This window comes from Rhizophagus irregularis, chromosome 17 (genome assembly GCF_026210795.1).
Source record: "Rhizophagus irregularis chromosome 17, complete sequence".
In the NCBI taxonomy this organism is placed as follows: Eukaryota; Fungi; Glomeromycota; class Glomeromycetes; order Glomerales; family Glomeraceae; genus Rhizophagus; species Rhizophagus irregularis.
In genome coordinates, this window is record NC_089445.1 from 704800 (window position 1) to 838958 (window position 134159).

Genomic DNA, 134159 nt, shown 5'->3' on the forward strand with positions numbered 1-134159 from the left:
TTTAATGTTAATATCAAAACAATAGTACAAAGTAATATTATATTAACTTTAAAAGTAATATTTTAAATGTGTAATTTATAAACTTTTTTAAACAACTTTGCTTAACCCCAAAACTTTAAAAAAAATACTTGATTTTCAGAATAATATCAATATATCATAAAACTCTTCAAAAAAAAAAAAACATTTAGTATTATCATAAAACTACAATAAATACAATTAAAATTAAAATATACAAACTGAAATGAAATATGAAATCTAAGTACTAACATACTACAAAAAAGAATAGAAAAAGAGTGAAAGATAGGAAGAGTAAAAGGTAAAATAAATTATATCAGAGTTATGTAATAAAAGTGCTGATTAGCCAATCAAAAGTTGACTGGCTTAGAATAAGCATCTGGACTGGTGGATCAGGTTAAGAATAGCTGGTAGTTATCACTTTTTTACCCCACGTGATTTTATGTCACATCAGCCTTATTTATTTATTTATTTACATTTAACAATAGTGACTTTATAACTTTTGTAACTCTTTCTTCTTCTTTTTTCTTTCTTTAATGTCAAACAAAAAGTTTATAAAAAGCTGTAAATATCAAGTTTAAGTAATTATTTAAGTATAAAATTTATTGTTAATTTATTTTTAACTACTATATTAACTGTTTTTTATTTTTTTTATTTATCTTTTTTATATAAAGGTTAGAGCATAATTTTAGTAATTTGGTCATTCTTTGAAAGCTAAATAAAATTGCTTAACAAGTATAGTATTACTCAAATAATTATTTTTATTGAATTATTTTACATATTTATGAAGTTATAATTATACTTTACATTTTTTAAATCTCTTTAGGCAATGCATATTTATATATTTATTTAGATTATTTATCATACTTGTTTTATTATATCTATTAGGAGAGTTAGAAGATGTGAGTTTTTATATTTATTTTTATGAGTTACATATTTTATTTTATTAATAAATAAGCAGATATAAATTTTCAAGTAAAAATTAAACGAACTTATCATTTTTATCAATAAAGTATATCTTATTATTTTTATTATTTTATTAACTTTTAATAAATAATTTTTTTTATTAAATTTAAAACATAAATTTTAAGAGCAAGAATTTTAATATTTTAAAAGTGCAAGAAGTGAAAAATTTTGCAATTAAAATTTTTCTAAGATAAATGTTATACAAAAAAGCAAATAAGGTTGATGCGTCACAAAAAATCACATGAGGGTAGAAAAGTGATGGTGATACTGGAATAAATTGTAACATAAAAACTGCAAGTATTAGTTAAAATGATATAGTTTAAAGAATTTGAAAAAGAATTTATAACAATTTCACTGAATAATAGTAAGTTTCAAAGTGCAGTTTATGTGATAAATAATGAAAACTTATAGTATATTTCATTCAGGCAAACACTAAGAAAAACAGAAAACCATAATTAAAGAATTACAAATAAATACTCTAACTATTTCCTCTGAAGAGTATGTTGAATGCTCATAAGGAGTTTAGTTTATTATTGCATATGGTCTCCTATTAAATGCAAATTTATCAATTGAAGTATCACTAGTAATGTTTTTTTATTTTGTTTATTGTATGGTATACATAAACTTTTAATATTTAACTCAATATCATAAACAAAAAAATCAAATTAGAAGTAAAAGAGACTATTCTGAATGAATTTTAATTCATCCAAGCGATCTATGCTTGATAATGAAACCTATAAGATATCAAAGAGAAAAATTGGTAATGATTCTGAAGATCTATAAGAATCAATAGAAGATAATTTATATTTCATTTCAGAACATGTTTCATATTTTAGGCTGAACTTTAATGAAGCATGTATTCTTATACTTACTAATATTTACAAATATAAAAAAACTTTTAATGATTATCATTATCACAAAAATAGGGTTTAAATTATCATATTAACCAGAAAATTTTAAAAATTTATAATAATGCGAAATAATAGTAATCTTTTTTTTAAGTTTTTTTTTAAAAATAATTACTACTAATATTAAATACACATATACTTGTTTAACGATCCCATTAAAATGAGGGTAATAAATCTTGAAGACTTCAAAAAAAATCAAACACAAGCATTTAAAGTGATATCAGAAATGTTTAAAAAAGACTTTAGAGACAATAATATCGATTCAAAGATAAAGATGATACTAAGAGAAATAGAATATGTTTCAGACATTTCTGGTGCAAAAACTTTGTATCTAAGTTCTGTGACAGATAAGGTTGCCTGCCTAAATCTCTCCAAAATTTTACAATTAGTTTCTCCAAGATTTTACTATAGTTTTATTATAGTTTCAGCAAGGTTTTAGCAGTTTCGGCATTTATAATAAATTTTGTCAGGTTTCGCTTTTCTCCAGAGTTTTGCCAACTTTTTAATAAGACTTTCATATAGTTTCGGCAAAGTTTTACCATTTCAGCATTTCGCCAACTTGCCAAAACCCCCTAGTTTCTCCAGCAACCTTAGTGACAAAACCCAAATATTACTTAAAAAACTCAGATCTGAATTTATATAAACCTTATAATTAATTTCTGTTTCAAATATATAAAATTATATGTAGATTTTACCCTCATCTCGGGATTTATTAATTGGATTTTAATGATTTTTGGTTTATTAGATTCGTCTCAATAAGACGAACATTTTAATATATAATTCATCTTTTTAGGTATAATATTGATCACAATATCGCATTTTAAAATTTTAGTTACATAGGATTTGAGTTGTTTTAGTAATATTTGGGTCCTGCTATAGCACAGTAAATTCCAAATAAAAAATGCTAATTTTTGACATTTTTATGAACAACTCTGCATTTATTATACTTAGAGACATAAAACAACTACCATTGGAGTTGTCTTGATGAGACAATTCTAATGAGTTTTATTTCATCTTTCTGTGATTATTAGATGTGAAGTTATTAAATAAAATATTTTCTTTATATATAAAATAAAGATCATTTCCAATCTTTGATAATTAATTATTCCCTTATGTTACCAAAATTTTTGCTTAAATAGAATTATTTAAAATTATTGTTAGAGTTATCCATGGAAATAGTTAAAGATCAAACAAATCATATAATGCAGCAGAAATTTCATGATTATAGCTGAGTTTATTATAATATGAAATATTTCTTATAATATATTTTAGTTTTATTAATTACTTACATTAATTAACTACTTTTAGTATTATTATTGCTTTTGACTTATAAATATTCAATTATAAGTATCAGTTTAATTATTATAACATTAGTAAAATTGCTTTATTAGTTAGTTAGTTAGTTAGAGAAGTTTCTTGAGATTTGCATAGTTGATGAATCATATAATAAACATATGGAACTTATACAAAATGGTAATAGAAAGATTTTTACAGATAATTGCAATAAGAAAAGAATAATTGATTGATAAATCATATTAGTATAATAGATTAATATTGATAAGTTCAAACTGTCATGTATAAATATATATAGGGCAATATTTTCTTTTGAATAAAAGTTGTTAGCACCTGAGTCAAGTTTAGATTGTATTATCTGAAGTATTATTTTTTTTATATGATTTGATTGTTAGTTTTTTTACAGTATTATGTACTTACCTTTGTGTTTTATTATTATTTATTTGATAGATTTTTTTTTATCCTTAAGAAACTCTTACATTATTTTACCAGAATTACACTTTTATTGCTAATATTCTATTGAAAATTATTAGTAATACATGTATATTTTGTTACAATATTATTGAGACACCTATAATCTTGACTGTTTGACAATTAATCAACTTGATATCTCCAACGTTAGTTATCACTTCAAACCAGATTTATAGTGATAACACTTACTAAAATTCTTCTGTTAACATAACGAAAACATGAATTATATGATAAATTGTTTGATTGTAGGCAACACCCTTTCTGAACTTTTTAAAATCAATGTTAAAAGAGGAGAAACCGTTATGGGGCTCAAAAAGATCATCCTTGAAGAGCAGAATTTTGACGATCTTTCTTTCAAGCTGTGGAAAGTTGATATTCCTTTTTGTGGGCAGGATGAGAAATTAATAAAACTCATTGCTGACTGTTTTAATATAAGGGAAGATCTTGAAGGCTTGGAAATGAAAAATACTGATAATATTGATCTCTTTAAACTCTTTTTAAATAATGACGAAAAGAGTATACATATTCTTGTCGAATCACGTATCAGTTTCAAAATTTGCACTGAAAAAATGGAACTTGTCCAAAATGATACTATTGTCGATAACAATTCTTCGACAAAAGGTTTGATCAAATTTACGCCTAAAGGATTTAAAATTGTAGTAAATAACGAGTTAGAATTTAGCTCATTTAAAGAATTCATCCAACAAACAAAATCTAATCTACACAAAAAATCCTCTAAGGAAAACTTAAAGGTCAGTAAAGATCTGGTTTTGATACATCTAATCAAATATCTCATGAACTTATTTATTTCTAGATATACATTCACGAATTGGATATTATGTTGGACTGGCCTACATTTCGACTTAGGGTACTTCATGAGAGAAAAATTAACAGAGGTTTGAGAAAGCTCTGCAAAGACTTAGGTGATTTAGGTATGTGATAATTGAAGGTAAATCCAAAATATAACTGTACCTGATTAATATCTACAATTATAGAAGCTAAAGCAGTTCCGGAAGTTGGCGATCGTAAAATTCAACATATATCTGATGGTGGTATGGCTGTTGCTTCCGTTCTTTTTGCAGAAGAATATGCAAAAGTAATTCCAATAATCTATGCATATCCGGGGAAGGTTGACGGAAAAGCCTACATCATTGCTGTATTAAATCCGGCCGAAAAGTCAGATGTTCATCTTAGGAAAGTGTCAGCAAAGTTCAAAGGTTTTCCAGTAATAATTGGTTACGGGACCTTTGAACCACTTTATCGCAATCGTCATGATACTTTGTCATCAGGAGTTAGCATTGGCGATCTTTCTATAAGCAGTACGGCTACACTAGGAGCTTTTTTTAAAACTACATCCCGTGGATTATGTGTAAGTAACAAAAGACGGATCTTAATTTGAATGATTTATTAATTATGAATAAAATTTAAAAAAAAAAAATTTTCTTTTAATAAAGACAACAACAGAAGAAAAAAGATATATAATTACCGTAGACCATGCAGTAGGGGAGGTGGGTTCAACCGGGCACAATAGATAATGTATGGTATTGATTGTACCTTTCTGTCATTTTTTATAACACCGTTTCTGTAGGGTTCACTTGATGATTCTTGTGCTACGATCAAGTGTAAATCTTTTAAACGTAATGAGCGTGGATGCTTGCTTGATTACGCTTTTTGTGAAATCAACAATAACCGCAACATATCAGAGCCTCCGTATAAATCTCATATTGCTATTAATGGAATCAAAGATTTTGTGGGAACTGATTTAAAATCATTATACAAACCCGAAGTACCTATTCAGAAGATCGGAAGAACGACAGGGCACACTGAAGGATCGACAAGAGATTATTTGTATACCCTCACTAATTTTTCACCGTTCAATTTTGTCAAGGCTATATTAGTGTTAGATGAATACGGCGATGCTTTTAGTAAGTAGTATCATTTTTCCGGTCATATTCATCGAAAACAATCCGCTTATAATTAATTTGTTATACATAGGTGCGAAAGGAGATTCGGGATCTCCTGTTTTCGACGAAAATGGCATACTATGGGGGATTTTACATGGGCGTAATGAAAATCATGGATCATGTGCCGTTGTGCCCATCAATGAAATTTTAGATGATGCTAGACAAAACGGAATGGATTTTCGGTTGATGTAATTAACTATGCGTGCTTATATGTGATTTATTTATGTAAATTGCATTTTTTACACCCTGATTCTTTAAAATAAGCATTACTACATAGTGTTCTAAATAGTATTTTAATATATATCCTTTAATTTTTAATATATTACAATATTAAAGTAGATTGAGTAATATTTTTACAATCGCAAATATAAATTTTATCCCGAAATGTGATTCATCGAACAGATTTAACAAAAAACTTTTCCAATCTAATTAGCAAGATTTAAGAAAATATTATCTGTCTTTTCGAATTTATGAACTCGTTTCGTCTGGCTCATAAAATATAGACCGCTTATATGAAAATGCATGTACTGCAGAAAATGAAAGGATAAAGGCTAATCAGGCGGAAATTCTGTGCTGGAGAAGCTTTATTATTTAGATTCTGAAGAATTCTATATGCTGGCAGTTCCTCCCAAGGGATGAATTCAAAGACTTATTTAATAAACATTATTTTATCAAAATTTTGTATGTGCAAAGCGCAAACTAAGAAACTAAGAATTTTTTGGGCATAAGCGAAGAATATATTTTATTGTCATGTGAATTTCCAGTTGTCACAACACGTATGACTGATTATATGTTGAAATCTCACTTATCTCATGAGATCAATTTCTAAAAGTCGTTTCACAAGTTTATCCAAGTTTATCATGTATCAATATATAAACTATTCACGATATTAATTATAAATAATTCAATAAAGAAATGTTGCGTTCAACATTATCATTACCGGTATCATCACAAGTTTTAACAAGAAAAATTTTACTAATTCGAAATATATTACCTATTAATTTACATAGAGGTATTGTATTAATATTAAATATGAAATATAATTATAAATGAATATAATGAATATAATAATACTTTAGATAAAAAAAAATTAGAATTACGAGCACACTATGCATCAAGTACAAATGCACAAATATCTAATCTTCAAAAAAGTATACTTGCAGTATCATCAGCATTTACAGCATTCTTTGATCCAAAAAGAGGAGGTAAACTTCTTTTTTATTTTCATTCATTGTTATAAACAACTTATTTTCATTTTTTCCTTAATAGATATGATAGCGACATTAGGAGAGACAACGGGATCAATATTTGTCAATGAAATGAGAGATAATATGTTACGAGACAAAACAGGGCGGAGAATTCTTCGAGAACGTCCACGAATTCATTCAAGTACAATAGATATTCCATATTTACGTTCATTACCATTAGGAACATTTGGTAAAGAATACACAAATTTTTTGGATGAACAAAAAGTAACGCCAGATACAAGAGTCAAAGTACAGTATATTTATGATGATGAATTAGCTTATGTCATGCAAAGATATAGGGAATGCCATGATTTTTTTCATACTTTAACTAATTTACCTACAAATGTTGAAGGTGAATTGGCATTAAAATGGTTTGAGTTAGTTCAAACTGGATTGCCTATGACTTTATTGAGTTCTATTTTTGGGCCTATAAGACTTTCTTTTAAGGAAAAAGAAAGATTATTTAAAAAATATGTCCCTTGGGCTTTACAATGTGGATCTCAATGTAAATTTTTATTGAATGTTTATTACGAAGAATGTTGGGATAAAAATATTGAAGAAATGAGAAAAGAGTTAGGAATTTATCTTGTAGATTAGAAGAACTTTGTAATTTTATTAATTTAATTTTTTTTTCTATCAATAATTATACTTTATACCCCATATAAAGCTTTATATTCTTTCATCTTTATTAAGTGTTCATCATAATCACCTTTCTCTTCAATATATTCAATAATTTGATCTAAATTAACAATAGCTTTAACAGGAACACCAAAATCACTTTCGATTTGTTGTACAGCAGATTTATGTCCAGTTCCTTTTTCTTGTCTATCGACAGCGATAAGAACACTAGAGACCTTCGCTCCATGCTTTGAAATGATTTCAAAACTTTCTCTAATAGAAGTACCAGCCGTAATAACATCATCAATAATTAATATTTTTCCACTAAGAGATGCTCCAACGATATTACCGCCTTCTCCATGATCTTTTATTTCTTTTCTATTAAATGAATATGGTATATTTTTTTTGAATACATCTGATAATGCTATAACTGTTGAAGATATTAATGGTATGGCTTTATATGCCGGTCCAAATATTCCATCATAAGCTAGTTCATGTGAATATGATTCTATGGTTTTTGCATAATATTTACCAATTTTTGATAATGATTCTCCCGTACTGAATTTTCCAGTATTCAAAAAATATGGACTTATACGACCAGATTTTAATGTAAACGAACCGAAACTTAAAATTTCTTGTGAAATTAAGAACTCTATAAATTCTCTTTGATATTGTTCAAGTGCCATTGCCCAACTGAAAAATTAAGATCTATTGATGAAAATATTACTCGTTATTATTCTGAGAGTAAAATATTTTCTCGTTATGAAGTCACACATACGTGAATCACGTGTAAGTGCAGCGAAATCTTGATTTTAAGGAGAAAAGGAGAAAAGGGAGAATCTTATTTTATAGTCAATTATCGGGACTAAGAACGCCAAGGGATTTATAATTATTAATAAATTATTAATTTGGGAGGAAATCAAAAAGTTACTCCCGATTAACATTACAAATTAGTAATCTTTATGCTATTAAGTAATCTTAATTATAGTAATAGTTAAAACAAACAAAACGTGATATAAATATTTAGTTAGCATTTGCATCCATTATCCATTGCATCGCAAAAAAGTTTACAATCAATGACGGTTTATTGGAATTACATTTATGGTAATCCTTTGTCGTACACTAAAACTTATAAATTTAAATCTTAAATTAGATATTTTTCAATAAATTTATTGTTTCTCCTTTTTCTTTTTTTTTGTTTTGTTTATGAAAAAGAAAATAGGTAATTAATAATATAATTAATGATAATAAAACTTGTAATATTAGTTTATAACTTAAAATAATAGTAAATAACTTAGAGAATGTCACAAGAAGATAATCAAAGTGTACCCCCTACTCAAGCTTCAGCGATTGCGGGCAGTAGTGTCAATAGTAGTGTTGAACCTTCCGAAGGACCACACAGAATATCGATCAATGATCCAAGATCAAATCCCACGACACCAACATTATTGACGCCTAAATTACGTCGGCTCAAATCTTATGATGACGATGATGACGATGACGATGATTACGATTATGATTCTGGCGATTCTAAAAGACGTAAAAGAAAAGGTTTAAGAAAACGGCATTCATATAGACGTAGAAAATCTAGTGTATCATCTCATGTGGAAGATGACGCAATTGATGAAAATCAAAATGAAGACGAAATCGATGAGGATGAATCTGATCATGAACCTGTCACTCTTAAAGATAGACAAGAAGTAAGTTGAATGTATGCTAGTTATTTTTACTGATTTATAATACGGATTAGACCTTTTAATTCATATTTACGATTAGGCTATCAACATTACTCATCCGTTTGGTTTACCAATATGGAAACCGGCGTTATATAAAAAATCTCGGTCTGTGACGCGTAATGCGAATTCAGCGCTTCATTCAGTACCATCTCCAGATTTATATATTAGTCCTGGTAACATTTTTTGGGCAATATGTTTTGGATGGTGGTTAGCAATGATATCATTTGTTGTATCAATTATATTATTTTTGACGCCATTTGAAGGATGGAGGTACGCACAAGTATTACAAGAATTAAGTTTATATATACTTTGGCCATTCGGTAAATTTGTCGAAAAAGACGATGATTGGCTTGATGATACATCAAGTCATGAACAACAAACTGACTATTTTAGTCATCATGATGTGGATATCGAGGAAAGTGAGACTAGACCTTTATTGGGAAGAAGTCTTTATATAAATTCAAGAAGAAATAGCCGTTCAGAAAAATTTAATTTATTTGAAAAGTTGGATGAAATTGGTCCATCAGGCGTTTTCTTTTATTTCTTATTCTACACAGTTCTAGGTAAGTCACAAGAAATTGGTCATTTTATTATATAATATGTGAACATAATTTAACAAGTTATTTATCAATATTTTAGCCCCATCATTTTTTTTCGTTTCAGTCATATGTTGGTTATCAGTATTTCCAATACCAATGGCAAAATTAATATTTGAATTACTTAAACACTTAAATAGAAAACCGTTATCATTACATTTTAAATCAGGATCATCTCGAACAACATCAAGATCAGCAGTATTATTATGTACATATAGAGCTTTTGGATTGCAATATTACAAGTATACATATGAAGGGATTAACATAATGTTTATAAATTTAATGCCGATAGTATTCTTTGTTATTATAGATGATCGATTTCTTAAACATAAATTTAAAGATTATTTTTTTTCAACAGAAGAATTTATATTTGCATTATCATTAGCATCAGTTATACCCTTAAGTTATTTTATTGGTACAGCAGTAGCTTCTATTTCAGCTCAATCATCTATTGGTTTGGGAGCTGTTATTAATGCAACTTTTGGTAGTATTATTGAAATTATTTTATATGCTATTGCTTTAAATAGAGGCAAAGGTAAATTAACGGAGGGTAGTATTATTGGAAGTATTATGGCTGGTGTCCTGTTAATGCCTGGTGTTAGTATGGTAAGTGGTGGTTTTAAAAGAAAAGAACAAAATTTTAATTCTAAAAGTGCAGGTAATTTTATGAAAAAGTTTCCTTTTTTAAATATAAATAAATATATGTGTATGTACTGAATTTATTTATTGAATTTTACAGGAGTGACATCAACCATGCTTATTATGGCTATCATTGGTGCATTTACTCCAACTTTGTTCTTTCAAACATATGCTCCTGTAAGTTTGTTTTTTTATTTTAAATAATTTTAATAATTTTATTTATTTCTTTTTTAAAAAAAAAGTAATTAATTTTTATTGCTTTTTATTAGTATAAAATGTCTTGTAAACCGTGTGATGAAACATTATTTGCAGAATCTTGTCAGATATGTTCGCACTCAGAAGTTGAACCGATCGAAACTCCATTATACAAAGATCACGTCAAACCATTGATGTATTTCTGCTCAATAATTCTTTTATTGGTAAACATCTCCTTAAACCTTTTTTTTTTTCATCAAAAGTTTATTCACTATTACTAACAGAATGATGACATGTTGTGTAGTCATATTTAATTGGATTATGGTTTTCATTACGTACGCACGCAGCATTAGTTTATCAAACACCACAAGAACGACCGGAACGACCACAATCCATATATCAACGTTGGGTTCCTGTAAATATTATTCAACAACTACTTCCACACTCACCAAATTTCCTACAACAACAACAGCAACATATTAATCCACAGAATGAACATTTACCACCACCATTACCAAGAGCTATGTCAGCACCTAGTTCAGCGATTCCAATTCAAAGTATACTTGTTCATAATGATGATAATACAATTAATTTAGCTAGTGTAGCTAATCAACCAACAATTAATTTAAGACATGCTAATGAACCTGAAGAAGCAGAAGAAGAAGAAGAAGAAGAAGAAGTTCGTGGTCATGATTCTCCTAATTGGGGTAAATTTAAAAGTGGATTCGTATTATTATCTTGTACTGCTTTATATTCTTTCATTGCAGGTAAGAGAATTTTTTAGTTTAAAAAGTCTTCCATGATTTTTAAAATATTAATTTGAATATTTTTTTTTCATTTTTTTTTTTAGAAATTTTGGTTGAGAATGTTACATTTGTTTTAAAACATGTTAATACGACAGAAAAAATATTAGGATTAACTCTGTTTGCTTTAGTACCAAACGTAACAGAATTTCTTAATGCAATGTTATTTTCTTTATATGGAAATATTGCTCTTAGGTAAATTAATTTTTCTTTTTTTTTCTTTTTTTTTAAAAAAAACAAAAAAAAACTTAATTTTAATATTGATTAATTTTTTTTATTTCATTTTAATTTAATTATAGTATGGAAATCGGTTCAGCTTATGCATTACAAGTATGCCTTTTACAAATCCCAGCTATGGTAGCATATTCTGCTTGGGTTAATAGAGGCAAAACAGTTGATCAACAGAAAGATCGCACATTCACGTAAGTCATCAACCCTTCTAATTTTCTTTTTTTCTTTTAAAAAAAAAAAAAAAATTTTTTCTAAACCAAAATTTTTTTTATTATTATTATAGGTTGGTATTTCCCAAATGGGATGTATTTGCTGTAGTATTTTCAGTATTTTTATTAACTTATACTTACATAGAAGGAAAATCAAATTATTTTAAAGGATCTATATTAATTTTATCTTATGCGGTATTAATGGCTGGATTTTTCTATGCTCCTTCTAATTATGATAGTTATATTTTTTAAAATTATAAATTACAATTATTTATTTATTTATTACATTTTTTTTCTCTTCATTTTCTCATAATTATAATATAATTTAATGGAAAATATATTGAATTAAAATTAAATTTATAAATTTATAATAACTGGTACATAATATTCATCATGTTTAAAAATTTTTTACTGTATATAACATAATATACCAATCATATAAAATAAAAAAATATATATATATACAATAATAAAAAGTCTACAGTATTCTTAATAAGTGAAAAGAATTTTTTTTTGAAAAGGTGATAGTTATTATGTTTATTAATAATTTAGGAGATATTAATATAATAATCATAATATAAAATTTTGATAAATAACAATTAAAACAGATGAAAATAATTTTCTTTTTTTTTTAAAAAAAAAATAATAATAAATAATTAATTAAACCTTAACAGAAATAAATAATTTTCTAATTTAATTTTAGGTTATAATTTTTTCTTTATGACTAGATTATCATTAAGAGGAATTTTAATTATCTAATTAATTCCAATCTTCATCATCATCATCATCATCGTCATTGTTATTTAAACTTTTATTTCTTTGTTTAAGCTAAATAACAGATGTATAATATATCAATAATAAATTATAATGAATATGTCACAATATAAAAAAAAAAGAAAATATTAAATCAAACTTACTGCATCAGCAAGGCTCATCTGTCCACTTTGTCGCGGTGGTGCTGGTGGCTAAATAATTAATATAAAATATTAAATATGATATCTAACTGATAAGATAATAAATGACTTTAGAAATTTAACAAACATACCTTTGATCCTGAAGTCCCTGGTCTTGGAGGAGCAGGAGGCTTTCCTCCGGTCGAAGGTCTAGGTGGAATTGTCGGTTTAGAAACTACCGGTGGTGGAGTTTTCTTAGCTGTTATATATAATTATTAATCTTACTATGCTTATCAATAGTAAAAGTTGATTTGTGAACAAATATTTACATACCAGATCCCACTGTTTTTCTCGAAGGAGCGACTGGACGTTCATTTTCAGTATCTTCAGTTGAATTTACAGTTTCAGAAGCCTAAATTTTTTTGAAAAAAATAAAAGATTTTTAATTCATGTTATAGGTAGTATTAAATAAAAATAACTTACCCTAGCAGCAGCTTTTTTAGCCTCAAGAGCAGCCTTCCATGGAGGTACACCACTTGCACTATTAACAGGCGCCATACCTGGGAATACAGGTACAGGAGCTGAGGAATCGTTATAACTTTTACTTGTTGGATTTGAAATAGAAGTACTAAAACGAGATTTTTTTGCAGGCTCCTTTTCTTCTGCTTCTTCTTCAGCAGCAAATTCTTGCGGAGGTTCCTTTTTCTTTTCTTGGGGAGCAGGTGGAGGTTTACGTCTAGCTGGTAATGCAGGATTTGTTTTTGGTGCTACTTTAATCTCTTCCAAGTAGTTACTTGGTACCCATCCTTGTTTACCATCTTTTTTAGCTAACCACCAACCATTATCATCTTTTTGAAGAATTTCTAATGTATCCCCAGATTTAAATGGTAATTCTCCTGTATCTTCCGTTAAAAAATCATAAACGGCCTTAAAAGTTGGATTTGTAGGTGGAGGTGGAGGTGAAGGTGGTTTTTGTGGTGCAGGAGGCGGTGGTGGTGGTGGAACCCCTTTACCTGGACCAGTAGATGTTCTTTTATAATTAGTTGTAGCTGCTGTATCTGGATCTGGAGTAATAACTGGTGGTGGCTTCTTTATAGGTTTTGAGGCAGTTACTTTTTTTTTAGGACCACCTGGTTTTAATAATTTTCCAGAAGTGATAGGTCTCGGTGGAGGCTCTTTTTTTGGACAAGGAGGATCCGATAAACTATCTGCAGGTTCACCACTAGACACACTAATTGTATGACTTTTATATACATCATTCTTTTTAATACTTTCATCTTTAACAACTTTGAGTGTGGCAGTCTTGTTCAATTTTTTACAATATTCTATTTGTGGTGCAATGTTAACTTGTACTCTTGATCCTGTTCTTTGTAATAAATGAACAAGTAATTCTGTTTTGAAAAGACATGAAAATATTGGATCTCCTAATTCTTTAGTCGGATTATTAACGTGAAGTACTACCCAATCATCTCTTAAATTTGACAAGCTGACTCCAGTAATTGAGATTAATGGAATATTTCTTTCAACATTCATTGTTAAAAGTTTCTTTTCAATTGTCGATATAATAATATATATTGCTTTATCAGTCTACAAAAAAAAAAAAATTAATTCAAGTTAAAATAAATTCAGTTAAAGAGAAAAAAAAATTTTTTACCAAAATCAAATATCTAGGACTCGGTTTACTAGATCTTCCAAGACGACCAACAAGTAATTGAATCTTGCTACTAAATGCTACGAGTTCATTAGCTAATAATAAAAAATAAAATTAATATATTTTCTCCCAAAATAATCAATATTCCTTTATCATTTTTCCTTTTTGAATTTACTCACTTCCAAAATTGCAAACCCTTCTTAACTCTTCACCACTTTCGTCATTAACATATAAATAATCTCCCATAAATTTTCTCATACTCAATAAACTCATTCTTCTTCTTTCTTTTCGTTGTCCCAGTATTTGATGTCCATAATCTCTTAATTGTACATAAATTATTTGATCTTTGTTCTTATTCCAACATCTTTGTATACGCCTAGCGCACTCATTCTTATATCTCACATAATTTCTATACGCTCGCTGAATTCTCATTGCCATATTATGCCAATATCTATCACGTAAATGTTCAAGTGCCCAAATCTTAATGGATTTTAAAAGAAGAATTTAATATAAAGAAAGAAATGTTATTAAAAAAAAATTTCCAAGTTTTTATGTTTACCGTTTCTGGATGTCTAATAAATGCTTTTGTAACACCCATTTGCCATTCCTCAGCCGCAATACCGCAATCTTTTAAAATGGTTTGTGTACCAGATTTCTGATCACCTTTCCAAATATAATCTCCAGCATAAGAAGTTTTCTTCGATAACAAATAAAATCTAAATAATCATCAATTATTTAAAATACAATATTAATAAATAATTTACTTCCTACCCCTTCTTTCAGAATATATTACCTTTCTATGAATTTATCAAATGTTTGTCTATAAGCGAAACCAGCCCTACGTACTCTAATATTTTCATTTAATCCAAGATATTTAATTTGATGTAAAACCATTTTTGAATCATATTCTGAAGGACTCTTGTTTTGATTTGGTTTTATGGTACGTATATAAGAAGGTTGAGATTGCATTAATTTTTTCACCAATTCATTTGCTGATGCCTAAATAAAAAAAAAAGTTATTTTTAAAAAAAAATTCAAATCCTCCTCTTCCCTCCTTGAATCACTCACGTACCTTAATTTTATCACTTGCGGTAGGAGGTCTCTTTTTAGAATCTTTATCCACACGATTAGGGAATAATGCACTCAAGAATTTATTATCACTTGAGGCAACTAACTCCAATATATCCTTTACCAACTGATCTTTGTTCTTATCAGTCATACCAGGTATAGAATATAAGACATCACCGGCATAATGTTTAACTAAAAATTTACTACCTCTACTCTCAAAATGAGGGTTTGAACTTAAAAATCCTAATCGTTGAACAAAACTATTATCAGCAGCTTCAGGGTCAGCATGAGCAGTAGCACAAGCATCATTCATGGCAGCAAATAAACCCGGAGGTCGTTTTTCTTCTATTAAATCGCATACTACTTTATTATTAAAAAAATCTATTGGTGTCCATTTAATTTTTTCATTGACATATTCTTCTTGTTCAGCTTTTAACGTTAATTCAATGAATATTTGTTGTAATTTTTCATTAACGTAATTTATACATAATTGTTCAAATGAGTTTTCTTCAAAAATTTCAAATCCATAAATATCCAACACTCCAATTACATAGGATGATTGTGATCGTGAACGTAATGCTTTATTTACACGTTCTACTATCCATTCAAATAGATTATTATATATCGCTTTGGCCAATGCATCTCTCACGGCTGATGCCTATATTACATTATAAAAGAATTTTTAATATGTAAACCCGAAAATTTCAAAAGAAAAATAAATAACAAGATACCTGAACGGGATTAAGAGGAACGTCATATACAGAACCACGACGCCCTCCACGCGTTGTTTCAATTGTACGACTTGTTAAAACCTATTATATTAGTGTTAAAATTTTTTTTTTTTTTCCATGAAGAATTATAACATGAAAAATACCTTGTTTAAAGCTGCTGAATCTACATCCATTAAATGACCAATGTAATTTGTAACTATATATATAATATAAATAAATTAGTTCATAATCGACTCAAAAATTATGTCGAGATTGTCTATATCTACCATTTTCATCATTGATAACTGAATTTCCATCATCTCCCTCGTCGAATAAAACGTTTCCCAACCATAATATTATTGCCAACATTCTAAAAATATCATCTTGCTCATGTTTTTGAAGTCCAATAACCTCCATCGCTTTCTATAATTTTACCATCATTAAGTATATAATATGGCTTGCAATAATAAAAAGAGATATAAATCATTACCAAAGTCTCTTCAAAATCTTCTACATCATCAATACCATCAACATCTAAACAATCACTTTTACTAGTATATAAATAACTTTCAGGACCCTGAATACCAAATTGTTCTATAAAGAAACATTTTTGTTAGAATCTTTTTAAGGGAAATCAGTATATCTGAAAAATGACGTACCTTGATATTCAGAAGAAGCGGCTTTAGTGAATTGATAAAATATATGGAAATTACGTTCATTCTCAATTTGTCCAACAACGCGTCCCTATTTAAATAAAGAAATGTTAATAATTCCTTTAAAAAAATCTGAATTACTCTTAAATGTATCTTTGGCCGAAAAATGAGACCAAAAAAAAAATGTCTTCACCTTCTCTAATAAATAATTAGTAATAATAGCACCAACAGGCTCTCCGTTACTATTAAATTGAATTTCTAAATATTTTCCCTGAAAATTTTAAACCAAACTTAATTATTCAAAATTTAATAACTTCCAAAATTAATAGGTAATTAATTAATAACTTACATGACGACTTGAATTATTATTTCTAAGTGTTTTAGCACAACCAAAACTTTCCAATAGAGGATTCGTAGCTAAAACCATATCTTTAATTTCCTTAATTGAAGAGGTCGCACCACCACTAACTGTTGCAATATATTGCATAATCTGTAAAAAAAAATAGTAAAAAAAAATATTAGATTAATTAAATATATTTGTATGATGAAACAATTATCACTTGATTTAAATAAATTACCCTCTTAGCAGCCTCTGAGTTTTTTTTTTAAAAAAGTAATAATAATAATAATAATAAATAATGAATTCATTATCATTTCAAACTTTTAAAATTATAATAAATACTAACCAGTTTTCCCAGCACCAGATTCACCACTAAAATTTATAATAAATTATTAATATAATAAATAATAATTAAATCATTGTTTATTTGCATTATTAGCACAAAATACCTAATAATAATACATTGATTTTCTTTATAACTATTCATATGATAATATGATGATTCGGCAACAGCATAAACATGAGGAGGCATCTAAATATTAAAAAAAAAAAAAACTTTTCAGTGAATAAAAGTTAAGATTAAACAAATAAAAAAATCAATTTCATTATATATATTACCTCCAATCTATTTTTACCAGTATAACTACGCAAGATCTCATCTGTATATATACCCAAATCTTTGAATGGATTTACACTGATCAGTACATGACCAATATATGTCTATTAATTGAATGTTAATAAAAATTTATCCAATCTGAAATACACTCTAAAAATTTTAATCAACAAAAAAAAAATGATTCATTCCAGAATTTTGATTTAATTACATACATATATTTCAGCATTTTCAAACCTTTTCTTTAAATTTTCGTTAATAGCTTCATTATTAACTTTACTCAACATAGTCATATCAGCTATTCCAACTTGCTTTTTCTTAAAACCTTCTTTCCAATCTGCTTTTTCAAACTTTCGATCTTTTGTTGTTGATTTTTTTGGAGGCTTAATAAATCAAACAGGTATTATATTAAAAATTGTCTTAAATAAAAGCATTTTAAACGAAATACTTTGAATAAATACCATGTTTAATAACTTGATTTTTTTATGAATTAAAAAAAATTATGTGTTTCTAACGAAATAAAAAAAAATCAATCGAAACCCTTTATAAACGGGACAAGTGTATCACAAGCCCGATTTATCGGCTTGCATGGGGTTTGTACGAGGACACTAATTCCGCAGGATTTTTTCAAACCGCCTGACCTCAGTGACCTCAGGAGTCAGGGCTCAGGGGGTAATCAACTATTGCCGTTAGAATGATCTTTGTTTTGAGACAACCTGATCGAAATTAACGGTGAAGCCTTTTAAAGTCTTAAGAGGCCTATTTTTTTTTAAAAAAAAAATAAAATAATAATTTCTTTTAACATTTGTAAGATTCTGTAAAAAAAAGGGGTTTTTTTTTAAAAAGAAACTTTTTATATAAATATTTAAAGTCAAAAAAAAAATAAATAAATAATAATTAAATGGAAAGATACTAATAAAGAAAACTTTTTGATGTTTTTTTAAAAAAAAAAAGAGTACTTTTCCCTGAATAATTGTATAGTAATGAGAAGGATTATTAATAAGTTTAAAGAAAAAGTTTGAGAAAAATAAAAATTGTAAAAATTTTCAAAAGATGAAATAAAATGGACAATATTTAAGTGATCACGTGATTCAAATATCGATATTAGGATTAAAGGCTTTAAAGGCCATACATCCAATACTCATCCAATAGTGAACCAACATCTGAATACTTCTTCAAGCCAATTAATCTTAAAATATTCACAACAAAAAAATTTTTTTGTTAGATCTTCATTCAGTAAGCACTTTCTGTTTTTGATCAACAGCAAAAAATTCTAACTTTAAAGAAAAATCAAATCAGTACAATGAATAATAATAAGATATACAGTAAATCAACTAAATCATGATTTTTTAAGATTTATACCAATAAGATTATTAGGGGTGATACAGAATTCAGCTGAACCAAAATTGCAACCAAACTAAAAAAAAACTTTAAAATTTTTTGGATATTAAACTTTAAGAGAATTAAAGTCAAGCAATTATAGACAATTCCATATATATTCTAGTTATATTCTAAGTATAATATAATTATATAGTAATTAAATAGTATATAGTATATATTACTCAAGTACTCCAGGTATTTTATACATTTTACGATATACTGTACATTATTATTGACTGTTCTTTATTCCTTTCTCATGAATAAAATTTAAAATATTTTTGATACTGCACATGTTTCAGATAAATGATTATTCGCCCCTAAGTATACCCCCTAGCATATGACTATATAATATCTTTGAAACAATGAAACCTTAATAATTGAGGCTTAGCCAATTTGTCTAGAAGTTCAATCGCATTATTTTAGTAGTTAACTTTAGGTTTAGATTTTAGGTATTATAGTTATGATAAGGTCATTTTTATGTAACTTTAAACATGTTTCATTCGATAAATGATGTCGCACAAAAGGCAATTAAGATTCAGGGATAAGATTATGAAGATTACAAATTTATACTAATTTATACTAATTTATACTGTGCGTAAAAAACTATATATACATTTTTGATTATATACCAAATTATATAATATTTATAAGAAAAAAAATAAAAAACGGTTAATTTCTAATTTTATATATAGCGAGAAAGTTGATTCTTTCAATTTAAAATTTAATTGGATCAACGTCATATATTCTACATTGCATACAATAATGACGTCAAATTTTTCAGTTGGGCAAATGAAAAAGGTGTACTAAAAAAAAAAAGAGAAAAAGAGAAGACAAATGCAGGTTCAGTTTGTTTATAATTTTTGTAGCCAATCGAAAATTATTTATTATTTTTTTTTTCTTTATTAATGCAAAATGAATGAAACTTTGTGTTATACATGTTATATAATACCATATAAAATTACTAGTCGATCATTCGTCAATTTTACACTGATACAAGGGAAACTTCATATTGCATTATCTATTACAAAAGTTATATAAAATCCCTGTTTAAGTTAAATTAAACATCCAAATAACACATTGTTTTAATTATATTGTATACGTTGTTGTATCAAGGGTTTATATTTAGTTAAAAGGAAATTCGGAATTATCCCCGAATTATATATTATATATTATATATTATATATATATATATATATATAATATTATATTATTTAGGAAAATATTGGATTGGATCAATTTTTTTAAAGTATATAAAAGTATATGCGAAGTATATTTAATATTTTGTAATTATTATATTAAAATGATGATAATTTTCGATCGATCGATATGTAAGCAAAAGTAAAAAGACCGAAAATATTTGCAATATTCTTCCGAATTTTTTGACATATGTACAGAGGTTCTTCATAGTATTTAATTAATAAAACTTTAAATTAGCCAACATGTTATTTAATTTGCAAGTTTAGTGACTTGATATCTAATATGGTATAATGGCAAATAAACTTGAACACGAAAATTCAAAGAACAAATTAAAATTTATTATTCATCGACAATGATAGGCGTAAATTTAAGAATTTTTTTTTTTATAAACTTTCTTTATTCCATTATCAAAACAAACAACGCGAACGATTTTAAAGAAGGAAAAAAAAAAAAAAGAACTATAGGTTCTCACTTGTATATTAATAACTGCGGAGATTGACTTATTTATTATGTATGCATGACGATTAAATTAGGCATCAAGTCAAACTCTTTTAAATTTTTTGAAAACACAAAAAAAATATGCATATTTTAACCAATAAAATAAAAAAAAAATTGTAAACAATAAATAACTAGGACTCAGTAAAATAATCATGTGATAAAACAATTGACATTATAATATATATATATACACTCTTTATTTTCTCAAAATCTCTTTTTTTTTTTCTTTGTTAAATTCCTCTTTATTTATTTTTATTCATTAATCATTTTCTTTTTCCCTTTTTTTTTTTTTTCTTTTTTTTATAATTTTAAAAAGTCAAAAATGTCAACATCGCCATCTACATCACCGGCTCGCAAAAACAGTTATGAACAAGATGATGATTTATCATTCTTGGAAAAGTTTCGATACATAAACGGACGTAGATTTCATAATGAAGAAAGTACAGTAAATTATTACGTACCAAATGATTCAGAAGAATCAAACAGATTAAATTTACAACACTATTTATTGCGTCATATTTGGAAAGGAAATTTTTCTTCTCCTATTTCAGAAAAATTATCGGAAAGAAATGCAAGCGTATTAGATATTGGTTGCTGTGCTGGAACTTGGGTTCTTGATATGGCACAAAAATATCCTCAATCTTCTTTTATCGGAATTGATATTTCTCGAATGTACCCTTCATCGGAAAAAACCCCTTTAAATGTAATATTTTTACAACATAATATTTTAGAAGGTTTACCTTGGCCTCCTAACACATTTGATTTCGTATATAAAAGATTTTTATCTTTATCGTTTACTTTAAAGGATTTAACAAAAATGATTAATGAAATTACTCGTGTTACTAAAATTGGTGGATATATTGAAGTAATGAATTATGGTAATTCGATGAAAAATAGCGGAAAAGCTACAAAGAAATTAATGGATGCATGTAAGTTTTATTTATAAATTTCTTTAAAAAAAAATTTTTTTTTTTTAATTTTAAATTAATTTAATTATCATATTTTAATTAATTATACAGTAAAAGAATTTCATGAATCGAAAAGTATTTTTGTATTAAATATAAAAAAAAGTGTAAAGATGTTAGAAGATAACGGTAGTATCACAAATATTCAATATGAAGAAAAATTCACTCCAATAGGAAAATGGTGCGGTCAAACTGGTGAAATAGTAAGTTTTAAAACTTTCTTTATGATATATAATTATTATATATACTAACATTTTTTTTTATTATAGATGTTATCAAATTTTATGAGTGCATTTAATACATATAAATTATTTTTAGCGCCATTTATGAATATCACAATTGAGCAATTTGATATTTTATTAAATGAGATGGAAAAAGAATTTAATGATCATCAAAGTTATGTTCATACTTATCGTGTTTACGGAAAAAAATCTTTTGAAATTTGTGATATTTAAAATTAGTTAGTAAATAAAAAATTTATACAATTTATGTCATTTTATATTTAACAAAGTTTAATATTTACACAAGTGAAAAAAAATATTTTGAAAATAAAGACAGATCGACCAGATGTCACGCAAATATTAACTGTAACTTTAACGGGTCCAGTCCAAGGGTTCATTTAATCGTTTTGCAAATTAATACAATACAACGAATAAAAAGCTTTTAAAGATCTAAGAATTCATATACTGTATATAATATGTGCTAAGATGAATAAATTTGTATCGATCGTACTCCGTTTCACCCGTCCGTTTTTTTATTTCTTTAGATATCATTACAATTTATATCGCATCATATCACGACAATTACGGTATCACGAACAAATTCTATAACGAATATTTATTTATTGTTATGTTACTTTTTAATTAAATTTAAAATGAATTTTTTTTTTCCATTGATGCATAGCGACGTAAAAAAACGCCTTAAATAATTTTTAATATGGGCATAAAATTAGAATCTGTGAAATTATTATCATAAGTGTTTGTTATTTAAGGCGTGATATTGAAAAAGAATAAAAGAATTTTTTTAAAAAAAAGATGTTCTAGCAACCAATATAATTTTCTATGTTTTTAATCTAGAATTCCTCAATTATACTATATATAGCAATCCGGAATCCCGGATATAAAGATAATGGACTTTACCGCCAAGATGCCAAACCCGTTTGGTGAAAATTCATGTGTTAACTTTCAATTATTTATTATTTACGTATACAATTTTCCTTATTAATTATTCATCATTAATTAGTCCGGTTTTCTAACTTTTAATTTATCCTTATTTAGAGATAAACTCAATAACTTTAAGAGAAAGATGTTTTACAGTTACTTTTAACAAAAGCCAACTAATTTTTTCGGCCACACGTACAAACCAAACAAAAAATATCTGGTAATATCAATCTGGTTATCCAAGTGTGTTACCGGAATTTTTATGCATTATCACGTCGATCTTGTCATATTAGGTTTTAAATATTATTGAATGCAACTATAGTTGGATATTTTGTATAATATCTACCTATAAGCAGAGATGCTTCAGCCATCTCAGATGAATAAAATAACTGATTTAATTTAATTATGTAACAAATACTTGATGATCATAATAAATATTGTCGATATACATGAAATCGATACATGAAATCGATAAAATGATAGTCGTTGAATTTCCGGATATGAGCGATATTAGTTGGTCAGTAATATAATTCTAAAAATGACTAATCTTATAACCTAGTTTTTTCCTTGAAAAACTTTCGAAATTCAAATTAATAAGTCACGTGAGGTGAAAAATTTTGTGTCGTAATCTTGAAAATAAATCAACAGCTAATAACGTAATTCTTTGAAAATGTGATAAGTTAGATTCTTTTAAGTGCATTTTTGCAAGATAGTAATATTTGAGTGTTAATTATCTGTACAATTAAAGAATCACATAATTCTTTTTTTTTATACAAGTATTTAGACAGTAAAAAAACAAACCTAATTTTTTATTAATTTATCTTTTTATATACCATATTTTGCGGTTATTAAGCACCCCAGAAATAAGCGCCTTCGACCAGAATTATGGCGATTTGGGCCGGAATTATGGGATCTTGGCCGGCATTAAGTGCAAAAAAGGGGGTTGCTTATATTTTGCAAAATATAGTAAGAATTCAGACCAGGGCTACAATTATTATCTCCTAGTATGCTAGTAGTTTGGAAAGTGAATCTGCATCTAATAACTGGGCGTCCTTAACGTACAGTAGAGGTGTACAATATTAACGTACAAACTGGCCTGAGTTTAGGAGTTATGCACTTGCACGTGATAGCGTTAACGTTAACTCCGGCCAGTTCGTACATTAATATCGTACACCCCCACTGTACATTAAGGAATCCCTAATAACTGTACCATTATATGAGTGATTACTCAGATATATTATTATTAAGGTTGCCTGCCTAAACCTCTCCAAAATTCTACGATTAGTTTCTCCAAGATTTTACTATAGTTTTATTATAGTTTTGGCAAAGTTTCAGCAGTTTTAGCATTTATAATAAGTTTTGTCAGGTTTCGCTTTTTTCCAGAGTTTCGCCAACTTTTTAATAAGACTTTTATATAGTTTCAGCAAAGTTTCACCATTTCAGCATTTTGCCAACTTGCCAAAACCTCCTAGTTTCTACAGCAACCTTAATTATTATAATAAACAATATCCAATTTACACAAAACTTTAAATTTTATTATATTTACCATATACATTAGAAAATAAACAACCCCCAAAAATAAGCAATATGGGCGGAATTATGTCATTTTTTGGCCTGCATTACTAAATCTTATCCTGCATTATATGCAAAAGTTGTTGCTTATTTTTAAATGAATATAGTACTTTATAAACAAATATTTTTATTAATAATAATGAAGCTAATTTTGCTAATTAGCAAAAAAATTATTAAATACAATTATTTTTACAATATTACATAAAATTTATATATTATCAATTTTTGGTTAGTCTAATTAAAATTATACTTAATTGAAATTTAATTTAAAAAAATATTTATAGCGAAAGTTAAAATTTTGACAAAAAATTCAAAAAATATATTATACGTTTCATTATAAACCATTCCTTTACAAAATCAAATTAAGCCTTGATTTAAAATACCTATCGATTAGCAGCATGTTTTATATTTATTTTATTAATAAAATTATAAACTTTTGTAATAAATAGGCTACTTACAAAAATCCAAATTAACCTGATTTAATACCTATCTGATTCTTGACATGTTTTATATTTATTTTATTAATAAAATTATAAACTTTTGTAATAAATAGGCTTAACCTTTTACTTAATTTTCATTATAAGTTTTTTTCTCTTTTTAAATAATTTTAAACTGTTAATATTATCTTACCAATAAGTTACAAATTTATTAACTAATTTCTTTATCTTTACATTACCTTAAAATTAAATTATTAACAAGATTTTTTTTTACTTCTACATTATAAAAATTTTTTTATAATTACAAAAATCTGATATTATTAAGAGAAATATTAAAAATACTTTTGATTCAACTATATATAAATAAATTACACATCAATTGTTTGTTAAGAGTTTCCAAAAAATTGATATATATACATCACTAAATGAAGTTATAAAAAGAGACAAAATAAAGTTATCAGCTTATATAAAAAATTAAAAATAATTAATTAATTTAAAAAAAATAAGCCATTATCATCTAAACAATTTAAGCAATTCAAATTAATTGCTATTACTAATAATAACTTATAATTATAATAAAAGCATCTTGCTTTTACCCATCAGTAAAATAAGAATTTTAAAAAATGTAATATTATTATTTAAACAATTCAAATAGTTCAGTTGACTATAATATTTGAAAAATACAAATACTATATACACTTACTATTACTAATAATAATAATTATAATAAAAGTATCTCACCTCTATCAGTAAAACAAGAGTTTTTACTTTCAAGCAACTGTTAAACTGCAATTGTCAAATATTTTTATACATTTGTGAAAAACAAATTATATAAAATTTTTACTAAAAATGAAAATATCATTTCTGTAAAGGTTACAGAATCTTTTATCAAAAAAAAAAAAACTTCCAATTAACTCTAATTTCAAAGATGCTGATCTTTTAAATATACTTAACTTTATTGTTAAACATATCAATATTTTTTTAAATAAATCAGTTTTCTATAATTTAAAATAATGATTTAAAAACCTATTAAACAATAAATATTTTGAAAAGTTAAGTATGGAATATTATTATCAAAGCTGTTTTATATTTTTTTTAGATTTTATAATATTAATAATATTAATTTTAACACTTTAGTAATAAATAAAGTAGATTTAAGACTAAGTAATAGAACAAATATGTAATCTTTATTTATTAATGTTACTTAGATATTTGTAAAAAAAATAGATTTTTTTAATAAAATTAACTTGTTTTACATTGTTTTTTCAATTTTATAGTATAATTTTTATGTTATTGGAGTAAATATAGTATTTACTATTTTTTTTGATTATTACATATAAATATTATATATTAAATTGCTAAAATAAATTAAATAAATCTCATTTTTGAAACAATAAATTTACAATTTTAACTAACTATACTTTGAAAAATTAAGTACCTTTTTTCTTTGCAAACTATCTGATAAATCTTGCATATACTGTATTTGCAATGGCAGAGTAATTGTGCCATTATAGCACTTTAACAAGTTTGACAATTGTAGTTCTCAGCAATTTTACTAATATATTCCTAACAATACAACATATAAAAGAAAGATATCATTAATTGTTTCATTGTAAACTCAAAAATAAACCTCCTAAATATTTAATTAATTAAAGTGAAATTCTAATTTATACATAACTTAATTAGTTAATAATACCATTTCTTCTGATTCTTAATAACTAATTGATAGATTTATACCTTCATAACTGTACTTTTAACTTATCTTTTTGTTGTTAAAAAAATGTAAATCCAAATGGCTTAATTTCTGAATTCAAAATTAGAATTTTATTAACTAAGTATAAAAATTTGGCCTTGTTACAGTATCATTTGTAATATGATTCAATCAAATATTATATTTTTTATATAAACTAATAAAAAATATGTATAATATATCAGTCTTCCAGCGCATAAAACTCTTCCGTCACTTAAACTTCTATCATCTAAATTAATACGACTAATCCATCATTATAAAGTAACCACATTCCACACAACATATAATATTGGCACATAATTTTAAATCATACATATGAAGAATATTCAAAAAATGTCCCTATAAGAAAAAAATAATAATGTTATTGTTGTTAACATAAAAAAAGAACCAAAAGAAACACCCGGTCTGAACGATCTGATCTAGAACCATTTTATCTTCCACCAGAGTGACGGTTGGCTTGCTTTACAGTTTTTGATCTGTGAAATAAAAATGAATGTGTTACGCGAAAAAAATTGGCGGTCACGTGTCGATCTGAGCATCCAGGGTGATCACCCTGGATTTTTGAACAGTACGCGCTTCATAAAATGCTAGATTAGGGGGTTAACAGACAATAGCCCTGTTCAGACTGAAAAAAATAATTAAATATGATCGAATTGATTGCGATGAACAGGGGCACAGGGCTAATGTTTCAGCTTCTATAGTTAGCCGTGTTCGTTTTCCTTTCTGGCTGCCAGATGGTGCCAATCCTAAGGTCCTTTGTTGGTCCACTAAAGTAAAATAAAATAAAAATAAATAGAGTAAAATAAAATAAATTATAAACTTGATTAAAGTACATGAAAATTTTTCATATAAAACAAAATTTTGAACTAAATGTATAATGTTAAAGAATATGTTTATATTTTATATGATAACAAAAAAGACAATTTATAAAAAGTAGATTTAAGTTCTTCGATTTCTTGAATTAAGATAATGACTCAGAAATTCAGCTAAAATTGCACTCACTAAAGTAAAAACCCCAGAAACAAAAGTAAGGAGTATGGCATTATCTCCATTTTCACCGCATTCTTTTAACAAAAGTCAAAACCATAAATAGTTAATTAAGATTTAGATTTCTACATATTTTAAGTAATAAAATACTAACTTTGACATTCTTTTCTACAATTGTCCACTTTAGATGCCTCGGTGAAAGTCATAAACACAATGAAAAGCAGCAATGTCTTGTTGGACATCATGTAAAATAAGATTTATGGTTTTCGCAAGAATTTAATTGGTTGATCAAAATATTGATTTATTTGGTCTAAATTTTGTGTGACTGTTTTGTGGTGAAAAGTAAATTTCGCAATTATATGAAGATAAGAGCTGGTATTTATATAAAAAAGTGTTATACTTTTTAGGGTTTATGATGATGACATACATTAACGAACCCATTGTTACTGGTATAAAACTAGGTATATTGAAGTAACGTTTTGATTTTGTAGTACAATCCTACTTGTTATGTTATAAATCCTTTGTTTCGGGATTTTTTTTTTTTCGAATAAGAATGTGCTTATTGTTTTTAAGCCTATATGGCTATATCTGGTAAGTATAAAAGATGTCTAGATATTCTAACTAGGGATATTATCAGGTTTCAGTAAACAGTTTTAACTGAGTTTGAGATTGAAATTGTGGAACAGAGTTTATGGTCATGTGATTTTTATTATTAATACTTTTGATGCATGTTAATTTAAGACATGCCAAATGAAGAAAATACATCTGAGCTAATTATACAAATGACACATCAAACTTTACAAGAATCTATTTTATTAGTCATGATATTATAATACAACTATAATACATATAAAAATAGTTTTAAAGTATTTATTAAAATCTGAGTATCCGAGTTTTATAGACGAGTTTGAACTGGATTCAAGTTGGTTTGGAACCTTTGAGCAATATAACATCCCTAATTCTAACCGAAACTTTAATTTTTTTTAAAGAATAATCTGCAAGAAATTTTTTGCTTCTATTTGCATTTCAACGTCATTCTTCCTTTAATAGTATAATACAAGTTGACTCTACGCTGCAATTTTGAATTACCCGCCTCGTGCGTGAATTAAAATATGCAACTACACGGGCGATCGGATTGGTTTGTTCCAGAGAAAATATCCGGCATCCGATATATCAAAAAATCTTTTTATATACGAAATTATTTTAGGATCCGGTGTATCAAGGTATACAGAAAATTAAAGCTATTATAGAAAGATTAAAATAAAAAAAGAATGGTAAATTGTATTTGTAAAGAATTTAAAATGATTGATTTAATTCTAAAATTAATCATCGGCTAGCAATAATATACGTTATGCCAATTTTGAAAGAATCAAATTCGACTTATAAAATATCGCGACTTTACTAATAAAAATCCGGTATATCCCGATGTTTTAATATAACAGAATTGGTTCCGGAAGAAAAATCTCGAAATGACACCAAATCCGGTTTATCCTGCCTTTTTTTTGTATTACCCAGACGCGTGATATTTCATATTTGAGACTTTTGTGTTCGCGTTTTTTGCACGGTAACTTCAAATAATTTGGAAAATTTAATTAAATACATGACGATGATACCGTAAAGTCTATTTGTACACGTTGCTGAATGGTATATTTCAAATCACTTGCTATTAAAAAATATTAACTAAAATGTCTAAAGTTCGAAACTAGTTAATGAAAATATTTTAACGTTAGTCATGTTGAAGGCGCAGTTTGATTATGTTGAATGGAATACAAAAAAAGGGAGTAAAAAGTCAAAAGAATAGATGATATTATTAAATTAATGCTTCATGTAATTTCAGATGTAATTTCAGAATCAAAACTTTTCTGGCTAAAAAAAGAACATATTAATATTATTGGACTTCATTTACTGGTAAATGCTCTTTATCACATGCTCCTATTATCACCAAATTAAACCTATTATATCAAATAAGAGACAATATTATTATTAGTCAAAGGGTTGATCATAAAACAGCAAAAGATATCAAAGCTAAGTTATTAACTCCGTATAATAATACTAGTGAATGCAAGTTTATGGACTATATTTCATTATATAGCTATAGCCAAAGGGATTTGTATATACTATTAGCCAGATATTACAAAACCTGAAAATAGCTTTAAACATTATTATCAATTAACTCTTTCTCATAATCTTTGGTTAAAAAATAGAAAGAATTTTAATTAATTTTGTAGGTAAACTAGTAAATATAACTTGAATAATGATAAAACAACTATATTAACATTTGTAATTGAAAATAATGCTGGATACTTATTAAATACAAAATGTGTTGAAAAATACTTATAAATACTAATTTAAAATATTAATAAGTATTTAATAAACAACTAAATTTAATATTATTTTTTTTTTTAGGTGATATTAAAATATTTATTTGTACTTTCATTTTTGTTATTTATACATAAATATTCTTAATATACAGTAGGATATACAATATTAACATACAAACTGGCCTGAGTTTAGGAGTTATGCATTTGCTTTTTTTTTTTTTAACTGTAATGCATTTTTATTAAGTTGTATATTAGTATTACGTATTAAACTGTAAACTAAAATAGAAGATACCTAGAGCCATCTGTGCAAACCACGTGATAACCTTATAATAGAGTTTTCTCTATACTAATAAAACAAAACAAGTTACGAAATACTAAAAATAAATACTTACTACCTGATCCTTCCATCTATTCTAAATAACTTCATTACTACAAAATAAACACCTATAAATAAAAAAATTTTCTAAGATATACAATATAAAGAATATCAAATTTGTACTAAAATTTTCTTTAAATTAATTGCTAAATCTAATCTATTTCTATGAACATCTCAGAATTTGGCATTCTATCTATAAAGTTAGTTAGTAATGACACTAATCTTCTAATCCAAAATTCCTTATAAAATTTAACGTCAAAACATTTTTTACGTGATAATTCACATGACTTTGACAGGTAAGAAAGAATTCTGAATCTTCATCCTAAGATCCCTTTCACTTTTCCTCTTTTTGCTAGCCGGCCAAAGATCCTTGAAAAAATCTTCTTTTCATTTTTCTGATTCTGGTTATCACCTTCTAACAGACATTTTATTGGAATAACATTTCCGCCACCTCTGGCTTTTTTGGATCACTACCATGATGCTGACAGTGGAAAACAACTTTTTGTTAAAAAATTTGAAAATTAATCTGATTCCCAGTCTTCCAGTTATTCAATCGTTTTGCGTAAAATCCCTTTTACCTTTCCTCTTTTACTAATCAATCAAAAATCCTTGAAAAAATCTTTTTTTTATTTTCTAAGCTTTGTTATTACCTTCTGACAGACATTTATTGGAGTAACACCTCCACCACCTCTGGCTTTTTTGAGTCACTACCATGATGCTGATGGCAGAAAATAACTTTTTGGTTGAAAAATTTGAAAATTAATTTGATTCCCAATCTTTCAATTATTCAATCGTCTTACATGATTAATTACTGCAGTTATGGCTAATCCCATCCTCAGATAAATTTATTGTCACAATTTTATCCTACAGTAAATTATATCATTTCTCTACAATCTAATTAGTTTTTTGCTGAATCTTCTGTTACTTCTTTTGAATTCCATCCACATGTTAAATTTTTGCTATATTGAAAAGAAAAATTTACGACAAAAAATTTTCAAGAGACTACTATATCCAAATTTTTCAAAGTAAATTTCACTATCTAAAGGTCAGTTTTTTGTAAATTTTTCCAAGTTTCTGTTATTGCCTACTGGCAAAATTTTATTTTGGAGCAACATCTCACCCTTCTTGGCATATTTTGGGTTGCTAATTTAAAGTTGACAGTAAGAAGTTATGCATTTACATGTGATAGCATTAATGTTAATTCTGACCAGTTTGTATGTTAATATTGTACATTTTTACTCAGTGATGTGATGAAATAGTGTCCCATAAAATTTTGATGTTCCATCCAAATTCAATTTCATTTGTCCTGTCCTGTTTTGTCTAAAATATTGTTCAATTTATTAATATTATCTATAAATCATATATCCTCTTATAATGAATTTATATTTCAGAAATCAACAACATTTTGTCCAAGTTTTAAATTATCCTGTTCCATCCTATCCAAATTAGTTAAAGCACTTTTAAACAAAATTCTGAAATTATTCTAAAATTTGGGCAGTATAATTATCAATTAGTGTATAGCTATGGCACATATTTAATGTAAATTAATAAAAATATTATTTGTAGTTATTTTATTAAAGTTCTTACAAAAAGTACAGCAGCTTTTTTCAATATTTCTCTAATTACATCAAGATGGTATGGTGATCAAGTGACACAATTTTCTGAAGATGAAATACGTACTTTACCATAAATTCAACTATGTAATGTTCAAAGTAAATCTATTCAAATACAGTCAACTCTCTTTATAGTCACACATTTGGGACAGTCCATATTTGGTGATTATAAAGAGATGTGACTATATAAAAAATTTCTTATATTAGTATATCATAATTCCGGCCAAAAATTAACATAATTTTAGCTAAAATTATACTCAAAACTTTATTGTATCGTAACTCCGCCAATATTAATCGTAGAGAGATGATCTTACCGCCATTCGATTCGTCTTGATGAGACGGTTCTAATGGTATAAAATACATCGAAATCCAATCACTAGATTAATTTCCGAAATTAAAAAATATTAATGGTTTTTGTGTAATAACTCTGCCAATATTGATCCTAGAGAGACAATCTTACTACCATTCGATTCGTCTTAATGCGACGAATCTAATGGTATAAAATACATCGAAATCCAATCACTAGATTAATTTCCGAAATTAAAAAAATATTAATGGTTTTTGTGTAATAACTCTGCCAATATTGATCCTAGAGAGACGATCTTACCACCATTCGATTCGTCTTGATGAGACGGTTCTAATGGTATAAAATACATCGAAATCCAATCACTAGATTAATTTCCGAAATTAAAAAATATTAATGGTTTTTGTGTAATAACTCTGCAAATATTGATCCTAGAGAGACAATCTTACTACCATTCGATTCGTCTTAATGCGACGAATCTAATGGTATAAAATACATCGAAATCCAATCACTAGATCATTTTCCGAAATTAAAAAATATTAAATGGTTTTTAAGTAGTAACTCCGTCAATATTGATCACAGAGAGATGAGCTTACCAACATTCGATTCGTCTTGATGAGGCGATTCCAACGAGCTATTAATCGTCTTTTTACAATCACTAGGTACTGAGAAATTTAGCAAAATGTTAAATGGCGCAGTAAACGTAAATCAAGAAATATAATAATGCCGATGCTTAACAATTTGTTGAATAACTCATCAGCCAGTGATCGCAAAAGGATAAAACTACCACCATTCGATTCATCTCAGTGAGACGATTCTAACAAGCTATGATACATCTTTGTACGATTATTAGATGCCAAGTTATTTAATATATTCTTTATATAACTGTGATTATAAACGGTTCTTTTTAATATAAGATTTTTGAGGATAGGTGTGATAGTGACTATAGATAGATTGTGACTATATAGGATAGTTTTTAATAATAAAGTGTTTTGAACATTCAACTGGTGTGACTATATAGTAGAATGTGACTATAACGGGAGTGACTATAGAGGGAGTTGACTGTAATTGGATTACATAGCTCATGGTACTACGAAAATGAAAATTAGTTCTCTTATAATCTTAAATTAGTAAAGTTATTACTTTAAGATAAGTTGGAATATTGTCTTACTTGCAACACTTCAAACAATAAACTCAAGTTCGCATTCATAGTATAAGACAAAATAGATTATGTGAAATCAAATATCTTAAAAAAATGCGCAGTCATTACTCATTGCCATAATAAATGCACTGCTGAGATAATAGCATCAGGAAATTTGTTTAGGCGTAATTTAGTGTAATATTTCGAAGGTGGTGTAAAATTTCGAAATATTACACTAAAAACGTAATATTACAAAAGTTTACGCTCTTAAATTTGAATAATTATAGTAATTTAAGAATATCTCGCTATCTACTGATCCAATCAAGACGATCTATAGCTCATTGGAATCAGCTCATCAAGACGAATCGAATGGTAGTAAAATCGTATCTTTACGTTCGATAGATGATTTTCTATTAATTTAAATCTTTACTGCATACTATAGAGCGTTCTATCAACTGTAGAAATGCGATTTTACTACCATTCGATCCGTCTTGATGAGCTGATTCCAATGAGCTATAGATCGTCTTGATTGGATCAGTAGATAGCGAGATATTCTTAAATTACTATAATTATTCAAATTTAAGAGCGTAAACTTTTGTAATATTACGTTTTTAGTGTAATATTTCGAAATTTTACACCACCTTCGAAATATTACACTAAATTACGCCTAAACAAATTTCCTGATGAGGACTATGCAAATCCTGAGGTAAATAAAATTTTAGTCATGACAAAAATTTTTTTAACTATATTAATACTTATATATCATGCCGAATTTCTTAACAAACAATTAGAAATTTAGGATAATACAGTTTATAAAGAGTTAGAAGGTGCTTTGCTAAGATAGAATTACTTTAAAAAATGGCATATATTTAGGTGATGGAAGCATGGATGTAAAGTTTATGATAAATGCAAAAGGTGTAAAAAAGTTGCAGAAGGAATATACTGTATAAGCAGGATCCAGACAATTATAATTAAGGTCATATTATTTTCTATGCTAAAAATTTACCCTTGTCATCTTGAACCTACTTTTAAAGCTTAGATACAAAACTTTGTAATAACAATTGCCTTCCTATTATCTATAATTTTGTTACTTAAAAAGTAATATTTAATAATAGCAATTTTTATTTTTTTGTATATTTCTATGTATACTGATAGTGAAAAAGCATATATTTTTTTGCCAAATTTTGCCTGTGTAATGATACTTATCTCAAATTCTAATCAGTAGATTTGCAAGATTTTGGTATCAAAAGATTCTTCTCTTCAAAAGAAACATTTTTTTCTATAGTAAAAAATAACATTAACTTAATAAAATTACATGTTAAAAGAAAAATAAAGTTTAAAACATAGTAAGATATGACCTCAATTATAATTATCTGGAGTTCTGTATAAGCAATGTGAATGTTCTTAGATAACTTGATCAATAAAGCAATGGCACAAATTTGCCAGACATTTATAATTTTTTTTTTGCATGGAGTGAGGTTGTGAAGTAAAGTATGCTATTATTTTTTTAATCAATCTTTATTGTAACTTGATACAGTAATTGTCCGGAGTGTAGCGAAGGACTATATAATTTTATGAAGGTTGATGACAATTAGTGTCACGTGGCTATTTCCGGTTGTCTGCACGTGTCATTTCTGATTGGTCCGCACAGAATGTGTATTGAAATTTCATGCTACATCAAAAATAAACAAGTAAAAAAGTTTATGATTACCTTTTTTTTTAGATTTCGGCTAGTAAATATATTTTTCTTTTAAACGACTTTCTTATTTTTTTCCTAGGGTTTCTGGATTTCTTGTACATACCGGACTGGTGAGTTATTTTTTATTTGTTTTGCTTTAAAGAAACGTTTTTAGCGTTTCATTTTTATTTTCTTTTATCTAGGAACACAGGTTTTTTGTACATGCCGGACTTTTAAAGGTAAATTGTGAGGGCTTTTCTTACTTGTTTAACCTTAAAGAAATGTTTCTAACGTTTCATTTTTCATTTTTATTTTTTTAGGGATGCCAGATTTTTTGTACAAATTAAATTTTTAAAGATATTTGGATTTTTGTACAAATCTTTCGCTTCAGACTTACAACGGTTTCCGTTTCCTAGTATTATACATATATTACAGGAGCAAGTAATAATTTATTCTTAAACTTTCTTGCACATTCTCAAAATTATGTATAGCCCTTTAATGATCTTTATATATGGATAGCGTTAAATTCTTTATTGTTAAATTAAGAGGATGCCGTTGATTAGATTTTTATGATACGTAATTTTTCTCCAAGTGTATTCCAAGATCGATTCTGCGAATATAAGCAAGAATTAAGGAAAAATCAAACAAAAATTCTAATAATATTAATAAATTTAAAACTGCTATTATTTGCATCATTAATATTTACAATCAAACGAACCTGTATATTCTGCAAAGTAAATAATTAAGTAAATTAGTTTGTTACTCAGCTAGCTTCTTGAAACATGTCATCATAATGTTAATCAATTTTCCTGCCTCTATAGATGTTCCAAAATAAAACGGACATATTATTCTTCTTGACATATATTGGCATTTTGATTTTTGCCAATAAAATCGTGATTGCCAGCAATCCGGTACATGTCAAATCACCGTATCAAACATCTGGCGCAGTAAATCAAATAACTCTCTGTGTCATGATTTACGTAAAACTATTAAGCAACAATTTTTTCAAATATTTGATGGACTGGAATATTACAAATAAAATATAATGGTAAGAAGGAAATAAATGGATTATTAATGTACTGTCTATTTTTTATCAAAAATTCTGAAAAATACTTAATTATTTTCCAGTACTATAGGTAGTGTTGATACATTGGCCGTTTGGCCAGAGTTGGCCATTGGTCATTTGGCCATTTAGTCATAACCAAAATGGCCAAAAAATTTTGGTTTGGCCAAATGCCAATACTGCTATAGGTTCGAAATTAATTCATCACAGAATAGTTTTCTTGCAGAACTTAACTTTTTACATGATCTATGTGAACAGAAGTGAAAAGGATGATATGGATATGCAAAAATATTATATGTATAGTTGAAATAGGTTGAAGTGTAAGAAACTTATAAATAGCGATATTAGCGATAGAAATAAATTAGTTATAGAGAGAGTAAAGAAATAACTTGATGCTGGAACTCGTATTAAATGGCCTAAGATCTGCGTATTTCCTTCCTCTTTGATAGTATTAATGTATTATACATTTCATCTGCTTTTCTAGTACTTTCTATTTCGTTATGTAAAATAATAAATTTCATCTACGATTAGCTTGTAAGTCCAGAACTGAAAATGCACAGATAAAAAAAATACAGTCTAACCTCGATATACTGATATTTGATATACCAATATATTATTAAAAACTTGATATACCGATAAAATTTTATTTCCCACTATATGTGAGGACATATAAATATCAGTATAACTTTGATATAACGATATTTTCTAAAAATTTTATATATGTCCTGACATATCGTTTTATAAAGGTTTGACTGCATTCATAACTCTTAAAATTGCATAATGTTTCATTTCAAATGGATAATAATCTCTTAATCTTACTAGAGAAAAAAATATGTTACAAACACTAACAGAGGCATGATCACCAAGAGATAACTTGAATATCCACTGACTCGTAACTTCACTGCCAATACCTGGCCGCATAAAGTCATGATATCTCTTACGTATTTAAAGATACAAAAGAAGCACTTCACCAGGCCTCTGCTTACTTATAAGATAGGTCACCCCCAGGCCTAAGTTAAAAATCATATATAAAATTCTTTGCAGATCCTACTATAAAAGGAAATTTTATGTTACATTGTTATGATTTTTTTCCTTTTTAGCTAATTAATCAATAGAATTTAAGAAAAAAGTAAGGTAAAAACTATTAGTAAAGGGCTAATTTTTTATGGTGACTTCCTGTGATAAATAAAAAAATTTTTAATTTATATGGGGTATTCATGTACGTATCACATGACTTTATTAAAAGTTATGTAAAAAAAAAAAAATTTTAATAAATATAATTTTAAAAGAAATATACAATATATGTATTTTTGTCTATTTTGCAAGTTTACTTAAAGCATTAAAGTTGATTTTGAATGTCAATTTTAATTTATTTAACAAATTCTTTTTTTTCCTATTTTTGTTAAATTTAATTCTGTCCAACATTAAATGATCAGTATAGAAATTTTACTTTTTGGAAACCGTGTTTGAACACCTCATATACAAATAGAATCACCTAAATTTAATACTAAAAGAATTTTTAGTAATATTAATTATTTGAATCTGCAATTTAATAAAGTTACTGATTATTTGATTCTACTTTATAATAAGCTTTTAGAATTTTATTAATATTGTACCAAATTGAAAAGTAATAAAAATATCAACTGGAAAATGTTTAATATACCATAATTATAGTTCTTTTCATAATATTTGTAAGCATAATTATGCAGCAAAATTTTATTAACAATCACAAATAAATAATTTATCATATCAACAACAAGTAAAAGCAGATTAGTAAATTATTTCAAAAATAAGTATAGAATACTTCTGGAAAAAATGAATTAATTTACAATGGCAATGTAGAAACAGCATTTGAAGAGTAATAAATATATTTGAGATTCAAGGTAAATTGCTTCTTAGTTATTTCTTAATAGTAAAATTACTTTATTATTGTAAAAAGGTGGAGTAATCTTTCAAGCTGATAGAATATAATCAGATATTAATAATGATTCTTTATGTCAAAAACAAGCTTTGGAGCACCACCTAAACCTATAGCAAAGCCATGAAACCCTTCAAGAATTCTTCAAGCAGTCCAACAAAATTCTTAATTTGCACCTGAAAAACGAATAAGAAAAAATATTTAAGTTGCTAAAGTATAATTTAGTAAATATTATTTATTTATTGTAATTACTGCTAATTTACATTGATTTAGGAACAAACTAAAGAACAGCATATTAATCCTACCGAATATTATCAAATGAAATTTATTCTAATATGATAGATTTTCTCATGCAAGGATTGCAAAATCTTCTTACATTATCATTTACTCGAATCTCAGTATATATTCGAATTTCATGACAGATTCGAAACTCAAAATTCTATATTCAAATACCCAAATTTACATGATTCATAAACGAACATTCAAAATCCTAATTTCAAACGGAAGAGTCGGTAATAAAAAACTATATATTAGATATTAAACCTTTATTGATTAATGTTAATATACATATATATTTATATATATTTATTTATTTTCTAAACTATTAAATTAAATATCATGAGTTTATAAATTATGCAATATAAACTCTAAATAATCCATAGCCATAATATACACTCAAGTTAATCTTCTTCGTTCCCTTGAATTTTCTTTTTTAATAATTTGAAATACTTCATAATCAATTACTTTAAAATTACCTATAATAATATTATATTCATAAAAACTAGTAGTATTAAAAAAACTGGAAATATTCTTATTACAATGACTAGAAATTAGTAAATCAGGTGCGCCAAAATTCACTGTACACGATGCCTCTTGAAAAATAGCTTTAGAAGCATAATAAGGTAGAACTCTACTAATTTTAGCATTATTTAAATCTTTATTTTCAATGCTGAAAAGAAAAGCATCGGGTGCTGCAGAATATTGTCCACCAGAATCAAACCAACCTATAGGATTATATCCTCCAACTAAACGTTCATTTTTCCCAGCAATTTTTGCAACAATTATACAAGCACCTTGATCATTACATCTTCGATGAAAAGCCATAGCATCATAACTATCTCTACTTGCTCTATATAATAATTTCCAATTATATGATAATGGTTTATTCGTATTATTTGTTGTCAGTCTATCACCTTTTTTAATCCATGTTTCTAAAAGTAAGCAACAATCATTTGTTATTAATAATGAATCAACATCTAAATGAGGTCCAGATCTTGAAGGTAGTAAAAGGGATTTCGGTTGGTAATCTGACGACATAAAATATGCTACTATATCCTGTTTTAATTGTTTGTTTAAAATCTTTTTATAAGGAAAAACATTTTTATAAATATCATCCGAAGACATTTGAAAATATCTAATTAATGGGAGGCAATCATGTAAAGTTTTTTCTAAAGCATTAAATTCCGTTATAGTCCAATTTGATAATTCAGAAAATTTCACATTAGAAAGAAGAGGTGTATGAGCAACTCCCCATTTAATTAAATGTTGCCAAATTTTAACTTCTTCAATTCCCAGATCATCCCTTTTCAATAATTCTACAAGAATATGTTTTTCCAATGTAACAAAATTTGATGAATCAAATAATATTTCGGGATTATTACATACTCTTTCCACACTATAATCTCGTAATTTTTTAAATATTGTTACATCATGTCCAAATACAATATGAAGTACTTGAACTATATTTTGTTGAATTTGTGTATATTCATGTTCAATAAGATATTCTTGAATTTGATCTTTTAACTCATCAAGAATTAATTCATCCGCTGCTATTAATAAGTCAAATATCTCTCTTAATTCTTGTTCATGAAAATTGATCACTCCAGTATATAAATATCTTTTTTTGAAAAAAGAAATATTATATTTTTATTTCTTTGTTTTTTTTTTTAAAAAAAAAATTATTTATTTATTTATTTATTTTTTTTTACGAAAAAAAAATCATCACTTACTTTAAGATAAATTGAAAGACTTTTGGAGAAATATTAGGTTTTTTAAAAATAATTTTACCATCATGTTGTTTAATAGTCCAATGATTATTTAAAGCAGATTTAAAATAAGAGGATCTCGTACTTAATATTAAAGAATGAGCTTTAAACTCTTTTTTATTTTCTTCTCCTCCTACATGTATAACCATATCATAATTTTCTTCTTTTTCTAATAATTGTCCTAAGTCTTCCGACAATCTATCAAATAGTTTCATTGAAGTCATATTGTATGACTGACTTTCTTTCACGAAGATATACAGTAATATGTATATTTCTCAAATTTCTCAAACAGTTTTCTTTTTTCTAAAAGGAACTCCCCTATTTACACTTACAATTGTTACACAAGCAGTATGGACTGGCATGCAAATAGTGTGCATACAATGTTTATCTAACATGAAAGATCTAATTGCAGATCCTTTTTTATTAGTTATATTTTATCCCCTAAATTTTGACAGGAGTACCAGAAAGAAAAATTCTCTCATATTTCAATTACTAAAAGCTCTATCGTCTCAATAATATATAATTAAAATGGTATCTATAAATAAAATTTAAAAAATTCTATAAAAGCTTTAAAAAAATATTAGAATTGATTTTTATTTCTCCTTAATGTCTATCCAAAGTCCACCACAAACACATGATCTAGTATAACCTTTTGCCCATCGCGTATTTTGTACGTCAAGTGCCGCCGAATAATAACCACATCTATAAATAACAATTATAAAAAAAATAAGTAAAAAAAAAATTTTTTATGATATAATAATATATTTTATTCTTATTACCTTGCACATATACGATCTTTAATCGTACGTGACTTTAAAATTATATCAACAGATTCAGAATAGATCCATTTAGTATCATAAATATAAAATTTAATGTCGTTCTCGGAGGTGAAACGATTTTTAAATATTTCCTTTAATTCCGGCAGAGTTTCACTCAATGCTTTTGGAACTTTAGAAGTAAAAATTATTTCATATTTAGCCCATTGCGGATTATTTTTATCTAAAAGAAAAAAAAATTGATTTACTATGAAAATAATGTAAGTTCTATCTATGTTAAAGAAGAATCTTTATTACCTTTCATCCATTTATCAGTTACTTTATCAGTTATTATACCAGTATCTTTTATAAATAACTCTAGAGATTCTAATTTAAGTGGCCAGGAATCAAATAAATATTGAAGGGTCCCATTCATTTCTTGAATATTACTAATATGAGGACTACTTGCTGCTAGTGAATTAACATTATCTTTAAATTTCTTAACAAGAGACAACAAATTTTTAAAAGCTGTCCGACTTGTCGAATTATAGAGAAGAACTATGTGAGATTTTTCGGATACTAAAATAATAACAATTTTTTTTAGTTATTATACTAAACAAATAAACCACATGTAAATTACGTTAAGTCTTACATAAAGCATCTCCTTGTGTTACTAAAGAATAGATATTTTGAACAAAATAAACGGAAAAGTCAATAATCCATGACGTGAGAGACACAAGCGACTTAAGGGAATCTACAAACAAAAAATAACAGTTTACTACTAGTTTGTTATGTCGTAAGTTATTCATATTAAAACAATAAGTTAAATATACCTAAAGAAAAAGTACCGTCAGAAGAAACGTTGTTTTGAAATATTGCCTCTAAAGCACGCAAATGCAGAAAGTATAATGTATTCAGATAATTAATATTATCCCGTTGACAAGATTTTAATAATGAAAGTTGTATTCCAAGTAGCCTGCTTAGAAAATCTGAAGATGCTGATGTTTCCAATCCATCTGAAAAGACGCTCGATATATTTGTAAATGTTTCCTTAAGAGTATGCTCCAATAAATCTAAAAAGAATACGTTGAACTAATACTTAAATAAATGTGTATTTATCATTAATTATTATCAAATTGAGTATATATACCTTTCCCCATACCCACTCCCTCAAGAGTATTGGCATATTTTTTTATGATATTCTCTAAATCTGTATGATCGATATTATTTAATATCGACAATGTAAGCTTATTTGCACTAGATGAAGCAGCACAAATACCATCTTTTTTTTAATATAAAAAGTAATAATAATAATAATAATAACAGTAAGATTATTAAAGAGATCCATAAAGTATAAAATGAAAAATTACTAATATACAACTTACCTAACAACCCAAAATTTGAAAACACGTCTTTATCGGCTATATCCAAACAGTCAAGTTTACCAGACGCCCGTCTGCAAAGAAATAACGTCCCATTCGGTGAAGTTGCAAATTCAATGATTGCTGATGTAATTGAAAAAATCAATTCAATGGCAACTTAAGAAAAATTTATTTGACATAAACTCACCATCTGCACGGGTCGAAAGTTCTTCGTGACCACAATTCGAAGGGACCCAGGTACTATATTTGGGAAAATTGCAATCTTTAAAATGTTTAAGTCCAATTTGTTCCTGTGAAAGGACTTGTAAAGTGTTGCTAAAAAAAATTAATGATTTATTAAATAACAATCTCATCGTACAATAGAAATTATAACTTGTTTAACAGTACGAATGATATTCTTACCAGTTACGAAACTGAACTTGGCCGTCGCTGAGACCAAGGAAGAGTTCATCATCTTGTATCCAAATATTCGTTACAAGCTTTTGATCCAAATGCTCACTAGCAACAAGATGAATACTCTAAGGAAAAAAAAAATAAGACTAGTATGTTGATGTGAGATTTAACTGGAAGATTTAGCAATTAGACATACTGGTAGAGGCATATCGATTTCCATTGCATTTTCTGTCAATGAGTCAAGTGGTTGTGGTGTGATTTTATCGATTTCCCATGTGGCAATACTGCTATTGAAAACATTATTTCCTAAATTACAAATATAATATGATCAAATCGATTAAATTATGTCATTAGAAAAAAAAATTTTTTTTTTCTTGTAAAAAAACAATATTAACCTTTTTTCTCGGCTGTTACTATTATAAGTCGAACTCCGTGAGATTGTGTATTTGATATTAATTTCAAATGCAATACTGGAGATCGCTCAACGGATAAAGAAGGATTGGTAAGATGAACATTAGCAATTGGTCGACAACTGACTTGTAGTGAGAGCATATTAATTTTGATTTCATAAAACATGACAAGTTTCGGTAGAAATTCAGGACAGTATGTAGCTAAGGTATAATTTCCGTCTTGATTTTTTTTTTGAAAGAAATTCCTTATAAGTTTTTTTTCGGGTTTTTTAAAAATCCACGTATTGATTACATTGATAAATAATTACCACTATTCAATATAATATCAACATGTGATATTCGTTTTGAAGGATAACGTAAATGCGTGATAATTTTTGAGAAAAATTTCTTCCCTCTCTGATACCAAACTGCTACCTGTATTAAAATCAAATTATAAAAAAAGAACTCATTTTATAACTCATTTTGAAATTGAATAGCAAATCTTACTTTTCCATCGGTCGTGACAGTTATAAAAGCGAATTCGCCAAATTGGTTTCGTGGTCCTTTAAATGAGCCCCTCTTATAAATTGCGGAACTTTTGCCATAGCCCGATGACTGAGGAACATGTTCTCGCGAATACTTAAAAGATAAGGTCGTGTGATGAGTAAATGACAGTCATAAAATACTATCAATTATAATTAATAAACTAACCAGGCGTGCACTATCTAGCCATGTAAATTCAATCACACTTTCCCCAAGATTGACATTACAAATACACTTCCACTGGTTTATAAAATTATTCATGGTCCATATTGCTATTTTACCTCTCTGATCTATGGATGCTAGTGCAGAACCTGTCTGATTCCATACTAAATCTGTAATAACATCACCGAATCTATGATAGTTTTCTACACGATCAAAAAGAGATAAATACTCTTTATTTATAAAAGACCAAGCGGGGCCATTGGCATCGATACCTCTACATGGACTATATATTCCAACATTTGGACAGTAGCGAGAGAATTTAGTATCTAAATTATCATTAGGGTGTGGTGACCATGCTATTATATTCTGTGTTGACCATGCGATTCGTCTTTTCAAAAGTTAAATAAAAACTATAATATTAGATTGAATTTTATTTATTGAACAAGAAATCTAAGAATTATTTCTCTAATTTTACTTGGGCAACTAAATTGTGAATAAAATATTATTAGACTACAAACCTGGGTGCTTTGCGGTAGCATAACTCATAGTATAAACGTTCTATATCAGTGTCAGTATGTGACCAAAGAGTAGAGGTCGTAGAAGTTGTGTTCAACGTTGTCATAATTCTTTGAGAACGCGAATTAATTGATAAACGAAAACTGATTGAAAGTATGCGAATTAAAAAAATTTTGAAAATTGAAGTTCAAGAGTTCAACAGTGCTACATTTCCGAAATTTGGTGTCACCTTGATTATCACGTGAAAGCTATACAGTATTTCTGAATACATACAGCGAATAATGGATTTGTCTTGCGATTTTGAAAGAACCAATGAAGAAGTCAATAAACTTTGATTATTATGATAAATTATTCTTTTATTCACAACTGCCACGATTGATGCTTTATACAATTTATATCATCGAAATATTTTTAAATACAACAAAGATCTGATTTATTGTAAATAAAATAAAACAAAAGAACGAATTTATTTATTATTTATGTAACACATTTACTTGGTTAAAGAATCTAATAGATTTTGGGTAAAGTTCATCGGCGAAAGAAATTAAACATTCTAAATGAGGTCAATAAGTAAAAATTGTAATTGAGTGCTTGATTTTAAAATATGCAAGGTACATAGGACAATAAAGTAATTGACTCAATGCGATATTGCCAAATACATAAAGTTAACTACGTATTTTAACTCAAGAAGTTTAAAGTTATGTGGATTTATTATGAAACTCCTTATATTAAAGTTTCAATGATTCTAAATTCCCATGATTACACCTTAAAATTTGCATTGTTAACCACAAACGAATATCAACAATGAATCCTACCAAAAGGAAAAAAAAATTTCTTGAAGAGATCTGAGGAGAAATTATTTATAGTATTGCATAAAAGAAATTTCCATAAATGAATTTCATTACAAAGGCAGTAACGAAGAAAATTCAATATTTTTAAAATGCAGGGATCGTGCAGATAAAGTGTTAACAATAATCATTCGTTTAATCGTTTAATTAATGTCTGAATCGAAACTCGATTTAAACGTACCTAGCCCCTGGCTTTTTCTTTTTATAAATTAGACACTTAGGCACTCCCCAAAGCAAAAGCTGTTATAAAGTTAAGAAAATTAAGCAACCATCTTGCCTTAACTTTTTTTTTTTTTCGGAAACGTATGGTTTCCTATCACACTCCTTTAAATTTTTATTTACTTTAAAATCTTTTCATTGTTTTCTAGCTCAAGCAGAATTTAAGTAATAAATTCATGCATAGATCACGGAGAACGCGACTTTTTTCGCAAAGCAATACCTCCCGCAGGACGGGTCCATGGGAACCTGAGGTTGTCTAAATAAATATATATATGTTGAAATTAATAAAGTTAGCTAAAACATTTGTTTCAAAATACGGGACTTATATTTATTGTAGGAAGATGAACGATTACTGACGCTAGTATCAGAGTTAGGTACTAAACATTGGAAATTGATTGGAATCAGACACGGTTTGAGAGACGGAAAGCAATGTCGAGAACGGTAATTTTGTTTAAAAATTAATATATATTTCCTTAGCCGTATTAATCCATACAACTTTACCTTTTGGCGTTAAATCAATAGCTGGCATAATCATCTCAACCCAGATTGTAAGAGTCTAATTTATCAAATATATATACCTAATCTGTGACTCAGCTATTGTATATATTTTTTTTTTTAACCAAATAAAATTTAGTAATTTATAGTCCCTTAACTCCTGAAGAGGACGAACAAATATTAACCTACCACTCTGAAATGGGAACAAAATGGGCCGTAATGAGCCAATTATTACGACGGCCTGCTAATCTGATTAAAAATCGGTATTATTCTTCATTATCTAAAAAACGTGATCGATCAACTTCAGATTCTCCGGAAGATGATTCATGTTCAAGATCAAGAAAGCGTATTAAGGAAATTCACACTGCTACTTCTAATTTTGAAAAACAAGGCAAGTAATTTTCATTTTTTACATCAAAATAATTATATTAACTTTTGCATTATTTTATATACAGAATATAAAAAGTCGAGTAAAGAACTATTAAATAATAATAAAATCTCTCGGACTTTGAACAATCAAACGAACTATCATAAAGAATATCTTGATTTACCAAAAGCTTCGGCTTGGAGTCCTTGTTCTGATGATTCAGCTTATTTTGAACCTTCAATGACTCAAGAACCAGTTTCCCTACTGACACCAGTATATACACCTGTAACTTCTCCCGGACCATCTTTTTGTACGGCACTAGAACAACTCGCTGATTTAGCAATTAAAAGAATTGAAAAAACTAGGTGAGAAAAAAATAGAAAAAATTATATACAAAATAAAGAAAATATCGTAATTTATTTAATACAATATTATTGAATTAGTCGTAATGATACGAAAAAACACGATATCATGTCGATTTCAGCTGTATTGAATTGAAGAGAAAATTTCGAAATTCTTGTATAACAGTATGTATTTTTCCGAACTGGTTTCGGCTTTTCAAAATAAAAAGAAATAGTTTGCAATGGTTACAGTTGGATTTACAAGTCTGAAGCGTAAATAAGAATATGGAAGTATTTATTATGAATTCTGCAGAACATTTTGAAATTTAATTTAATTAGGCAAATGTTTTTTGGTTGACCTTTAATTAAATTTTGAATTTCACTCGAATTTGTGAGATGGATTTGATATAATATATAATTTATATAATGAATATGGTGAATTGAGTCATTTGCGTATATATAAAATACCAAATAAATTATATGATATCCACTTGACTTATAAATTTGCGCCACATGAAATTTGATATTTTGGTAGAATTCGATTAGTCCATTTTATTTATGTTTAATTTAAACCGACTTTTTCTTGATCTTTTGCAGACTTTTACACAATAAAAGTTCGAAATAGTCTTTATATATACTGTATATATATATATTGCACAAAGACGTATACACTGCTTTATCATATAGGACGTTATTTAACCATTGAATCAACCACACCAATAGTAACAAAAAAAAAAAGACGAAATAAATTAAGTTTAATGAAAAAGTATGAACGAGATAAATAATTAATATTTTTATTTGCGGTTTTTTTTAAAAAAAAATCTCTTTTTTTTTTGACTTTTTTAAAAAAAATCTAAAAAAAAAAGAAAATTTTTTTTTTTTCTTAAAAAAAATCATATATTGTTTTGTTGGTGAATGATTGTGTTTGTGTTTTTACAATTGTAGTACGAATGATATCTAGTATATAAAATGAATTGTAATAAAATGAAATTTTGTAACGAAATGAAATAAGAAAAGCTTGTGTAATGAAGCAGATAAAAAAATTAAAATGAAGAATGGGAATGAATAAATAAAAGATTTTGCCGAAAAAAATTAATAAGATTTTGCCGAAAATGCGAAAAATGAATATAAGTTTGTCGAAAGATGAATTAAAAACGATTTTTGCCGAAAATGCGATTTTTTTGCCAAATAAAAAAAAAATAAGATTTTGCCGATTACGAAAAAGTGTAAATATGAATAACGAAATAAAAAGAAAGCGAAAAAGAAAAATCTAGATCAATCGATCTGTAATAAAGTACAAAAATAATAAAAAAAAAGATATATAAAAATAAAAAAAATAAATGTACAAAGATATACGAAAAAGATAATTGTCCTCTAGTAAGTAAATAATACATTATTTTTACATTTTTAAATTGTTTTTTGTAAATATATATAAAGATTTTGGTTTTTTTTTTGTTTGTTAAGTTCTATAATCTGCTTCATTTCATTAGCCTGTAACTTCAATATGTCTTGGAACAAAAGAATGATGTTCAAATCTTTTCATTCTTTTCATGCTTCTCTCATTCTTTTTGACATTAACTTGAACAACATTTCTTAAATTTGTTATGAAGCCGGTATCTTCATCAACTAATTGTACTAATTCGACCATATGTAATACTTCTTTTGTTGATATAAAATGTAATGTCACAGTTTCACTGCTATATGGATTGATTGGACTAAATGTAAAAAAAATAATATATTTTTAGTAAAAAAAAAATTTACTAAAGAAAAAAGAAACTAACAGTAGAAAGATATTAAACTTACCCAATCCTAACATCATTATCTAACCAAATTAAACCTGTATCAGAAGTTACTAATTCTGAATGGTTTCTCATAAATACTGTTTCATCCATGAATGGATCCAAGGATTGTTTAACATATTCATAATTATCATTATATTCAACTAAAGTAATATCCGACGATTGGCTTAAAGATGGCTTATGTGACAATTTATGATTATTAAATAATCTGTCATTAGATCTCTTTTTTGGAATCGTTATAGCAAATCTTCTAGCGTGTTCTGATTTATTTGCTATAAATACTTTCATAGTAAATACTTTACCAACAACAGGTTTGCCACAAACTAAAATAAAATGAAAAATAATTTAATATATTTATAGAAAAAAATTTTTTTTTCCATTCTAATCTTTCCTGATTACTCACCTTCAAAAGAGGCGAAAACACCATCATTTAAATCTGAATTCGTTTGTTTTTGTAATTTTGGTAATCTCCCATAAGGCAAAATTCCATTATTTTCATCGTCAACATTCAATAAATTGGTTTCAGGTATATATCCGCTGTGGTGTTTTTTATTAGAAACATTAACCCCATTAACATTTATTTCCAATTCAACATCAGATGAATTATTTCCACATTTAATGTTGTCATAATTTTTAACATTATTTGAACTGAATGAATCACGGATTGTTGTTGCCTTATCAATCGTATTAGTCCTTTCACCAATTCCAAAGTTAAATTTATTATTATACATCATTGGAACAAATTTATTACTTTCTGTTTCTCTCGATTGAGACGATGCCATTGAATCATCATTAAATAAAGTTGATGTATCTAATTCGCAGTCCCATTTTGATTCAATACAACGTGATTTAACTCCATCGATAACTGGACTTCCTTTTACAATGACTGATAGAGTTCGATGTTTATTTTCAACTGGAGATGTATTTAATGCGGAATTAATTGATGCAACTGATTCTCTTCTTGAGGAAACCCTTGAATTTGGGATTGGTGTTGGATAATATTGTTGTGTGTTCAAAGGCTCGGGGAATGAAGAATCTTCTAATATCGTTACATTATATAAGAAATTTACTTGGTCAAATGGTCGTAACGTGATTGGAAATTTGTCCTAAAAAAAAAAAATTTCGCTTTAATATCACTATTGCACACTTTGTTGTAAATAGTCACGTGAACAATATAACTTACAGTATCTTGAGGGCCCCAAGCACATCCTGCAACAAATCCGTGAGAAATTTCAACTTTTAAATCTTCAATAGAGAATGTCATATCATTTTCTGTATCATTTTCTAATTCAACAGACATCATTACGGTATTTTCTGATGGAGATACAAATGTAGATCTTATACGAGTGTTTAATGTTGGCCTTACAGAAATTATCTTATGATGACATCTTTTAATAGGAGTTGAAGGTAAAGTTGAATAGATGCTTGTTTTTTCTTTTTTTGTTAATTGGGGAGTCGGGATTGAAAAATTCAACGATTCAAATGCTGGATCTATCAAATTATTAAGAAAAGTTTAGATTATATTTGTTTTTTAACAACTAAACTTGAAATTAATTACGTCGAATTATAAAAATTACCATCACATAAGCCTCCAAGCAAATTCATTCCAAAATATTCTGGAGAATATAAATCAGAGTTGGGTGAATTCATAATTTTTCGTCGAGATTGTGTAACGGTAACGTCTAATGCGATTTGATTTTGTGCACGTGCTCTTATATTCTCTAAAAAAAAAAAACCAAAAAAACCAAAAAAAGGAAATTTTTAATCACTTATTACCATTTTCATTCAAATTCACCATTTATTACTTACCAATGGGAAATAATAATTGTAAAACGCAAGTCCAACAATCATCTCTTTTGACAACTACCATTTTATTATTACTTTTAGAATCGTAATTAGTGGAATAAATAACAGTTCCTTCAATAACTTTGCTTGATAATTTTTTAATGCTACTATAATCACTATTGGGAGAACCATGAGTGAAAATTGACGTAGAGTTCGAACTAATACTTGTACTACTACTAAATATTCCACTATCAGAGGATGCTGTTGAACTTGATGATGAAGTACGACTTAATTCCGATGTATAATTACTTGATGGTACCGTTAAATTCAATAGATTTGGTGTATCTATTAATGTCGCTTGTAATTTAACTTCGAGGTTTCTAAAAAATTCCGTTGCTTCTTCTTTATTTTCGAAATTTGATTCAGGTGGAAGTGTTGTCATCAAATAAACGTGAAGTAATTCATCTATATAATAATATAATAAGTATAAATTCAATATGTATGGTATATAAAAAAGGAAAGATGTATTAGATGATCTTTTAATAAATAAATTTCTTCTTTTTGCTTTGAAAATTAAAATTTATTATTACCGTAATAGACTTGACTCCTTTGTTGACCATCAATAATTTTTTCAATATTTTCTTCATTAAAATCTAAAGTACCATTTGGAACGACGATTTCCAACTCGGCATCATGTATATACGTTTCTTTTAAATACATGATAATTATTACAAAAAAAAAATTTTTATTTTAAAAATAAATGCTTATTATTTTATTATTAAGAGATTAAGTGCGCGTATAATAATTGCAAGATTATTTTTTTTTTTGCCAAGTGAAAAAGTGTTGAATTCTGTGAACTATTTATAAAAAAATCAATATTCTAGAAATTTGGCACACATATATTCTATTATAAAAAATATATATGTCTAATGTCTATATCAATTTTAATAATTTAGAAAGTCATACGTTTCACGATTCACGGATCAAGTTGTTATATAAATTTTATTATACAATAAGTAAAAGAAATACAGAAAATAGCGGGAATACATAGAATAGTTTGTTTATTAATATTTTTTAAAGTATAGATAATCGTGAAACTTTAATTAGAATTCCGTCAATTCCGTCGCTGCAGTCTATTAAATTACATGTATTTTTACGTAAAGCCGAAAAATATTAATGTGATGTACAGTACATATGGTGGCACAGTAGCTTATTACTTGTTCTTGCAAACAAAAAAAAAAATAAAAAAAAAATAAAAGATTATATGTTTGTTATCTCCCTATTGAAGTTCCACTTATATTCTTCTTCACAATATTATTCTACCTAATACATGAAAAAATATTGCAACATTCTTTGTTATCTTCTTTTGTGATTCTAATTACAAATATTTCGTAGATTACATTCATAAAGAATCCTTGTTAAACAGAAGACTTCCATATGTTATGTTTCGTTTAGATATTAATTTCCATTAAAAGTATTTTCTTTGATATGTTCGCCATTTAGTCAAACTTTAAAGATGGCTTCAGATTGTGTCGTTTATTATAATATCCGAATTTAGCCTTTTAGTGGAAAATCTTTATTTATGCGGGTAATTCTTATTAAGGTTAATTCTTTATGTAAAATGTAAATTTTAAAATTCAAAAAAATCCAAAGTGATATTCGGATTGGCTGAATCTATAAATATTTCACTCTCCTTAATCCTGATATATTTTCTTATTGAATATTCCCAAATTATTATAATCATTTTCCGAAACTAGAACATAAATTACACCATCTTGCACTTCAATTATCCAAAATTGTTAAAGCTCGAGAGATTTTGTGTCACGTTACTAATTCTATTTATTGCTGGTTGTTCTGTCGCTTTTTTCTATAAACGAAAAATTTGTCATATCGGCTGATCAGAAAAGCCTCCCATAATTTTATATGCTAAATGACAATAAGTAACCCATCAGTTATATAATGAACCATCAACTGAGCTTAAATATTAATTGGCGTGATTTTTCCAATCAGCCGATATGTTATACATGGGCCACAGAAATAATGGAAATCACATGAGAGTTATTATGGCGTTCGCAAAATCCGGATTTCGGAAGTGGCTGATATTTACTCTTCTACAAACATCATAAGGTAACATAATAACATAATTGGGATAGATAAAAAAAGAAAAAAAAATTTTAAATAGATTATTAATTATGATAAAAAAAGATTTATTGTACGATATATTAATACGATCGTGTTCCTTTAATTCCTGTATAACAAAGACCGACAAAAGTTCTTTTTTTTGAAATTGCCGAAATTAATATAACCATATACAGAAATACATTATCACTGGTATTATGGCGTTATCTTACGACGATAACTCTATAACGAAATAGAATCACAATAATCACGTGACTCTACGTTACGACATTTTACGTAGAATTGTTATTATTGTTGCTGTTAGTAGATTGTGAAGGTTGTCTAAATCCAACAGAAGGATTGTAAGGTAATGGTAGTGGAGGAGGTCTCATACCAGCAGGCGGTAAAGGTCTCATTGGAGGCAATGCAACATTAACAGGAGTGTGTGTTTGCAAATTTTGCCTTTGAAAAAAATAAAAAAGGAGAAAGAGAAAGAATTGTTAACAAGTTATTAAAACTCTAAGAATACAATCTACTTATAAATCAGATTTTTCTTACTTGTTAAGTCTAGCTTTTTGAATTTTAAAATGTTGAGATAAAACTTCAGACATGATTCGATTATAATAAGTATAATCATTAGGATTTGCCAAAACATCTTTAAATCCTTTAGAATTACACACTTCTTCAAAATTTTCAGCCATAAAAGAGAGAATAGGTTCTTTTAAATCTTCATATTTAGGTACTAAACGAAACATGATTTCTGCTACATTATTTACAGTTAATTCTTCAAATATTCTATTTTTTGCCCTTTGACGTAAATCCGTTAATAAATATCTATCTGCTATACAATAAATTTCTATTGTAAAAGAAATATTCTCATCAGTGGTTTCATCCATGCCATTATTATCGTTAGTCCAATCAATTTGATTTGTGTAAAGATAGCACAACATTTTCGCGAACGAAAATGGTTTATAATCTGATATATAGATCCTATGTTTAATTTGTTGTTTTAATTTTTCTTCATTCATTTCTTCTGAATTATCCTTCAGATCAACTGATTTAACCGAATCAACGATTTCTTTATCAGTTTCTCCCTCCTTTATATTTTTTTCCACCTTTGTTTCGTTATAGATATCTTCATTTTGATTGTTAACCGTTGATTCAGCCCACATACCTGATAAAGCATTCTCAAAATATTTGGATCTTTGAATAAGTATTGAGCTACAAGCATAAAATTTTTCCCCTTGTACATTAAATTCTACATCAACTGGTTGAATATTAAATAATTGATTTTTCCATGCTGCAACAAGATTTTCCGGTAACGGATCAAGTGAAATACTATTATTATATTGTTTATTATCTCTATACTCAATATTATCAAATGTTACACAAATAATTAATTCTCCATTATAAAGTGATGTTCTTTCAAACGCTTCAGGATATCCATATCCTAAAAAGAAAAAGAAAATAAAAGAAAATAAAAACAAAAATTAATTTTTATATTAAAAAGAATAATTAATCTCACAATAATAATGATGATAATTAAAAATCTTAAAAAAAAAAATCACAAACCATTTTCAATCTTAGTATCAGGAGAAATAGATAATTCATTATTACTTGAAATTAAGTTATAAGTTTGAAAATTTTTGATTTCTTTAACAGATAATTTAATAGAAAATTTTGATCTTTTTCTCCAAGAAGTTTCATCAGGATTTGCTACAGGTAATATATATATTGAACAATATTCTTTATTATTCATGGGATTTCTAATTATTGGTACAAACCACAATTGCCATAACAGATTATCTCCAGTACTAAATATTGGACTGTATATATCTTCTTTTATTTCTAATGAATTTAATATATTCATTTGATAAGTTAATTGAGTTATTTTATTACTAGCCATGATTTCTTTTTTTTTAAAAAAAAAAGAAGTCTTTTATGAGAAAAAGAAATTGAAAATTAGTTAGGGTTGAAAAAAATCACCCTTATATTAATGTAATTGTTCAGGTGTAACCGGAAAATCATTTAAGCACTACGCCCAATGAATTCGTAGGCACAGTAGACGCAGTATGCTAAACACGTGTTCTTTGTATAAATCTCACTGCGTAAACTTTTAAAATTGTTTTAATTATTCGGTAAATATGAATATTGCGATCATATATAATTGTTTATAGGAGTAATTAAAGCTACAGCGCAGTGATGTGCATTTGTACTTCCAATAGTATAAAATTTTGGTTGGAAGCTTCCAATCCAAATGGTTTTATTAGAAAATTATGCTTCCATCTTTCCAAAGGTGCTTCCAATAGTGCTTCCAATCTTCCAAGAGCACATCACTGCTACAGCGCAATTAAAAGTTAATAGTACAATACATACAACTCCTCTTTTATTAATAAGAGAAAAAAAAAAGACCATGTATTAATTGTCTAAAAACTATAAGCTTTTTGAATTTTGAAATGTTCAGTCAAAATTTCTGATAAAATTACATTATAATTTGGATAATCTACTAAATTTGCCAAAATATCTTTAAATTCTTGAGAATCATTGACTTGTTCAAAATTTTTTGCCATATAATTTAAAACTGGTTCTTTTAAATCTCCATATTTTGGAACTAAATCAAACATAATTTTTGATACATTTGAGATTTTTAATTCTTCTAAAATCCTAGTTTTTGCTCGTTCTCGGAGATCTGATAAAAGATATTGATCTGCCAAACGAAATAATTCTGTGGTGATAGAATCATTATCTTTATTGGTCCATTTAATTTGATTTGTGTAAAGATATTCAAGCATTGCAGAAATTGTAATTGGATCGTATTCTGAAATTTTAATACGATGTTTTATTTGACATATTGGATTATCATCATTATCATCATTTTTCCCATCTAGATTTATATTAGGATAATTACTCTTGTTAATAAATTTAATATCGCAATTTATAGAAGGTTCATTTTGACCAAGAAATGTTGATTCGGACCAATGACCTGATAAAATTTTCGCAAAATATTCTGATCTTTTAGAAAGTATTGAACTGCAAGCGTAGAATTTTTCACCTTGTACATCAAATTCCACATCAACCGATCGAAAATCAAATAATTGTTCTTTCCATGCTTCTATAAGATTCTTTGGAATAGGTTCAGGATAATATGTTTTACGAATGTCGCTTTCATTATATTCAATATTATTAACTATAACTCCAATTATTAATTCTCCATTTCGAAGTGAAGATTTTTTAATTACGTTATGATATCCAAAATCTATATTAAAAAAAAGACATAAATTTAATGATTAAAAAAAGAAAACTAAGTGTGGGATTGTGGGAAATACCAAAATATTACCGTATCCAATAGGAGTATCAGGGGGTACAATAAAACTTTTATTATAAAGTTCAGCGGTTTTATTATTATTCCTAATTTCTTTTATAAATATTTTGAAAGATAATTTTGAACGTTCTCTCCAAGTAACTTCATCTGGACCTGCAACTGGCTGTAAAAAAAGTCCATAAGAGTCATTATCTTCATTATCTTCAAGTTGGAGTAATAATTGCCAAAACATATTATTATTTGTGCTAAAAATAGGGCTATAATAATAATCTTCTATTTCCAGCGATTTAGGTAAATTTACTTGATAGGTTAATTTTGAAATTATCTGAGACATTTTTTTTTTTTTCTTTAAAAAATTTAAAAATTTTAGATTAATCCAAAAAGCTCTTTATTTATAGAAATTTGTGAGGGATCTTCGCGACTCGTCAATAGAAAGCAGATTTACATTATTTTATATATAGGGGTAATGTAACCCATTTTTGCCACAATTAATAGTCGACTGATATACACCTATAACAAATATGTGTTACACCACGTTTCAAAAGCATTTATAAATTATAACAATTAGAACGTTATATTTGAATAGTTATTTGGGTTAATTTACTAAAATTTGCTAAAATAAATTTTTAACCTGGATGAAAGTGTATAATTGATAGAAATATTAACATTATGCTTTATTTGGCATTATTTATTAATCATCATTTTATCGGAGTTTATAGAATATCGCTTTTCCAAATTTACATTAAGTAGCGATTTTGTGACAATCATTATCCCATCATTAAACATTGACATTGTTCTTCTCCTGAAGAATTTCAGACCTTAAGTAAAAATTTTTACGTCAAGATTCTTTGAAATAAGTTCAGGAAAATAATTTTATATCCAGTATCAACAATTATAGCACAACTTAAAATAAAAAATTTAGATATTTAACAATTAAAAAGTCAAATAATACATCATCCAATTTCAAGTATTGTGAAATTACAACAAAATTACTATGTATTATAAAATTTCAGCAGATTGTTTATTATTATTCACAATTTCTTTTATAACTATTTCAATAGATAACTTTGAACGTTCCCTAAAGTAATTAATTTCATTATTTCATTTGAACCCGAAACTAGTAAATAAAACTATTTTTGTGCTAAATAGGCTTATAATAATTTTTTATTTCCAATTTAGGTAAGTTTGGTTAGCCCTTAATTTTCTTATTTACAGATCCCATATAAAAAAAGATTACATATGACTAACCAAATCATATTGTTATATGCTAAATTTGTTAATCTTATTATGGGTGGCCACCAACTATCTATATATAGATATATTACAATTTCGACCTATTTTGCTTTTTGAACTTTGAAATGTTCAGCCAAAATTTCTGATAAAATTACATTATAATTTGGATAATCTACTAAATTTTCCAAAATATCTTTAAATTCTTGAGAATTATTAACTTGTTCAAAATTTTTTGCCATATAATTTAAAACTGGTTCTTTTAAATCTCCATATTTTGGAACTAAATCAAACATAATGTTTGATACATTTGAGACTTTTAATTCATCTAAAATCCTAATTTTTGCTCGTTCTCGAAGATCTGATAAAAGATATTGATCTGCCAAACGAAATAATTCTGTGGTGATAGAATCATATTCTTCATTGGTCCATTTAATTTGATTTGTGTAAAGGTATTCAAGCATGGCAGAAATTGCAATTGGATCGTATTCCGAAATTTTAATACGATGTTTTATTTGATAGTTTGATTCTTTGTCGTTATTTAATATCATTGGATCATCAACTTCATCATTATCGTAATCATCGTTACAATCTTCATTATCGCTACTTTCATCATCATCGTTACTATCAATATCGATATCATCATTGGTATCATCATCTGAAAGAATCTTTGCAAAAAATTTGGATCTTTTAGAAAGTATTGAACTACATGCATAGAATTTTTCACCCTGTACATTAAATTCTACATCAACTGATCGAAAATCAAATAATTGATCTTTCCATACTTCTATAAGATTTTTTGGTGTATGTTCAGGTATATACTTTTTATTAAAACTGCTTTCTTTATATTCAATGTCACCAATAATAACTCCAATTATCAATTCCTTATTTTGAAGTAATGATTTTTTAATTACATTTGCGTATCCATAGCCTAAATAAAAAAAAAAACTTATAAATTAAATAACATTGAAAAGAATAATTGTTATATAGAACGTTAGATATTACCGCCGCATCCAATATTAGTTTCAGGAGGTACATCAAAATTTTCTTTAAAAAGTTCAGTCGTTTGATTATTATTCTTAATTTCTTTTATAAAAATTTCAAAAGATAATTTTGAACGTTCTCTCCAAGTAATTTCATCCGGACCCGCGACTGGCTTTAAATAAAGTCCATAATATTCTTTATTTTCAAATTGAAATAATAATTGCCAAAACAATTTATTATTTGTGCTAAAAATTGGGCTATAATAACTTCCTTTTATTTCAAGAGATTTAGGTAAAGTTATTTGATAGGTTAACTGTGAAGTTGCTTGAGACATTTTTTTTTTTAAAAAAAAAAAAGAGATGATTGATCTGAAAAAAGCTTTTGTCTTATTTATAGATATTCGCACATGATTACATTCTGACGCAATCTAATATATTATGTAACTAAGCTACTTTCTTTAAATGTCGTCTAGCACTGCATATAGTATCCCTTTAAGTTAGTACATCACTTAAAATACTCGTAGATCTCTATGGGTATTTATGCGGTTTAATTTGGATTATTTGGTAAAATTCGCTAAAACATCTTTAAATATTTTTGCTCGTTCTCGATCCGAGAAGAGATATTTACCTAGAGAAATAATTTTATAATTGATAGAATACTTGATTTATATAGGCATGGACAATTGTAATTGAATCGTATTCAGTAACTTTATTATGATACTTTTTATTTGGCATTGATTTTTCATTACTATGGCCATTGTAGTCATCGATTTGTTGTCCTACAAGCATAGAACAACTTCGAAGTGATGCGTTTAAAAAAATTATGCTAACGAATAAAAAAAGTTAATCGCAATATGTACAAAGATAATTTGATCATTTTCTCTAAATAATTTCATCTGGAATCGCAATCGACTATAAATAAAGTACATAAGAGTTTTTATATTGATAATTGCCAAAGCTTTATTTAAATAAATTTACTTAATATGTCAAACTTGAAGTCGGTTGAGACAATAAACCGAAAATATTTCATTATATAGATCCGCTATAATAGAATTTGTTACATGACTAATTTCGTTTTATATAAGAATTGAATTGCAAATATAGTGTTATCTATTAGTTTAATTACCGCCATAAGACAATACAAATACGGACACTATAATATCTATATATCTATTTCTATATCTAATTTTATTCATAAAACAAACAATGAGTACTAGCATTATACATTGAATTTTTAGCTATAATTAATTAAAGCTTTCAAAAGAGGCACGGACGAAATGCTAATCAAGGATAAAAACTATTTAACTCTTTGAATTTTGAAATATTCTGCCCAAATTTCCGACAAAACCACGTTATAATTTGGATAATTTACTAAATTTGCCAAAACATTTTTAAATTCTTGAGAATTATTAATTTCTTCAAAATTTTTAGCCATAAATTTTAAAACTGGACCCTTTAAATCTTCATATCTTGAAGCCAAATTAAACATAATTTCTGATACATTAGAAAGATTTAATTCATTTAAAATCCTGATTTTAGCTCGTTCTCGAAGATCTGATAAAAGATATTGATCCGCTAATCGAAATAATCCTACAGCAATAGAATCATTATCTTTATTTGTCCATATAACTTGATTTGTGTAAAGATATTCAAGCATGGAAGAAAATGTAATTGAATCATATTCATAAATTTCAATACGATGTTTTATTTGATGTGTTGATATTTCATTATTTTTTGTTAAATTATTCTTTAATTGTATCTTTGAATCATTTGTAACGTTATCATTACCATCATTTTCATTATTATCATCATTTTCTCCTTGAACGACTGTTGATTCAGACCATTGTCCTGATAAAATTTTCGCAAAATATTCGGATCTTTTAGAAAGTATTGAGCTACATGCATAGAATTTTTCACCTTGCACATTAAATTCCACATCAGCCGGTTGATAATCAAATAATTGATCTTTCCATGCATCAATAAGATTTTTTGGAATAGATTTAGGAGAATAGGCTTTAGAAAATCCTCCTTCTTTATATTCAAGATTTTTAATTGTGACTCCAATTATCAATTCTCCATTTTGAAGTACCGATTTTTTAAATACTTTTGAACATCCAAAACCTAAATAAAAAAAAAAGAGAACCCATATATGTTTAACGAAAAAGATAATAAAAAGAAAAAAGTTAATCGTAAATATGGAATTTTAAATATTTTACCGTATATTATCTTCGTATCAGGAGGTATAACAAGGTTACTATTACAAAGTTCAGTGGTGCGATTATCTTTAATTTCTTTTATAAATATTTTATAAGATAATTTTAAACGTCCTCTCCAAGTAATTTCGTCTGGACCCGCAACTGGTTTTAAATAAAGTCCATAAGATTCATCTTCAGATTGAAATAATAGTTGCCAAAACATATTATTATATGTACTAAAAACTGGGCTATAATAATTTTCTTTTATTTCAAGTGAATTAGATAAATTTACTTGATACGTTAGTTGAGACATTTTTTTTTTAAAAAAAAAAAAAAAGGATTTCGGGTATTAATCGGGAAAACTAAATATTTATATATGTTTATGATCATCACGTGCCAGATGTGTCTGATTTGTCGGTAAGTCTATATTGATGTAAAACAATCTAAACCTTTTATTACTATATTATTTGACTGACGCAATAACTTAGATAACAATAACTATCATATATTTAGCAAAATTCTAGAAGAAAAAATTAGTATTACCAATACTGAAATATACTAGACTAACTTAACCATATATTCCATATATTCATACTTTGCACATCCTCCGTTTCATTATCTGTTGAATTGACAATATCATCTAATTCTTTTTGACTTCCAATTTTTTTCTTATAAATATGTTGGACAGTTTTACAAAACAAAAACAGATTATCAATTGTTTTACTATAAACTAGGTAAAGGGGACCGTTGGAGCGTCCGAAACGTCGACGCGGTAGGCTAAAATGTTAAATGTTACACATTTAATTTTATGCTGATCCTGATATTTCATTATTGCAGTATTGTTGCTACATAATTGTTACCCCTGATCCTAAATTTTCATTGGTTATACATGCGGCGTGACAGACGGACATTGCATCTCGAGTCCTACGCTATTAAAAGAATTAAAAGAATTACTGAATTTAGTATCGCAATTTGGAAGTATTAGAAGCTTCAATGGAAGCTTATATCCAATGACAAGATTTGGTAGATGATCGGCAGGAACTATATGAAGTCACTTCTTTACGTCATAAAAAAGTTTCCATTATGTAATTTTATTTTATAAATTACCATAGCATGTTAATGTTCTCTTAAAACTACTGAGAATTTATTATTTGAAATGAGTTTTTACTTTCTTGCTTTATTGCTTAATATCTTAAGAATTTAAACGTCTTACTTAAATAAATAAATATATTTAAGTAAATCAGTTTATCCCATTAATTAAATTAATTGAATATGATGATTTTCGAAATCTATTTACGGATCTTTACATGATTTTGATCAAATTTATTAATGCTAAGTAATTTTCAGAATATGTATCGTTGATATTATGTCAAACTACTTACATTGTTAGTTTGTATTAACCGTTTGTGATTAAAGTCAGATTTGGCGCTTTGTTTCACATTCCACAAAAAGGATGTTATACAAGGAATAATGCAGAACTTGTAGAATAATCAACAAATAAGGAATTTTTTTCATTCACACTCGAGACATAAAACTGGCTTTATATTTCTTTCCTTTCTTTCTTCTTTACCTTACATATTTTTTGCCCTATTTGCAAATCACGTGATCAAATATTTTATTAGTGGATGATGAAAGTCTATTTTACAAGGGAAAGAAAGAATTAAGTAAATTCAAAATACATTCAATGGTAATCAAAATAGGAAAACAAAAAATATCGCTATATATACTAACATTACCGCACAAACAATATTCTATAAAAAAAAAAATGGAAGAGAATTTAGTTTACCAAGAAGATCAAAAAATTAAGTATACTCTAAGAGAATCAAAGTATTGTCCGGAATGTAATGGACCTACGTCTTTCGGTTGGTGTGTAACGTGTGAAACTAATTTTATGAAGGGAAGATTTCCTTATTGGTCATCAGGAAATAAAGATGTTGATGAATTAATCCGTCATACTCAATTAAATTCCTCACAAACTTGTGATTATTTGGAATGGATTCCATTTGAGGCATTTGATATGGTTAAATATATTGGGAGTGGTGGATTTAGTAGCATTTATTCAGCCCTTTGGATGGAAGGTCCTAGATTAGTTTGGGGTGAAGGATTGCAAGAATGGACTCGAACTGGTCCAATAAAAGTTGCTTTGAAACGACTTGATAATTCAACAAATATTACAGGTTCTTACGTTAATCAGGTAACTATAATTAAATTAATCGGCTTTATAATTTTTTTCCGAAGATAAGCAGAATAATAATATCCATATGTTCTTTTTTAAAAATTTTCTCATTCAAATTGTAGATTAAAACACATCATAAATGTATTCAGTCAGTTTCATTAGCTGAAACATTTGGTATTACAAGAGATCCAACGTCTAATTATATGATTGTTATGAAGTATTATGAAAACGGCAACTTATATCAATATCTTGATCGTTCTAACGGGATTCTTTCCTGGAAAGATATAATCGATATATTATGGGAAATAGCTGAAGGTCTTGAAAAGATTCATTCTGAAGGAAAAGTCCATAAAAATGTTCATGGAGGAAATTTACTTGTGGACGAGAAAGACGTTACAGATACTCGTGTTAGTGATGTTGGTCTCTATGGACCATGTTACTATCATGAAACAAACCAAATATATGGAGTTTTGCCATACATTGCACCAGAAATTTTACGTGGTGAAAATTACAATACCGCTTCCGATATATATTCATTTGGTATTATTATGAATATTCTTGCAGCCGGAAAAAGACCTTGGTATAATAGGGCTCATGATATTAATTTAGCAAAAGATATTTGTAATGGGGAAAGGCTCAAAATTCCGGAGGATACACCAGGTTTTTACGCAGAATTGATGCGACAATGTTGGGATAATGATCCAGTAAACCGTCCAACTGCATCTTATTTATATAAAAAATTAAATTGGATCAATTTAATTCGTGATAATCCAAATCCATTTGATGATAATTATTACGTTTCTGAAGAAAAAAGATGTAAAATTATTTCTCAATTATCTAAAACATATACTCATCCGGAAATACATCCCGAAGCATATTATACAAGTAGACTTTTGTATTTTCCTGAATTATTTAAACAAAAAAAATTTTAACTGAACGTATTTTTAATTTTTTTTTAACCATAGAATTTATCAAATAATCATTTTTGGATTTTTTTTTTAACTGTAATTATTATTTATTCTTAATAACTTATATTTCCATTATTATTATTATATAAATTAAAAATTAAAGAAATAACTACTGTTTATCTTTATGATGATCATTAGTCTCACATTCATTATTTTTATTCTTTGCGAATATTGTATAACGTTCTCTTGAGGTGATCTGCCCTGCATCACGTGATATAATTTATCTAGATTTTTTTGTTTTATGATTTGCTTCTCCCATTTCATTATCTGTTAAATTGACAAGATCATCTAATTTTTTTGGCTTCCAATTTTTTCTCATAAATATGATCCGGCAGTTTTTAAATGATTTTCAAACGAGAAAAAACAAAGTTGTAGCGATTATCGAAGATTAATTAATTGTTTTACTATAAATACAATGTGGAAGTATCAGAAGCTAGCTTCAGATAGAAGCTTCCAATCGCTATGCCCAATGACAAAAAAGAATTTTGCATCTTCCAATCCTTCAAATGGAAATCCTAGAGCGTTATTGGTAGCTTCCAAGAACATTGCTACGTGATGTTCATTATTATATTTGAAATATTATACATAGCCATGTTAATAGTACTCTCGTGACACTTATTTGAAACCGCTAAGAATTTTTTATTTGAAAAGAGTTGTTACTGTCTTGCTTAATAACCTGAGTTAAAAAGACAATTCTTGCTTAAATTTAATGTTAGAAGTTACGGTAAATAAAGAAATAAAAATCGGTTTAAACGGTTAAAATAACGATTATTATATTTAAATAAACTAGATTGTCATATAATTGAATAAATTGAAATATTGATGAATAAGTCATATACATGATTTTGATCTATTAATACTAATAATTTTACGGGACAAACTAAAATCAGTTTAGGGCTAATTCTGTGGTACAAACAAATATCATTTCAGGGGTATTTATTGACGCAAACAAACGTTAATTGTTTGGACATGTTCCTTAAAAGGAAGTGAGTAAAAGGAAATTATATATTCGATTTACTGTAAGATTTTGCGGTAATTTTGTAAGAACTTATCTTTTTTCCATTTTTTACGTACGTGATCAATTATTATGCATTTTCTAATAATAAATCAAGGAAAAGAATTAATTAAATAAGTTAATAATAATTTATTCATGAGAACTAAAGAGGATATATTTTAGGGATGTTAAAAATGCTCATGTCGAGCAATTTAAACAGAGTTTAAGTTAAAACCCGAACAAACATGCTTAAAGTATCTCATCTATAACTGAAAATTGTAGAAACACTTCAAGAAATTATTTCAAGAAACATCTTAGATGTATGTCTTTAATTAGTGAAAATCATATGCCTAATGTTTTTGAAGAATATTTATCATCCGTCATAAAAGATTGTGACGTACTAGATTTCTGGAAAGCACAATCATCCGATGCGCGTTACGCTAGGCTTACACAAATGGCACGGGATTATTTGTTACAACTTGCAAGCAATCAGTGTATCTAGTGAGCAGATATTTTCAATAGCTAAACATACCATTAGTCCAATACGTAACCGATTATCAGAAGAAATTATTCGTGCAAGTCTTTGTCTAAAGACATGTATGATATAAAGCAGATATTATTGATATTGTAGAAATACTAAATAAATAAATTAAAACGAATAAATTTATAAAATTATATAATTATATATTAAATCGCAAATAACAATAAAAATATAGACAATTAATTATATTAATTATCAAATAATATATAAAGGAAAATATTTACAATTTAAACCATGGTATTTTTTAAAAATTTGAAGCATTCACAGTTTGAACAAAAATTTATCTATTAATTAAACTAGCTTGAGCAAAGCAAGTAAAGTATGTTTACCGATGCATTCTTAAAAAACAAGTTAAACAAACCGGTTTGTTGTAAACTGGTTTTAAATAAACCGTGGTTGACAGGATTTGGGACCTAAACCGAACTGCTTGAGCAAATTAACATTCCTAATATATTTTAGAAAGAAAAGTCATAAAAAGCCCACTTTTTACAAGCAAAATAAAATAACGCTATCACTAAACAATACTCTATAAAAGGAAATAAAAATGGAAGAGAATTTAGAAGATCAAGAAATTAAATTTACTCCAGAAAAATCAAAATTTTGTCCGGAATGTAATGGACCTACTACGTCTTTCGGTTGGTGTGCGACATGTGAAACTAAATTTATTTCCTTACTGATCATCAGGAAATAAAGACATTGATGAATTAATCCACCATACTCAATTACAGTACATGCTTGTGATTATTTCCATTTGAGGCATTTGAAATGGTTAAATATATTGGAAGTGATGGATTTAATGGCATTTATTCAGCTTTTTGGATGGAAGGTCCCAGATTGAATTGGGATGAAGGAAGGATTGCCGAACCGGTCCAATCAAAGACGCCCCTTTTTTACTGGATCATCATTTCATCATGTGATATGATATGCAAATTTAAAGTGTCAATCCTGGCTAAGCCACTTGCAGAGTTTGAAGTCCACGTCTTCGACTTAACTATAGGGACGTCCGTAAATTTCCAGCTAATTCAAATTTTAATGATTTATTTTTGAACCATTTTGACCAAAAATAAGTTAATTTTGGTTCTTATTTAGTTTTTAAACCTTTACTTAGTTTAGTTTAGCTTTTTTTATTTTTTTTTCTTTTATATTTGCAGTTTTATGCATATATCCCATAGTGTGAGCTTTTAAAATAATTAATTCCCTTAGCCAAAAGAGTTACTGCATACTGTTTTTTTTTGCTCATTAAAAAAGTTTGTATAATAAAGAACACGAAATTCCAAAAAATATTTTTTTTATTAATAACGAAGCCCGTAAATTGCAGATCATTTTCTCTTGTTACTTAAATATAATAAGTTCTTACGTTGACCAGGTAAATATAATTAAATTAAACGGTTTGCAATTTTTTTTCCAAAGATAAGCACAATTATACTATCCATACGTTCTCTTAAAATTTACTTATCCAAATTATAGTGTATTCAGTCAGCTTCAGACGTCTAATTATATGATTGTTATTAAGTGCTGTTGGTGATGAGGAATAAGACGTGAAATGATAATAAATGTTACAAGATCAAGGCGGGGCTGGAAAAACTTAGGAGTCGTCGGGCTGATAGTGGGTGGCGCTGCTAGCGCCTCACCCACCTCGGCCTAACGGCCTCGCAGTACCTACATCGCCCCTAGTGTTATGAAAACGGCAACTTGTACCAATATCTTGATCGTACTAACGGGACTCTTTCCCGGAAAGATATAATCGATATATTGTGGAGAATAGTTGAAGGTCTTGAAAAGATTCATTCTGAAGGAAAAGTCCGCAAAAATGTTCATAGAGGAAATTTACTTGTGGATGAGAAAGACGTTACAGATACTCGTAGTGATGTTGGTATTTGTGGACCACGTTATTATCATGAAACAAATCAAATATATGGAGTTTTACCGTGCATTGCACCAGAAGTTTTACGTGGCGAAAATGGCGAAAATTATACTGCTGCTTCTGATATTCATTTGGCATTATCATGAATACTTTCATAACCGGAAAAAGGCCTTGGTATAATAGAGCTCATGATAATAATTTAGCAAAGACATTTGTAATAATGAAAGGCTTGAAATTCCAGAGGATGTGCCAAGCTTTTACACTGCTTTTACGCAGGATTAATGTGGGACAATGAACCAGAAAAACTCTCAACTGCATCTTATTTAAATGAAAAAATGAGGGAATGGATCAATTTAATTTGTGATGATCCAAATCCATTTGATATTACATTTCTGAAGAAAAGGTGTAAAACAATTTCTTAATAACTTAATACGTAGAGAAGCATATTATGAATTATTCAAACAAAAAAAATTTTGGCTGAACGTATTTTCAATTTTTTATTTAGTTTTTAACCATAGAATTTATCAAATAATCAATTTTGGAACTTTCTTCAGAATTATTTTAACTACAATTATTATTTATTCTGATAAATATTTATATTTCCTTTTTTACTATAAAATTAAAATTAAAGAAATGACTGCTGTTCATGATAATCATTAGTCTTATAAGTAATGTGAATTACGTGATATATATTTTCATCCAATGATATTTAAGATATTATTCTGCAAAGATTTTAAATAATTCCAGCGTCATTATCAACTATTTTATGTTTATGATTTGCTTCTTCTATTTTTAAATTACAATATCATCCATCTAGTTCTTTAATTTTTTCTCATAAATATGGACAGTTTTTCAAATGATTTTCAAATGATGAGAAAAACAAAATTATAGAAGATAATTAATTTGGAAAAATGTGAATAAAAATTTCTTTCAATGAAATTACCAAATTAGTTAGTAATGGAAGTATTGGAAGCCTCAAATGGAAACTTCGATGGAAACTTATGTCCAATGATATTAATTGATCGGCGTGACGGTGTCTCCCATAGAACTTCTAGAATGTTTAGAATGTTCATTAGAATCTTCCATTCTACATTTAGATCAATACTGAAACTGCTAAGAATTTTTTATTAGAAAAGAGTTTAAAGAGTTTAAAGAATTTATACTTTCTTGCTTAATATCTTTGGGTTAAGAAGACAATTCTTGCTTAAAATTTAATGTTAGAAGATACAACATTAAAAATCATTTTAGCTTTCTATTACATTTAATGATTAAGTAAACAGTTTATCATACAATTGAATAAATTGAATACGGACCAATCGGTGAAAACTAAATTAAAAAACCCTTTTTTTCTTTCTATTTATGGATCTTTACATTGCTTTGATTAAAGCTTATTAATCAATGCTATTTAATTTTACAAATATTTAATACATTGTAAATATGATTTTGCATTATTTGTATTATTAATAAGGTTTTGTTATTGCGTAATTATAATAATATAAATATATAAAAGGCACATTATGCAAAACTTTAAAAACTTTATTCTTTCAAGAGGAATTTATAATTTTTTTTTTTATATAAAAAGATTTAACACAATCAATTCGAGATATAAAAAATTATTATTTCAACAAAAAATTAGAATTTGGAGCGTGGACCTGAGAACCGATTAATTCTCTAGAGTCAATTTTTTTGAAAAAGTCATAACGATTCGTAAAAACTTCTGTATTTACGTTTTTTTAAATAATGAAGAACATTATTCTCAACAAAATTCGAATTAACTATTAAGGAATCAACTTCATGAATGCTTTGAATTAGGAAAGTCAGATTACAACATATATTTCAGAACTTTCAGTCGTTCATTAAATATTTTTAGCTTTTACAAAGAGATTAGATTTTTGGCGCTCATAATTTTAGCATCATTGATTTATAACTTTTACTTTGTTTGATGATTAGAGTAATATTTATAAATTTTAATACTATTGGTTACATTATTTATAAATTCAAAAAAGAAAGAAATAGAATATAAATAGTAGCTATTACAATCTATTAAACCATAAAGAGACCTATGATGAATTGATGATGTCAAAATGCGATGATGATGAGGCAAACATTCACAATATCGTAATTAATTTTTTTTTATAAGATATTCAAAGAATGTGTATTCTTGCGAGAAAATTCGTGAATTGATAATTGAAAATTTAACTTTCTTTCAATTTCAAAGATAATAAAAAATAGAAATTTAGCATTGTCTAATAATAATAAACAAATAATTATGCAGAATACACATCTTCGATTTTATGTCAAACTACTTGCATTGTTTAGTATTTAAACCGTTTTTGATTAAAGTCCAAGTTTAGTGAAATATCAAATAGTCATTCAGTTGGCGCTTTGTGTCACATTCCATAAACGGATGTGAGGATGTGATACAAGAAAAAGCCCAAATGAGAAAATTTTTCTTTCATACTTCGACATAAAACTGGCTTTATATTTATTTCCTTTCCTTTTCTTCTTTAATCTTTCATATTTTTTGCCTATTTGCAAATCACGTGATCAAATATTTTATTAGTGGATGATGAAAGTCCATTTTGCAAGGGAAAGAAAGAATTAAGTAAGTTCAATAATACATTCAATGGTAATCAAAATAGGATTGATTTATCTTTAAAAAAAAACAATAAAAGACGCACTTTTTACAAGCAAAATATGATTTTAAAAATATCGCTATCATATACTAACATTAATATTCTATAAAAGAGAATAAAAAAAAATGTTAGAGAATTTAGAGAATTTAGTTAATCAAGAAGATCAAGAAGATCAAGAAATTAAATACACTCCAAGAGAATCAAAGTACTGTCCGGAGTGTAATGGACCTACTACGTCTTTCGGTTGGTGTGTAACGTGTGAAACTAATTTTATGAAGGGAAGATTTCCTTATTGGTCATCAGGAAATAAAGATATTGATGAATTAATCCGTCATACTCAATTAAATTCTTCACAAACGTGTGATTATTTGGAATGGATTCCATTTGAGGCATTTGAAATGGTTAAATATATTGGGAGTGGTGGATCTAGCAGTGTCTATTCAGCTCTTTGGATGGAAGGTCCTAGATTAGTTTGGGATGAAGGATTGCAAGAATGGACTCGAACTGGTCCAATCAAAGTTGCTTTGAAACGTCTTGATAATTCAATAAATATTACAAGTTCTTACGTTGATCAGGTAACTATGATTAAATTAATCGACTTTATAATTTTTTCTCAAAGATAAACACAATTATACTTAGATTTACTCATCTAAATTATAGATTAAAGCGAATCATAAATGTATTCAATCAGCTTCATTGGCTGAAACATTTGGAATTACAAGAGATCCTACGTCTAATTATATGATTGTTATGAAGTATTATGAAAATGGCAATTTGTACCAATATCTTGATCGTTCTAACGGGATTCTTTCCTGGAAAGATATAATCGACATATTATGGGGAATAGCTGAAGGTCTTGAAAAAATTCATTCTGAAGGAAAAGTCCATAAAAACGTTCATGGAGGAAATTTACTTGTGGATGAGAAAGTCGTTACAGATACTCGTGTTAGTGATGTTGGTCTTTATGGACCATGTTACTATGAAACAAACCAAATATATGGAGTTTTGCCATACATTGCACCAGAAGTTTTGCGTGGCGAAAATTATACTGCTGCTTCTGATATATATTCGTTTGGCATTATCATGAGTACTTTTGCAACCGGAAAAAGACCTTGGTATAATAGAGCTCATGATATTTATTTAGCAAGAGATATTTGTAATGGTGAAAGGCTTGAAATTCCAGAGGATACACCAAGCTTTTACGCAGAATTAATGCAACGATGTTGGGATAATGATCCAGCAAAACGTCCTAATGCATCTTATTTAAATGAAAAAATGGGAGAATGGATCACTTTAATTTGTGATAATCCCAATCCATCAGAAATTTTCGACGAATACAATATTTCTGAAGATAAAAGATGGAAAATAATTTCACATTTACCTAAAAATTATGTTCATCCAGAAATACACCCTGAAGCATTCTATGTTAGTAGACCTTTGCGTTTTCTGAACTATATAACCTAACTCTTTGCGCAAATGTACATATAGTTCTTGACCCTTTTAATACATCTGATTTTCTCACAATTTATTGAATTTACGTTATAATTGTTGATGATGAATCGAGAAGATGGGTTAAAGAAATATTGCATTTGTCTTTCTTGCACTTTCGTTGTTTGATTTTTTTTCTTTAGATTAAATTTTTATTTTATTATTATTATTATGCAATTAACAAAAATATGATTTTGTGAATTAAAATTATTTATTCAACTTTATGTTATTACATTTTTTATTTTATTTGTTATTGATATTCTATTATTATGATTAAGAACTTATAATACGTTTTTAAAGATTACGCAGGAATGCAGAAATTTTATAGGCTATGTGAAATTATTTTTCTTAAAAAAGAAAAATTGACAAATTATGAAATTTTTATAATATTATGTAAATTATATAAAATACTATAAATGCAATAAATCGTTATTTATTAAATTTAAAAAAATATTAGACATATTTAGATGAAGGAAATTTTTGATTGGTTGAGATACTAAATATTTATTGCATATAATGATATATGATATATTGTATTTGCATAGTTATTTGTTCCAATTGCTTTCTCGGCGTTTTGTGATATCATTTAGATTGTTTGAAGTTGAATACTATTGGAAGGAACCAATCTTGATTGGAATCAAAGTAATGAAGAATGTTAAACCGATAGTACTCTTGATTGCTGATTCTCGTAGTAAATGAATTCGGGCATCGTTTTTTAATAATGACACGATAGCGGTGACAACAAAGCTGATGATTATTATTGCATCCAAAATATCAATACGCCTTTTAAATATAAAATCCATAAATAACAGCAAGAAATGGTGGAACACCTGATACACAAGTGTCCGGATTTCTGATATATAGTAAATTCTCTAAGGAAATAGAGGATAAATGGTAAAAAACGATCTCAATTAATCCTTTTCTAAGATCATTAAAGTTTCTTCTTAAATCAGTTTTTGATTTGGCGATTAATATTCTGTTAATGAAAGGATTGAATATTTATTTTAAATGATTGATTTTTTTATTTCGTGTTATTAATTTCATTAAGAATTTTTTCCTTTATCTAGATACCAAAACAAGATCAGAACAGTATTTTCCATTCATATTCTTAAAAAGGAAGTGATAAAAGGAAAAATATGCAGATCGTTCTAAAATGATCGACAAATCACAAATGACATTCAAATTTAGCTTTTATTTTTTAATTGAAATTCACGTGATCAAATTTTGTGCGTTCGTCTATTGTATGCGCAAAGTGCATTTCATTAATAAAATTCACATGCACAACCTACTAATTTCATATGCGCTTTATACATTAGATGAAAGGGCTTGAAAGGCGCTACTAAGAAAAATGCCGCCTAATATTTTCAATGAAATACGCGGGAAATGAAAGTAATGATCGCTGCGCCTACTGCGCGAATCCAATTTACATCACTGAATTTTATTTATGATGTGAAATTCATTTCATGAGGGAAATAAAGAATTAGGTTTAATAATTCATGGTAATTAAAGAGGATATATTTTATAAAAAGCCATAAAAAGACCAGCGAAGTATGATTAAAAAATATCGTTATCACTAACACTATATCGCACAAACATCATTATATAAAAAATGGAAGAAAATTCACTACCTTATAAAGAAGATCAGAAATAGATCGGTTGGTGTATAAAGTGTGAAACTAATTTTATGAAGAGAAAATTTCTTTATTGGTCATTAGGAATTAAAAGATATTGATGAATTAATTCGTCATACTCAATTACATGCCCACAAGTCCTAAAGCATCTTAATCCTTTAGAAATTTTCGAATATGAGTATTGGTTGATTTCACTTTATTTACCTAAAGATTATATCCAGAAATACATCCCGACGACGAATTGGCGAATATATATCATCAAGCGAATATGAAGAACAGTTCAGATTTATTGTTTAACATTAATTGAATTGGGGAGATGAATAAAGTTCGCGCCGAACTTTTCTTTGTATTATGAAGCATCCTGTATTAGCAGACCTTTGCGTTTTCTGAACTACAATATAACTTACATGTGGAAAATTCATAAAGACATAAATAGTACAATAATCATTTGTTAATTGTATGATAAAAAGTATTTACCAAATTTATTATTTATAAATAATATTTGAATTTTTAAAAAAAAATAAAAAGATGAAAATGAAAAATTTCAAAAATGATTATTTTAAAATTTTTTTGGTTAGTGATCATTTTTTGAATAATTCAGGAAAAATCAAAAGTCTACTTGTATAATATGCTTCGGGATGTATTTTCGGATGAGTATATGATTTAGGTAATTGAGATATTATTTTATATCTTTTTTCTTCAGAAATGTAATAATAATCATCAAATAGATTTGAATTATCACAAATTAAATTAATCCAATTTAATTTTTTATATAAATCAGATGCAGTTGGACGGTTACCTGGTTCATTGTCCCAACATTGTCGCATTAATTTCGCATAAAAACTTGGTGTATCCTCCGGAATTTCGAGTCTTTCCCCATCACAGATATCTTTTGCTAAACTAATATTATGAGCTCTATTATACCAAGGCCTTTTTCCAGTTGCAAGAATGTTCATAATAATACCAAATGAATAAATATCGGAGGCAGCACTATAAGATTCTCCATGTAAAACTTCCGGTGCAATATATGGTAAAACTCCATAAATTTGATTGAAACCTCTATTTTCAAGATAACAGCTTGGACCATAAAGGCCCACGTCACCAATACGAGCATCTATAAGAATTATTTCATTTCCAATAAATAAATTTCCTCCATGAAGATTTTTATGAAATTTTCCTTTAATGTGAATTTTTTCAAGACTTTTAGCGATTCCCCGTAACATATCGATTATATCTTTCCAAGAAAGAATCCAATTGTGACGATCAAGGTATTTGTACAAATTTCCAGTTTCATAATATTTCATAACTATCATGTAATTAGATGTTGAATCTTTTGTAATTCCAAATGTTTCAACAAATGAAGCCAATTGTATACACTCATGATGTACTTTAATCTATTAGAAATATGGAAAAAAGATAAATAAATAACGACTGAATGATAGCTCAATTTGGTTTGCTAAAAAGAATATGATTAGAAGGAATTACCTGATCAACGTAAGAACTCAATATATTTAATGAATTATCGAGACGTTTTAAAGCAACAGAAGTAGGACCAGCTCGAGCCCATTCTTGCGTACTATCATCCAAATTCCACCTAGGACCTTCCATCCAAACGGCTGAATAAATACTACTAAATCCTCCACTCCCAATATACTTACCCATTACAAGTGTTTCAAATGGAATCCACTCCAAGTAATTACAAGCTTGAGAGGCATTTAGTTGAGTATGTTGGATTAGCTCATCAATCTCTCTATTTTCCGATGTCCAATAAGGAAATTTTCCCTTCATAAAATTAGTTTCACACGTCATACACCAACTGAAGGATGTAGGACGATCACATTCCGGACAATTCTTTAATTCCATTTTATTTTCTTTTTAACATATAATAATAATATTGTTTAGTGATATTAAATTAACTGGATTAAATGATAAATAGTATAGTTTATTTTACCTTAATATTAACTCAATTTGATACCACCTTTACCAGGATTTTAAGTTAATTGTAAATACCAATAGTTTTTATACAATGTTAATGATAGTAAAGAAATAAACCGCAAAATTATATATATAATTAAACTATTATACAGTTATTTAATCAATATTGATATTATGTTTACATGTTAAACCTTCAGTTTAGAACCATGGTTTTGTATTAGTAGTGATAGGGTTTTTTTATGCCTTTTAAATATTTTTAGATTTTATTAATCCTGATAAATTAAAATTAATAAGTTTACGAATATCGTAATTAATAATGACAAATTTAAAATGGAAATAAGAGAATGAAAATATCATTTTGTTGATCATCTATTAATCCATTATGTTCCGCATAATTTTTGATAAACATTTCCTTTTTATGAAATGTGAACGATGTGAGCAAATGATATCATCCCTAATTCAATCACAAACGGTTAATACAAGTCTTTATTAATAGTATTATTAAAAGTAGTTATACTACACATATCTGATATCGGGCCAATTGGGGAAATTGGGCCTTAATTATTCATTCCCTCAAAATTATTGATGTAAGATGATCTGGTCGACTAAAAACTAAAAATACCATACAACTAACTAATTTTATTATATAATCAAGCAGGGTTTAAAAATAAACACTATTATAATGAGTATAAGCACATGGTTTTAACTTTAATCATAATTTATTTGCTGTTATTGAAGTCAATGATTTATATGTCTCTTTAATTGACATATTGAGAAAGTATTAAATAAATTGAGAAAAGAGAATTTTTAGGACATATAGTTGGAAATGATGGTTTAAGACCCGATGAAAAGATTAGAAAAATAAAAATACCAGAGAATATAAGGACTTTCTATATTAGCACTTATGATTGATAATACTTGTCCTAAGTTACATTTATGAGCCAACATTTACACAATTATCGTGATTATATTTTTACCTATCTAAGAAAAAGGACAACGATGATCATTTCCCTTTTATTGTCCGGGAATTATCCAGGCTACATCAAAATACCGGAAATATCCAGTCATAGGATGTCATGATTTGATCACTACTTAATTTGAATTCTGTAAATTTACTAATAAGGTACTCTGATACACATAATGAAGGACCCTTTTGCTTTTAAGGGTAAATTTATGATGATCTGAGAGAATCCATAAATATAGAAGTTTTGAAGTTTTTCCGGAATCATTCTTTAAGAAAGAAAAAAAAAAATGTCTCAAAAAATTTCAAGGTTAAACTATCAAATCAGTATAACTAATTCTTCTGAATTAAAAGAAAAATTTTTCAGTCCTAATTTTTGTTCAAATAATAATTTATATTGGAAATTATGTGTTAAACCAACGGCTGACGAAGAATCTTATGGCGTATTTATTATTCCGGTTCCAGGTCCAGATGAAATCAACTGGAGAAATCGTTCAAAATTATTTATAAAATTATATGCAAAAGAAATCAGTGGTCAAACATATAATCTCTATAACAATGCATTTCATGTCCCAGCTGATACAAGTATCACGAAAGGTAATAATTTTTTAAAATATTATTTATCGATTATTTGAAAAAAAAAAATAATAATATTTATACTGTATTTACTGTATTTATATTCAAAATTTATTTATTTAGCTTATGGATGCGCAGAAGCATTTGAAAAATCATCATTACGAAATGGAATATTGCTCATTGGCGTGACATTTGAAAATTTTGAAAATGAAGGGCTTACTCATTATAATAACAATAATGATGATAACGTTCCACTCGATTATCTTCCAAAAAACCTTGTAAATGCATGGAAAGATCATTTATATAATTTTCAACCAGTTGATATAGAATTTATTGTGAAAGACAAGACTTTTTATGCTTGTAGCTCGATAATTTCTAAAAGATCCAGTTATTTTGCAAATGTTTTATCTGGTAACTGGGCTGAATCAACCAATAATAATATTAAAATTGAAACTGATGAGATTTTGTTACCATTATCTGATAATGTTTTATCAACTAAGATTGAGAAATCAAATTATCAAATTAAACATCGAATCGAAATAACGGATTTTACACCTGATATATTTGCAATAATGTTAGAATATCTTTACACGAATCAAATTAATTGGATTAACAAAGATGACAAATCTATTACTATAGGATTATTCTGTTTAGCAGATAGATATCTTTTATCAGATCTTCGTGAACGAGCAAAAATGAGAATCTTTAGCGAATTAAATCTTACTAATGTATCGGAAATTATGTTTGGTTTGGTTCCAAAATACGAAGATTTAAAAGATCCTATTTTACATTTTATGATTAAAAATTTCGAACAAATTAGTGAAACTCAAGGATTTAAAAATATTTTATCAAAATCATCTGATTATTATAAATTTAATGATATAATGTCGGAATTATTATCCGAATATTTCAAATTTCAAAAAGGTTCAAATCGTAAAACTAATAATGTTAAAGTTCAGTCAGAGTTAAATATTTAATTCTATGTATGTAAATGAATGGCAAAATTCAATTATTACCTTGAAAGGGAGTTTAAATCAAAATCATTTTTTTTTTATTATTTTGTATATGAGATTTAAAAGAATTTAAAATTTTTAATAACAATTATTACATTTCTTCAGTAGATATCCTTTGATTTTTTTACAAACTTTTTTCTTTTTTTTTTAATGACTTAATCTTTAAAAATTTTATTAATTTTTATTTCTTCCACTATGTAAAGGCCACAATAAACTAAAGAATTTGATTTACTACATGCCAAAAGAAATTTTAGAAATAATACAAATGACAAGTGATAAAAAGTATACATGTGTAGTTGATACAGGTGCGCCAGAAACGAATCTATTTGTAATAATATTAAGCAAATGGAAAATACGAATATAGTGCAAATTCCTACATATTAGGTACAGATAATAAAATTTTAATTTAATTTATTTTATTCTATAATAATTTTATCTATTTCATTATTTTTAATGATTTAAGGTATATTAAATACTAGTTTAAAGTTTTTAATAGATTAGGTCTTATATGGATAGTTAAAATTTTGCAATTATTCATCTTTACAATTATTCTTATTTTACAAAAAAAGATATGTTTTAAAAATATAATTTAAATAATTTGAAAAGAAGAAATATAAAACTATTATATAGTATTTTAAAAATTTAGTAACTCTTTATTTTACTTTAATAGTATTTATAAAAATAATTAAATTATTTTTTTATTATTAAAAAAAATTATAAATAATATTTTACTTAAAAAAAAATAATTAAAAAAAAGGCCATTACATGAGGCATTTGATAGAAGCATTTGATAGAGTTTCTTGGCATAATATAGTATAAAATCAACATCTATTAATTGGATATAGTATTTATATTGACTATGCCCAACTTATTAATTTTGTTTTTAATGGGTGGAAAATAGAAGTATATCCAGTCATCATTGGATCTTTTACATATTTGAATGATATATTTCAACAATATTCTCAAATATTTAACAGAAGATAATCTACTATAAAAAAAAATAAAAAAAATATTATAAACTAAATATCTAATTATAATCTTTAAAAAATACAATAATTTTTAAATTTTATATAAAATTTTAATATATTTTATTTTATTCTATAATGATTTTATCTATTTCATTATTTTAATGATTTAAGGTATGTTAAATACTAATTTAAAATTTTTAATAGATTAGATCTTATATAGATAGTTTAAATTTTACAATTATTCATATCTACAAATTATTCTTATTTTACAAAAAAAAGATATATTTTAAAAATATATTTATATAATTTGAAAAGAAGAAATATAAAAAGTTAAAAACTATTATATAGTATTTTAAAAATTTAGTAATTCTTAAATAATATTTTACTTATTAAAAAAAAAGCCATTACATGAAGCATTTGATAGAGTTTTCTGATATAATATAGTATAGAATTAATATCTATCAATTGGATATGATGTTTATATTGACTATAGCCAACTTATTAATTTTGTTTTTAATGGCTGGAAAATGGGAGATAATCTAATTATCATTGGATCTTTCCATATTTGAATGATATATTTTAACAATATTCTTAAATATTTAATAGAAGATGATAATCTACTATAAAAAAACAAAAAAAATATTATAAACTAAATATCTAATTATAATCTTTATAAAATATAATAATTTTTAAATTTTATATAAAATTTTAATATATTTTATTTTATTTTATAATAATTTTATCTATTTCATTATTTTAATAATTTAAAGTATATTAAATACCAATTTAAAGTTTTTAATAGATTAGGTCTTATATGAATAGTTAAAATTTTGCAATTATTCATCTTTACAATTATTCTTATTTTACAAAAAAAAATATATTTTAAAAATATAATTTAAATAATTTGTAAAAAAAGAAATATAAAAAATTAAAAACTATTATATAGTATTTTAAAAATTTAGTAACTTTTTAATATAAATATTTTACTTTAATAATAGTATTTATAAAAATAATTAAATTATTTTTTTTTTTATTAAAAAAAAATTATAAATAATATTTTACTCATTAAAAAAAGGCCATTATATGAGGCATTTAATAGAGTTTTCTAGCATGATATAGTATAGAATCAATAGGATATAGTATTTATATTAACCATGGTCAACTTATTAATTTTGTTTTTAATAGATAGAAAATAGGAAATGATCCAGTCATCATTGGATCTTTCCATATTTGGATGATATATTTCAATAATATTCTTAATTAAATATTTAATAGAAGATGATAATCTACTATAAAAAAAATAAAAAAAATATTATAAACTAGATATCTAATTATAATTTTTAAAAAATACAATAATTTTAAATTTTATATAAATTTTAATATATTTTATTTTATTCTATAATTTTTTTTTTTTTTTAAATGATTTATATATGCTTTATTGATATGTAGTTTATATACCATACAAACAAATTATCATAAGCTATATCCATCCAGTAGGATGCTATTTTATTCTATAATAATTTTATCTATTTCATTATTTTAATAATTTAAACTAAGTATATTAAATACTAGTTTAAAGTTTTCAATAAATTAAATCTTATATAAACAGTTTAAATTTTGCAATTATCCATACTTACAAATCATTCCTATTTTACAAAAAAAAGATATATTTTAAAAATATATTTTAATAATTTGAAAAGAAGAATTATAAAAAGTTAAAAACTATTATATATATACTAGTATTTTAAAAATTTAGTAACTTTTTAATATAAATATTTTACTTTAATAATAGTATTTATAAAAATAATTAAATTATTTTTTTTTATTAAAAAAAAAATTATAAATAATATTTTATTCATTGAAAAAAAAGGCATTATATGAGATATTTAATAGAGTTTTTTGGCATAATATAGTATGGAATTAACATCTATCAATTAGATATGGTATTTATATACAGTCAACTCTCTTTATAGTCACACATTTGGGACAGTTCATATTTGGTGATTATAAAGAGATGTGACTATATAAAAAATTTCTTATATTTGTATATCATAATTCCGGCCAAAAATTAACATAATTTTGGCCAAAATTATACTTAAAACTTTATTGTGTCGTAACTTTGCCAATATTAATCGTAGAGAGATGATCTTACCGCCATTCGATTCGTCTTGATGAGACGGTTCTAATGGTATAAAATACGTCGAAATCCAATCACTAGATTAATTTCCGAAATTAAAAAAATATTAATGGTTTTTGTGTAATAACTCTGCCAATATTGATCCTAGAAAGACAATCTTACTACCATTCGATTCGTCTTGATGAGACGAATCTAATGGTATAAGATACATCGAAATCCAATCACTAGATCAATTTCCGAAATTAAAAAATATTAAATGGTTTTTAAGTAATAACTCCTTCAATATTGATTACAGAGAGATGAGCTTACCACCATTCGATTCGTCTCGATGAGGCGATTCCAACGAGCTATAAATCGTCTTTTTACAATCACTAGGTACTGAGAAATCTAGCAAAATGTTAAATGGCGCAGTAAACGTAAATCAAAAAATATTATAATACCGATGTTTAACATTTTGTTGAATAACTCGTCAGCCAGTGATTGGAAAAGGATAAAATACCACCATTCGATTCGTCTCAGTGAGACGATTCTAACAAGCTATGATACATCTTTGTACGATTATTAGATGCCAAGTTATTTAATATATTCTTTATATAACTGTGATTATAAACGGTTCTTTTTAATATAAGATTTTTAAGGATAGGTGTGATAGTGACTATAGATAGATTGTGACTATATAGGATAGTTTTTAATAATAAAGTGTTTTGAACATTCAACTGGTGTGACTATATAGTAGAATGTGACTATAACGGGAGTGACTATAGAGGGAGTTGACTGTATATTTTAATAATATTTTTATATTCAATAAAAGATGATAATCTACTATAAAAAAAAATAAAAAAAATATTATAAATTAATTATCTAATTATAATTTTTAAAAATACAATAATTTTTGTATATCTAAAAAATATATTAGGCTAAATAAATAAAATAGTTAGTTTCTCATTCCCGTGCAGGTCATGTGAATGTCGTGTAATGAAAAAAAAATTTATTTTTTTTAGTCATGTGACACCGGCCGGGTGTAAAATATTGTCTTGGAAAAAAATTTTTATATATATTTATTATTAATATATTAATATGCTAATGGTAATAAAATTTATTTATTTACGATATCACTAAATTGCTATTATAATTATATAATATATCTTAGCATTTTTCCCTTTCTGTATATAATATCATCAATCTTTTCTCACTTTTTTCCCTTTTCTTTTGCTCTGAAGTCTCCGAGATTGAGTACTATCCGAAAAATTTAATCCTTTATCTGTTTTAATCGATACGTTTAGATCTGTGGTGTACGCTTCACAGTAAGGATATTGTTTTTCAGGTACAGGCGTAATATATTCAGATGAACCACAGTTAAAACATACAGTTAGAAAATTAGCCGAATAATAAGTCTTTTCCATTTCATCATAATACTCTAGTGAAGCATTTACAAATACTTTTGATAAAATATTTTTTAACTCTTGATTCATATCATTTCGCTTAGTGCATACGTCTCTGTCTTCTACTTGGATAGGGCTTTCATCTCTTTCTGTCTCTTCCTCCTCCTTTTCTACTGATTCCATATTGGACAAAATGTTATCACAATCTAACTTTTCTCTGTGTCATTTTCGAGATGATTCTTCTAAAGAATCATCCTTCAATTCCATTTTAAAACCATTATCATTTTGAGAAAAAGTGGCACCACATGTATAACATACTGTATCAAGGTGTGCCATAAAAATTTTCTTTTCATCTTCTGTAATTTTTTTTGAAGCATATAAACATCTTGATTTATTACAATCCATACATGTTACAGTCATGCCTACATTTTTTGCTCTTTGTGCATTTCCTGTCCATAGCATTTGCTTATCACACCTTTGTTTTTTTTTATGTTTGTCTAATTTTGCTTTACGTGCCTGTATGAATGGACAATATGATCGGTATCCATATGATAAACATCACTAAAGTTTTTATAATGCTTCATTATTTGCATTTAACCTGATCGATAAACTGGTCTAATGTATTAAAAATATCAATGTGGACTTCTAATTGGTAAACAAATCTCACAGTCATCTTTGCCACATTTTTTTATTGAAAAAAATAGGAACGCGAATGACAACAGTGGTTAAAGAAATTACTAATTGGCTGTATACAAAATATAAAAGTAAATAAATTAAATTCGTATATTAATTACAATTTTTATACTTAATCTTATTTTTTATATTTGCCCAATTTCTATCATCTTTAGTTAATGTAGGATCTAATTGAAGCATTGAATTTCACAATATATCTATATCCAACTTTGATGCAACTTCAAAGGTTTTGAAATTTTCATCCTTTAATTGCAATCGTTCAAATACATCATTTAATAAAGTAATCATAGGATTCAAGCTTTATTTGAGACCTTCTTTTAGACTGGGAGTTTTTTCTGCCATCTTTCTAATATCATTCATGCTATTACATTTTGACATAATTTCTTCCAACTCCACATCCATTTCTTGACGCATAAGACTAACACATTGTAATCCTAAATTTAAAATAGACATAATTTTTTACACTGGATTTTTCCAGGAATGGCCAGGTAGTGTGCGTACAGCTACTAAGTAATCTAAATCTAATGCTAAAAATAAACTAATTAATGCTAATTGTGTTTTAATAAACTTTACTTGATAATTTGGACCACCATCCGTATATGGAAACAAATAAGGTTTATTTGTTTTAGCTACTATTTCATGTAGTCAGAGATGCCTACTGCATTTAACGGTTCAAATACTAGATCTTTTGCTCCCACATAAATCTTACCACGATAAAATAATTCATCAATCAATTGTGGTATTTTGGCATGCATTATGACACTTGGTATGAGTTCACATTTCGTAAAATCATGGTCAGCAACAGCAAATGTTGCTCCATTAGCTACAATTACTGATTTTCCCTGTTCTACAGCAGCTACAGGGTAACCTGGTTCTCTAACTTTGCAACGATGTTTATCATCCATGAAAATTAAATTGGAATATTCTCTATATCTGACTGCCATTTCTCTTTCATATCGGAACAATACTGATGCATAATGAAAATCAGGATGGTCAACTCGCAACTGGCGTGCTTGAACTATATATTTAATATTTAGCCTTTCTGTATAATATTCAGATACCTTTACAGTTTCATTATTAGGACTAAATTGCATTCGTAACCATTGTTTTGATGGAATTGAAGTATCAGGTGGACAAATTTTTGTAACTTGAGCAATTAAATCTTGTACTGATATAGCATGTGATAAATGTACCACTGTTCCATGCCACCTATCATCAACTGCCGCATGTTCTTCAAGATATTTTTCAACATATTTCCAAAACTCAGCATAGCGTTCAGGTCTACCTTTGTTTCAGATTTTTCTATATAGGTTATTACTATATTTAAAATAAATTATTTCAGAGATTTGGTGTTTATAGAAAGAGATATAAAAATCTTATTATACAGTACGGTAGATACTCCTTATATCTTGTGATCTAATGGTCAGAATTTTATAAAATTTTAAAATTAGATAGCTTTTAAAAAGATAAATACATTAAGCAAATAAAAAATTTTCTTAATTTTTTTTGCTGATATAATACAAAATCACATGACTTAAAATAAATTTGATTGGCTAATGCAATACCTAATGTTAATTAGAATTATACATAATTTTTTATATATAATTTATTATTCATTATAATTATTTAAAGTAATTTGATTAAGTAGTATATTATCAGGAACTTTTTTATGGGATTTATATTTTTTTTAGCAAGTTTTTCTGTGATTCCTTTTTGAGAAATAGACATAATATAAATTGTAATAAATAAAAACTACCAAAATTTTTTTTAAATTTTTTTTCAAAATTTGTTTAACAAAGCATGAGTAAGTTTATAAACTAAAATGATTTATTTGAATAAGCACTATCAAATGATTATTTTTTTTATGTTACACAAAAATCAGTTATTCTCAAATTTTTCCCATCATAATAAATTACTTGAACTTCAAACTTATGTAGCACTAGCAAAATTTATTATTTTTTAATCTAACCCGATAAGTTTAAAAGCTCTTGATATACTTTATTAAATTATCAGTTAGAATTTTAAAATATTATTTTTTGCTAATGTGACATCTTTTTGAAAATGGCACATTATGACTATAAAATTGGGTCAGTTATAGAGATACTGCACTGTAGTAAAATAAGTAAACAAAGGAATAATTTAATGAGTCAGTATTTTTTTACTATAAACTCTATATAAAACTTTTCTGGAATATTTGATCTCATTGGATCTTCAGTTATTTGTTTAATAGAGTAAATATTATATGAGCAGATAAATTTAGATCTATTGTAACCTATTGATACTTTTTAATCAACATATATTACCTAAATAATAGACTTAATAATTAAAATATAATTAAATAAATATAAGTAATTCGGTTTATTATTTTCTTTATTATCTTTTCTTTACATAAAAAATGGTATAATTTTTGTATAGTTCATTTTTAATTTTAAAAGACTTCTATGATTTTTTAAATGTACAGGTATAACTACCACAGTTACTACAACCTAACTTTAATATTTTAAACCAGAATGTAATTCTTCTTATCCAAGCGGTCATAAATATCATATAACAGTTGACAAATCTACAAAATGTTTTTGTTTTAAATGCTAAAACCCAGTTTAATACCATTCAAGCAATATTAAATGCTGTCAGTTCAGAATGCTTAATATACTCAGCAGACAACTTTGAATGCTATTTAGACCACTCAACGTACTCAGCAAATAATTTTAAATGCCATTAGATATGATTAGTAAATAATGCAGACAACCTTAAGGATTACATAAAAAATTCTGAATTGAATACAAACCTTAATGACCAATAATTCTCAAGCATTGTATGTTTTTTTCTGATCATATAATTAATTTTTGCCAAAATAACTAAGTGGATATTTTTATTTTTTTTTATATTTTAGAGAAACACAATCTACTACTTAAAAACTTGTATATATAGAACGTTAAAGAAAAAATATTTTTCCTTTCAAACCTATATCTGGCCAATTTCTCATCAACTGGTCTCAGATTACTTAAGTTAATCAGTTAGTATACTAATTTTAATTGTTTGTTTTTTTTGTGAAATTAATCCTTTGTTTATATTATTATATACTATAAAGGTATTGATATTAACAGGCTTTTAACCTTCAATAATCTACTAATGATTGAAAGCATTTTAATTTAAAAAGAATGATTGAGTAAGTTTTTTCACCTAAAAATAATTTAAACATCTTTTTTATAGATAATTTTTTTTAATTTCTTGTATGAATCTTAGCATAATTTTAAATTTAATTATATAATTTATATTAAATTAATATTAATAAAATTAATAAATAATTTTCTGTTAAAAAATGTTTTAATTAACCTGCATATAATACTTTATCTTTATTAGTTCCAAGTATAAAGAATATTTATGTTAATTATTAATAGTTTTCCTATATATGGTTAACAATAAATTTAGATTTTTTTATTGAATTTGAACTAGGACCTGCTTACTTATAAGATAGGTCACCTCCAGGTCTAAGGTAAAAATCATATATAAAATTCTTTGCAGATCCTACTATAAAAGGGAATTTTATATTACATTGTTATGATTTTTTTCCTTTTTAGCTAATTAACCAATAGAATTTAAAAAAAAAGTAAGGTAAAAACTATTAGTAAAGGGCCAATTTTTTACAGTGACCTTTATTATAAGTAAGCAGGTCATGTTGAGCCATAGAGTGGCTTCCTATTTTTTTGAGCTCTTTTAGAAAGCTAAACTTTATTTGACTTGCAAATAAGAAATTATAAACTCATATGTAAAGCTCTGACAAATCAGGTGACCTGACGGGTTGATCCAAAATATTCAGGTCAGGCCATCAAATTCATGACCTGACATGGGTTGGATCAGTGCTGGTCAGTACCCGACCTGACCGTTGACCTAATATATATATATTTGGGTCAAATAAATTAAAAAATGCTGAAACTATCAGTTTTGGCATTTTTACATGTAAAATCAAAAAGAAAAATGCCAGAACTAATGATTCTGGCATTTTTACATATAAAATCAAAAAAATGCCAAAACTATCAGTTTTGGCATTTTTATTTACATGTAAAATCAAAAAAAATACCAGAACTAATGATTCTGGCGTTTTTACATGTAAAATCAAAAAAAAATACCAGAACTAATGATTCTGGCATTTTTACATGTAAAATCAAAAAAAAAATGCTAAAACTATTAGTTTTGGTATTTTTACATGTAAAATCAAAAGGAAAAATGCCAAAACAAATAGTTTCAGCATTTTATATATAAAAACAACAAGTAAAAAATGTTACAAAACGTTTTTTTACAATATTTAATAATAAAACTTCAGGTAACCTGAGTTACCTAAAGTGACCTGAATACTTTTGGGTCAAATAGATCAGGTCAGATCAGAACGGTTTACTCAACCTAACTTGATCTGAAAAAAAATTTCAGTTTGGATTAACCAGGTAACTCAATCTGACCTGACCTATACAGAACTCTACTCATATGTAATGTTTTGATATGACTATGCTTTTCACATTAGATGTTATTGTACAATTTCAATCTGCTTTGAACAGTGTTCAGAATGTCAAGAAAATATTATCTTGAACAACTTGGTTTTAAAAATATGCATAGAAAAAAAAAAATTGTTAGTTTTTATACATGAGGTAATAACTGAAGTAATGGATGTTGATAATGATTTATTAAAAGTATCAGAAGTACTCTTTTATAATAATTATTGACCTTTTGAATTTTTACACAAATTATATTGAAAAGTTAGCAAATCCAATTTTCACATAATTTATTTCTATTATAAATTTGGCTTAGTAGTAATTATTCATCTCAATGAATTAATAAAGAAAAAGCAGAAAAAGGTATAATATAATAAGTTAAATATAGAGGTTCTGAGATATTTACCAGCTGGTACTTCTCTAGTCATAATAAAGGATAAAATTAAAAAAGCCAGAAAAATATATAACCTTTTTAGTATTATAGGTATATTTAGAATTCACTGGGTTCATTCATTTTCTATAGAACAGATCTCAACTTTTACAGAAAACGATATTAACTTTATAAAAATGAAAATGCCAAAATCTGAGTTGTTATAATTATGCTTGTTCTTTTTTTATATTTTTTTATACTTTCTTTATGTTTTTTTTGTATTTATATTCTATATGTTATATCTTTTCTTCAGTAATTATTTTTAGTTTATATGATTTTTTTTCTTATAATTAATAAGTAGGAACATAATAGATAGATAAATTTATAGTAAATGAAGGGATAGCAAACTTTGTATGTTAAACTTATGTATGTTTTAACCATTTTTTTTTGGCTAGTCAGCTAGCCAGCCAATTTACATAAAAGTACTTTTCATTTTTAAAATTCTTTTGTCTGGTGATTTTTAATAAATGCAATACTATATGAAGAGATTTGCTTTACTAATGCATGAAAAATAAATACATATCAGGACTTTGTTTATAATACATGATGTTTATTATACTAATATACATGATTATTTTTTCTTGACTGACTCTTCTATAATGTAAATTGTAGTTATAAAATGAAGCTTACCAAATGATTTTGCAAAATATAAATTTTTAAAACTTTGCTTTTAGCATTTTAAGATTAAATGATGATGAAGTTACATTAAATGATGTTGATAATGATAATCAGTGTTGGCCTTTTAGACTATTGAACTTTTAAACCATTGAACTATTAGACTACTGGATTTAATCTATTCTAATTCCATTAAAATTTGAACTATTGGACTATAGCTTTTATCCAACAGTTAGATTTATATATAATTTTAGCAATATATAATTTTTTTTTTTTTTTTTTTTTTCCGCAATGCATTTGATAGTTTATTAAACAGCAAAAAGAATCAGAAAATACATAAAGTAAAAAAAAACTAATCTAACTATCTAATATTATTAACTACTAAACCACTCGTCATGCTATAAACTGAAGCACTCTACGTGTGCATTGTCAGGTGAAATTTTTGCTCAAAGGGTATAGTTCATTTTAAAACGGCCATTCTTAGTATAAATGCCCCTCTTTCTTCACAAGGCATTCACAGGACCCACAGCAATATATAATTAATAATTATAAAATTTATAATATAATATATATATTAATATTTACTAGAATTTTTTATTAAATTTATTACAAACTATAGCAGCAGTACTTTTTTTTTTAATTGCGATTTACTAAAATAACATATAATTATTTTAATTTAAACTAATACTATAAATTTGACCAGAATTATAATATACAAAACTTCATTAGGTCCAAAGTCCAATAATCCATTACCAGAAATTAGACAAGATTCAATTCCAACTCTGATAATAATAATAAGTTGATGATTACAACAGTCATGACTTCATAAATCATTTTGGTAGAGATGTTTAGGATGGATTTCTTCAAATAAAATATATGCCAAAATATTTGAGCAAAAAATACATGCCAAAACTTTTAGGAAAATGATTTATTGCCCAGTATTTTACATATGACTTATTTTTTAATACTATATTACGACATATTTTACATATGATATCATGATAGGACTGGGAAAACTATATATAAAGATCACCAGAAAAAAATCAAAAAATCATATAAATGCGAACCATTTTATGATTGGTCAATTGGCTATTTATTCACATGTTTTCGCTCCAAAAACAAAAAAAAGAAAGATCTTCACTCAAATTTTCTTATTCTTGCGAACCAACACGTGACTTTTATTAATTATTTTTATGGTGACCTTTTTGAAAATTAAATATGAGTTCAAACTAAGAAAACTGGTGACCTTTATTAGTAGTTTTCCTGGTCCTATCATGACATATTAGACTATTAGTGTTCAAAAAATTTGTTAACAATGTTAACATACTTTATATCATGTATTTTAAAATATGATTCATTCCAAGATATTATGCAAGTATTTAATCAGATTATGCTTATATAGGACCTTACTTACTTATAAGATAAGTCACTTTTAAGCCTAAGATAAAAATTATATATAAAATTCTTAACAGATTCTATTATAAAAAGAAATTTTATGTTATATTGTTATAATTTTTTCCTTTTTAGCTAATTAACCAATAGAATTTAAGAAAAAAATAAGGTAAAAATCATTAGTAAAGAGTTAATTTTTATGATAATCTTTATTATATTAGTAAGTAGGATCCTACTTATATTGAAATTTCTATTTGAGTGTTCAGTTTTAAAGGACTTCTGATTGGGTGAATCAAGTCAATAGGTTTATTATTATTCATTATTTCTTCATCAAGACCAAAATTTATATCATTGAATATATTAATATCTTCAAATTTACCATCAATTTTTTCATCATCAAAAATAAAATCAATGTTAGATTATAACTTAATTGCCTCTAGTACTTTTAATCTTACTATTTCTTTGCATGTGAATTTATTATGAATTTACTTTATAGATTCATCATAATCAAAGTTAAAGTCTAAATTGGAATCAGAGTTGGAATTGTCAATAAATACCTTTGAAGGTATTTTATTATTCCAAAAATCTTCCTTCTCTGTAATTCCAATTAGGCAGTTATTTAAATTAGAATTATGAGTTAAAGTAGTCACTATACTTTTAGAGATTTCATTCATATAGCTCTAATGCCGATTACTAGCGATTATTATAAAATTAACAATTTATAATGTATTCAATTTGCAGATTAATAAGTTTTGAGATACTATAAGCACTATAAGTGATCTGCTAAATCATATGTCTGCCTATTAATGCTTCGATCCAGATGAAAATTTGAATATTTTCATATGACAATTATGGCTAAAAAAGATTATAATTTCAGATTTAAACAGATTATAATTTAAACTGACATTAAAGTATTATTATCCCAAAAATTTATACTAATTCTGGCCAAATTCATAGTGCTAGTGAAATTTAATGAAATTCAATCCAGATGAAAATCTGAATAAAACTGCTACAGATCGAAGCACTACAGTCAACTCTCTTTATAGTCACACATTTGGGACAGTCCATATTTGGTGATTATAAAGAGATGTGATTATATAAAAAATTTCTTATATTAGTATATCATAATTCTGGCCAAAAATTAACATAATTTTAGCCAAAATTATACTCAAAACTTTATTGTATAGTAACTCCGCCAATATTAATCACAGAGAGATGATCTTACTGCCATTCGATTCGTCTTGATGAGACGGGTCTAATGATATAAAATACATTGAAATCCAATCACTAAATCAATTTCCGAAATTAAAAAATATTAAATGGTTTTTAAGTAGTAACTCCGTCAATATTGATCACAGAGAGAGATGAGCTTACCACCATTCGATTCGTCTTGATGAGGCGATTCTAACGAGCTATTAATCATCTTTTTACAATCACTAGGTACTGAGATATTTAGCAAAATATTAAATGGCGCAGTAAACGTAAATCAAGAAATATAATAATGCCGATGCTTAACATTTTGTTGAATAACTCATCAGCCAGTGATCGCAAAAGGATAAAACTAAAAAGGATAAAACTAACTCTCTCCCGTTCTGCTCACTTGACAATATTTACGAAAAGATAAAAAATTTTTTCAGAGTTTTTTATTACTTTTTCTTTATAATTTCTTTATTTTAGATAACTACTACGACACTTTACAAATGGGTAAAGATAACAAAAAGAAAAATAACCAGTCTAACAAAGATACTACATCTAAACGTTCTGCCTCTAGCTCTCCAACTGGCAACGTTTCTGGTCAAGGTTCCTCTATGTCTGGCCCTTCGAACACTCCACCTTCGACCACCTCTACTAATAAACGTACCAGAGTCAGTGCTGACGACTCTGTCATGGATGTTGATAAACCTCTCACGCCTCCTGGGCCCTGTTGAGACAACTTCCGCTGAGATACCTTCTCAACCCGATACCTCCTCTCTCGATGCTTCGCAACACGCCCCTGCTAACAACAACGATAAAGGCAAAAGCCCTGAAATTACTCCCGCAGTCTCTTTCCCTGAACGTGCTGCCTCTCCGGACGCGTCCCAAGCTGCAGTACAATCTCAACCTACACTTTTCTACGCCTCGGCCTCTCCTAATGACGTCGATGGCTTTTGGAATCACTTCGCTTCAAACCGCGACGCGTGCGACGCGGTTGATTGGCAACTTTCCTTGTTCTCCTCTTATGGTAGTCGTGCCACGTGTAGTGGATCCAACGATTTGAAGAGGATCATCGTCCACTTCCGAAAAAAGGAAGATCTTGACAACGCCACAGCCTCCCCTATGGATTCTTTGTTTGGCTTGCATTTCCATGCATATGACCTCAGGCTATTAAGGCTGATGAACACGCGCGTACCCTGGTGGTTACCGATATCCCCCTTTTTCTAACTGACGCTCTTTTGCGTGGTACCTTTTCTCGTTACGGCAATATTACTCGTTGCCATACCCGTTTATCTAAACTTTATCGTACGGCATACATTACCTTTGAATCTACTGGTGCTTTACAGAACCTCAACTCTACTTGGGGCGTCCTTTGTGGAGGACATTGTTTGCGAATCTGCCCTGCTACTTTCTCTCCTGACCAACGCGCTGAAAGACGCGCTTATGTTGCTTTACTTGCCGGTCTTCCGCGTGGTACTATATCGGTCGATCTTGCTGAAATTGCCGATGAAATTTCCGCTAAATCTATCAACGTTCCCTTCTCTATGAATTCTTACAATCCCAAACCCTACGCCTATTGCCATTTTGCCTCTGAAACTGCTATGGAAAATGCTAAATCTATTTCATGTGCCCTTAAGAAAGTTGGCCTTACCTGGCATTCTCCGGATGAAGTCACTTCTTTTTGTCATCGATGTGGTCGCCCTAATTGTAACCCTGATCGATGTGGTTCTTCATCTAGACCTAATCGCCCTTCTCGCCCTTGGCAATCTAATGATAAATTACGTGCTTTATATAACAAGCATTTACCTCCTTCTCATCCTGCTAAACGACATAACCGTTTTGCCCGCCCTGATAACAATAATGATGGACAAAGCCGTACCAATGCTTCTCGCCATCGCTCTAAATCCAGACCTAATACCCGACAACAATCTCGTTCTCGCTCTCAACATCGCCCATGGAATCGCGACAATCTTAATAACAACAATAATAATCTACGTCGTCGTATTCCTGATGCAAATGAACTTGATTACTATATTGATGGCATGGATGTTACATACCCTGCTCCTCCTACTGTGCTTACTGATTGGAAATCTATTGGTGCTGCTCTTGAAAAAGTAGTTAAAGAATTAGCCCTTCTTACCACACAATTTGCTACCATGAACAGCCGCATCACTAATTTGGAATCTGCTATGGCTGCTCGTGCTCCTATTCCTGGCCCTTTTGTCACTAAACCTCCTTCCTACATCCCTTCCCTCTATGCAAGGATGGGATGATACAGTGAATCGAAATGATAATAATATCCTCGTTGATGTTAATTCTCCTCCTTTGCAATCAACAAGTGGTTTTTCCCCAATTCCTTTCATTTTGCTCCCATTCCACCTTCCAACGTCGCTCCTTCCTCCCCTATTGATATGGAACAGCGTCTCTCCTCTCTTTCCGATACTGTTGCCTCTTTGGCTGGCTCGATTAAAGAAGGAATCCAACAAAACAACCTCATCTTAGCTCGGCAACAAGGCCAAGCTAATCAATAATTGTTCTCTTTTTCCCCCTTCTTTATTACCGATTTATCAGTGTGTAATAATGATGGACAACAATAAACATAATTTTTCCCCTCACCCCTCTCCCCTTATCAAATTTGGTCAATTAAATGTTAATGGTTTATGTTCCCCAGTTCGACAACAACATTTGCTTAATTTTTTTCTTCACTCCTCTTTTGGTGCTTTATCTATTAATGATACGCGTCTTTCCTCTTCAACTGCTAAATTTATTTTTAAAAATGAACACTCCCAACATCACTTTAAGTCCTATTGGGCTTGTTCATCTTCTTCTTCTCGCCCTCATGATGGTGTTGGTATTTTGTTACGTAATCCCCTTCATAAACATGTTCAAACAATTGATCCTTGGAACGGTCGACTTCTTAAATTAGATTTGTTTTTTCATCAAACTAAAATTTCTATTATTTCTATATATTATCCCCCTTCTGGTTCTGTTCATCAATCTATTTGCAATGATCTTATTGCCAAACTTCTTTCTTGGCTCGATTATGCCCGAGCTAATAATTATTTTGTAGTTATTCTTGGCGATTTCAATGCTGATGTAATCGCTCATTCTAATTATTCACCTAATCATTTTAAGCTTCTTCGCTTGCTTTCTTCTCAGTTTTTTACCGATCATCAAGCTCTCACTCTCTACAAATGGTCCCGATCCTACCTTCTTTCATGATAATGGATCTTCGAGACTGGATTATATCTGGTCTTCACCTGGTTTTCCTGCTCCTGGTCTTTTTTCACAAGTGGTTACTTGCCCGGGTCTTCTTGATTGTCCTTTTACCGATCACAAAGTTCTTACAACTGTTTTTGACTTCAGTTCTTGCCTGGCTATCTTGGCTAAATCTCGTCTCAAACAAAAAAAAGAAATGCGTACTGTTTTCTCTTACGCTTCCACTTCAGTTGAACAATGGAATAATTTTACCACTGAAGTAAATGATTCTCTTGGAGTTTATTTAGATAGACAATATCACCCTAATTCTGATTTCTCCTCTCTTTCTTTTGATCGTATGTGGCATGCATTGAAAGCTGCCATAATTAGTGCTGCAATTGAAACTTTACCCTTTCAAAAAGTCTCCAATACACACCGACATTCGTACTCTCCTGAATTAACTAAACTTATTGCTATTAACAAGTTTTTAGATCGATTTTTATATCGCCTTACTACTCGTCGTTTTAATCGGCCTATTCAGATTGCGCAAATGACTGCCGCTTTGCCCTCCCATCTTGAAAATCTTGCATCCTTACTCCCTAATTACTCAGTTCCTACCTATTCTACAACCCCTGCATCTGTATTTAAATCGTTTTTACGATCACAGAAGAATTTAGTTTCTGCCTTTTTATCTACTAAATTCGCCCAACACCTTACGGACTCAGTGGAATATTATACCGCACTACGTGACGAACACTTTTTGAACTCGCTCGGCACCTTTATAGATTCTGCCTTATCAGTAGAAAAACGTTCAATTGTTCTTGACCGTGTTCTGGTCGTTTTGGACTCAACTCCTACTTTATTAACGGATCCTTCGGACATTAAACAAGCTGCTATTTCTCATTTCCAATCGATTGTTTCTCCTCCGTTGGTCCGCTATTCTTCCATCACTTCATTTCCCGCCCGATGGCAACAAGCTTACACTCCTCTTACAAATGTGTCTGCTTCATTATATGATCCTGTTTTGGCGCCTATTTCCCTACAAGAATGGTCTGCTGTGATTTCCTCCATGCCAAATAACAAAGCTTCCGGCCCTTCAAAAATTTCTTATGAGATGATTAAACACCTGTCCGGTGATGCCTTGGATTTCTTTCTTTTATTGGCCAATACCTGCCTTTCTCGCGGTGATATTCCTGCTGACTGGCGTGAAGCGGTAGTTTATCCCATTCCTAAACCCCATGACTTTGATGCTCAGCTCAAGAACACTCGACCTATTACTCTTTTGGAAACGGTTCGGAAATGTGTAGTCAAGGTCGTCACTAATCGTCTCTCCAACATCCTTGCTGATAGTAAAGTTCTTCAAGGAGGCAACTTTGCGGGTTTACCTGGTGGTTCCACTGATGTCCCTATCAAAATGCTTGATGCGATTATCCATCAACATAAACATGACTCTACTGATGATCAGGAACTATGGATCGTTTCTCAAGATATCTCTAAAGCTTTTGATTCTATGGATCTAAATATGCTTAAATTAGCTTTAGATAGGTTACATATCCCTGCACTTTTAGTGCGATTTATTTTAAATCTTTTTACACGACGAAATAATAAGATAATTACTTGTCATGGCGATACAGCTGCTTATCGAGTACGTGTTGGTATCGATCAAGGAGAAATCATTTCCCCTCTTCTTTGGGTGATTTATTTGGATCCCTTGCTTACTGTTTTAAATCGAGAAGCACGAGATCCTTTTGTTTTAAAATCTTCAGCCCTTTTAAATTATTCTCCACTTGAATTTGAACAACATTCCTTACCAATTTCACATTTAACGTTTATGGATGACTCTACACTTATTGCTTCTTCAAAATCTGGAATAGAAGACCGTCTTTCTATTACTGCTGAATTTTATACTTTAAATAATGTTCAAGCTAATTCAGCTAAATATGTTCTTCTTTCATCCTCTTCCCCTTCTTCAAAGATTAATTTTGATCTTATACCTTCTCCTCTAGTTTCCACTCCTTCACTTTCCCTTTCTTCTTTACCTGTTAATACTTCCTTTCGCTTTTTAGGCGTTTGGTTTTCTTTATCCGCCTCTTCTGATTTTGTTCTCAAACAAGCGCGCTCCATGGTTAAAGATATGGCAGCTCTCCTGGGACCGAAGAAATTATTAGCACAACATGTGGCCTATCTCTATAATGCTGTCCTTCTTCCGCGATTGGAATTTCGTCTTCAAACTACCCTTTTCTCTGAAAGTACTATTCAATCAATTGTCAAGCCTCTGTTTTCAGTACTTCGAAGAAAAGCTGGTCTTGCTATGACTACTCCGTTGCCCTTGTTATTTCTCAAACTTCCCTTTTCGATTCAAAATGCTTTCTATCGCTTTCTTTCTTCCCATATTGCATCTTGGCAAAAAATTTTCACTCATCCTGATTTCAAAGATTTTGCCCTTTATGCTATCTCCTATCTTCAAGGATATTTGGGTGCTGAAAGTTGCCCGACTACTATTAATTTAGAACCATGGTCACAGATCGTTTCTTTGCGAACGCACACTTTGTTTAATTCGTTATTGTTTTCTTCACGTTTGAACATCACGTGGTCTCTTTCCTTCTGGCCTCCGAGGCATGATTTACAACCTGCTCTGCCACTCTGATCTATTCTACCTCATTCCATTTTTCAATCGAGTTGGAAACTTTGGAAAAACTTGAATATATTTGTGCTTGCTCAGTTGGTTTCTCCTTGTGGACGTTATCTTATGAATTGGCCTGACCTTCGTTATCTTGGCATCGTTGGTCGTAAAGGACGGATTCCTAATTGGTTTACTTTTATCAATAATAATTTTCTTTCTTCTTTTTCTTCTACTTTACTTTTATCTTCATATTTTATTAATTCTTCTTTTACTTTAGCTTCTCCTTGTTTATTAGATCATACTGTTAAAGATTATTCTTTTTATCCTCAATGGGCTATTAATCTTGACTCTGCTACTCAAACTTTATCTGTTGGTCGTGTGTGTATCACTTATAAGAAACAAAATTCGGCTATTATGTCTCATTGGCTTCCTGTATCTACCTCGGCTGATGAACGATCCTATGACCCTTGTCCCGGTTGTGCTCTTAATATTCCAACACTATCCAAGAAATCTGCCATTAAACAACGCTGTAATAGCGAGAAGTGTTTTTTTAATGTAATCCTATCGGATACTATGGGCTATCCTACCAGAAATGCCAAAGTTTTCGCGGCTTACCTTCCCATTACTCTATCTACTTCATGGAGTTATGCGACTTCCGCTCTCGTTCATTTTTCGAACGCGTCTCCTCGCTCTTTCTCCTCTCTTTAACGATAGAATCGATAGAATTGAAGACACTATCTTACCACTTTCTGTGCAATCTTTGTACACAGACGGTTCGTTCCATCCTACCACTGATTCTTCGCCTTCTTCCATGACTTCTGCTTGGATTGCTCTTGATGATGTTGGACTTGTTCTGGAATCTTCTTCCATGCATCTCCCTTCTTACTTTCCTTCCGCTTTGCGTTCCAAAATTTCTGCTGTTCTATTAGGGTTGAACGCCCTTTCCCGTGATTCGTCGATCTCTATTCATACTGATTGTAGTCAGTTAATTTCACTATGGACACGTTTTGTTGATGCTCCTTTCTCACCGAAGTTGCTCCGAGAACCTAATCATCTTCTTTGGCTTTCTATTCGACATCTTATCATGGATCGTAATCTTAATGTCGAATTGATTAAAGTCCCTGCTCATGGCGATGATATCTACAATATACAAGCAGATTCTTTGGCAAAAGATGCTCATTCGTCTTTACAACCCACTACTCTACTTTCAACATTTTGTTCTGCCTCATGCTTGTTGACTTTTAACTCCTTGCCTATTGACGTAAATATTCGACATTTTCTCCGCTCTATTGCAGATGCTCGTGCTCTTTTATCTTTCTGTTCACTAGCGCGTTTTACTGCTCTTGGTCCTCCTTCACTTTTTGATTGGGCTGGTATATATTTCTGCCTTTCACAAATTAAAGGTTTCGCTTCACATAGGAATGGTCGTCCTGAATTTTGGATCTTCCGCATTAAACTTCTTTTGGATATGTTACCTACCTTAACTACTCTTCAACAACGCAAACCTTACTTATATTCTCCTGACTGGCTCTGTCCGCAGTGTAATTCTGCTCCTGAAGATTTGAATCATCTTTGGACTTGTCCTTATATTTTACCGGATTTAAATCCCTGTTTAACACACCGGTCTGAAGTCATTAAATTTAGAGATTCTTGTTTATCTTCTTTCCTATCCTTGAAATCTTTGGATATTTCCTTTCATACCGACTTCTTTGCTTTGGATTGCTGGAACTATGAAGCTCCTTCTTCATCCTGTCTTTGGCTTACTCGCAGATTGTTGCCTGCGCATTTAACGGCATTTTTGAATCAACACTTCCCTCTCTCTGTTATATACAAGATTATTTCTCCCCTTCTTAATGACTTCCAAGTCGAATTGTATGGTGAAATTTGGCTATGTCGGAATGTTCTTTTCCATGCTTGGGAAGAGTCGCAGGGTATCTCGGCTGCTTCCAAATTACGTGGCCCATCTATAAATTCTTCTCCTATTGTTTCTTCTCCACATACAAATAATTCTTCTTTGGCGACAGTTTCTCAGGATTCCTGGATTTCTTGGATATCCTCTTCTATAATTCGGGGTGGATCATGGATCTCGCACTTGGATTTTCTGCGCCGCTTAACAGTTCAACCTCTTAGGATTTCTTTCTGGTAACGGACTGGATTTTTGGATGTTGGATAGTTGACTCACACTGGCCTTCGGGTAAAGTTGGGGTATGCGATTCTGTAATAGTCTAGTTTTTCTTTGCTTTAATTATATTTTAGTTTAGATTTCTTTACTTGTATGAATCGTGAAGCTACTCTTTTTATTTTATTAGTTTATTTTCTTATTTTTGTAATACTGTTCGTTTAAATTTTCGATGTTAAAATATAAATAAAATAAAGTCATAAGACTGTTTGCACAGCAAAAGGATAAAACTACCACCATTCGATTCATCTCAGTGAGACGATTCTAACAAGCTATGATACATTTTTATATGATTATTAGATGCCAAGTTATTTAATATATTCTTTATATAACTGTGATTATAAACGGTTCTTTTTAATATAAGATTTTTGAGGATAGGTGGGATAGTGACTATAGATAGATTGTGACTATATAGGATAGTTTTTAATAATAAAGTGTTTTGAACATTCAACTGGTGTGACTATATAGTAGAATGTGACTATAACGGGAGTGACTATAGAGGGAGTTGACTGTACTGCCTATACTTTTTATCTCTTTCAAAGTTATGGAATCATATTTATATTCAAATAATTTATTAATTTTTCATGTTCTACAGATCATTATATATAAATATCTATCTAAAATACCTGTAAAGTAAGGCTTCAATTCATTTCATTATAAATTTGCTTTCTTGCAGTCTGATCTATAAGTTTCTTATCAATAGACCTAAGTTTCACAACTTTATCTTCAAATCTTTCAGAGAATAAACACTATAATATAATCTCTAATCACTTTGCTATGATTAATTTATTTCTTATATTATTTATTTAGCAAAGAAATTGGCAAGTTTTTTGATGCTTAATGATCCTGATATTAGAGTTTTGAAAGAAAAAAACTTTATATCCTGAAGTTGACTGTCTGGTGACAATAATTCCTGCAACAAATTTTATATAAATTCGGTAGATAAAGTTTATTTGTTTGCATTATTTATAGCTGGTAGAGTGGTCTTTACATTTGTCTCTATCTCTGAATAAAAATGGTCAGAGTATTGGCAATAGTTTCTCTCTTATATGATGATTTTAAAAATTCAGAAAACTTGTTATTTACAGTAATAGGTTTTTATCATGTGATAATTCAAAATTTTCAGAAATCCTATTAATAAATTTTATATTATGTGATACTTTTGAATCCATTGTAGTAAGGATATTAACAAGTTCTGATATATAAGCAGTATCAAAGATGCTATTCTGATTAGCTGATTTACATTGAAGTTTCTTCTTTTTATTTCTTTGTCTTATCTTTTTACTAATATCTTTCTTATATTTTTTGATCAAGAAAGCGAAGCAAACATTTATTATTAGAAACTTTGTTCATTCTCTGCAAAACTGCTGGTATATTAGACTAGTCTCATGGTTGTTTATCCACTAAAAGCTCTGTTCTATTTTTACGAGTCTATTCTCAAGTTTCATATTTTTTAGTTCTTGTTTGTCATTTATTTTTATTTTATTTAAACAAATCATATAATTTATGTATAAGTTATATATAAAATTACTTATTAACTATATAAATTTTAAAAAATTGCTTATTTTAAAAGTATTTTTCAAAATCTTAATTTTTATTCTTTTATTTTTTAAAAACTAATTAATAATTTAAATTCAATAAAATTTATTTTAGGCAATTTCTATTTGTACACAGGGTGTTTAAACACGGATCATATTAGTAGATTAAAAACGGCATTCAAAACCTCCTTTAATGCCTTAAGTAAACTTGCAGAGCAGGTGAAAATACATATATTTATTTGTAATATAATAAGAATAAAAAGTAAAAGAGTATAATGTCGGTAGCACTCAATTTCAAATTAAAAAACAAAAAATTAGTCTATTAAAAATTATATTTATATGACCTGTGTACAAACACCCCGTGTAAACTTAGAAATTTTCTTTATTTTATTCTTAATAAAAAAAATTAAATAATAATAATTTTATTTTTATAATTTTAATAATTATTAAAATATAATATAAAATAATTTTTTATTTGAAAATAATTATTTTTATTTGTATTAGTATTAGTGAACTATTAGTTATATTAAGGTTGCTTGCCGAAACCTAGGGGTTTAAGCAAGATGGCGTTTCGCCGAAAAGCGAAATTCTGCCAAAACTATATTAAAGTTATATTAAAAAACTGGCGAAACTTTGGAGAAAGGCGAAACTGCCAAAACTTATTATAAATGCCGAAACTGCCAAAACTCTGCCAAAACTATAATAAATCTATAGTAAAATTTTGACGAAACTAATCATAGGATTTTGAAGAGGTTTAGACAAGCAACCTTAAGTTATATTATGGAAAAGTAATTTTTTTTTTAACTTTAGCTTTTATTTATTAAGTATATAGTTACAAATTAAAATGATTTATTACTTTATATTTACTTATTTCTTTTCTTTTTAATAATATATTTATTATACATTATATATTAAAATTTTTATTTATCCTTCTTTTTTTTTTAATAATAATAATAAATCAGAAAATAATAATAATTGTCCCAAATTTTCAAAGTAAATTATGATTACAATAAAAAATGAGACATTGTCAAAAATATAAGAAAAATTGGTCATTATACTTTATAATATCCAAATAAATAAAATCTATATAAAGTGAAATGAATAATATAAATACAAATTTTTTTTTTTTTAAAAAAAAAAATATTGATATAAAATATAAATTTTAGGAGGGGTGATTTAACCCAGGTTATTTAATCCAGAAGGCAAGTTAGCAAAATTCAATTAATAAAATTGCAAATATATACTGTATATACTATATAATTGTTAAAATAAATTTATATATAACTTCAAATCACAGGAGGTGATCATCACCGTTGGCCAGAATTATCAATTTTTACCGGCACAATATTTTTTTAATGCTGGTCGATCATCATAATTTCAGTCACCGGTGATCAAAATTCTTTTATTAATTTTTGACTTTGACTAAATTTTGGACTTATAAATTTTAGTAAATTTATTTTAATTATAATTAAACGCTTTTGGACAAGATATTTCATTTTGGTTATTAAAATAAATTGAAAAAAAATATATATATTTAGTAAATTTATTTTAATTATAATTAAACACTTTTGGTCATAAACTCATGATATTTCATTTGATAATTAAATAATTTTTGAACTTTGACTAAATTTTGGACTTATAAATTTTAGTAAATTTATTTTAATTATAATTAAACGGTTTTGGTCATGATATTTCATTTTTGGCAATCAATTTCTTAAGGATTATCAAACGGATATTTATTTATTTTATTTCATATGATAAAAGTATAATTATAAAAATTTATTAAAAATAAATAAAAAACATCTATATCTATTTATTACTATAAATAAACCTTATTTTGTGCTATCTAAAGGTTAAAATTCATTTTTCCTTTAAATTTGTAAAAAAAAAAAAGGTTTTTTTTATTAAATTGTTAACTAATCAAAATTATCACATATAAATTTGAAATAACATAATTATTACCATCCAATTATATTTATTTACAGGTTAAAACCGGTCCTCGTGCCGTCGTGCGTGATCGTGTGAAGAAGCAAAAAAATTTGCGATCCAGCTGCGCCACGCGTGATTAAATCTGCTCCGTACCTGCAGCAATTGAAGTGATGGTTTACAGATTGAATATTTTAACCCTTTTATTTATTATTAAAAAATTAAATTATTTGGAGATTTTTCAATTTTAAAGAATTTTATGATAACAAATTCTCGAAATTGTCAAGAAAAAAAATTCGATACAAAGAATGTTTATAATATGCAATAAAACTGAACACATGTTTTATAAACAAAATAATTAATTACTTATATAAGAATTAATCTTACCATAAATTATCAATTTACTCATACAGATAAGAAAAGAAGTTTCGCATAATCTATGCATTTTATTATTTTATACTAAAAAGTCAAAGATGATCACTTATTTATTGATAGGTAAAATTTGGATATTTGCAGGAAAAAAAAAATTTTTATCAGCCACAGCCACTTTATCTTTATTATTATCACCAAAAATTTACATTTTATCAAACATGAATACTTGATTTTGTTTTATAACATATCAATTTCGGCTTTTTTTTTGTAACGATCCTTATTAAGTTCACAAATTAAGCCTAGTTTCGCGCTTTTCGAAACTGATTCTTTTAACGATTAAATGATAATAGGAAAAATGGGGAGAGAAAAAAAAAAAGAGAGACACAAATTCCCGCCGAGGAAATGAATCCTTTTTAGGTTTATCACATTGTAAATCAAACGATCCTCCTTTATTTGTATATTGATAGGGCCGTCTATCAAAGAAAACAAACAATGAAATCGAAAATCAATGTAACTCCCTATTGTAAGAAAAAAAAAAAAAATTCTAAAAGCGAAAAAAAATATGATTCGAATAATCTTTTAAATATCCAATTTTGGTTTATCTTATATAAGAATAATTATAGAACATGCAGAATCACGAGTTTATCGTTATCTTTTACACGTTTTTGATAATATATAGTTACAACTTGAACAGTTTTAATTCTGTTCACGGAATTTTTCGGAGCCCATATTACTTATTATTTTGTGGAGAAATTTTATATCACATTATGCAATATCCTCTTATCAGCATACGTAAATGAATATTGTGCAACTCAACAAACCCAATGAAATGCCCCCCAAAGTAATGTGAAAATCTTTCCTTATTTGAAAAAGGCGAGATAGAAAGAATAAAGAAAATTGCTTAAAATAAAAAATAATAATTTTTTTTATCTTATCTAATTAACTAATTTTTGTCTTATCTTTGGAAAAAAAAAAGATCTTTTTGTTAATAATTTATGTCGAAAGTGGAAAACAAATATGTCCGATTCAAAAACATTGCCTTAACAAAAGTAAAAAGACCCTTTGATTATCTTATCTTTAATACTTGTTTCATATTTCATATTAAATTATTAAACATTTCCTATTTTAATTGTTAAAATCTTATAATGATAAGATAAAAGAATAATTACGTTTAATTATTTTGATCGGGATATTCTTTAATGAAAACATGTTGCCTGTTTTACTTTTAATTTTTTAACGTATCACAAAATGTAATTATCTGCGCATACAAGTATGCAATAATTCTTTATTGAAAGTATATCAATATACATTGTTTTTAATATTCGCACTAAACCTAATTTACTTATATTATACACATAATACACAACAAATAAACACCTAATTGTTTGTGTAAAAATAACTTTTTTTTTTTTTTTTTTTTTTAGTCGTGACTCGTGAGAAAGATATTATAATGCATAGAAAGAAAAATTGAAAGTGTTTTTGAAAAAAATAAAAATAATTTACAAATATTTAACTTATTGTCCTATAATAATAGAAAAGAAAAAAAATAATAAAAATGAAATCTATTTTTGTCTCATTTTTTTTTTTGGTCTCATATTTCTTGTTCATTTTTAATTGTCGGTTTATTTATTTTAATCTAATTAAAAATGTCATAAATGCAACTACCATAACTGCTATTCCACAAACCATGAATGCGATTGGAGTATTATTGGCATAAACTTTAAATACACCAGTAAATATTAATCCACCAACATTTCCACCGGCGCCGACTAATCCTGATATTGCACCAACAATTTCTGGGTCAACGAACGGTACAATACCAAAAACTGAACCGCAGCAAGCCTAAAAAATTCATGAAAATTTAATAATTAGATTAAAATTTGAATCATTGAAAAAAAAAAATCTTTTTATCGAATTTTAATTTACCTGAGTGAAAAAACTGAAGATTACTAAAATAATTACGGCATCTTTTAAATTGTTTAAGGAAAATCGGAAAGCAACCAAAAATATTCCATTTAAGAAAATTATTAAAAAATGAACGAATAATCGACCTCTAATACCACGTTTTTGGTAAGCGTAATCTGATAAGAAACCGCCAGTAGCACGAGAGAAGATATTCATTAAACCAAATAATGCTCCTATCATACCAGCTTTCGTTTGTGAAAGTGCAAAATGATCATGAAAGAAATATCCAATAACATTATCTACAGCAAGTTCAATTCCAAAAGAACAAGCATACATAAACATTAAAATTATAACATTTGGATTTTTAAGTGCTTTGAAAAACATTCCAATGGTTGGTCTTGATGGAGTATGAACCTTTGGACTCTTTTCGGAAATTATACTATCATTATCATCATCTTTAGTGGTTTTGGTTTTGGTAGCTTTGTTTGCATCATGTACTTCAACAGTCTTTTCATTTTCTGCATAATGTATTTCTTCAATTTGTTGTTGTTTACGTTTAGACCAATCTCCTTGAGGACAATCATCGGAAAATAATAAACATGACAATCCCATAACGAAACAAATTCCTGCTGGAATAACCATTGCAACTCTCCAAGATGCATGGTCACTTAATCCGGAACTTTTAAGTCCTTCAAATATTAAAGGCATTAAAACATAAGTTACTCCTGCTCCCATATTTCCCCATCCTCCTACTAAAGCGTTAGCACATCCAACCACAGAACTGCTAAACATTTGTGTGGTCCAAAATTGACATGGTACAAAAGTGGCTCCAATAATTCCAATAAAAAATCTTAACGTTATAAAACCGTTAGCATTTGTTACTAATCCACTAAGGCCAACTGGAATAGCACTAATCGTAAGTAAAGTTGCCATCGTTCGTCTAGGTCCGAAACGGTCACATAATGGTCCAATAAGTGTACGAAAAATGATTGTAGATGCGATTGAGGTTAAATTACTACTATTGACCTCACTTGTCGTTAATTTGAGATCTTCCTTGATAGTAGGGATTAAAGGTGCAATTGCAAACCAGCCAGTAAAAGCGGTAAGAAAGGAGAACCATGAAAGATGAAATGCTCTCATATAAGGTCTCCCAAAATTGAGAAGATTAATACCATCCGCCTTTTGGGTGACAGGATCAATGGGTAAAGGTCTTGCAAATAATTTAACCATTATGATACGTTAAAGTGATGGCAATTTTGTTTTTTTCGAAAGTCTTTTTTTTTTTTAAAAAGGACCTTGATTTCAAAAACAAAGGAAAATAAAGGCTTTTTTATAAAGTTTTCAAGATTCTAGTTTACATGCATTTTAGTTTAGTCCTTTCAGTTGTACAAAAAAAAAAAAAGTATGAATAAATTAAATCAATAATTATTAAATTCCTAAATTAAATACGCGCATATAAATTAATGAATAATCTAGATTCTCTCTTATCTTATCTGTTGATTTGATGCAATTTTTTACGAGTTATTTTAAGCGGATTCAACCTATATAAAAAAATTTTTTTTTTATTCCTATCTTCCGATCTAGATTTTAGTGGTTGAAAAAAATTATGCACACAAGATTCTTTAATTAGTTAGATAAATCAAATCAAGTTTTGAAACGGAGTTATCACATTTCATTTATCACATTGGCTATATGGCGCATTTACTTACTGTGCCACACATTGACTTCTTACCGAAGTATTGTTAGTTTAACTATAATAAATTGTCGGAACTCTGCGATATTTTCCACAAAGTTGATTTTTTTTTTACATCAAATAATAAGATTATCATAATAATAAGAGTATTCATTTATCATAATTCAAAATTAAAAAGATTTAAGATATCTCACATATTTTATTTAAATGATTGAACAAACAATACAAATTTTAAACGTACAAAGGAATATGTATTAAATAAGTTCTAGAAAGTAAAGAAATTATTTCTATACGTACTGCATATACAGTATATGTGTTTATATATATGTATATATATATGTAAGAATTCAAAAAAAAAATGGATACAAAAATTTTACAAGAGAAAGAGAATTAAAAAATTTTTACAGCAGCACGTTTCCTTTTATCTTTTTTTTTAAAAAAAAACTGTATTCAAAGTAAAGTAATTTAAAGTAATTTTTTGCTAATCTTTCATTCTTATCATAATATCATGTTTCTTTTTTTCATTTTTTTCATTTTTTTTTCACGTTTTTTCTGTTTTATCAGGTTCTAAGATATGAAAGAATTTTGTGCAACATGTTACCACATTATCCTTAATCGGAAACTATCACCTCCGATAACGGGGCTTATCTTTCAAAAATTTCAATGATAAAAAATGCATTACTAAAAAAGGCAATAAGATAGAAGAGTTGAAAGAAAGGAAACCGTAAATATTTTGATGCTTACGAAGTTTGACATTCTTATCTAATCCGATTATATCTTCGTTAAACGTTATTTAAATTAACCAATTACAATCAAGTATTTTTTTTTTAGAAAATTGTAACTGAAAAATCGTCGGGAATTTTTGGGTTCATTGAAAAAAAAAAATTTGATGATTAGATAAAGCCCATAAGTTGACTATCAATTTGAAATTGGTTAATCATCATATGCAAATCAACTCTTTTTGTTTTGAAAATAAAAAATGATCAATTGGAAATTCAATTCTAGAACAATAAATAAACAAGCTTATTTTGAAACAAATATTATTCTAATAAGGAATAAGCGAACCCCAAAAATAAAATATATAAGATATTAATATAAAATGTCGATCATATAACAACATGCCAATCGATTAAATAAAAAATTGACAATTTAACTAAAAATAGGTTAATTTTATTTTTAATAAGAACCTAAAACTATGGAATTTTTTTCTAATTGGTTTTTTTAAAAAAAAAAAATTAATCCCTTCAGATAAGAAAATAGTAATTTACCGCATGTCAATAAATGATATCTGCCCGAAAATTTCCGTTTATGGAACATATTGCTTTATCTATATATCATAATTTTTCAGTATAATTAAATTTAATAATAATAATTCAAAGGATCAAAAATTTTTTTAAAAATAAAGGAAATCTGTTCAAATTCTATAAAATTTGTATAAATTATCATAAAATAAATTATTTTCAATAATTTCATTAAGTACTTTATTTTTTATATATCTTCGATCTAAAATATTAATAGATTTGTATTTTTGATGATTTTAAAATGATATACGAACTTCAAATATTTCATTATAATTAATAAAAAAAAAATGATTTTTTGACCTGGAAGGTTCTATCTAAATATTTAATTTTTTGGGAACACAAAATAATTACCAATAATTATACCAACAATTATCCCGGAGATTTTCTTATCATTCATTAATCGTCGTTTTTTAATATTGTTTTACGCGGATTAAGAACTTTATTAATATGTTTAGCTGCAACGCGTAATTTCTTTATTTAATTCAAACTTGTCATACATTAATTAGTGATGAACATACATGTACAGACGTGCAGTAGATAAGATAGAATTTAATTTGGCGTGTTTATATGAAGCATGCGTGGTACCTTATTACTTAACTAGGAAAACTCTTTATCTTCTTTTAAATCTATTAATATAAAAGCAACTCAATTATTGCTCAAGTTTTTAAAGTTTTTAGCATTTTCTACAATTTTTTTAATCATGGCTTTTGTTGATCGTCAACCAATAATAGAAAACTTTTCAAAAGAAAAAATATCAATAATTTTACCAAATCAACAACAGCAGCAACAAAATCAACAAAATCAACAAAACCCTTTAATCGAAGAACAAAAAACAAAAGATTTACAATCAAAAGATGTGAACATTACCATAGATCCTCGTGATGTTAATACTCCTGATAAATGGATTCCAAGACATCCTGAACTTATACGATTAACAGGAAAACATCCTTTTAATAGTGAAGCACCTTTACCATTATTAATGGAACAAGGTTTTACAACGTCTACTTCTTTACATTATGTGAGAAATCATGGTCCTGTTCCAAAGATTAGTTGGGATACACACCGATTAGTTGTTGATGGGTAGGTATTTTATTAAGATCCAGTGAAATTCGATTTGTTTTTGCATAAATTGCATATGACTTTTTTTTGCGTATTGCGCAAAAAGTTTCTCGTACAATTGATAAGATCACATGATATAAAACGTCATCATTTTGTGTAACATTTTCTTTCTTTCTTTTTTTTTTTTAATTAGACTCGTACCAAAAACCTTAAATTTATCGATGGATGATATTATAAAAATGCCATATCAAGAATTTCCCGTAACTCTTGTTTGTGCAGGAAATCGTCGTAAAGAACAGAACATGATTAAACAAACGGTTGGATTCAATTGGGGTACTAGTGCAATAAGCACATCAGTTTGGAGAGGTGTTCCATTACGATACATTTTAAAATTGGCTGGATGTAGTCTTGATATTGATTATGAGGAACCTCGTCATGTTTGTTTTTCTGGGGCAGATAAATTACCAAATGGTTATTACGGTACAAGTATAACTTTAGATTGGTCAATGGATGATTCTCGGGATGTTATCTTGGCCTATAAAATGAACGGTGAAATGTTGTCACCTGATCATGGTTACCCATTACGTATAATTATTCCTGGAGTTATTGGTGGTCGTATGGTTAAATGGCTCTCAAAGATAACTGTTTCAAATAAAGAATCAGACAGTTATTATCATTATTATGATAATCGTCTTTTTCCACCAAATGTTGATTCTGAACGCGCTAAAAAAGAAGGATGGTGGTATAATCCTGAATATATTATCTATGATTTAAATATTAATTCTATAATATCTTCTCCAGCGCATGATGAGCGTATTCCTATTTCAAGTTTCGTTAGTGTTAATGAATATACTCTTAAAGGTTATGCTTATACTGGAGGTGGTCGTAAAGTTAATCGTGTAGAAATTAGTCTGGATGATGGAAAAACTTGGTTACTTACAAATTTGGATCATCCAGAAATCAACCATCCTGATGTTTTGAAACGACCAAACAAATCAATTCGTCGATATTGGTGTTGGTGTTTCTGGTCATTAAATGTTCCTTTATATTCTTTCATTGGATGTTCCGAAATTAGAGTAAGAGCTTGGGATGAGTCAAATAATACACAACCTGAAAATCCTACTTGGAATTTAACGGGAATGATGAACAACTGTCATTTTAAAGTGAAAATTAGTACTGTAACCAACGGAAAGGATGTCGCATTAAGATTCGAACATCCAACTCAAGCTGGTAGTAATCCTGGCGGTTGGATGGTTAAACAAGAACAACCAGCTTCTGAAACAAACGATACTATCAAAAAACCACCAGTTTTAACAATAAATAATACTTCAAAAGGTCTCTTTACAATGAAACAAGTGGAAAAACATAACACTGAAGAAGATTGTTGGATCGTTATCGAAAAGAAAGTTTATGATTGCACGAAATTCCTTAATGATCATCCTGGAGGTAACATATCAAAAATTTTTTTTTTTTCCTTTGAAAAACGAAATTTTTTTTTAATTATTTATAAATTTTTTTTATAGGTGTTGATAGTATTTTAATTAATGCTGGAACGGATTGTACAGAAGAATTTAACGCTATTCATTCTATTAAGGCAAAGAATATGTTGGCCGATTATTATATTGGTGATTTAACAGAAGATTCTACTGTAACATCAACATCATCAACAACCACAATACCAAAATCAATAACGACTAATGAAGATTCACTTATAGCGTTAAACCCTAAGGTGTGGTTATCATGCCCGTTTATAGAAAAGAAAATTATAAGTCATAATACTCGTATATTCCGGTTTGCCCTTCAATCAAATAAACATTCACTTGGTCTTCCAGTTGGAAATCATATTTTCATTCGGGCTTCGATAAATAGTCAAGCAGTTATTCGTGCGTATACACCGATCACAACTTCACATGATCCACCAGGTTACATCGATCTTTTAATAAAAGTATACTTTAAGAATGAAAATCCCCAGTTTCCTGATGGAGGACTTATGTCACAATATCTTGAGTCACTAAATGTTGGTGATAAAATAGATATAAAAGGACCAATTGGATCTTTTAACTATATTGGTCGTGGTCAATATCGAATCAAGAGAGCATCAAATAACAAAAATTGCAAGCAAATAGGAATGATAGCAGGTGGTACTGGTATAACTCCGATGTACCAAATAATTAAATCAGTTCTAAGTGATCCTGATGATCCTACTGAATTATCTTTAATATACGCGAATCGAACCGAAAAAGATATTTTATTACGAAATGAGTTGGATGAACTTGTTAAACGTAATCCACGGTTTAAAATTTATTACGTATTAAGTAGACCCTCAAGTAATTGGGAATTTGGAACTGGATACGTTACAGAAGAAATTATTCGAAAAAATATTTCACCTCCATCACCTCCATCACGTAATATTGCATTATTATGTGGTCCTCCACCTATGTTAGAATCTTGTATTCCAAATCTAGAAAAAATAGGATTCGCCAATGATGAAATTATTAAGTTTTAACGTTAAGAATTTTAAAGACTCATGCTAAATATCATTGTGTAATAGATTTATACATCACATTATAGCATTATAGCATTTTTTTTTCCACATATATTTATAATTGCATTTTCTAGAAAAAAAAAATGAAACAGGAGATCATGTTTACATATTATGAAAGAGACCATAAAGGGGGGCGCATTTTTATAGAATTGAAATTATTTATTATTTTTTTCTTTTTTTGTTGAATCATTATTTATGTTGTAAAAATTTTTTTAATTCAACAATTAAATCCATTCTATTTTACCATCAAATAAAATCATATGAAAATTTGTTTGATATCCATTATCATCATTTACAATATTAAATTATAAAAAAAAAATGCGCAAAAATCAACGATAAAAAAACTTATATATTCTTACTGGTAAGTATATATACAGTATATTCTTTTGAGCAATATAAGGAAATTGTGACAAAAACTTTTTTATTATTTAGAAAGGAATACAATGAGCATTTATGTGGCGAATCAGCCTAAAAAAAAAAATAATAATAAATTAAACAAAGTGCGGATCACGTTATTCTAGAAAAATGATTGGCAAAATGATAATGGTGTAGTTAGCCGAAAAACGGAGCGGAATTCCTGATTGCTGATCATCCGGACCCGGTTTAATCGCAGAAAATCCCTGGAATTCCACGACGATCTACGTCTGAGCCGGGTCCGGATCACGTTGTGGCTAATTAATGCAACGTTATTAGATCAAGGTGGAGTCAACTTTACTTACTTACGTAAAGTACTTTGGATCTTTTACAATTTATAAAGTGATTAATACCCGTGATTGTACTCGGTTATAATAACATGCTCAAAAGGCATTTTAAGCAGTTCTAAAAACAAAAATTTGTTATTTTTTTTTTACATTATTGGATATATGTGAATTTCTATGAATGATGATAAAGAATTTACAAAACTGATTATAAGCTGTGACATCGTAGATCACTGCTCATTGTTATCGAAAAAAAGTAAAAGTTCATAGGGTTATCATCATAAAGTATTACAGACGTGAAATTTACTTTCATCAGAAAAGCATAGTGTAAGAGATATTTGAATTGCTTATTATTATTAATTAAATTGACTCTGCTGGTCATAAAAATCGATCTCAGAGGGTTTTAATGACGTGAATGTCAATGTGCTACGAATGAACAAATATCAGTACTATTATCTTTGTTAAATTATTGTCGGTTTACATTTTAATCTAATGTTGTGATATTGGTTAATTGGTATGACTGATATCTTATACTAGATTCATATTAATATAACGAGTTTAGTGCGCAACTCTTTTCTAATAAGTAAATTTTTTAATTTTTTATTTTCTCTTAAAGGATTAGCGAAGTCGAGATTTCACATACAAGAATGTTTCAGTTACATGAATATTAACAAAAATAATTATAAATAGAATTTCTATTATTTCCACAATAAGGGTGCAATATCACTCGAAAGGTTGTAACTCGTGACGACGTGACGTAGCTCGATATTATATAAATTATTATAAAATTTATCTGTGAGCATCTGCAGTGACGTTATTGACGTAACTTTGTTACGGCAGTTACGTCCACGATGTGGGACGCGAATTTCATTTTTATAATGATTTTTCAAAGACTTTTAATGCCCCTATAAAAAATTTTTTCGAAACGAAAAAATTTTTATAGGTAGATTAAAGTTTTTTTTGTTTCTAGAATAACTCAATGATAAGTGGAAGTTGATTGTTTATGCCTTTATGGTGTGTTACAGAAAATCTATTTAAAGAACACTTCGATCTAAACTTTTATAACATTTATTAATAATTCTTTAATTAAAAAAATTAAATTTTTACTTTAAATTCCTATACATACATGCAGGCATACATTTGTGTGTAATACATTATTTAACAATGGAATCTTTAAACAATGAAAATAATTGAATCTGTTAAAACCTAAAATCTATAAATATCTGGACAAAGGTTTTGAAAAAGAAGTAGAAAATTATAATAATTAATTATACTTTTTAAATCCCTTTATTAAAAAAAGGAAAAGGAAAGCAAAATGTCAAGTGTAAGAGATGAAAGTGGTCAATCTCCTACAACACCATCACCAGATCAAAAAGTAAAATTGACTAAATAAGAAAAAGTAATAATTATACTTAGAATCGGAATAATGTTATTCTTTGAGTTAATTTTACCACTTGTTCTCTATTATATTCTTAGAGATTTATGTCGGAAGTCTTGGCACTTGTTGTGTCGGGTTTTCCACCGTTTTTTGTTGTCATTTATGGACTTATACGTGAAAGGCGGGTTGATATTTTAGGAGCAATGTTAGTCGTCTGTTTTATCGTTTATGGTATAGTGTTATCAATAACAAACGATGCTCGAATTCAATTATTTCGAGAATCAGCAGTTACGGGTACTATCGGTTTGGTATTCCTCATTTCTTTGCTCCCAATCAAGATTGGTTCCTCCCAAATGCGACCGATGTCATACTATTTTTCTAAAGATATGCTAACCGGAGGATCCTTTGGTTTATCTCCCAAAAAAAACAATATTGATGATATTAAAGAACGTTGGGTTGAGAAAGAAATTGGAATAATTACGCCGTGTTTAGACGCGGATATAGGATTGACGGCTCTTTGGGGAGTTGGTTATATTATTGAAACCCCCGCATTCGTTATGAATATTCTTAAAACTCCAACAATTGAACGTGCTTTTTTTTGGACAAACTTTGTAACTTAGGTTTGGTCAGTTATATTGATTATAATCGACGTAATTTACCATAGATGGTTTATTAAACAAATTCCTAAAGAAGAGCCAACTGCTGTTAGTCAAATATCAGTTAATCATATGATATTAGTAAATTATAAATGTGTAAATTAGATTATTTTGTATATTATACGTTAAAATATTAATTAATAATGAATTTAATTTTATTACTAGTTATTTCATAAAAAATTCGACTTTGCGAGTTCATATAATATACAATTACGCGTATCAACAGCGACAAATGCGTAAATGTTGTTGCGTTGCATTAATCAATAAATAACGATTTTCATTATTTAAATTCAAAGCAGATAAAGTGGATTATCCGGGTTCATAACACTTAAAAGGAAAAGATCACAATAATAATATATACCAACTTTTGGGGATAGTAATAAAATGCAATGTTGCTGGGATAATTGATAATATTCTTTTATTCATCATTTACAAATGAAGAAAAGTTAATTAAACGCGATGCGAATTGCTCCTTAGTCTATAAACATTGATAAGGTATCACAAATGGGCGGTAATGGTGTTAAATTAAGTATATATTCGCCAATAACCGGTGTGCATCCTGTCCTAATTTTGTAATATTTACTATTAACAAATTAGGCAATAATAAAATAAATTTATTAGGCCATAAAAACATCGAATTCATTCAACTTACATCATTAGACGTAACGTCGTAACGGCGTAACGCTATACAGGTTTCGAATTATGATTTCTAGAAAAATTTTGCCACATAATATGTGTGACATGTCAATCACGAATTGGCTAACTTACAGTACTTTTGAGGTAAATAGATCTGATAGCGTATATCATTAAAGTACATTGTATTTACTTTTTGGGAAAATTTGACGAAAATTCTAGTTTTCTTTGTTCTCGATAGGTTCTTGAACATTAACGTTAAGCGGGCTAGTTTTATTATTAAATACGGTAAGCATAATAAAGAAAAGACATCTTAGAATTTCTTTAAAACTATGTATTTGTAGAAAGTCACGTGATAACCTAATTCGTAATTAAAGATCAACATTAAAAGAATTTTGGGTTAATACTTGAAAATTCATTTATTATGTAAAAAAATTTGTATAATATAATACAAAATCAAATTATATCACCAGTAAAAATTAATCCTTAAAAAATTAATTAAAACTAAAGGTCAATATATTAAATTAATACTTTATTTATTATTTTTATTAAGAATAATATCTTTTATAATTTTTAATAATATTTTCTAATAAAATTTGAAAAAAAATTGGAAAACAAAAAATATAAGATTCTACTAATAATAATATTTTATTAATTCTAAAGACTTTAATGCAAAGTTTGTTAAAAAATTAAATAACTAAAAGTTTTGATGAAATATTTTCATTAACAATTAAAATATTAAATTATTACTTATTATTATTGAAATAATTTACTATATAATATATAGAATTTACCAAATTTTATAATAATATATAGCATTATTTCAAGCTTAATTAATGAATTTTTATAAATTTTATAATTTTAATAATAAATTAAAAGGTTTCTTTTTTTAAAAAGCTATATTTTTATTATAAAAAATTACTTTAGTTATACTGTATGTCTGTATTATATTTCAGTAAATATTAAAGTTAAAAAAATAAAATTATTACTATTAATTTTTCTTATTAAAATAATATGAATTTTATTAAATTTGGATTATTAGTTTAACTAAAAATAAAAGTATATAATATAAAATTTTAAAAATACCTTTAAAATAAGCAATTTTTGAAAAATTTTATATAACCAAATAATTAAGGGTATTGCTAAATATTACCAGTGGTAATAATCACTGATGGTGAAATTATGATGTAATGCTAGCCAGTATTTTATTAGGGTTTAATTCTAGTCAAATATACATCATAATGCTGGTATGATGATTATCATTACCAATGAACTTTAGCAATTTACAATAATTAATAAGCAAATTTTAAAATATGATTTATATATAGATGGTTTAATAATTATATATTATAAAAAGTTTTAAAAAAAATTTTATTTTATATATTTCTATTTTTAAAAAATCTATCAATTGAATTTCAATAAAATTTATATTATTAGATTTATTTTGATAAGAAAAATCCAATAATAATAAAATTATATTTTTAATATTAATATTAATTAAAATATTGCAAAAAATATGCTTTTCTTATTTAAACTATCTGAATTATATTAATATTATTTAGGATCTTATTTAAATTTTATATTATTTTATAATATTTATCCAATAAAATTATAGATTAAATAATATATAAAGTTTGAAATATTAAATATAATTTTTATTATAATAATTATTCAGAATTTTATTAAACCTATATATATTAACTTAATTTTTATAATTTAAAAATAAAATTTATTTTATAATGCTACTAACTTTCAAGTTTCCTTTTTTTATTTACTAATTTCAAAGTATATTTTAAGTATTTTTATTATTAATTTTTAAATCATTTTCTTTTATTAGTTTTTTTTGTAATAAATATATTTTATAATATATTATTATAAATTATATTTTTTGTAATTTTTATAAAAATAGAATTTAACTATTAAAAACTAAAATATTAATATATAATTATACTATTTGATTAACTTTTACTAAAAGTTTATTGAAATTTTCAATTTTTAGAAATAACTTTTTAAATAAAAATTCATCAAAGACTTATTATAATAAATACCATATTTGCCCGAAAATAAGCAACAAGTTTTTTTGCACATAATGCTGGCCAAGTTTTGATAATGTGGGCCAAAATTTGTTATAATGCGGGCCATGTTGCTTATTTTTGGTGATTGCTTATTTTCGGGCAAATACGGTAGGTATTTCTTAAAAAAATTATTTTAATAATTGAAAATTTTATTGGACTTTTTAAAGTTAATTATATAGTAAACTTTTTATTAAAAAAAAATACTACTGTATTATTAAAGAACATTATGCGCATATACTCTTATATACTATATTTCAGATGATCAAAAAATGCTAATGTAGCTACAATTCGGCTTCATTGACCAGAATCAATTATGATAAATACACTCAAAGGAATAATATAATTGTATAAATGTTTTAATTTAATTATAAAAAAATTATATATTTTCATAAGATTATTGAGCCAATCATATTCCGTACTGTACGGCCTTAATTTGTACAAAAGTTTGTACAGTACAGTATAGCACTTATGTTAAATTTACTACCGTTTTTTTTAAGATTACCTCTGATTATTTACCGGTAATAGATTTATACATTGGTCATATTATTTAATTTCATTTCTAAAATAGGCAATAGAAAAATGAAACATAGGAGGTTGTGTTCACATGAAAGGAACACCAAACGTTCAGGAGAGTGCAGAAATTAAATTATTTATTGTGTTTTCCTATTTTTGTTAAATTGTTATTTTATTCTAGAATAAAATTTTGTTTTTATCCAGCTATTTCTTAAACATATTTTAATCGAATATTAAATCTTAAAAATCTAACTAATATTGGGCAAAAAAATTTGAGGAAAAATTTTATTATTTTTATTTATAAAGAATAGATTATCAGCTTGGCGTCCTAGAAGTCCTGGACTCTGATGACCCAGTCATGTCACGTGATAATTTCATTGTTTGAGTCCTTATGGTAATTTTCAATGACTGGGTCTAAAAATTGTAACATTCTAGAAAAATAGCTGCATTTTCAAGATGATATCATAAGTACAAGAATTTACAGACACCTAGTCATTTTTTACTCCTTGCCAAGAGCACGGAACATTCGATAAACTTGGCGATAAAGCTCAAATAAGATAAAAAGTATGTCATTAGTTTCGGTGCACTGTATCAGCCAATTGAACTCTGGTCAGTTAGAATCTGTTAAAAGTCTAAAATATTAATTCCGGTCACGATAAATTGACATCAGTCGCAACCTTGCCCTATAAAAAATTTTTATCCGAATATTTCCATAAAAATTCCGTGAAAATGATACATTCACGGAAAAAACATGGAAATATAAACCCGGATCAACATGTCACTAAGAATTAATTGAATTTGTTTCGATCTATATGATACGAATGTCAATGTGATGCGAATGAACAGTCATATTATTGTTCGTTTCTAATGTTTGTGTTACTGATTAATTGGTATGACCTAATATCTTAATATTATACATTCAATAACCATTTTATAATGATGAAGAGAATGGCGAAGTCTGAGTTAAGAATATTTCAATTTCAGAAAGATTATAAATAGATTTTCTATTGTATCCATAATGTAGGACGCGAATTTATTGTTAAATGATTTTTAAGATAGTATAAAAAATTTTTTCATATCGAAAGTTTTTATAATTAGATTAAAGTTTTTTTTTGTTTCTAAACAACTAATGATAATTGAAAATTTAATAACATAATTCTTTTATTTAGTTATTTATGTGTTACAAAGAGTCTAATTAAAGAATATTCGATCAAATATTTACACAACAATAAAAAAAAAATAATAAAATAGAAGATTCGGACCTTAAATTCCTAAATATACTTACTGTACAATACATACATTTGTGTGTAGTATTGTACATTATTATTTATCAATGAAATCGATAAACAACAATGAAGCTCAGCCTAATTTGTCTAAACTTATTGGATCTAAATCTATAAATACCTGGACAAAATTCGTTTGAAAAAAAAAGCGAAAATAAAAAGATAAAAAACAAAAAAAATTTAACCCATTATAATAAACTAATCATATTCCTTAAATTTCTTTAGTTTTTTTTTTGTTTTAAAAGAAAAGAAAGCAAAATGTCAAGTATAAGAGATGAAAGTGGACAATCTCCTACAACAGCTACATCAACAAATCAACAAATAAATTTGACTAAAAAAGAAAAATTGATAATTTTATTTAGAATTATATTAATGTTATTCTTTGATATCGTTTTACCACTTGTCCTTTATTATGTTCTTAAAAACTATATGTTAGAAGTCTGGGCACTTACTATATCAGGAGTTCCACCGTTCCTTGTTGTTATTTATGGACTTATAACCAAAAGGCGTATAGATATTTTGGGAGCATTAATAATAATGGGTTTTATCGTTACTGGTATCGTGGCATCATTAAAAAGAGATGCTCGGATTCAATTATTACGAGAATCAGCAGTTACGGGTACTATCGGTTTGGTATTCCTCATTTCTTTGCTCCCAATCAAGATTGGTTCCTCCCAAATTCGGCCGATGTCATACTATTTTGCTAGAGATATGCAAACTGGCGGATCCTTTGGTTCATCTTCAAAAAAGAATAAAGATGTAACAAATGATATTAACGAACGTTGGGAAAGATTATGGAACGACAACGCTGTATTTCGACGCGGATATAGGGTTTTGACGGCTCTTTGGGGAGTTGGTTTTGTTCTTGAAGCCCCCATCCGTATTATAATTATTTTTAAAGCTCCAACAGTTGAACGTGCCTTTTTTTGGACAAACATAGTAACTTACTCTTGGTTAGGTGTCATGATTCTACTCGACGCAATTTACAATAGATGGTTTAAAAAACAAATTCCTAAAGGAGAACCAACTGCTGCTAATCAAACTTCAGTATAATAATAAGATAAAGATAATTATATAATTACTCTTTATAATTTATACAATTATACATATTATACTGTACATATAGAATTATATACATATACATATATATACTTCATGCAAGTTTAAATTAATTATATTATAGACATGTAAATTAGAAAATTGAATTCTCATATATTTTATATATTTAATTGTTAAAATATTAAATAAAGGATTTATAATTTATTAAATACCGTAATTCAAAAATTTTTGATTAACATGACAGAAATCGTTATGTAAAAATTCGAAATTCGACTTTGCGGTTTCGTTCAATATACAGTTGCGTGTATAAACAGGTTAAATGCACACATATTAAATAAATGCTATGTAAACTGAAGGTAAGGGTATTGGCGTTGCATTAATCAATAAATTATTTACATTCTTAAATTCAAAACGATAAAACAGGATTATGGATTGTAACACTGAAAAGAAGATATTTACGTTTAATTTTGTAATATTTATTTACAAACTAGGAAATAATAAAATTAATTTTTTAGACCATGAAACGTCAAATTCTTTAACTAGATATAGTATGGAATTTTTACGTCATGGGGTTCTATTGCTTCTAGAAAAATTTGCCACATGTATGACATGCCAATCACCAATTAACTAATGATATGAAAATTTACTTTTTGAGATGAATAATATTAAAATCTATCATTAAAATATAAACTATTATGTATTATTCTTTGGAAAAATTCGACGAAACAGGACTTAAATGTAACAATAGATTTATTTATAAATTCTTTTGTACTCGATGACATAATTATCTAAATTTTCATCTTAGAATTACATTAAATATTATTATTATCAATTATTTATATAATATTATTTAGTTTGTATATATCGTGAATTTTCTTTTATTATTCCGTTTTCCGTTTAAAATTATCCTAGCAAGTTGACGAGTTGAAATGGCATTATTTTCGCCTCAAATTAATAAATCATTGTTAACCTACGTACAGTATTTCCATTACTGTAATGTAATTGTGCGATCCTGAAGATTTTGCGGAATTATCTTTAATTCATACAAATCAAACCAAGAGCTATTTTATTACGAAATGAGCAATTCCCATTTTAAATTTATAATCAAATAATTGAGAATTTGGATATACTGTAAAAAAAAAATTGCTCAAAAATATTAAAAATATTTCACCTATGTTAGAATCTTGTAAATTGTAATAACTGAGTTATAATTCAATCATTAGGAATATTGCAATGACCAATAGGAATTAATACTACTAATACTGATTTTAATATTGGATGTCTCACAAAAATATATTCTTGAACAATAACAAATTTTAAACTTTCGAGATTTACGCCAAGTATGATTATACAGTAAGAAAAATTTTCTAGAATAGGCAATAAAAAAAATGAAACATAGGAGGTCGTGTCACATAATATGATAAGTCGCAGACAATCACAGAAGGAGAGGAGATGCATTTTATGCAGAATACAAATTATAAATTTATTTTTCATTTGTTGAATGTTAAATTTTTTTCTCGATAGATTTCCTAAAAAATGTGCGTTCTATTTATATCATCACCTTAAACTAAATAAAGTCATCATGATCATTTGTTTCAAAAAATCTTTGTTATCCGTCAATGTTTTATTGTTGCACGATCGTCACGTGCCTTGCGTAGATTAATAGTCCTTCGTTACACTTAGAACTAATAAAGATAATTAATAAAGGAATGGGACCCAACACCCAAGGAACAGACCACATCATGTGATGTTACATAACAATACCCTTGCCTTTCCTGAATATACGTTTTCCCAAGTCAATTACCTGAATGTCAATTTCTCAAACTGGATCCTTTCCTGAAACATATCAATTTCCCGAATCCTGAATCCCAATATCCTGAATCCTAAATATTCTGAATTCCAATATCCCATATACTGTAAATTGTTGTTTTCAAACTTTTTAAATAATTTTGTAGAATAAATTTTGTGCCATAATAAACATTGTTATAATTTGTTTTTGAATAGTACTTATATAATAATATTGTAATAATAATAACTTCATTAGAACATACAAAAATTATTTACGAAAGAAACGCGAAATGAACAAATTTATCGTTCAAATAAAATAAGAAGTTAACACTTTAAAAAAAAACACCCCAGTTTACCGTAACCGAGAAATTAATGTCGAAAAATATTTCACCAAAAATTTTGATCTTCTTTCCCTTGATAATGAATAAAAAAATTTAAAAATTAAAATTCTGACTGGTTTTGTATCAAATATGCCCATCTGGCATGAGATTCAGGAAATTGTATGTTTCAGATTCGGGAAATTGACATTCAGGTAATTGACTTAAGAGCTATGTTTGGGAAAATAGCATCCAGAAATCGTACTGTAATCATCAGATACAGTATCAGATACAGTACAGTATATACGTCATACGTGTAATTAACGGTCTCATCAAGTTTTCAAAGGTTTGCACCGTTGCATTCTAGAGTTGAGCCTGTCCAATGAGTCATTAGTAATTTTTGGTACTTCAAAACGGTAGGCAAAAACTGAATGCACTTTCAACTTATTTAATTATCATAAATACACGTATTTAAAAGAAAATGGGTAAGCCGTAAAATAATTATTACTTACTCAACACCAGCATTAAAGAAAACGACAACAAAATTGATTAGTCGAATATTAATAAAATTTTACTTGCTGTGAAAAAGCCATTTTCTCGTTCAACTTTATCAACGACTCTACGCAATAGGAGGAGTCACGCTGGCTGTGTTCTACAGGCTCAGAACTGGAAGGCACAATATAGAAATACACAAAACCAGGTGCAGGTGCGCAACCAGAATATTTTTAATTTACAACGGCAAATAATTGCATTACAAAACAATCCTCCAAACATGCTACTTAAAGTATCACCCTTTGAGCGTACCTATATTATAAGACCGGGTGCTTTAGACGGCAATAAAGAAGTCACAAATGTTGTTGTAAACGAATATAAGTTCTCGGATAATTTGTTAAATTGACACCGGCCGGAAGATAAAGATTTATTAAAATGAATATTATTTATACGACTAGTATTTTATGGGGAGGGCTAAAATGAATTTTACCATATAGTTTCCATTGAACGTGCTAATAGTTTTTTAAGATATAATTTTAATAATTGAACCAAGACATTAAAAATTCGATTTTTAGGGGGATGAAATATGATTCATGAAATATAAGAATGCAATATGTACAGGAGTACATTAATATATAGTACGCATAGTACGCATAAGACTTTTACATTTTGCGTGTATACAAATTTTTTGAATTATCACTGGTGTATATTTTCAATTGGTATGACCGATATTTTATATCATTATCATTCTATAATGGATATGTTAATATAATGAGTTTAGATCCGCGATTAATTTTTTTTTTATTTTCTCTTAAAGGAATGGTGAAAATCGGAGTTTTCAAAACTCCTTGTTTAGAATTGATATATCAGTTGCAGAAATGTTAATTAAACAATTATAAATAGGTTCTCTATTATGTAGGACGCGAATTATATTTATCGATGATAGTTATTTGTCAAAATTCAAAAAAAAATTCTCTTAAAGGAATGGTGAAGTCGGAGTTTTCCAACCTCCTTGTTTAGAGTTGATATATCAGTTGCAGGAATGTTAATTTAAACATAAATATTACACGATGTACTCGATGTAGGACGCGAATTACATTTATCGATGATAGTTATTTGTCAAAATTCAAAAAAATTTTCTCTTAAAGGAATTGTGAAGTCGGAGTTTTCAAACTCCTTGTTTAGAGTTGATATATCAGTAGTTGCAGGAATATTAATTTAAACATAAATAGATTATCTATTATTTACACGATGTACTCGATGTAGGACGCGAGATAGATAATTATTCAAAAAAAAAAAATGTTTTATTAGATTTTTTGTAATCCAAAATTGGTTTCTATATTCCTTTCATGGTTGACCCCTACATGGCTAGTAGAAGTTTGATAATCATACTTTTTTTTTTTAACAATATTTTTTGGAAATTATATTTTTAGTGATATCGTTTTGGAAAATCTTGAAATCTTGTCAAACTCCCAGCCACACATGTGATTGACAATGAGTAATACAAATTAGTATTCTTTCACACACTAGAAAAAAATGAAACGATAACAAATCTCGATCATTTCCTTTTTTCATAAAGTGTGGCTAAATGCATCCAATCTTATTGTCGCATTTCGACATAGGGAGCACAGATTAATTAATTGAAACATTGTTGTTGCCAAGATTTTTATCGGTAAGTAACTACGGAGTTTAGATTCCACAAATACATTTTATGTAATACAACTATTTATCAATGAAATTGAAATTGATAAATTAACCTTATTTTTCCAAATTCGCTAAAATTTAAAAATCTATAAATAAGTGGGACAAAGTTTTTTGAAAAAAAATAAAAAAATAAAAAAAAATAATAAAGAAAAATTGAAAACTTTTAAGCCATTATAATAAATCAATCATACTCTTCAAATCATTATTTTTTTTTTAAAAAAAAAAAGAAACGAAACAAAAAGTTTTTATTTTCAAACTTTTAAAAGAAAGCAAAAATGTCAAGTGTAAAAAATGAAAGTGGACAATCTCCTTCAACAACTACAGCACCAAATCAATATCCATATGAAGTGAAACTGACTAGAAAAGAAAAATTAATGGTTTATCTAAGAATTGGATTAATGTTATTCTTTGAAATCGCTTTACCACTTATCCTCTTTTATGTTCTTAAAAACTATATGAAAGAAATCTGGGCGCTTCTGATATCAGGTGTTCCACCGTTTCTTGTTGTTATTTATGGAATTATAAGTAAAAGACGTATTGATATTTTGGGAGCTCTAATAATAATAAGTTTTATTGTCAGTGCTATCGTTGCATCATTAAAAAGCGATGCACGAGTTTATTTATTACGAGAATCTGCAATTACGGGTACTATTGGTTTAACATTCCTCATTACTTTGATTCCAATTAAGTATGGTACTTTCCAAATGCGACCAATTATATTTTATTTTGCTAAAGATATGCAAACTGGAGGATCCTTTGGCTATTCATCACCAAAAAGAAATAATTCAGGTTTAGCAGAGGAAATTTCAGAACGGTGGGAAATATATTGGAAAAAATATGCCATATTTCGACGCGGATTTATCTTTTTGACGGCTTTTTGGGGAATTGGTTTAGTTGTTGAAGTTCCCGCTCGTGTTATAATTGTTCTCAACACTCCAACAACTGAACGTGCCGTTTTTTGGACAAACATAGTAACTTACTCTTGGTTAGGTGTATTGATCCTAGTCAACATCCTTTACTCTAAATGGTTTAAAAAACAATGTAGAAAAATAATTGGTGAAGGAGAACGACAAACTGCTGCTAATCAAGCTTCAGTATAATAATCAACATAGAATGTATATAAACATTTTTATTTTATAACTTCATACAAGTTTTAAAATGATGTAGTATATTAAGTTTAGAAATTGAACTCTTATTTTTACTGTATTTTAGAATATTAATAAAGGATTTAAATTAAATTTAATTTTATTAAATATATTAAAATATTTCAGAATGATTTAATTGTAATCGTTACTTCTTTGTGACGATAAGTTACTATATAAAGTCATCATAATATGCAACGTTTACTATATTTGATTAACATTCTAAAATTAGAAAAACAGGTAACGCGGATTATCCGACGGATCGTAACACTAGCAATAATAAAACTGGAACAGCCACCCAGTTAAACCAATATTAGCTTGGACTGGTAAACAATTGACCTTCCCTCTAAATGGCGGGTTAAAAGGTAGAGTATATATTCACCAATAGGTGTGCATTTCAAATTAGGGGTGTTCTAAAGCCATGTTCGATCATGTGATTTAACAATATAAATTGATAAATTATTTTTGAACTAAGATTTATATTTTATATATAAACTTGAAAAATCATATTTTTAGCCTGCTTCTCAAGTTTACTTAAGGAGTAAAAAGTGTATTTTGAATAGTGTAGAATGAACGATCATATCCAAAAATGGCTGGACAAAATGAATAAATCAAAAACGGTATTCAAAACCGATCTACGGAGCAGGCTAAAATACATCCACCATAATTGTTTTATTTGGAAAATTCGATTTTTTGAAAGTCACGTGATCGAACACGGCTTTAGACGGCCCCCAAATTAGGTAATAATAAAATCAAAATTTTAGATCGTAATTTCATTGTGACTATAAGAAAGTGATATGCACGAGGTTAGACAAAGAAGTCTTGGCTTCTAGAAAATACTTTAGCACATGACACGGCAACCACGAATTTAATTATTTACTTTTTGAAGTAAGTTTGAACGTATTGGAAAAAATTTTAACTGAAATTCCAAACTTTTCTGTAATAGATTTTCCTTTTTTTAGAAGCATTTGCTAGAATTTTACAGAATGAAATATTATTATTGCATTAAATTATAATAAATCAATCGCAACGAAAATATTGTTTGTTTTGCATACAATCGGGTAAATTTTCTTTGTCGTTCCATTTGCGTAAAACAAAAAATAAAAATCAAGAGGAACGGGAAAAAACAAATTGCCGAACCGTGTTTTATTCTATGTTAGTAAATCGCCAAGAAATGAAAAAAAAGAAGATATTAGATTTAACCACATAAGGCAAAAATAAAATGTATAAATGTCGGAGTTAATTATTTAATTAACCGAAAATTTATTCAATAACTACTCATAAAGGGCGTTCTCAAATACCTCAATTGATAAGTAATTTAATTAAAATCTTCAATGATCTTCAAGCGCTCAATCAGTATAACAAAATGAGTTCACAAGATTTTTTTTTCAATATAGAAAATTTATTATTTTACTTTTAATGCAAATGATACAAATATATGTGCATTACCTTTAAACATTTACTCATAAAAAAATAAATAAAAAAAATCCGTTGCTTAATGTCATATGCTCAAAATTTAAGGAAACGACGATCATGGAATCATATCAGACATATTGATTTACATGTCCGATATAATACCATGATCGTCGTTATTATTTTTACTGTATTATGTCTTATTATGTCATACATTGTAATGTTTATTATGTCATAATGCCTCTTCAGTTTCTTGATTCTCAAATAAATCTTTATGAAAGCTTTTCAAATGCCTTTCAAGATCATAATTCCTTTTAAATAAATACTTACAATCTTCAATTGTACATTTTATGTTTCTACCTCTCTCATAATCATAACCTGTAAGATGTTCTATATCAGTAATTTGTTTGTTTAATTTAATTTCGTTATTCAATTTATGAACTTTACGAGGATAAGTTTGCTATTTTCATCCAAAATTAATAAAATCTTTCTTTAGATTAAAAATCAATGAATGTAAACAATATAAGATATTAAAATTACCTCATGAATAACTTTAATATGATTTGTTAAAACATTTTTATAGGCAAAAGTCATCTCACAGCCGGGAACCACACAAACGAAAGGACGAATATTTTTATGTGTTGCTTTGGTGTGAACATTAAGTGATTTAATCTGAAAAAATAAACCAAATAGAATTAAGAACCAAATAGAATTAAGTCAATTGATTGATCAGGATTTAATCTTCAAATGTTATTTACTTACGCTGGAATAATATTTATCACAACCTTCCCAACTACAAGGAAATAATAAACGATTAGGATCATGGGTTTTCATGTGAAGTCTTAATTGTTTAAAATCTTTTACTTTTTGACTACACATTTCACACGTAGGTTTATGATCCTGACGTAAATGTTTACATAGTTGATGATATTTTTGAAAATCTTGTGTACATCCTTGAAATGCACATCGCCAACGTTTTTGTTCTAAAGTATTTTTTTTTTTTTATAAATCTGATTTTCAAGAAGACAATCTCGAACATTTAATAATTAATATTACCGGAATGTACCTGCCCATGATCTCTTAATTTTGCGGAAGAAGAAAAACTTTTCGTGCATCCTGGATGCTCACAAGGGTAAGACTTTTCCCCTGTATGTATAGTTTTATGATTTCTTAACAAATAATCTTGCGTAAAAGATTGATTACAATCTTGTATATTACACTATAATATAATTTATTAGAACATTAAATAAAATAAAAAAAAGAAAAAAAGAAAATCAAGACAAGTTCTTGATACCTTGAAACGTTTTTCAATATCATGTTGTTCTTTTTTATGTCTCGATAGATGATGTTTATGTGAAAATTTTGATTCACACCCTTCCATTGGACATTTAAAAGGTTTAGTATCTTCGCTATGTATTATAGAATGCATACGTAAATGATCTATACGTCTATATGATTTCCCACATCCTAATTCAGGACATTTAAAAAATCTCTAAAAAATTTTTTTTTTTTTAAATAAAATTTTATTAATTTTATTTAAATCACTTTTAAAATAATGTAAAATTACCTCCTCAGAATGTGTTATCTCATGTCTTTTAAGTCTACAACGAAATTTGAATTTTTTATCACATCCTTCAAAAGTACATTTCCAAGGATGATTACCTTTCAAAATCATCATTTTATTATCAACGATAATAACTTCATTATCTTTATTTTTTTTTCTTTTTATTAATGATGATGAATTTTTTAATTCATCATCCTCTAATGATGGTAAAATTTTCTTAGAATTTTCTATATTTATTCCTTTCATTATATTAATTTCAAGTAATCCATGATATGAGATATAAAAAAAAAAGGGGAAGAAAAAAAAAAATTCGAGATCTGAATTTATTCTTTTTTTAGTAAATCAAATTTATGCATATCTGTTTATATGACTGATCAAAATTATCGATAAATGAAACCTTACCCAGTTAAATTCCCATACACAACAAAAATTTTTTTTTTTCTGATATAAAAAAAAAAAATTTTTCTACACTTTACAATTTTTTTTTTTTCTGATATAAAAAAAAAAATTTTTCTACACTTCAATTTTTTTTTTTTTAAAAAAAAAATAATAATTAATAATAAAATGTCGACACCAAATCACATTACACATTTAATACGTCTCGATAATCTTTGTAAGGATTGGTCTACAATACATTCTAATTCTTGTAAATATTTTTCTTCTTTAATAAATATATTAACACAAAGAAAAGATACTGAATTATTACTTGGTTCAAATAATAATAATAATAATAAAATTTTTGATTCATTTTATGTTAATAATAATAATTCAAATTTAATGCCTTCTTCTTCAATTTCTATTGGTAAAAATCTTCCTTTCTTTTTACAATCACAATCTTTAACTTTATTAATTTATAAACAATCTCGTGAAATTGAAGAAATGTTAACAAAAATTCATTCGGTTTTACAAGAATTTGAAGAAATTATTAATTCAATGAAAAATATATTAAATCAAAGTAATAAATTAATTAATCCAAATCAAACAATTTCATCCTCATCTTCTTTAAATTCTACTACCACAACTTCAATATCTACTACTACTACGACGACGACGACAAAAAAACAATCTTCTAAAAAAAAGAAATCAAAACAACAACAACAACAACAACATTCTAAATCACAAAAATCATCAAATAAATCAACTTTAAATCCTCAAAAAAAACAGATTGATTTATTTGATAATTTTGAAAATCCAGAAGATATAGCTGATATACCAATTATCACATCAAATCTTTATATTGTTAGAATCGTTGAAATGTATGAGAAAGAATTATGTTATAAAAAAAATTTGATCTTTGGTGGATGTTTTAATATTAATCATAATGATGATTTTGATGATGATAATGATGGAGAAAACGGATTAAGTGGTGGAATGAATGGTGTTAAATTAATTGGTGAAAGATGGGCTGCTCAACCTTATTTGCTATTTGAAATGGAAGAAGAAATGTGTGATAGAATTAAAGTTTGGAAGAGGGTTAAAGAATTTGGTTCTATAAAATGAATGAATCTTTGATGGGAATGGATGAGATGTGAGAAGGAAAATTTTCTTTCCGGATTTCATGGTTCTAAGTCTTAACTTGTCAAAAATGAGAAAACCTGAGGCCGATTTCTCACTGAGATCTTACGTGTCCGTAAAAAATAAAGAAATTAGCAACTGTTTTAAAAGACGGAACAAAGAAATTAAATAAAAATAATGCACTTACCGAGAACCAGCATCCATAGAACCGAAAGACGTATACCATGATGAGATGTATTCATAAAAATGGAGAAGACATTTCTAGGAACTTTAAATCATAATAATGAGCGAAAATTATCCTACGGTGCTACCACGAAACAAGGTATATAAAGATATTTATTATTTAATTTATAATGTTTTTTTAGTTTATTTAACATTCTTTTTTCTTTTTAATAAGAGTGCAGAGTAAATATATATATATATATATAATCAAGAAGGTGTGAATTACGTTAACAGAATTTCGGCCTATTTAAATTTAGATTATATTAAATAATGCTTTGAATTCAACACTGAATAATATAAGTGTTATCACACACAACATAAATATTTATAATATTAACATTAAGTTATTTTTAATAATTAAAAAAAAAAGGAAAACAATTAGTTATTATATTAAATTATTAAATTAATAAAAAATATATATATATATTTTTTTTTTTTCAATACCAGCTCACTTAATACAAAAATGTAAAATGTCTGATTAAAGGTTTAATATACCGTATGTAACTAATTTATACAATCGCAATTTTTGGTAAAAGTGAGAGAAACAGTTAAATAGAGGTGTATATATACGTTCCTCTGTAATTTTTATATATACTGTATTAAGGTAAATGAATGTAAGTAAAAAAGAAAAAAATTGTATAACCCAACCCAAAAAATTAAATACAAAAATATATCATTATTATACAAAATGTTTTTTATCATCGGCAAACAGCGGGAGTTAAGGTAACTCTTATAACACCATCCCCGCCAACTAAACTTTGACCAGTATTTTCTTTAGGATTAAAATGTATCGTATCAGAATTGGCTGAATTTCTTATTATGATTTCACTTTGTGAGCTCATCTTTCTCGTCTTTACCTCATCTCCATCATTACCACCTATCATGTTCGTCAATGTTGTATCTGATGATGAAGCTGTTGTGATATTTCTTTTAACAGAATTAATTGTAGCCGGAACTGGTATTGCTGATGCCGGTGACGTATCAATTGTTGTCGATTTCTTTGCGGACTTAAATGCACGTATTTTACTTGGACGTGTATTTTTTGGTGTATTTTTATTATTTGCTTCCGTTTCTGCTATAATTGCTTCAAGTTTTTGCATTTTTCGTATTTTTTCATTATCTACTATCGTACTTCTTGTTGATGATGGATTTACAACCGGTGTTGTTTGATGACGCGTATAACCAGGGCGCAGCAATTTAGATGGATTTATTGGACTTTTTAATGGACTTAATGGTCTTGAAAAACTTTTAGGAGAAATAGGTGATGCCGGCAATGAAAATGTCTTTGGTGATATAGGTGAATGTGGAGAAAATTGTAAATTTGGTGTTAATGGTCGTGATTTCAATGGTGCTGGTCGTGACTTTGACGGTTTTGGAGAAAAAACATTATTATTTTGTGCCGAAGAACGTGATATTTTAGTATTTGATGATGATGTTGATGTTACTCGAGATGATTTAGATGGTTGTAAATTAGTTGGATTAGATAATTGTGATGATGATGGAGGAGAAGTAGAAGGATTTGGTGATGATGGTCGTGAATATCGTGGTAAAAATGAAGAAAAACTTGATGTAGACTTTACTGGTGATTTTGGTGATCGAGGTAATAAAGAAAAGTTTGGAGATTTTGGTGATTTTGATAAATTTGTTGGAGGTTTTTGTGATTTTGGGGGTAATGGAAAGTTTGAAGTTGATGAAGAATTTGTTGATTCACGTCTGTTGAATAAACCAAAAAGACCCATTCCAATTCTATATCTTGACATTGTAGGAGAAGTTGGACGACTTTCTGGAACTATTTCATAATCATCATCATTTTTTAACTCTTCATTATTATCAATCATTGGTTTTAAAATATTTTCCAATTCCTCAGTTGGGGTTGTAATCATAGAATTCGCTGAATAAATAGATGGTGATCCAACTTGTAATTTATTTCCTTCTGTTAATGAAGACTTTCGAGGTGTTGATAAATGAGTAGGAAAAGGTGGATGTTCAGTAGAATCAAGAGGTATTACATTTTCATTTGTTTTACGTCTTAATAATGGAGGTTGTGACATGACTGATGTTTTTTGTGTCATGTTCAAATCAGGAGGTATGATACCTTCATTTGTTTTACGTCTTAAAGGTGGTTGTGGATAAATTAATGTTTCTCTTTTCTTAATTTCATCGCCCACAATTTTTTCTAATTCATCAGAATCAATTATTTTTGACATTATAACAGATTTGGTTGATCTTGTATTTTCTTCTTTACCTTTCATTTTATCATCATTATCATTTAATTTTTTACCATCCTTATTTGAACTTGAACTTTCAGTTTCCACCTTTTTTTCTTCTCTTTCTTTTCTTCGTCTCTCTCTTCTTGCTTCCCTATCTTCAAGTCTTGCATTACTACCCTTTCTCGTTTTTTTGCGTATTAGAGGTCTTTGTTGATTTTGTAAAGAATTATTAGTCGATATTAATTCACCAAATGACATAGCTAAACTTTGTTCTAATAATCTTCTTCTAAATATCTGAGAGGCGCGATTTTCTTGCTTAACTTCTTGTGTTGGTAATTCTTGTTCTTCATTAACTTGTGAATTCTTCGTAGGATTAGATGATATTAAGCTAGAGAAAGGATTTCTAGTATTAAAAAACAATTTTGAAGTTTTCTCAATTTGTATAGATGAATTCCTTGTATGTCTTATATTAGAAGAAGGAATATTTTTTCGAGGTAAAGGTATAAGGGGAGCATGAATTAATCTTGGAGGACCAATTGAACGAGGCAACCATGGAAATCCTTGATCTTTTAATGGAGGTAAATCCGCTTCCATATCAGTTGGATCATTATTTGATATTGGATTTGAAGTATGAGCATATTCCAATTGACGACGACCTCTTTTTGTTACTTGAGTTGTACGTCTTAATTGAATAATACGTTTTACGGAAGGAGATTTTTGTAATCTTGAATAAGAAAATTTATCATTTTGTATGATAGAATTTTGACTTCTTCTCTTATCTTTTTTAATAGAATTTTGTTTTTTAACTTTTTGAGAATTCTTTCTTTGTTGAGAATTCTTTCTTTGAATATTATCACTATTATTATTACTTAATAAAGCAACACGACGTTTATCCGATCGAGAATTATTCATATCATTAGTTGAACGAGGATTATTATGTTTAATTTCCAAAGTTTGAGTTATTTGATCATTCGATTGCTGGTTATTTGGATGAAAAAAATTATCATCAATTTGACTTTCTTCAACAGAATTACTAACTTCAACTACAGTAGTAACAAAAATTCCACCTTCTCTTCTATTCTCTATAATGAAAGAAGGTCTTTCTTGTAAAGAAGAATCCGTATCCGACCATCTTGTATCATTAATATTATTATTAATATTATTTATATTATTTGATGAATTAATATTTGAATTATTTTGAATTTCTTGATTTAATGAATTTAAATTTTCTTCATTATTATCATCAAAATTATTCCAATCTGATTCACATGTAACATATCTTACTAATGAATTTGTATTTGTAGAAGTTGGTGTTGTAGAGATATCATTATCAGCTACATCATTTAATTCACTAGCGCTATAATATCGACTAACAACTTCATTTGATCTAGTTGACATAATCAAACTACTTTTTTATTTATCACTAAATAATAATAAAAAAAAAAAATTGTTATACAAAGATGTTAATGCTGCGCCGCACAGGATCGAATCAAATTAAAAACATTAAATTTAACGTACCTGAAAAAGGAAGGAAAGGAGAAAAAAAATTAAAGACAACAGTTGGAGTTGCGATGACGTTTTTTGTTTTTCTTTTTCTTCTTTTTTTTTAAATCATAAAAAAATTTGTCTATAATAAATAAAATAAATTGTTTGGTTAAGGAATAATATATAATGCCGAATATTTTGAACATTATGTATATTTTTAATCAATCATTTTGTCAAAAAAATAAAATATTAAAATAATCTTTTAAAATCTTTTAATTATATTTCTCCGATAACATCATCCCAAAATTACTAATTAATTATTATGATTTTTTCTTTTTTTTTTCATCTTATCTTCGATTTAAAAAAATCATTATTTCCAAAATTATCTCTCAAAAAGCTATATCAGGGAAAAAAACAGAAATTTTATTCAAAAAAGGAAAATGAAAGGATACAGGTCCAGCCAAAAACAAAGACGTCATAAATTATATATACGAAAATAAAATCGTACAAAGGATTATAGCGAGAAAAAAGGAAAAAACAAGGAAAACAAGGAAAACAAGGAAAGGGATAAAATGAGGGGGAAATAAAAGTTGGTTTAAAGGGAAAGATGTGGCAGATCTCACCTTTGTATTATTTTAAAAAAAAGGAAATTATAAAATGGTATTTAAGGTTTTATCCAAGAGATTTTTTATTATCAACATAAAAAATACATTTCTTGATGAATATATATGAACAAAAAGAATGATGAAATTAAAACATGCGGAAATTAAAAGAAAGAAATCTGCTTATAATAATTATAAATGAGGAAAGAGTAAAAAAAAAGTTAATAAAAAAAAAATAAAAATAAATAAAAATAATAAATTTAATATTTTAATATAATTATTTAATATGTGTGTATCCACGCTAGTACATCATATCATATGTAGCATTTATTTGTAAAAAAAAAAAAGCTTGAATTTGAAATTTGTAACATGCGTGCTTAATTTTTTTCGTAACACCTGTTCTTTACCAGTCAGCTGTTTGAAATTTAAATCTTTAATCAGATTATTTATTAATCTTTTTATATTAATAAGATATGGATAAACAAATAAACTAATACGAAGCTTTTCTATACTTACTACGTGAAGATCCAAACAATAAAAAAGAGAAAACTTTTTATCGAGAAAATTAACAAAAATTTTAAACCACTAAATTGATATATTTATTTATTTATTATTTATAAATAAATATTTTGATGAAGAATGATTAAGTATGTCGAAAAATTTAAATTAACCTGTTGTGTAAAAAATTAAGAGATTTGATTAATTGGTGTGTCATTTAGTGTTACTTTTACAGGCAACTTGCTCGTCGAGACATCGTGTACAACGCTGTACATAATATGATTAAGCATTTTTATTTCGGTACGCGTAGGACCTATTTTTGGTATATGATGTATGAGATCTACGGATTGCATCATTGAGAACGCGATAGGTTCAAAAAAATATTTTTTAATAAATACTTGAAAAAGAATTTTTCAGCGTAGTCAT

The 134159-nt window shown here is 27.4% G+C and overlaps 29 protein-coding genes across 29 annotated transcripts; 15 read left to right on the plus strand and 14 right to left on the minus strand.

Annotated features, from left to right (window-relative positions):
- Positions 1–3871: 3871 nt before the first annotated feature.
- OCT59_008887 (uncharacterized protein) lies at positions 3872–5809 on the plus strand (the record flags this gene model as incomplete). The annotated part of the gene is made up of 6 exons (XM_025334029.2): positions 3872–4405; positions 4468–4585; positions 4649–5022; positions 5108–5161; positions 5242–5578; positions 5649–5809. 6 exons carry the CDS (start codon positions 3872–3874, stop codon positions 5807–5809), a joined length of 1578 nt encoding a protein of 525 aa, XP_025189432.2.
- A 709-nt stretch (positions 5810–6518) lies between these two features.
- On the plus strand, positions 6519–7461 carry OCT59_008888 (uncharacterized protein; the record flags this gene model as incomplete). The annotated part of the gene is made up of 3 exons (XM_025334030.2): positions 6519–6629; positions 6697–6822; positions 6887–7461. The coding sequence occupies exons 1-3, from the start codon at positions 6533–6535 to the stop codon at positions 7459–7461; spliced, it is 798 nt and encodes a 265-aa protein (XP_025189433.1). The 5' UTR covers positions 6519–6532.
- OCT59_008889 (uncharacterized protein) lies at positions 7446–8421 on the minus strand. Its single transcript, XM_066133178.1, has 2 exons — positions 8261–8421; positions 7446–8190 (listed from the first exon to the last, which is right to left on the minus strand). Exon 2 carries the CDS (start codon positions 8166–8168, stop codon positions 7515–7517), a length of 654 nt encoding a protein of 217 aa, XP_065999647.1. The 5' UTR covers positions 8169–8190; positions 8261–8421; the 3' UTR covers positions 7446–7514.
- A 362-nt stretch (positions 8422–8783) lies between these two features.
- Positions 8784–12388, plus strand: OCT59_008890 (uncharacterized protein; the record flags this gene model as incomplete). The annotated part of the gene is made up of 9 exons (XM_025312530.2): positions 8784–9182; positions 9259–9781; positions 9858–10472; positions 10554–10630; positions 10723–10872; positions 10953–11415; positions 11499–11646; positions 11751–11873; positions 11966–12388. 9 exons carry the CDS (start codon positions 8784–8786, stop codon positions 12141–12143), a joined length of 2676 nt encoding a protein of 891 aa, XP_025189435.1. The 3' UTR covers positions 12144–12388.
- Positions 12389–12406: 18 nt separating this feature from the next.
- Positions 12407–18283, minus strand: OCT59_008891 (class II myosin; the record flags this gene model as incomplete). Its single annotated transcript, XM_066133179.1, has 23 exons — positions 12407–12719; positions 12809–12856; positions 12937–13043; positions 13118–13196; positions 13268–14371; positions 14439–14530; positions 14615–14915; positions 14995–15151; positions 15229–15434; positions 15508–16161; positions 16235–16315; positions 16378–16430; positions 16501–16636; positions 16704–16807; positions 16873–16957; positions 17060–17137; positions 17216–17356; positions 17445–17458; positions 17553–17578; positions 17656–17738; positions 17825–17926; positions 18035–18202; positions 18281–18283. 23 exons carry the CDS (start codon positions 18281–18283, stop codon positions 12651–12653), a joined length of 3891 nt encoding a protein of 1296 aa, XP_065999648.1. The 3' UTR covers positions 12407–12650.
- Positions 18284–21216: 2933 nt separating this feature from the next.
- Positions 21217–22314, plus strand: OCT59_008892 (uncharacterized protein; the record flags this gene model as incomplete). Its single annotated transcript, XM_025312531.2, has 3 exons — positions 21217–21823; positions 21914–22062; positions 22129–22314. 3 exons carry the CDS (start codon positions 21217–21219, stop codon positions 22312–22314), a joined length of 942 nt encoding a protein of 313 aa, XP_025189437.1.
- Positions 22315–38689: 16375 nt separating this feature from the next.
- Positions 38690–40513, minus strand: OCT59_008893 (uncharacterized protein). The gene is made up of 2 exons (XM_025323834.2): positions 40189–40513; positions 38690–40076 (listed from the first exon to the last, which is right to left on the minus strand). Exons 1-2 carry the CDS (start codon positions 40446–40448, stop codon positions 38855–38857), a joined length of 1482 nt encoding a protein of 493 aa, XP_025189438.1. The 5' UTR covers positions 40449–40513; the 3' UTR covers positions 38690–38854.
- Positions 40514–40817: 304 nt separating this feature from the next.
- OCT59_008894 (uncharacterized protein) lies at positions 40818–44470 on the minus strand (the record flags this gene model as incomplete). Its single annotated transcript, XM_066133180.1, has 16 exons — positions 40818–40926; positions 41004–41223; positions 41298–41558; positions 41632–41733; positions 41813–42052; positions 42130–42261; positions 42365–42484; positions 42549–42676; positions 42764–42879; positions 42951–43060; positions 43150–43383; positions 43473–43578; positions 43651–43782; positions 43855–44051; positions 44121–44236; positions 44367–44470. 16 exons carry the CDS (start codon positions 44468–44470, stop codon positions 40818–40820), a joined length of 2427 nt encoding a protein of 808 aa, XP_065999649.1.
- A 1137-nt stretch (positions 44471–45607) lies between these two features.
- On the plus strand, positions 45608–46791 carry OCT59_008895 (uncharacterized protein; the record flags this gene model as incomplete). The annotated part of the gene is made up of 5 exons (XM_066133181.1): positions 45608–45682; positions 45769–45872; positions 46076–46321; positions 46398–46658; positions 46737–46791. 5 exons carry the CDS (start codon positions 45608–45610, stop codon positions 46789–46791), a joined length of 741 nt encoding a protein of 246 aa, XP_065999650.1.
- A 581-nt stretch (positions 46792–47372) lies between these two features.
- On the minus strand, positions 47373–51048 carry OCT59_008896 (uncharacterized protein). The gene is made up of 7 exons (XM_025309782.2): positions 50809–51048; positions 50243–50683; positions 50011–50154; positions 49617–49924; positions 48837–49539; positions 48438–48756; positions 47373–48349 (listed from the first exon to the last, which is right to left on the minus strand). The coding sequence occupies exons 1-7, from the start codon at positions 50936–50938 to the stop codon at positions 48121–48123; spliced, it is 2274 nt and encodes a 757-aa protein (XP_025189443.1). The 5' UTR covers positions 50939–51048; the 3' UTR covers positions 47373–48120.
- A 1350-nt stretch (positions 51049–52398) lies between these two features.
- Positions 52399–54292, minus strand: OCT59_008897 (uncharacterized protein). Its single transcript, XM_025312533.2, has 3 exons — positions 53909–54292; positions 52895–53786; positions 52399–52798 (listed from the first exon to the last, which is right to left on the minus strand). Exons 1-3 carry the CDS (start codon positions 54240–54242, stop codon positions 52630–52632), a joined length of 1395 nt encoding a protein of 464 aa, XP_025189444.1. The 5' UTR covers positions 54243–54292; the 3' UTR covers positions 52399–52629.
- A 409-nt stretch (positions 54293–54701) lies between these two features.
- Positions 54702–55992, minus strand: OCT59_008898 (uncharacterized protein; the record flags this gene model as incomplete). The annotated part of the gene is made up of 2 exons (XM_025309783.2): positions 54702–55592; positions 55674–55992. The coding sequence occupies 2 exons, from the start codon at positions 55990–55992 to the stop codon at positions 54763–54765; spliced, it is 1149 nt and encodes a 382-aa protein (XP_025189445.1). The 3' UTR covers positions 54702–54762.
- A 1000-nt stretch (positions 55993–56992) lies between these two features.
- Positions 56993–58206, minus strand: OCT59_008899 (uncharacterized protein; the record flags this gene model as incomplete). The annotated part of the gene is made up of 2 exons (XM_025331321.2): positions 56993–57819; positions 57894–58206. 2 exons carry the CDS (start codon positions 58204–58206, stop codon positions 56993–56995), a joined length of 1140 nt encoding a protein of 379 aa, XP_025189446.1.
- Positions 58207–58961: 755 nt separating this feature from the next.
- Positions 58962–60379, minus strand: OCT59_008900 (uncharacterized protein; the record flags this gene model as incomplete). The annotated part of the gene is made up of 2 exons (XM_025331322.2): positions 58962–59992; positions 60088–60379. The coding sequence occupies 2 exons, from the start codon at positions 60377–60379 to the stop codon at positions 59169–59171; spliced, it is 1116 nt and encodes a 371-aa protein (XP_025189447.1). The 3' UTR covers positions 58962–59168.
- A 1452-nt stretch (positions 60380–61831) lies between these two features.
- On the plus strand, positions 61832–63174 carry OCT59_008901 (uncharacterized protein; the record flags this gene model as incomplete). Its single annotated transcript, XM_025329889.1, has 2 exons — positions 61832–62260; positions 62365–63174. 2 exons carry the CDS (start codon positions 61832–61834, stop codon positions 63172–63174), a joined length of 1239 nt encoding a protein of 412 aa, XP_025189448.1.
- Positions 63175–65289: 2115 nt separating this feature from the next.
- On the plus strand, positions 65290–65583 carry OCT59_008902 (uncharacterized protein; the record flags this gene model as incomplete). Its single annotated transcript, XM_066133182.1, has 2 exons — positions 65290–65380; positions 65474–65583. The coding sequence occupies 2 exons, from the start codon at positions 65290–65292 to the stop codon at positions 65581–65583; spliced, it is 201 nt and encodes a 66-aa protein (XP_065999651.1).
- A 705-nt stretch (positions 65584–66288) lies between these two features.
- Positions 66289–66755, plus strand: OCT59_008903 (uncharacterized protein; the record flags this gene model as incomplete). The annotated part of the gene is made up of 2 exons (XM_066133183.1): positions 66289–66351; positions 66420–66755. 2 exons carry the CDS (start codon positions 66289–66291, stop codon positions 66753–66755), a joined length of 399 nt encoding a protein of 132 aa, XP_065999652.1.
- A 2615-nt stretch (positions 66756–69370) lies between these two features.
- Positions 69371–70709, plus strand: OCT59_008904 (uncharacterized protein; the record flags this gene model as incomplete). Its single annotated transcript, XM_025312534.2, has 2 exons — positions 69371–69820; positions 69906–70709. The coding sequence occupies 2 exons, from the start codon at positions 69371–69373 to the stop codon at positions 70707–70709; spliced, it is 1254 nt and encodes a 417-aa protein (XP_025189450.1).
- Positions 70710–72945: 2236 nt separating this feature from the next.
- On the minus strand, positions 72946–74227 carry OCT59_008905 (uncharacterized protein; the record flags this gene model as incomplete). The annotated part of the gene is made up of 2 exons (XM_025334033.2): positions 72946–73758; positions 73850–74227. The coding sequence occupies 2 exons, from the start codon at positions 74225–74227 to the stop codon at positions 72946–72948; spliced, it is 1191 nt and encodes a 396-aa protein (XP_025189452.1).
- Positions 74228–75520: 1293 nt separating this feature from the next.
- OCT59_008906 (uncharacterized protein) lies at positions 75521–77079 on the plus strand. The gene is made up of 2 exons (XM_025323836.2): positions 75521–75857; positions 75960–77079. The coding sequence occupies exons 1-2, from the start codon at positions 75551–75553 to the stop codon at positions 76811–76813; spliced, it is 1161 nt and encodes a 386-aa protein (XP_025189453.1). The 5' UTR covers positions 75521–75550; the 3' UTR covers positions 76814–77079.
- Positions 77080–81132: 4053 nt separating this feature from the next.
- OCT59_008907 (uncharacterized protein) lies at positions 81133–81519 on the minus strand (the record flags this gene model as incomplete). The annotated part of the gene is made up of 1 exon (XM_025323837.1): positions 81133–81519. One exon carries the CDS (start codon positions 81517–81519, stop codon positions 81133–81135), a length of 387 nt encoding a protein of 128 aa, XP_025189454.1.
- A 39-nt stretch (positions 81520–81558) lies between these two features.
- Positions 81559–81798, minus strand: OCT59_008908 (uncharacterized protein; the record flags this gene model as incomplete). Its single annotated transcript, XM_066133185.1, has 1 exon — positions 81559–81798. The coding sequence occupies one exon, from the start codon at positions 81796–81798 to the stop codon at positions 81559–81561; it is 240 nt and encodes a 79-aa protein (XP_065999653.1).
- Positions 81799–103235: 21437 nt separating this feature from the next.
- On the minus strand, positions 103236–105118 carry OCT59_008909 (uncharacterized protein; the record flags this gene model as incomplete). Its single annotated transcript, XM_066133186.1, has 2 exons — positions 103236–103825; positions 103910–105118. The coding sequence occupies 2 exons, from the start codon at positions 105116–105118 to the stop codon at positions 103610–103612; spliced, it is 1425 nt and encodes a 474-aa protein (XP_065999654.1). The 3' UTR covers positions 103236–103609.
- Positions 105119–107582: 2464 nt separating this feature from the next.
- On the plus strand, positions 107583–110447 carry OCT59_008910 (uncharacterized protein; the record flags this gene model as incomplete). The annotated part of the gene is made up of 3 exons (XM_025323354.2): positions 107583–107962; positions 108135–109387; positions 109465–110447. The coding sequence occupies 3 exons, from the start codon at positions 107583–107585 to the stop codon at positions 110445–110447; spliced, it is 2616 nt and encodes an 871-aa protein (XP_025189456.1).
- A 2052-nt stretch (positions 110448–112499) lies between these two features.
- On the plus strand, positions 112500–113182 carry OCT59_008911 (uncharacterized protein; the record flags this gene model as incomplete). Its single annotated transcript, XM_025329556.1, has 2 exons — positions 112500–112559; positions 112661–113182. 2 exons carry the CDS (start codon positions 112500–112502, stop codon positions 113180–113182), a joined length of 582 nt encoding a protein of 193 aa, XP_025189457.1.
- A 4798-nt stretch (positions 113183–117980) lies between these two features.
- Positions 117981–119015, plus strand: OCT59_008912 (uncharacterized protein; the record flags this gene model as incomplete). The annotated part of the gene is made up of 1 exon (XM_025308915.2): positions 117981–119015. The coding sequence occupies one exon, from the start codon at positions 117981–117983 to the stop codon at positions 118773–118775; it is 795 nt and encodes a 264-aa protein (XP_025189458.2). The 3' UTR covers positions 118776–119015.
- Positions 119016–123198: 4183 nt separating this feature from the next.
- On the plus strand, positions 123199–124328 carry OCT59_008913 (uncharacterized protein). The gene has a single exon (XM_025312536.2). The coding sequence runs from the start codon at positions 123358–123360 to the stop codon at positions 124180–124182; it is 825 nt and encodes a 274-aa protein (XP_025189459.1). The 5' UTR covers positions 123199–123357; the 3' UTR covers positions 124183–124328.
- A 3328-nt stretch (positions 124329–127656) lies between these two features.
- OCT59_008914 (uncharacterized protein) lies at positions 127657–129376 on the plus strand. Its single transcript, XM_025323838.2, has 2 exons — positions 127657–129038; positions 129114–129376. The coding sequence occupies exon 1, from the start codon at positions 127766–127768 to the stop codon at positions 128699–128701; it is 936 nt and encodes a 311-aa protein (XP_025189461.1). The 5' UTR covers positions 127657–127765; the 3' UTR covers positions 128702–129038; positions 129114–129376.
- Positions 129377–129636: 260 nt separating this feature from the next.
- OCT59_008915 (uncharacterized protein) lies at positions 129637–133189 on the minus strand (the record flags this gene model as incomplete). The annotated part of the gene is made up of 3 exons (XM_066133188.1): positions 133086–133189; positions 132667–132775; positions 129637–132571 (listed from the first exon to the last, which is right to left on the minus strand). Exon 3 carries the CDS (start codon positions 132544–132546, stop codon positions 129637–129639), a length of 2910 nt encoding a protein of 969 aa, XP_065999655.1. The 5' UTR covers positions 132547–132571; positions 132667–132775; positions 133086–133189.
- Between the last annotated feature and the right edge of the window lie 970 nt (positions 133190–134159).

What these genes read in the sequence shown, in the direction of transcription:
- OCT59_008913 (XM_025312536.2), top strand. Translation starts at nt 123,358, where the DNA reads ATGTCAAGTGTAAAAAATGAAAGTGGACAATCTCCTTCAACAACTACA.
- OCT59_008893 (XM_025323834.2), bottom strand. Translation starts at nt 40,448, where the DNA reads ATGACTTCAATGAAACTATTTGATAGATTGTCGGAAGACTTAGGACAA. An exon ending in GTCTTTCAATTTATCTTAAA is followed by an intron (nt 40,077 to 40,188) that starts GTAAGTGATGAT and finishes TTTCAAAAAAAG; the next exon opens with ATATTTATATACTGGAGTGA.
- OCT59_008897 (XM_025312533.2), bottom strand. Translation starts at nt 54,242, where the DNA reads ATGGCTAGTAATAAAATAACTCAATTAACTTATCAAATGAATATATTA. An exon ending in TGATACTAAGATTGAAAATG is followed by an intron (nt 53,787 to 53,908) that starts GTTTGTGATTTT and finishes TTTTCTTTTTAG; the next exon opens with GATATGGATATCCTGAAGCG. An exon ending in CAAAAAGCTAGACTTAACAA is followed by an intron (nt 52,799 to 52,894) that starts GTAAGAAAAATC and finishes TTTTTTTCAAAG; the next exon opens with GCAAAATTTGCAAACACACA.
- OCT59_008906 (XM_025323836.2), top strand. Translation starts at nt 75,551, where the DNA reads ATGTCTCAAAAAATTTCAAGGTTAAACTATCAAATCAGTATAACTAAT. An exon ending in TGATACAAGTATCACGAAAG is followed by an intron (nt 75,858 to 75,959) that starts GTAATAATTTTT and finishes TTATTTATTTAG; the next exon opens with CTTATGGATGCGCAGAAGCA.
- OCT59_008889 (XM_066133178.1), bottom strand. Translation starts at nt 8,168, where the DNA reads ATGGCACTTGAACAATATCAAAGAGAATTTATAGAGTTCTTAATTTCA.
- OCT59_008896 (XM_025309782.2), bottom strand. Translation starts at nt 50,938, where the DNA reads ATGTATTTAAAAGAAACGTATATACATGATGCCGAGTTGGAAATCGTC. An exon ending in GCTTGGAGGCTTATGTGATG is followed by an intron (nt 49,925 to 50,010) that starts GTAATTTTTATA and finishes ATAATTTGATAG; the next exon opens with ATCCAGCATTTGAATCGTTG. An exon ending in CTTGGGGCCCTCAAGATACT is followed by an intron (nt 49,540 to 49,616) that starts GTAAGTTATATT and finishes TTTTTTTTTTAG; the next exon opens with GACAAATTTCCAATCACGTT.
- OCT59_008914 (XM_025323838.2), top strand. Translation starts at nt 127,766, where the DNA reads ATGTCGACACCAAATCACATTACACATTTAATACGTCTCGATAATCTT.